The 120,408-nt window shown below is 40.6% G+C and overlaps 2 protein-coding genes and 1 long non-coding RNA gene across 3 annotated transcripts; 2 read left to right on the forward strand and 1 right to left on the reverse strand.

Annotated features, from left to right (window-relative positions):
• Positions 1-23,851: 23,851 nt before the first annotated feature.
• On the forward strand, positions 23,852-63,182 carry emilin1a (elastin microfibril interfacer 1a). The gene is made up of 12 exons (XM_037751337.1): positions 23,852-24,413; positions 44,604-44,720; positions 47,559-47,755; positions 49,636-49,735; positions 51,589-51,697; positions 51,800-51,988; positions 54,727-56,004; positions 59,184-59,598; positions 59,916-60,041; positions 61,239-61,256; positions 61,356-61,490; positions 62,533-63,182. Exons 1-12 carry the CDS (start codon positions 24,298-24,300, stop codon positions 62,850-62,852), a joined length of 3,120 nt encoding a protein of 1,039 aa, XP_037607265.1. The 5' UTR covers positions 23,852-24,297; the 3' UTR covers positions 62,853-63,182.
• A 6,864-nt stretch (positions 63,183-70,046) lies between these two features.
• LOC119476841 lies at positions 70,047-70,515 on the reverse strand. Its single transcript, XR_005204118.1, has 2 exons — positions 70,377-70,515; positions 70,047-70,179 (listed from the first exon to the last, which is right to left on the reverse strand). It is a non-coding gene; the product is annotated as an uncharacterized LOC119476841 (long non-coding RNA).
• ankef1a (ankyrin repeat and EF-hand domain containing 1a) lies at positions 70,445-92,523 on the forward strand. The gene is given in 12 exon segments (XM_037750405.1): positions 70,445-70,651; positions 72,947-73,152; positions 73,870-74,031; positions 79,067-79,266; positions 79,373-79,522; positions 80,347-80,470; positions 81,264-82,092; positions 84,232-84,458; positions 84,699-84,853; positions 90,366-90,521; positions 92,034-92,130; positions 92,133-92,523. Coding segments are annotated over 11 exon segments (2,364 nt in total). The 5' UTR covers positions 70,445-70,651; positions 72,947-72,962; the 3' UTR covers positions 92,207-92,523.
• The last annotated feature ends 27,885 nt before the right edge of the window (positions 92,524-120,408 follow it).

Here is a 120,408-nt window from a genome sequence, read left to right on the forward strand (position 1 = left end):
TCGTGAGTTATAAATTGTTTTTTTCCTAATTAACTTTATTCTGCTTAAATTCCCAGATGCTGTAAGTTAAGGAGGTGTGCACGTCTTAACCTCATATTCATAGGCAATAAATCAATGTATTTATTCCATGTTTCTTTGGGGGAATATTTCTACATCCTACTACAGCTTCACTTCCCCTTCATTATTTCACAGCGGGTCTAAATCGCCAAAGACTGTTACTATTCATAATTCGTGCACTTTGTAATAAATCATCATTCAATTCATACGAGTCTTTCCTGATTGAAATACCATTGACTGCACCACTTCTTATGGTACAAAATGAGACTTAGAAACAATGACGGTGTGAGAAGTTAATAATGCTCTTGAGCAGCTTGAATTCCTCTGTAAACAGTCCCACTGTAGGTCACGAGCAATGGATGGCAGGCCAAGGTCAAGTAAACAAGTTAGCTGGATTCCTTCGGTTCCCCAAACAGTCGGCTGTTGGCCACCTGCTGCTAATCTGCACGGCTACTGGGCCTCTGGAAACATAATAGTTTTATGTCACTGATACTCTGTCTGTACGCAGGGACACGTTTAATTCACCGTGGCCTGCTTACAGGAAAAAAGTGTGTTGTGCATCATGCACACACATGATTTATAAAACATGTTTCATGCTGTTAGCTTCTTCACTCATCTTTGGCAATAAACTTCTTACACAAAGATACAGGTTTACACACCTACACACACACTCACAAAGATCCAGTGCTCCAACCTTGGCTGACGTTCATCAGCTGGACGCTGTGCTGCTGCCTATGAAAAGGGAGATTCCCAAAGTACAGTGTGAAATTAGAAAGCAAGAAATAAGGTAATGTCAAAGGAATGTTTAACCATAACATCAGGCCTGTGGAGGGAGGTGCTGACTCAGTGTGTATATGTCCCACAGTCCAGTGAAGCATAAAGATAATGGCATAGCTTGACAACCATGGACAAATTAAGGCATTGAAGTTAAAAAGGGAAACGTAGTTAGACTGCATTCATAAATCGTCTGAAGTCAAATTTACAATGTTTTGAACTCTTTTAATTCTTTCACTTGAACCCCGTCAGACAGATTTATTGAAACACAGTGTTATATCAGGTGGTGATGTCACGGCGTGGCACGAGAACAAGTCCTTGATAAGCCGAACCGCTCGGCCTGCCAGTTCTTAGAGATGAAAGGAAATCTTGTCCACAGATCAGTGAGTCCTGCCGATCTCTGGTTTGTTGCTGAGGTCAAGGTGGCTGGCCGTCTCCCACAGCTGGCCCACACAGCGCTCTGCTCTGGACAAAAGTTCCTGGCAACACACATTAAAGGAAAATTCAGGTATTTTTCAATCTTAAGGGTCTTAAGGCCTGGCCACTCAAGCATTTAAAACGGCTAAAGTTCGTCAGCTCATTTCAATGGAATCACCACAATTTGTGGATTTGCTGGCAAGGGGCAAAGTCAAATATGCACAATTTTTTCACATTGAGTTAAACTTTGGTGAACTTTGACCCATGACTTTGTGCTGTTGAACAATATCAACCGTCTTGTAGTGCTAACCTTTGAGGGAACAGAGAGGTGGAGAGTCCAAAATGGTGGAAGCTATTGTACTTTTAGCTGTGCTGCTATCCACTTTTATTCAACCACCTCTGTAGGAGAGTAAACGGAAAACTAACTTGTTAGCTCAAAGAGCTTTATTTTCCCCCTTTAATAACTCTTTATTGAATTAAATTATAAAAACTAAATGCTATGGGAGACTGTAAACTGTCCAGTAGGCCTACAGAAAGAAATAGAAACTGTTGTGACTGACTAGCGCTAGCACGGCTGGATTAGCAGTTAGCTTACCAGCTGCAGTAGTTGGCCTACTAGCCCTGCCAGTAGTCACTATGTCACCAAGCCGTGCAGATTCATTTAGCTCTGGCATTCAGTTCTGACTAATGCATGCTAACTTTGCACTTGGCTTTCGGACATGCAGCCACTTTCCCAGTAAAAGTCTCCACCGCACATTTAGTTTAGTTTAGCAGGTTGTCAGCTGTGTGTCTGCCCGGCGTAACTTTAGCGAGTGGCCAACAAACAGTGTGTGTGTTTGTGCTACGTTAGCAGCTCTAGCTTTGCCGGAGGCTTCGTGCTCGCCGCCGCCACACATAGAGTCTGTCAGCGCAGCGAAACTTTAACGAGTGTCCAACAAACCGTGTGTGTGGCGGCGGTGAGTGTGTGGTTATTGGTGGCGTTATAGCTTTTAATGTAGCTGTGTGTGTACAGTTTATTTGTCGATGAATAAATGCTACAACTCGGTGCCAACTTCCTGTATCCTGCAACTCCGGCTCCGCCGCTTAAGGTGGGCTGTTAAAGCGACAGTAGTCAGTATATTTTTGGCATCATTGGGCAAAAATTCCTTAATAACCTTTCAGCATATTGTAATTCAAGTGTTCTGAGAGAAAACTACAATTCAACTCCTCCTCATGGCTCTGTTTTCAGGCTTTAGAAAATCTAGCCCATGACGGGAGACTTTGACCAATCACAGGTCATTTTATTGAGAGAGCGTTCCTATTGGCTGTGCTCCGGTTATGTGACCAGAACTTGGTGTTCCTTCACCAGATTTCACAATGACGGCGTCACAAACGTTCTCATTTTGTAGCTAAACCGTGCACTACAAGATGATTCTGAAAACATCTGAGGAGAGAAATAGGCATTAATGTAACAGAATATTGATTCATATTTGATCAGCGCTGACACAGAGGAACATGATCTTTTGTTTCATGAACTACTGTCACGATATAGCGACCGTTTTATAAAAATAACTTTTGTTAATCATATATGCTCCAATCTCGCCTACTTCAACTTTAATGTGGACCAGCTTTTCTCCTTAAAGTGACGAGCCGCTCCTCTGAGCCGCTCAGCTTTTTAATTAATTTGTTAATATTTCTTTTAACCATTTAATGTCGGTTAACGGTGAAACGGTTAATTATTGACATCCCTAGTTGTGACGCAATCGCGGTGACAAGATCTGTCCACAGACAGACATATAAACTCCTGGCAAAGTACTGAGAACGGCCTCTGTGGGAGTTCCTGCTACAGTAGGTGTCTCCAGGACCACATTTAGCCATGATGACTCTCACAGACAGACTCACAAGGTGAAAACAATACCAGCCTCACTTTGGCGGCTGGTAATAATGTATCATTAATTTAGGTTTATTTGGGACTCGCACTGCTTCCTCAGGTGTAAATTGTTTTGCCGCACGTAGAATAGCTGACACTGTAAGTGCATAGTTTTCATGACTTATAGTCAAAATGGCCACAATTATGAGAATAAGACTCAGGTTTAAAAATGCTGGAATTACCTTTAAAGCTGCTGTTGAGCTGCTGGACTTGAGATTCAAAGCACTCCATTCAGAAGCTGAAGAGGTCATTGTTTGAAGTGGGCTGTGCATGAGAGACTAGATTCCTGCTCACATTTGATGTATGGAGCATACATCCTTTAAGTGGCTCCCTACTCTACGCTGTGAGCTCTGGAAGTGGGTGTCTAAACCCCCCCCCCCTCCCCCTCCGCCGAGTATAAACAACTGACTCCAACCAAAGTCTTTTTCACACTATTCTCTGCAGTATAAACAACTTCTTCTTCCACGGGATATACAGTACCGCGGTAGCAGTTACACCTTTGCTTTCCTAGATAATTAAAAGTGGTTGAGCTGGAAACACTGGCGTGTTGTCCTCAAACACTACCCCCTTCAGAATTTCAATGCTGAAAAACGGTCTAGGTGTGTTGAGGGCACTATTCATTCAGTGCTATTCGTGTTTTTCCTTTTCCATGAAATATCAGCTGTACGTTTCTCTCCATCCTGTTGGCCGCTGCCTTCTGTATGCTGTCAGAGCAGTGGGCGTCAAGGATGGCGGACGAGAACGTATGAATGCCGGGCTTTGTATGCTGGCATGTGTGGGCTGCGATCGCCTCTAGTCTTACCGTTTAGGTGGAGGCGTGAGAGGGGAAAAAAAACATAGGGTTCGCCTTACTACTGTTGGATAAAAACCTTACTTTTATTAGGGAATTCCTGACATTTCCAGACTGGGTGCTTATGATTTTCAAAACAGGTTCTGTTGAGCTCACATCAAAGCGCAGGGAGGGGCTGGGAAAGTTCTAGGTTAAATCAAAAATAATTTATTGTAATTGGAGGTACAAGCAGTAGCAGCAGTTTACATTTCATTGGTCAAAGCCTTGGGCCTCTTGCTTCAGGGGGGAATTCAGGAGGTGTAGGAGCAGAGAAAGGTCTGCGAGGGCCAATAATCAACGTTGTTACTAATTGTCAGCGTGCATATTCAGGATGCAGTATCTGTTTCATTCAACAGCCCTCCTGGGCCAGTTTTAAGCGAGGGTGGACTCCCACGTGCCTCGCCAGATCAATACACGTCAGTTGGGGGACAAAGAGCGCCTTTTAGAAAACCAAAAATACCAAGTAGCGGCAATCCGAAGTGAAACAGAAGCGCTGCGGTGTTTGCTTTGGATGGGGTTTCACTGTTACACCACTGCCTCTGCATCTGAACCTGCTGCTAGAGGCGACGGGGGGGGGTGTTGGTGGAGGTTTATAGGATGGTCCTACAAACATAAACATGCACACGCTGAAAGGACCAACGCATTTAAGGGCGTTTCTGCAACTACGGGCATTTTTAAAGGTCCCATATCATGCTCATTTTCAGGTTCATACTTGTATTTTGTGTTTCTACTAGAACATGTTTACATGCTGTAATGTTAAAAAAAACCTTTATTTTCCTCATACTGTCTGCCTGAATATACCTGTATTTACCCTCTGTCTGAAACGCTCCGTTTTAGTGCATTTCAATGGAATTACGTTGCTAGGCAACAGTTTGGGTCCATGTTTACTTCCTAACGGCTGATGTTATTTACATACACTGCAACAGGAAATAAACTGGGACACATTTAGAATGTTTATGTTTAAAACCGTGTAATGATCAATATATTGTATATTTGTGACATCACAAATGGACAGAAATCCTAACGGCTTGTTTCAAACACACTATTTCTGAATATGGGCTGTGTGTATTTCTCCGTATATTGAGCGTTTTGATAGTTTAAAAGTATTTATAAAGCACTTAAACCTGCTTTATAATATAAAAGACATGAAAATCTCACTTTTTACAATATGGGACCTTTAAGTCCCAGCAATGAAAATTTGGATTTTGGTTAAAATTTGCAGTGCTATTATTGATAAATATATATACAGTGTTATTACCAATCTTGACATAAAAAATAATTACTAAATAATGTGATTTAATAAAACTTATGAAGCATTTTTTTGGGTCCAAACACCGCTTTTGTTCATGTCCCACAACTGTGGTCTCAATGTTGAGATACGTAAAATGAGCTAATTCAATCATAATATGACATTATTTCAAATGAAATTGTTTCATATACAGTACATACCATATTAACATTATGTTTTTGTTTACAAATCATTCATATGATCTTTTTTCATCTAAATGCGCCCGTCCCACACTTCTGAGTCTTTACCGCGACACTGAACAAATACCATCGTAAAAGGTTTATTCAAAGCCAAACAAATCTAGTTTCTATGGAAACAGAAGTTAACAAGTTGGTTGCCTTCAAATGCGGTCGTGTTTACCGTGTTTACGAGATGAGTTCATATAAACGCCCCCCCCCCTCGTGTCGTATTCACGACCTCGTAAGAGTTCATGACTTGTGATGTTTTTGTTGACGTTGTCAGAAATGGCGGAGGCCTTGGAAGTACATTTTTCGGGGCATAATAAGTTAATACATTGCAGTTTTAGTCGTATGTTGTTTTTCTTGTTAATTTTATAGTTTGTCTGAAGAAATGTTGATATTCCCAACGACCTCGTCTCTTTCCTCTGTCATTATGTGTTTGCATTTACTGCATTATGTTACCCGCTTGCTAGCTTGCTAAATCGTTAGCCTCTGTGGTTTCTAAACGCCGACGGTAACGTTAATATTGCCGTTGCTTTGCAGCGATTTTCTTTTGAAGGCACCAAGTGAGCACATGGATGACAGGTTGGGCCACCCACATAGGTGACCCTCAAGATCAAGACAAAAACTTAAAGATCATCTTTTCTCCTGAAGTATTTATTGTGTTTTTACCATACAGCTTAGTGATTTTGAATTTTGAAATACATTTAAAAAAAACAACTTATTGTTACCTCCTCCAAGGCCAGAGGCCTAGGAAGGAGGGTATGTTTTCACCAGCGTTGGTTTGTTTGTTAGTTTGTTGTCCGTTAGCAGGATTACTCCAAAAGTCCGCGATGAAATTGAATGACATTTTTTGGAGGGGTGGGGTGTGTCACAATTAACAATCCATTAGATTTTGGTGGCAATCCGGATCATGATCCGGCTTCAGGAAAAAATGTTTTAATAACTCCGCTCAGCCTGTGCATTAACACCACAGACTTTAAGACATGCGCAGTGTAACTGATGACGTATTCATGACGCATACGTATATGACGCACATGAAACCTACCTTGGCGGAGGTCTGCGCTCTCCGAGTGCACTTCTAGTTACTGTTGAATTGATGTATATTAGATGCTAAGAGTCAAAGCTAACGTAGCAGACCTCGCTAGCTGCCATTAATCTGCAATATTAGAAAAAAAAGAATTTCCGCAACATGTCATTACACATTAGAATTGCAATATCTGTTATAAAAAAAACAACAAATTTAATATTTTTGTGTATGAGGACTATAGATCTATGGTTACTGTCTACATTTTTTGGGTTGTAGAAAAAATCATGAAATTCCCTATTTTTAGAAAATGTTTTTATATCAATATCTACAATGATGCATAAAGCTTGATGAAAATTAATTTAAATGTCTTAAAAATTTAATAGAAATTAAAAAAAGGAAAATGTATAAGATGAATATTATTGTAATGTAAGGACATTTATTGAAAAAAAGTTATGAAAACCACAGAAAATATGTTACAGTTTAAAATGACTATGTCATTTTGTGTACCTGTTTCTATGTATTACATACTCTGATGGTTAAAATTAATTAATTATTTAATTTTGGAGAGTCAAAAGTGACCGTAGTTACAGAAACACCCTTTAACGTATTTTCTCCCCTTTTCCTTTCTTTCTCTCTCTCACACACATGCATGCACACACACTCACACACAAAGGAAGGCTTTCTTCACTTTTGCTTTTTTAACTCTTCCTCATTAAAGCGCCTGCTCCACCCGCAGCCTGGCCTGCTGGTACATGAGGGAATCAGTTGAGCGGTCAGGTTGAATCCTATATGCAGTCAAGCATGAGTTTGGCCCCAGAAGACCCTAAATTCTCAAGGCTGGACATTCCCATCTAGGGTATTAGGAAGCAATGCCCGGGGTCTGGGATCACTTCAGTATTACATTTTAAAATTGAATTATGCAGGTTTAATTCACTTTGGTGACATCTTTGTAAGACGATCATCTCTGTGGTGGCTTTTTTATCTTATTTTCTCATTTCAGCTACCGTAGCCATAATAACTATCGATACTTTGCCAGATTCTTCTGGTTAGTCCGTACAAGCCACTGTTGTTGCTGCTGGAAACATAAAACATATGACTTCCTGTGGGGTATTTTTCCTAAGAAAGACCAACCTGACACCAGATTTAGGAACAACAGTGTAAATGTTTTCATGAACTGGATATAGGTAGAATCACAGCTGTGTTACATCAGTCAGCAACAGAGAGCAGCATACAGCAGAGTGGACATTTTCTATGACATTGACACAGGTTATTGCCTATAATAATGATTATAAATATTACAGAAATTTTATTGTCACTTACAGACCTCAGATTCAATGAGCTCGGCAGCCCAGGGCCATGCAGAGGTCACTGTGTTTTGCTCAGGGAAACTTCAGCAAGATTGTTCATCTGATTGATGAACAACGATACGATACGATAACGATGCGATGCGATGCGATGCGATGCGATGCGATGCGATGCGATACGATACGATACGATACGGTACGGTACGATACGATACGATACGATACGATACGTTACGATGTGTTACAATACCATACGTTACAATACCATATGCTTTGATGCGATGTGATACGTTAGGATACGTTAGGATACGTTCCGATGTGTTACGATATGTTACGATACAATACAATACGATACGATATGATTTTCTTACATACAGGTTAAACGCATGGGTCACTGTCTTTTGTCAGGAAAAATTCTGCAGGACAGATGCACATCATCTGATTGATGAACGATACGATACGATACCATACCATACCATACCATACCATACAAAACGTTGCGATAGGATACAATACGATGCGATACCATACCATACGATACCATACGATACCATACGATACCATACGATACCATATGATACCATACGTTACAATACCATAGGTTGCGATACCATAGGTTGCTAAGACAAGATATGATACATTATGATGCGTTACGATACAATGCGTTACGGTGCGTTACGATACGATATGATACGTTACGATATGATCCGTTACGATATGATACGTTACGATATGATACGTTACGATATGATGCGACGTTAGGATATGTTACGTGTGTTACGATGCGTTACGATATGATACGATATATGATATGACATAATACGATGCCATACGTTACGATACCATACGATACCATACGTTACGATACCATTGGTTGCGATACGATACGTATCGATGCGATAAGATAAGATACGATGCAGTACGATGTGTTACGATGCGTTACGATACGATACGATATGATATGACACAATGCGATACCATACGTTACGATACCATACGTTTCGATACCATACGTTTCGATGCAATGTGATACGTTAGTATATGTTACGATACATCGCGATACGTTACGATATGTTACAATACGATACAATACGATACAATACAACTTTATTGCCAGTTTACACTGAAATTCATTTTGCATCCTAAGGCAGTTCCATTCAAGAAATTTACATACAGGTTAAACATACAGTTATACATACTTGACACTTTTCGTAGACATTCAAGTACTAGGCTACGTTCCACCCTTATCTTGTGTTGGGCAATGCATATTTAAATGCACAACTGGGAGACAAGGGACAACCTGTCTTATCTCTTTTTATTTTCTTGTTCAACACTCAAACATTTGACCTTCCATCTCCATTTATCAGCACAACACATAAAGCACAAAATAAGCTCTATTGGTAACTGTTTGGTAAGTAGAGCACAGTGCAAATGTCAGAACAGGCTGTTACTTTGCCAGAAATCTGGTTGTTGTTCTGAGTTCAGACCAATGTTGTTCCCAGGAGTACCAGCGTCAGAATGAAAGTTCAAACGCGGGGCTGTTGCACTGAAAATGCACCTAAATGGCCAAAATAAGCTGAGTGCAGATAATAAAGGCTACTTAGTTTCAAACAAGGGTAAAGCTTTAAGGTTTTTTTTCCCGTTGCAACGCAACGACAAAGCATCCGCCGCAAGATTCGTGCAAACGCCACGGACACATGGTAAACATTATGCAGCAAGTGGAATGCTCATAAATGGAGAAATTGTGCAAATGGGTTGTTTTTATTCATGAATTTTGAACCATGTGTGTCACGGTTGCTGGACTCCTGGTTTAGGTTCAGGGTTAAAACTTTGCAGATGAGTACTGGCCCGATGGACTCTTCATTTGCTCTCTCACTGTCTGTCTCTCTTGTGCAAAAACCCTCCCTATCTGGCCCCCCCCCCCACCCCCCCCCCCCCTCGATAGTGTGAGAAAACGACTTTTATAGCTCAGTAACAGCACACCGAAATTAAAACAAATCTTGTTAAGGTTATTTTACTGATTATAAAAGCGGTGTTGCTGAAGTTAAGCAGTGGTTTCTCATTTTACTGGACCGTCTCTGCAGGATATACAGAACTCCAGATTGTTTAGTGTTGCATTTTGTGTACATCTGTATGTGAATGAGTGTATATGTGTGTATGTGTGTGGCAAAGGCCCCGGTGCTTAAACCCCTGCGGTTCCTAATTCATTCTACCTCACATCCCCATAAACATCCTGCTGCAACTCCCTCGTGGTTTGTTTATGAGCTCAGCCTCTTCAAACAAAGCCCACACAGGAGGTCGGTTTCATCTCGTACGGCGACGGGATTCACGGCAAAAAAGGCATCGCGTCATTCACACAGCGCGCCATTGCTGGCAGCTATTAAGTAGCTCACAAAGCCATAAAATGAAAGGAATAAAAACACCTCAGCAATCACGTAAAATACAAAATAAAATGAAACAGGAGCGTTTTTCTTCGTAGAATATGCCCGATTATTGCTTTAATAGGGGCATGTGGCACTTAGAGTAAATTGGTGGCTGACACCCTGCATCTATTTTCCATTGGCACTGCATGATTTCCCTAATAATCCCCCTACCTTCTCTTATGCACGGGCAATTTGTGGAGCAGCATGTTGCACATTGAACATGTCGTTCCGTTTTACAAAGCTTCTGAGACTAAACCATCTTCGTACCATCCTCATCCTCACAAACGCTGTGCTAATGCAGGGTTTCTTAGACAAACATCCGTGATGATAAGGGCCGGGGGGTAATGACTACAATGATAGAGAAATTGTTTCCCCTGCGCCCCGCCCGCCATCACTGGGACACCACTTCCAACAGTGCAGGAGAAAGGGCCCAGGACCCAGGTCGGAGTATTTATTTCTACATGTGATAGTGACGAGACATTATCTCGAGAAAATAAACAGCAGCGTGCCTGTGCTAGTGTCGGAGGGTATCAGATTTTACAAGCTTTTAAAGTGAAAGTACAATAGAATCTTTACTATGAATTTGTGTTTTGTCGGCTGTTAAATAAAAACTATAGGGCTGTCAATCGATTCAAATATTTAATCGTAATTAATCGCATGATTGTGCATAGTTAATCGCAATTAATCGGAAATTAATCACACATATTTTATCAAAATGTACCTTAAAGGGAGATTTGTCAAGTATTTAATGATATATTTATTATTGGAAATCAATTAACAACCCAAAACAATGACAGATATTGTCCATAAACCCTCACAGGTACTGCATTTAGCATAAAACAATATGCTCCAATCATAACATGGCAAACTGCAGCCCAACAGGCAACAACAGCTGTCAGTGTGTCAGTGTGCTGACTTGATTATGAGTTGCCCCAAACTGCATGTGATTATCATAACGTGGGCATGTCTGTAAAGGGGAGACACGTGGGTACCCATAGAACCCATTTACATTCACATATCTGGAGGTCAGAGGTCAAGGGACCCCTTTGAAAATGACCATGAGAGTTTTTCCAGTTTGGAGCATTATTTAGTCTCCTACCTGACAAGCTAGTATGACAAGGTTTGTACCAATTGATTCCTTGGGTTTTTGTAGTTTCATATGATACCAGTGTCTTCACTCTAGCTTTAAAACTGAGCCCGCTACAACCTCCAAAAGATCGAATAGCAGCCAGGCCAGACGGATTTTTAAGAGGTTAATTAAAAAATGCAAGTTGTGTTAATGTGTTAAAGAAATTAGTGGCGTTATAACAAATTAGCGTAAACGCGTTATTATCGCGTTAACTTTGACAGCCATGGTGACAACGTAAATAACAATCGCCCTTAGCAGATTTTCTTATGTAATGTTACGTAGGATGCATAAAGTCAGTGTTTACTTTTGGTGTCACACGGGACACAAACAGCGGTCTCCTGAGTAAAGGTCCTGTGTTAGCGGGCTGTTCTTGCTTGTTATACTCATTATTATACCACATATCTTTCAATAACTGTCACTAGATATACTACGTCACTTGTTCTGTGCATCGCTTGTTATACTACGTCACTTGCGCTGACCGAACGTTGACGTATCCGTGGTTTACAGAAACGTACAATGCCAGCATTTCTTTTCCTGGCAACTGGGCTGGGATTTCCACAGCTCCCGTGCAGGCACTCTTATTATGAGAGCTATCACCTTCCTCTTTCATGGTAAAGGGGAATTGAAAATGAGTAGTGGAAAAAGGGCTTCAAAAAGTCCTCCACACACTCTATCAGCAGCCTCCAGGATGATGAAATATAGGCGACGTTATTCCTTAGATTTCCTAGTTTCATATGATGCCAGTACCTTCACTCCATCTTTAAAACTGAGCCCGCTACAAACCTAAAAAGTTGCATTAATGTGTTAAAGAAATTTGTGGCGTTAAAACAAATTTGCGTTAACGCTTTATTAATGCGTTAACTTTGACAGCCCTAAAAAATACATAATGTATTTTAAAGCTGCTCTGATCAAAATATTTATAACAACATTTGTAATGTTCAGTATGTAACGGTCAGCAACGCTTGTAACTCGTTATCCTTGTTGAAATCAACGACTGGTGGTCAAGACTGATGTCGTTTGTTTTCTTCCTGAAAAGGTTCACGTGACGGGGCGTGACGAATCAGGGAAGGACACGTCATGACTGATGAGACCCAATCAAGAAGCCAACGTACATTTTAAACAGATAAAAAATATTTAACTAGATTAACTGTAGACAATCATGCAATTAATCGTGATTAAATAAACTGGAAAAACAAAGTTCGGAAACTTGTGTTTGGTCGATTATTTCTCTGTTGTTACAATGCTAATTGGCATTGTATTTTACATCGTTGGAAAGCCTGTTTATTTACCTTCGCAATGATGTCCAACTTGTAAGGATCATGCATTTGTGGGATGAGCAGCACAGCCGATTATGTGGGGAGTGCCCAAGAAAAATTTGCCAAAATGCTCCGTCAATGGTAAACAGTGTGTTCTCCTGTTGGTGTTGACTCTTGTTTTGAGTTGTTTGGTGGATTGGATGATTGAACTCTCTATCAGTAACAAGGAACAAACAAGACATATTGGCAATTTTACACTTTATTCATTTAATACACCGTCAGGAGCCTCAGTAGCGGGTGGAAGATCCATACGCAGCCACAACAGCCTGGCACCTCCTCCTCATGCTGGTCACCAACCTGGTCACACGTTGCTGTGGGATGGCGTTCCATTCCTCAACCAGGATTCGTTGCAGCTCAGCCAACGAGGTTGTGTTGGTCACTCTAACACGTACAGCACGCCCAAGTGTTGAATTGGGTTGAGGTGTGGACTCTTGGCAGGCCATTCCATTCTCTCTACTCCCACATTGTGGAGGTAGTCTGTGATAACCCTGGCTCTGTGGGGGTGAGCGTTGTCATCTTGGAGGATGAAGTTAGGTCCCAGATTGTGGAGATATGGGATCGCCACTGGCTGCAGAATCTCATCCCGATATCTCCCTGCATTGAGATGGCCTTCAATGATGGCAAGCCTTGTTTTGCCAGTGAGGGAGATGCCGCCCCACACCATGACACTGCCCCCACCAAAAGCTCTTACTCCATCGGTGCAACAATCAGCATAGCATTCTCCGCGTCGTCTCCATACTTTGACCCTGCCATCCAACTTTGGCAGACAGAACCTGGACTCATCACTGAACATGACATTCCCCCACATGTTCAGGTTCCATTGTCTGTGTTGTCGACACCAGCGCAAACGAGCCTGACGGTGAAGGGCAGTCATTGCAGGCTTCCTGGTAGCCTTATGAGAATACACTGTTGGCAGAGCATTTTGGCAAATTTTTCTTGGGCGCTCCCCACATAATCAGCTGTGCTGCTCATCCCACAAATGCATGATCCTTACAAGTTGGATATCATTGCGAAGGTAAATAAACAGGCTTTCCAACGATGTAAAATAAAATGCCAATTAGCATTGTAACAACAGAGAAATAATCCACCAAACACAAGTTTCCGAACTTTGTTTTTCCAGTATATTTGTATTGATTGACAGCCCTAGTAAATAGTCAACTGTTTGCTAACAGGTTTGTCATATCAACTTTATAAGGTGATAATATGTCCACGTTTTGTTTACAACTTGTTGCAATGCCCCCTAGTGGCCAAACAGGCCCACACATTTTAACATTTTGTGTCGAGGCCTTGCTATGCTTTGAAAAGTCCCAAATATCTGTTGTAAGAATAGTTGTTGTAAATGATGGTAATCTGATTCAGCAGGGAAAGTCATCAGTTTTATTGTTACCAGAAAAGTGTTGAGTGACAAAGTATTTCCAGAAAATGTCTGACCACTGAAGCCGACTTCAGCAGTATTAGAAGAAATGAAACATAGCATTTATCATCCCTAATAGTGTGGTAACACCGTGATCATGGTCCAAGAACACAGCTCAGGTTGTGGATTATTACTGTAGGTTATAAGTCATAGAGGCTGCCATTCCCCTCCATGCCTCTGCGTCACAAAGGAGGTGAATCAGTGGAGCCCCAGAGTTTTATAGTTTCCAATCAACTTGTGTCCTGTGAAGGGGCGGGGGGGGGGTCAATGCAAGATTGAATGTACCTTTTTGGGAGGATGTGAACGCGCCATTCCGAACTATTTCCTGTCAGCTTTTGACTCATGATAGTAACTCTGATGATTAAGTCTGAGTCATAACAGGCTCGCCGCAGTCACATTTACTTTTACGTTTTGTTTTTCTTTCTCTGACACGAAGCTGGCTTTAAAGTGAAGAGCCTTTTTGTTGGAGGACTATAAAAGAGTCTAGATATGTTTCAGAAACACTGGCTCCTGCTGTGTGTGTAAAGTCTGCATGAAGGCTACTTTTGTGTGTAAAGGAGCCTGGGTTTGCTTAGGACTACTGTATGTTTGCTGCACACACACACTGCAGAATGACTCATGAATGTCTTGTAAGTTACATGTGGCCCCGGGCATCTAAAGCCTCAGAAGGGACAAAATCAGCCAGTGAGTCCAGAGCAGCTTGACAGAAGTACACTCTAAAGACACCTCCCCCGAGGCTCAAGTCTTTTCTGTGCAGCGGAGCATACCGCACCAGCAGAGGCATTTTAAAGGTTCCTTCAAAGTGCGAAATAACAACTGGGGGTCTCCCATAATAGTTAAAGCAAACAAAACACACTGACCCGCACAAATGTGAAATGCAGGCCAAGCCTCGAAGAATGTCAACACGGCAGCCGCAAAGCATCAGAAACATGCGCCGGTTAAAACGCCTCACACACATACAAAGTGTAGATAAAGGCTGCGGAGGAAGCAGTGGGAGTAGAAAAAGGAATGGAGCACAATGGGAACAATAGAAAGGCACTAAATTCAAGTCTTTCAAAGTATACACACAATTCAGACTCATACCATGACTGTTTAGGGCATGGGTGTCAAACTTTTTGGGGTCAGGGACCCCTTAAAGGGGAGGAAATATATGCTTACTACCATTTGTTCTCTTAGATGCCATTGGAACTATTTGTATTGTAAAAGTTTTCAACTTAAATACTTCAGACCTGTTTCATAGTAATACACAGAAAACATTTCAATTTGAATAATGTGTTTGTACGACGGAGTATTAGGACCACATTGAGGAAAAAACATAGATCTGAGATTTTGAGAATAAAGTCATAATATTACAAGAATAAAGTCATGGGTTTATGAGAAAAAAAGTCGTTATATTATGAGAATAAAGTCAGAAATGTATGAGAAAAAAGGTAGCAATATTATGAGAATAAAGTCATACGTTCACGAGAATTTTTTTTTTTTGTGATATTATGAAAATAAAGTCATAATATTATAAAGTAGTAATTTGACGTGTTATTTTAGAGGGGAAATAGAGCAGCGTTTGTGGAAATGAGGAACGTGGAGCATCTTGTGAAGTTCTACTTTAGTTTAGGTTCCACAAATAACCAAATACTTCATCTTTTGGCACATCAGCAGCACATTATCATCAGTATCAGGACCTGGAAAAGATTGTGCAAGACACTGTGTTTATTCTAAAGAAAGAACCACACGGACCTGATGGGGAAACTGACTCTTTTGTGGAGGAGGAAATTACTTTTTGTCTCGTAAAGTTATGACTTTATTCTCATTAAATTACGACTTTTTTTTCGTAATATTATGATTTTTTCCCCCTCAATGTAGCCCTTATACTCCGTCGTATGTTTGAACTTTGTTTTGCCCTGATAGTCCAGACACTTTGTAATCAGATGTCTCTTTAGCTCGGCCGGCTTCACGGCTTCGTTCGCCGGCACCTGAAGACACATTTTGGTCTCCCGTCGCTGTCTGTCAATATAACTGTCATCATACTTTCTCAGTGTAGCTGGTTTGGTCTTAGCGTCACTGACTCAAATATTTCTCCATGCTCGCCAGCTAGCTAGCTGGCTAATAAGCTAAGCTGAGCAGCAGCAGGAAGGGTTCGTTGCATCCTGAGTGAAGTGACTGATTCATGACAGGTTGATGTGATATGTCACAATCAGATCAGAGTTTCTATTGGCCCAAAGCTAACGTGGGCGGGAGTAATAGACAAAATATGCTTGTTTTATTGGCGCAAATGGTCCCCATGTGTAGATATGCACTTTTCAGCACGATTTTATAATCTATAGTAAATGATTTTGCGGAACCCCTGGCAGAGTGCCACGCACCCCCGGGGGTCCCAACTTTGAGAATCACTGGTTTAGAGGAATAGTGCCCTAATCAACACTGACTGTATGTTGCTACAACAGCAAGCCTTGTTTGTTTTCTTGTGTATGGTCTAATCCTGCCTATTTATAATGGCAGAGAAACAGTGCCCCCCCCCCCCCCCCCTTCCGCAGGAATGTTAATCTTCCCAAGGGCTTTGGTCAAGAGTCCAGTGGCCCAGCCAACGAACGCCACACAGCTGACAGGGTCGATCCAAGTAACATCCCAATGCAAGTTGGCTCTTTAAGGAAGATGCAATTAATCCAAAGCCACAGGAAAGGAAAGAAATGCTGTTCGGTTGCATTTTTTAACGGCGGCCTCATTGTGGAACCGCACAACCCGACAAAAAGCCAGAGATTCCAGTGAAATGAAGCTAACTGGGAGGAAGAAGAGATTCAGCAGCAAGTTTCCCCCTGCAGCATCTGTGGGAGAAAGTAAAAGTTAACAGCACATAAAGTGAAAGAAATAGCCTGTCACACTGTCAAATGGTACAGAGCTCCCATTGGACAAAGCCTCTTGGGTATCTTTAACATGAGTGTTATCACGGCTCAGGGACTAGAGGAGGGTCGGTCTGTGTGGACCCTGAGAGACAGACAGTGAAAGAGTAGTATGCTACCAACATTTTAGGAGAAGTGGATTTTAAGCTGTTATAATGCAAGTGGCATGGCTGCAGAATAAAATATCTCATAACCGGAGGATTGGATAGATTGGCCTGAAATGTGGCACAAACGTGTCACAAGGATGAATCCCAATTACATTGTGATTACGTTTGTGCCACCGTGAGGTTGACTTGTGGTTTAGAGTGAAAAGGCTGCACAATTATTGGATGGATTGGCATGAAATGAGGTTCACCCATTCATGTTCCCTTCAGGGAGAATTGCTAAAAACAACTAACCTTTCATCGAGTGCCATCATCAGGTTAACAGCCTCACAGAGCCGCTAGCTTTGCCTTAACGTAGCCTTGTTAGCTGAGCGGGACATGGAATGATGTGGCGCTTAAACAAGTCAGAACATTTTTGTTTTTAATTTATTCAGTTCGACCTTTTTCTTCCTTAATGACAGGCGATTTCCCAACACAGTCACCAGAAAAAAAAATATTCAATTCAGTTTTACAGTCTACCCAGACCAAACACAAACTCATAGACAGCAGCAATCAGCAGTATGTAAGAGACAATCGATTGGTTAGGTTTGAACATCATGGTTTGCATTCAAATAATAATGTAACAACTGTAACAACTAGGGCCGTCAATCGATTCAAATAGTTAATCGCGATTAATCTCAAATTAATCACACATTTTTAATCTGTTCAAAATGTACCTTAAACGGGGATTTGTCAAGTATTTAATACTCTTATCAACATGGGAGTGGACAAATATGATGCTTTATGCAAATGTATGTATATATTTATTATTGGAGATCAATTAACAACACAAAACAATGACAGATATTGTCCAGAAACCCTCACAGGTACTGCATTTAGCATAAAACAATATGCTCAAATCATAACATGGCAAACTGCAGCCCAACAGGCAACAACAGCTGTCAGTTTGTCAGTGTGCTGACTTGACTATGACTTGCCCCAAACTGCACTCGTGACTCGTGGGTACCCATAGAACCCATTTTCATCCACATATCTGGAGGTCAGAGGTCAAGGGACCTCTTTGAAAATGGCCATGCCAGTTTTTCCTTGCTAAAATTTAGTGTTATTTCGGAGCATTATTTAACCTCCTTCTTTACAAGCTAGTATGACATGGTTTGTACCAATTGATTCCTTGGGTTTTTGTAGTTTCATATGATACCAGTGTCTTCACTCTAGCTTTAAAACTGAGCCCGCTACAACCTCCAAAAGATTGAATAGCGGCCAGGCCAGACGGATTTTTAAGAGGTTAATTAAAAAAACGCAAGTTACGTTAATGTGTTAAAGAAATTAGTGGCGTTATAACAAATTTGCGTAAAGGCGTTATTATCGCGTTAACTTTGACAGCCCTAGTGTAACTAGCGTCAATAAATACCAATCGCCCTTAAGCAGACTTTCTTACGTAATGTTACGTAGGATGCATAAAGTCAGTGTTTACTTTTGGTGTCACACGGGACACAAACAGCGGTCTCCTGAGTAAAGGTCCTGTGTTAGCGGGCTGTTCTTGCTTGTTATACTCATTATTATACCACATAACTTTAAATAACTGTTAATAGATATACTAGGTCACTAACGCTGACCGAAGGCAAAAACGTTGACGTATCCGTGGTTACAGAAACGTACAATGCCAGCATTTTTTTTTTCCTGGCAACTGGGCTGGGATTTCCACAGCTCCCGTGCAGGCACTCTTATTATGAGAGCTATCACCTTCCTCTTTCATGGTAAAGGGGAATTGAAAATGAGTAAGTGGAAAAAGGGCTTTCAAAAGTCCTCCACACACTCTATCAGCAGCCTCCAGGATGATGAAGTATAGGCTACGTTATGCTCTGCACAGCACACAGAAGTTGAATGAACCTCAGTTTGTTTGAAATGTGCAGAAGATAAGCTGGCAACACCTGCCTCAAAATGACAATAATGCTCTTAAATTCAAACTGGTACTACTTCCCACATCTGATTCTGGAACAGTTACAGATTAATCTTGGCAAGCTTCGGCTTCAGAGGAGGAAGTAATTTAGGGGAAGGAATTTGTCTGAAATGTAACAGGGTGTGATTGTGTCTATGTGGATCTGTCCAGATGAATTGCTTTTTTAAAGATTTATAGTTAACAAAAGGGGAAATGTTAGTAATAATTTGTGCATTCTTACAAGATTAACGCCAACCCTTCTTTCAACTCACCCCCCATTAGAGTTCCTTCTTATATCTGGTTTGTGTCCTGCATCACGTGGGTTTGTGAGGCCTCTCATTTATTCTCAGCCTTATCACTTACTGTATACCACTGCCCGGCCAGTATCTCCCACCAGCCACAGTTCATTTGACAGTAGCCAAATTGTAGCTACAGTTAATGAGCCATACAGGCCTTTTTTGGAAAAGGTACAGTGGGCCATCCATCACCAAACAGAGGTCACCACTTCCCAGTCTGCTTAATATACTCCAGCTTTTTGTTTGGCAAGCGTTTTAATGCATTGTTTTGCACGGACCCAAAAAAAGGTCAGAGGTCAGTGCGCTTGGAGGAGCTCTAGCGGGCTGTGGCTAACTTTATGTGTCCGCCAGATACTTTGATTCTTTTAACTGTCAGATAGATTTATAATGATGGTGAGTTACCGGCTAAAGCGCATAAAAACAAAGACAAACACAGCAGTCATGGAACTAATGTGCCACAATTTGACCTCTAAACACCAGCACTGTATCTAACTTTTGGCAAGGAAAAACTGGCATGGCACATTTTCAAAGGGATCCCTTGACCTCTGACCTCCAGATCAGTGAATGTAAATGGGTTCTATGGTTACCCACAAGTCTCCCCTTTACAGACATGCCCACTTTATGATAATCACATGCAGTTTTTTTAATGCAGTGTAAATGTGTTATTTTCGCCTATTCTAAAATGGATTATCTGAATATTTCTGCATACTGGGGTCCCTAAACAGTCTCTGAATTACATAATTTGGTATCACTGTAAAGCTGAGACTCTGGTGGATCCAATGAGCCCAACTGTATTCATGTGTGATGATGTTAGTCCCCATGAGACATTTCATTGTAGTGAGATCATTGTTTGAAACGTGACCTCACTGTATAAAATGACTTTGTGGTGACCTCTAGGATAATCACAGCCTCATGAAACTTTACAGCCACAAACTAGAGACCTAGAGCATTCAGAGGATGGATGGATCAGACTAGAGACCTAGAGCATTCAGAGGATGGATGGATCAAACTAGAGACCTAGAGCATTCAGAGGATGGATGGATCAGACTAGAGACCTAGAGCATTCAGAGGATGGATGGATCAGACTAGAGACCTAGAGCATTCAGAGGATGGATGGATCAGACTAGAGACCTAGAGCATTCAGAGGATGGATGGATCAGACTAGAGACCTAGAGCATTCAGAGGATGGATGGATCAGACTAGAGACCTAGAGCATTCAGAGGATGGATGAATCAGACTAGAGACCTAGAGCATTCAGAGGATGGATGGATCAGACTAGAGACCTAGAGCATTCAGAGGATGGATGGCTTTCCTAGCTAGATTGACAATAAGGGGGTTTCTGAGCAAATTACACAACACAAGTGCTCGCCATCCAGTCGCCGAAAATGCAAGTCTGCAGAAATCTCTAAATGTCAAAAGTTTTTGATCCTAAATCACAGCATGGCTTTTTCAATGGTGTTCCTCAAGGTCTTGGTATCTTAATGTGGTATTTTGGAGGGATTATGGATAATTTTTTATCAATTCTTGAGTGGTAACATTTTTTTAAATTTAGCACCAAATCTGTGTAACAAATGGTATCAACCCCAAACATTTCTGCAACAACTTATGAGACATAATAGAACATGGTGATGACCATCATATACTTCTATCATCATGTACTGAGTCGGTATACACTTTTCCAATTAATTTTAATTCATTAATTCATTGATTCATTTTTGATAATTTCTGATTTATGACTAGAACAACTTGATACACAGTGCTGAGCTGCATCTCCAATTAATCTCCAGGTTCCAGCTTTCAGATGATGTACACCACTTCTATGTGACATCTACTGTTGACCTGCTATCTCCCCCTAAAGACCCCCTGGACCCGTCTAAAAAAAAGACAAACGGGTCTATTGTGGGCCTCAGAGGGTTAAATATGACAGTACTATAACAATTTGTTTTCCCTAAAATCAAATGATAAAAAATTGAGATCTCAATATAGATCAAAATAATCGTGATTATCATTTTGGCCATAATCGTGCAGCCCTAACACAGTATCTTTGGTTAATGTCTTGGTTTGGTGTAGCTGATGAATACTGGAATTAGATGCATCATGTTTACGTCATGCATGAACAGGTAGCAGCTGTAAGCCGTGTGTTTCTGTAACGGTCTTGTCCTCCTCAGTATGCAGGGCTACGCTCTCAGCGGGGAGTCGGGGAGTCTGTGACGGAGCAGCTGGGAGAGCTGATCTCATTAGTGGTCCGACGGGAGGACTGCTGAGCTGGGCATTCCTCCGTGGCAGCAGCAGTGGAGGAGATGCACTGCTTTCACTGAGTCAAAATGTAGAAAGAAACTGGGACAACAAAGTGAACTGGAAAAGAAAATAAGCCCCTTACAAAAGTTCTCCCAAAAACTGGTCATGAGGAAAAAGAAAGTGTCTCTAAGAGCATGAATAACCAAATAGACCAGGGGTCAGCAACCTGCGGCTCCGGAGACACATGCAGATTTTTAAAAAAGGGAAATTAATAACTATTTTTTGTTTACATTTTCATTTTTATTTATCAATGTTGTAGGTCTATGGTACGACGACAGAGTATTAGGGCCACATTGAGGAAAAACAAAAAATCTGAGATTTCGAGAATAAAGTCGTAATATCATGAGAATAAAGTCAGAAGTTTAGAAGAAAAAAAAGTCATAGTATTATGAGAATGAAGTCATAATATCATAAGTAGTCATTTTACGTGTTATTTTCTGTTTGTTTCGTAAAGTTATGACTTTATTCTTGTAATATTACAACTTTTTTTCTCGTAAAGTTATGACTTTATTCTCGTAATGTTACGACTTTTTTCTCGTTAAGTTATGATTTTATTCTCATAATATAACAATTTTTTTCTCGTAAAGTTATGACTTTATTCTCGTAATGTTACGACTTTTTTCTCGTAAAGATAGGACTTTTCGTAAAATTATGACTTTTTTTTCGTAATGTTATGACTTTATTCTGTAAATCTCAGATGTTTTTTCCCTCAATGTGGCCCTAATACTCCGTAGTAGATTTGCTTTTTGGCCCTCACTGTATTAGACTTATATACTATATACTTAGACTATAAACTGTGTTACCTTCATCACAATGCTCAAATGTTTTGCGGCTTCAGACAGATTTTTTTTTTTTTCTTTGCCTATCTTTTGATAGTAAAGGTTGCTGACCCTGAAAGAGACAAACTGGACGACACAGAGTTTAACTTTGTATCTCTGAACTGCTGAGATTGCAGACGTCTATTTTTAACTTTTTTGGCATGTCTGCTAAATTTGGATACAGATACTGACAGGAAAGAGGTAGAAGGGGAAATGAAGTGTACTGTAAATCATGGCACGGAGTCAAACTCTCTCTTGGCTGCGAGAGTACAACAGCATCAATCACACCTCGAGAACAGCCTCCTTATCCAGCGGATAAGGAGTCGCTACTACGTGCTCTGTGTGTGCGTGTGTATGTGTGTGTGTGTGTGTGTGTCTGTCCCATGAGTCGGGCTGTTAGATGTCATCCACGTCTCAGATTGGAATCTGCCGTACTGATCAAAAGGGAAACAGGGCAGACAGGCTGATTGTGATTATGAAGGAGGAGGAGAGGGCTCTATTAGCCATCACTATACAAAGACACACACACACACACACACACACACACACACACACACACACACACGCACACACACTCCTCTATTTGTTGAATGTAATTAAGCTGCCGCTTAAAGGGATTTCAGTTTCCCCTTTGCTGAATTATTAACCAATGCCAAACCAACACCAACATGAAATACAGATTGAAAGTGAACTTTAAAACAGCAATTTACAAAACAATCAAATTTTTTTTACTTTTTTTTTTTTACTTTTAAAGTGACTATGTAACTTTGAAAAGAAGGAAAAAGTGAAAAGTTATCAGCAATAAAATGCTATTCTCACGTCAGTACACGCAGGGGTTTTGCTGCTACTTGGTCTGGTATGACCAGTAGCTTTTTGTTTGCTATTGTTAGCCAACTCTAGATAGATATTGCTCTGGAACGGACATGACTGAGCCGGTTCACTGACTTTATGGCTCTTTTCTGCTTCTCTTAATACCAGTCAAGTTGCATAAGGTTGACGTCTTTAAAGCCTCTAAATTGAGAGTGTTGGGGAACTTTGCGAGTGATTGACAGCTGCTCAGAGACGGCAAGGCTCCAGCTCGGCTCTGATTGGTTGTTTTCCTCCAATCTGTAGAATCTTGCAGATGCCCTTAGGAGCACCGGAGGACACAGAGGAACAAGATTTTTTTCAGATTACCTGTCTCATGTACTACTGTCAGGATATAGTGACTGTTTTATAAAAATAACTTTTTAAAATCATATTTGTCCATTTCTAACCACTGCTGCTTTAATCTGTAAAATATAACATTTTTGAAGAAAATAGTTTAAAAAAAATACCATCATTAATGGACATGAAATGTACCTCCAATTAAAGATTAACATATGTTCATGTTTTTGCATTATAATGTTAAAGGTCCCATATAACAACCTCGAAAAAAAGGGAAAAAATAAAGTATGAAAAAAAAGATATGGGACCTTTAACATAGCCTAATGTTTTATTGTTCATACCACCTTGTAAGCTACAATGTGCTTTGGCATTACTGTGTGTGTGTGAGAGAGGGAGAGAGAGAGAGAGAGAGAGAGAGAGAGACCCTGAGCGGGCATGACGGCTCTTGGCTCTCTGACAGGAAACTTTCCTCTTGTTGCTCCCCAGCTCCTCAGCAGCAGCAGCAGCAGCAGTCAGTCAGTCAGTCTCCCTCCACCGCTCCTCCAGCCTCAGTCTGCTGCCGTCTGTGATGCACTTGCCTGGTCTGTTGCGGGCTGAGACATGACTCTCCATCTCCATTCAGCGACAGCTCGTCACTGAAGACAACCGATAGTAAACCGCGGAGACTTTTCTACGACCAAACTCTGGAACTAAATGACATTTCTTCTTTTCTTTTAACACCCCGGACACGAGGATGGAGACGGTGTTTTACCTGCTCGCCTGCTTCACATTGACCCGGGTTAGTCTGGGTCTTGGATATGCGGAGAGCAGTATCCAGACTACTGGACAGAGAGCGGCTAGCAGACACAGGTAGGACAGACATGGACAGAGACACACGTGGGGGAATGTTTTGGTAACCTGGGGCTCGGTCACTTTTAGTTGCGAAGCTGCCATTCAAAACCTCCATAGGAAAACTGTTGATTTAAGATTCATGATGAATAACTAACTGCTGCTGTCCTGTGGTTCCCATAGTGAGGTACGGGAACCTTCAAGGGTCCTTTCGGGGGATCCGGTGGGTGAAACAATTGATGGATTAATTGATTTCTGATTGAAAAAGATGACGATTAGCTGCTTTTCTCTGTTTCTATAATAATAAATTGAATATCTTTGTGTATTGGACTATTAGAGAGAACATGGTATGTGTGTATTTCTCCGTATATTGAGCGTTTTGATAGTTTAACAGTATTTATATAGCACTTAAACCTTCTTTATAATATAAAAGACATGAAAATCTCACTTTTTACAATATGGGACCTTTAACATTATAATGCAAAAACATGACCATATGTCATTCTCTAATTTGGGGTACATTTCATGTCCATTGATGATGATATTTTTTCTAACTATTTTCTTCAAAAATGTTATATTTTACAGATTAAAGCTGCAGTGGGTAGAAATGGAGCAAATATGATTTAAAAAAAGTTATTTCTATAAAACAGTCACTATATCCTGACAGTAGTGCATGAGACAGGTAGTCTGAAAAAAATCATTTTCCTCAGGTGTCCTCCGGTGCTCCTAATGGCATCTGTAAGATTTCACAGACCGGAGGAAAACAACCAATCAGAGCCGAGCTGGAGCCTTGCCGTCTCTGAGCAGCTGTCAATCACTCGCGAACTCTGATCAAACGGTCAAACTAGGCAGCGCTGATCAAATATGAATCAGTATTCTGTAACGTTATTTCTCTCCTCAGATGTTTTCAGAAACATCTTGTAGTGTACTGTTTAGCTGTAAAATGAGAAAGTTTGTGACCCGGCAGCCATGTTGAGATCAGTTGAGGAATTACCAAGCACCGCCCACCAGCCAGAGGAAACTTTCTCATTTTACAGCTGAACAGTACACTACAAGATGATTCTGAAAACATTTTCCCCAAAATAGGCATTATAGTAACAGAATATTAATTCATATTTGATCAGCGCTGCCTAGCTTGACCATTTGATTGGAGTTTGCCAGTGATTGACAGCTGCCTCAGTTGAATGAACAGCCAATAGGAGTGCTCTCTCAATGAAATGACCTGTGATTGGTCAAAGTCTCCCGTCACAGGCTAGATGTTCTAAAGTCTGAAAACAGAGCCATGAGGAGGAGCAGAAGTCTAGTTTTCTCTCAGAACACTTGAATTACAATATGCTGAAAGATTATTATGGAATTTTTGCCCAATGATACCAAAAATATTCTGCCTACTGCAGGTTTGATCTACAAAAATAATCGACAGATCAATTGTTAATGAAAATAATCTTTAATAATGTGTGATTCACTATAAATTACACTACACCACAACAAATCTCACTCAAATAAAGATAATAAATTAAATAATATTCAGATAATTTAAAGGTCCCATATTGTAAAAAGTGAGAATTTCATGTCTTTTATATTATAAAGTAGGTTTAAGTGATATATAAATACTGTGAAAGTATCAAAACACTCAATATACTGAGAAATACACACAGCCCGTATTTAGAAATAGTACGTTTGAAACAAGCCGTTAGGATTTCTGTCCATTTGTGATGTCACAAATATACAATATTTAGACCATTACACGGTTTTAAATGTAAACATTCTAAATGTGTCCCAGTTTATTTCCTATTGCAGTGTATGTAAATAACATCAGCTGACAGGAAGTAAACATGGACCCAAACTGTTACCTAGCAACGCATTTCCGTTGAAATGCGCTAAAACAGAACGTTTCAGACAGAGGCTAAATACAGGTATATTCAGACAGACAGTATGCAGAAAATAAAGTTATTTTTTTAACATTACAGCATGTAAACATGTTCTAGTAGAAACACAAAATACAAGTAAGAACCTGAAGATGAGCACGATATGGGACCTTTAAGACAAAAACCCTCCCATACGAAGCAGAATGGGACAAAATCCTCTCAATATTGGGGATCATTTCTTTCATGAATGTCTCTTTCTGAGACCATAATGTGAAAATATCATCTCTTGCAGAATGAGGTGAATTCTTATTTCCAGAGGAAGTTATTTGTGATTAGGGGAGCTCTGCCTGAATGGGAGGTGATGGGTGTTGTGGTGATGCAGGGGGCCCAGAGCTGGACAGGGTTTATAGGGATTAGAGATATTTACTGTTTCAGGGCCCCAAGTGAAAAGTTCTCAGGGGGGCCCCGGAGTTTCTTGCGGCGCTGGGGGGGACGGGAATTCATCATTTTGGCAAACGGCATGTTCCAGTCAAGTAGAGGTGAATGGGCTCTACAGGGAGCAACGATTTGCGGGGATACTGAACTTTGGACGTCATGAATCCAGAAGACTGATAGCGTATAATCTTGGACTTTTTAAATTCCCAAACTGCCATCTTGCCCTCTTTTATTGGACAGTTAGGAAACTGTTTATATCTTAGAGACAGCTGATTAATAGTCACTTGTAAATCAGTGATGGCTGCTGGGAGTCCCCGCTCATAAAGCTGTTAATGCAGTCAGTGGGCCAACACATGTATGTTTTTATTGTGCTGTTGCTGCCCCACAGTGTGGCATTAGCATGTAATTGAGCTTCTGCCCAAGGGCCCCATATGTGGACGACCCCCTCACCTCTGTGGACGGATGTTTGTGTGACTTGTAAATGAATGAGTGAGTAAGTTTAGTCAACACAGTCTCACAGCAGTTTGTGAAATAAAATGTATTTCATTTGAGTACATAGACACGAATTTCCCTTCTTTTTTTGTGACGCTCAGCACGACTTTTAACAAAGAATTTTTCGTGTGTTTTCCTACGAATGTCAAGCAACACGTGATGCACGTGTCAATTCCGCTCCAGTTTTCAAAATAAAACTACTCAGGTTGAGGAATAGATCGACTCGGTTAGGTTTAGGCAACAAACTACTTAGTTAGGTTTAGGAAAAGATCGCGGTTTGGGTTCAAATAACACTGGAAGTGATGTATCTTAAGTACAGAAGTTACGTGACAAAAACTACTTAGATAGGTTTAGGAATAGATCGAGGTTTGGGTTGAAATAACTCCGAAAGTGCATGGTGTAACTTAAGTACGGCAGTTAAGTGACAAACACTACTTAGTTAGCTTTAGGAAAAGATCGTGGTTTGGGTTAAAATAACACCGAAAGTGATGTATCTTAAGTACAGAATTTACTTGACAAAAATGACTTAGTTAGCTTTAAGAAAAGATCGCGGTTTGGGTTAAAATAACACTGGAAGTGATGTATCTTAAGTACAGAAGTTACATGACAAATACATCAACTTTGACTTGTGGTTTCACACGGGACACGAACACCAGTCCTGTGTCCTCCCTACGCGACGTTCGCCGCTATACTTCCTGGTTCACGATTACGTGGATTACATACAAATTGATTTCGTGCTGACAAAAAAAATATGAAATTCGTGTCCATGCACACAAATCAATACACTAAATTTTGTGAGTATTTCACGAACTGCTGTGTGACTGGGCTGTGTGTGTGTGCGTGCATGAATAAAAGGGTGAATGAATGACGGAGTTCATCTCTCACATGTGGTATGTGTCTGCCTGGATGCCCGCATGTGTTTGTACTTAGCGTGTGTGTGTATGCAAGGCAGGCCAGGCTTCTGGGCTAGAAGCTGCTGCAATATGAGCTTCTATCGGGTTCCTCTCCACACTGCTGCTGCTGCTGCTGCTGCTGCTGCTGCTGCTGTGGCTGCCTGAGCGATGAGACATGGATGGTCGGCCTCTTTGGTGTATGATGAAGCTGAATGAGAAAAGGCGGGAAGCGTAGAGTAAGAGTAAGAAACAGGGCAAAAGATGAAGAAAGATAGATTGACGAAGTGGAAACGAGTGGTAAAAAGTCGAGAAACACAAGGGAGGGAAAAAGATAAAGCATCTGATTGGTGAGATAGAAAAACAAGAAGATAAGAAGATGAAAGAAACAGAAGATGTGGAGAGTAAAGAGAGAGAACCCGAGCAGGCGTGATAAGCGCGAATGAAAGAGTGAGAGAAGGCTGGGAGGAGTGAGAGAAGGCTGGGAGGAGCAACACGGCAGGAGAAAAGACAGACTGACAGTAGAAGAGCAGATAGGGCCCTGGTCCTCTTAATGCTGTAAGCAGCAGGCTATGAAGGAGTCAGCATGGCTGGCCTGTGACGTACACAAGCCACACACACACTAAAGTGACGCGTCGGGGGGGAAGAATACGCTGGCCCGTGGCAATGCGGTTTGCCCCTACGACATCCGTTTGAACTCAATTGATCTGTTTTGACAGATGTGTGAAGAGTTCCATAAGTGATAACAGGCTGTTGAATTGAACTGAAGACATCCAGCGGGGGTCTTATAGCGGGGCTCACTGGAGGACCCTGAGCCGTCCGACACATCTCCTGCCAAAATGTCAGAGCTAACACGCTCCAGATAGTGACAGAGGAAGAGGGAAGGAGTGGGGGGGGGGGGGGGGGGGGGGGGTGTTTGGGGGCTGGATGCAGGTGGACTGCTGATTTGCTGATCTGTTGAGTCTCCTGTATACAGTTTGAAGGACAAGACATTACATCACCACTGGAGGGTAGCAAGGAGTAGTACAGAGCATGCTTCATCATCATCTTTCTCGCTCATTAATCATGCTTATTTCCCCCCTACGCTTTTTTTCTTTCCATTAGCATCGAGGTGCTCCATACAGGATATAGATAGACAAACGCACACACATTACTGTTGTTTTAAATAGCCTGTTTTTATGGCATTCTGCTTTGTGGATTGTAACAGGAAAAACAGGAGACCTGATGAGAAAAACTTTATATTCTGGAGTCATTAGCCCAGTAATGGCTAATAATCACCTATCAGGACATTCATTCATGTTAGTGTTCTAGATACAAACCACTGCACTTGAGGAGAATATCAAAATGATTCGTGCAAAAGTTGTGTAGCGGTAGCCGAAAAGAAAAAACTGCAAGAAACTGCATTTCCTTGTGTTGTTGTTTACTAATGTATTTTTCTTATTCATCAATCGTAAACATCAAGTTTCAGTCCAATATTTGAGAATCACGAGCAGAAATCAATCAAAAAAGAGGCAGAGACAGCAGTTTCTCCTCCGACAGACACCGCAGTGGATCACTACACACTCAATCTTCTTCTCTACTCTTTTCACTGACTTTCACTATCGATATTTCCCTCTCTGCATAGAGTATGACAAATTAAACATCAGCAATTCATGTACCGTAATGGTGATAGAGTATCTAAAGAATCCCCCTGAGGAAGCAGTAGGGTAGGGCAATCTGGGCACACAGAGAGAATAACAATGACTATTAAGCAGGCTAATCGACCCCAGTGGCTTCAGTGCAGCAGAAGTTTCTTTGCGTATGAATCTTAAGATGCAATTGTGGAAATATTTCCCACAATCCACTGTAATATGGTGAAAAAGGCCCGGTCACTACAATTGCAATAGCATACCAGGCAATTAGACCGTAACGGGATTGTCCTCTTCTTGACCGAACCTCGGAAAGGATCCAAATCCACTGGCATCTGTGTGATTTTCTGCTTTCTGCTAATTAGAGCAGTAAACAAATCTCATTAGAAATGGTAATGTGAATGTGGGAAAGGGGATCCTTTCCAGTCTCAGCCATTGTAACTTAATTACCATAGTTCCTGGCATGCATTTAATCTGAGAACGCTCCCTTTATTTACATTGTTTGGATAAACTTACTGAATACTATAGAGATTTGGATCCCCTTCCTGGTATTCACCCTATCCCACCACACAAGGACAACTTCTAAACCTCACTGTTAAAACTATAAAACTTACTGTTTTGTACCTAAAGCCTGGCCCACACTAAAAGATTTTTTCAACTCTTAACGGATGTTGAAAATGTGCGAGACTCCACACATAACGATATGTTATGTTCAATTTAACAGTTTAGTTCCTATAGTGTGTGATGAGCAACAATTTGGCCAAAACAGCAGACCACACACTAACAGATTCATTCATGAACAACAAGACTAAAAAAAAACGAAATTTTAGCAAAATCTCTGGCGATCAAGCGCAACTTAAAGCCCCAGACACACCAGGAATGTCAGGAGTGCATGGCGGCTGTGTGGCGTGGCATGTTCCACAGCACTGACTGCTCATATTTCAGAATAAAAGCCTTGTGTTAACAAATGATGGAATTCTGTCCTTGGAAAAAACGCTTTAGGGCTTTTATTTTGAAATGAAAGCAGGAAGTGTTGATTTAAAAATAAATCTCTACTTTTTTTCATCTCCGTAACATATTCTACAGATAGACAAAATACAAGTAAGAACCTGAAAATTAGCACGACATGGGACCATTAAGACAAAAACCCTCCCATAGGAAGCAGAATGGGACAAAATCCTCTCAATATTGGGGATCATTTCTTTCATGAATGTCTCTTTCTGAGACCCTGATGTGAAAATATCATAAGTGTCAATTCTTATTTCCAGAGGAAGTTATTTGTGATTAGAAGAACCACGCGTCAAAAATAATTAAATAAACTTTTGTGTTGTTGCCACAAATCAACAAGTTGGTCCTCCATTTCTGAGGTTCATCTTAAAGCTGCAGTAGGCAGATTGGAACAAATATGATTAAAAAAAGTTTTTTTTATAAAACGGTCGCTATATCGTGACAGTTGTACCTGAAACAGGTAACCTGAAAAAAATCATGTTGCTCTGTGTCCTCCGAAATCTGCAAGATTTCACAGACCGTAGGAAAACCAGCAGTCAGAGCTGATCTGAGGACTGCTGTCCATCTGCCGTCTATGAGAGCCCGCTGTCACTGATCAAATATGAATCAATATTATGTTACGTTAATGCCTATTTCTCTCCTCAAATGTTCTCAGAATCATCTTGTAGTGAACGGTTTAGCTGTAAAATGAGAAAGTTTGTGACGCCATTGTCAAATCTGGTGAAGGAACGCCAAGTTCCAGTCACATGACCGGAGCACAGCCAATAGGAACGCTCTCTCAATAAAATGACCTGTGATTGGTCAAAGTCTCCCGTCACAGGCTAGATGTTCTAAAGCCTGAAAACAGAGCCATGAGGAGGAGCAGAAGTCTAGTTTTCTCTCAGAACACTTGAATTACAATATGCTCAAAGGTTATTATGGAATTTTTGCCCAATGATACCAAAAATATACTGACTACTGCCACTTTAATACAGTACTACTTTATGCTTCACGTTTTGCATTAGCTCATGCATTAGCCGCGGCTGCCGCAGCTGCCGCAGCTGCCGTGACGGCGGTGGTTGTCCTTCCTTCTTCAGTCAGCTTGGTTCTCTATTGGCTATCGTTCTTTCCTACTTGACTGCATCATTGTCCGTCCTCGGGGTTCCCCACACAAAACAGGATATCGGAATCGGTGCGGCCAGGATGGACTTCCGAGTCGATTCGCGGATGCAAAAAAACACTCTTAACATACCTCAGACCACAGGAATACCTGGAAAGATCATCTTTAGAACCATCAAACCATCAGGGCTTTGCTGACGATTTTCAGGAGGGGGGGAATCGGGCCCAAAATCGTCTTGATTCTCGTGTAATGTGTACCCAGCATTAGAGCAGATAATAATGTTTTACCTGCATGAAATAGTCTGTGCTATTTTGGGAAAGGGCAATTTCAAGGCTTTGCGGAGACTTATGTCTCAAATGCCTCCATAAATGGTTAAAATTCAAGTGAGCCACAAAAAACCCTGCAGCCCTCCGAACGCTGACGTATCTGAGCAATAATGCTAAAGCAAATGGCAGTATCATGGACATTCTCTGTATATCTTCGTGACCGCCAGGCTAAACAATCAGAGTGAAGTTTACACAGTCACGCTGTCCCTTGATGCTGGAACGAGTCCAAAGGGGAATAAACGGTGTGTGTGTGTGTGTGTGTGTGTGTGTGCTCGAGTAAAACTTCATTTTAAGACGGCGCAGAGAGACCGGAGGAATGTGTGCGTCTGCCTTTGTGTCGGTCTGTCGGCGTGCGATCGCTCAAGCGTGAGTGTAGTGCACTCGAGTGTGTTATGTTGTCGTGTGTGACAGTCTGTGTGCTTTGCGCTGTGTGTACAGGGGTATACCTTTACAAGGACGTCGGAGGGGTGCTTGACCTTTGGGCCACAGTTCAAACACAGAGACACGCCCCCCTTTCCATCCACTCATTCAGGCCGCTGTCGAAGCCTTCCCCTTGAAGCTAAATGAAAGATCCGTCAACAATAGGCGCCGCCGAGTGATTTCTTTGTTTAAGTAGTAGACCTCGGGTCCCCTTTTTTCCTTTCTTTCATTCCCTCTTCCTCCCACATGTCACTTTTGTCAACGATTATCCCAGTTCTACCCACAATTCTCCTCTGCGGGACTCATGCAGAGATGCTGTTAGTAGAGTAAAATGAACCCGGTGTGTATGTGTGGGTTGAGATGTCAGACCGTGGCTTCCTGCTTGGCTGTGAAGTGTCTGTCTGCCCGTTTTATAAGGAGGTGAAATTTATTGGGAAATAAAGTGACGCTCAGACAGGTGCAAGAGTTCCACTCACGCTGAGTTATGGCTCAATAAATGCAAAATAAGACGTGCACAATGGAAGTTTCACTGCTCGGTGCCTGGCGGAGAAGTAATGAAAACGTTGTGTGTGTTTGTAGAAGAAGGACAAAGTGTATTTGTGTTAATTTAACATGCATGTAAGTGTGTTTAGGCTTGTTTCCTGTCTGCCTGTCTGCCTGTCTGGGTATGCATTTATCAAATGTGTGAAGTCACACGGCTCCTGATATGATAAATCCTACTTTGTGTGCCAACTTTCTGTCACTTACGGCAGTTCCAGCTCAACCTTTTCAGTGTTTCCTTGAGTGCACGTCTCATCGTACGTGTCTATGTTAACATAGTTATTACATTTATTTCCCCTGAAAGCTGCTACAGTCAATATTTTAAAGGTCTCATATACCGATACCAGTATCGGGTATCGGGTCCGATACTGTGCTCATGTACTCGTACTCGCAAAACGGCTCCGATACAACGGCACCGATACCACTTTACGGTGGTGAGCCCGACCCCACTGGGCCGGGATCCCGCCTCAGCCGGCGCGCACTGGCCCTCACTTTCATTGCGCCACGGAATTTTGCCTTAGACTCTCTGGTCCAGGTTTCAAGACGGGTTGGGTGGGTTGCCGACATCGCCACAGACTCCTGGCACCTTTTACGTGGGCCGAGCCCCGAGCTGGCGGCACAACGCGGTTGGGGCGCACTGAGGACAGTCCGCCCCGGTCGACAGTCGCACCGGGAGCAGGGGGCCGTCCTCGGCGGGGAGAGAGGGCGCAGCGAGCCCTTTGTCCACGGTGCGGCGAGGTCCGGGCGGGGAGCGCTGTAAAGCTGCGGCCACAAGCCACTTTCCCCCCAAGCCTCTCCAAGCCGACCTAGAGCCGGTCGCAGCGCACCGCCTCGTATGCGGGACTCCCCAGCCTGCCGTGTGTCGCTCACACCCTCCAGCTGGCTGTTAACGAGGGTCTTTTGGCACAGAGAAGTACTCCTATCGGTACTCGGTATCGGAGAGTACCCAAATGTAAGTACTTGTACTCGGTCTGAAAAAAAGTGGTATCGGTGCATCCCTAGTTTTAAAGGTAAACTGAGGATTTTTTTTCTTTTCAAATAGCACCAAGTGGGAATATTTTTACAGTTTTATTTGTATCACAGTCATTGCCACGAATATGCACACGCACACGCACAAGCACACGGCAACGCCATGCACATTACTGCTGATGTTTTAACGCTGTTCCACTGATGGCTGCACTTTAGTTAACCAGATGTGGATTTGCCAAACCAACCAGTTAGACCTCATCTTTTGAAGTCTTTCCACTTGTAAAAGCGAGACACGGTGTTAGATAACACTTCAGACAAAACAATATTTGGTTTTACAAGACATAAGGACGATGAGGACTAACTGGTTGGTTGGTTTGCAACGTCTGGTTTCCCTCAGAAAGAGCAGCACAAAACCGCTTCCATAAGTTTTGCTAAGGGAAGCACAAGACGTTCCCAGATGGGGCTAAACGTTATCCCAACAACTCAGCCTGGCACATTTGGTATCTTTGGAAACATTGGGATCTCTGCTAGAATCTGAAATAAAGTTCTGTAGCTTTTAACATTTGGTTGCACAGCATGAGTCATTGAGGTTTAAACAACTTGAACGTTTCAAAGAAAGCATTGTGCTCTAGTTTCACATTTCTGTCTTTATCTCCCGCAGTCTGACAAACATTCTACAAATACTATATTGTAGTTATAAACATTGAGTAATATCTGCAGGAACTGGACTGTTTATGTGCAGTGTTTTCCTGTTGTGCTGATATAGTGAAGAAAACGGGGAGATTAGCTGCTAAATAGGCCACTGAAGGGGGATCAAGCACACACACACACACACACACACACACACACACACACACACACACACACACACACACACAGTCAGTTCTCCATTAAACACCATGTTAGGTTGTAAACTGTCATTTTCATGGTTAATTGGCATCAGTTTATAAAAGTACATGAAGTGGTAAAATAAGCAGGTTAGCATCTAGGGGTGGGGGAAAAAATCGATACAGCATAGTATCACGATATTTTGCGTAGCGATTGTATCGATACATGGATGTCAAGTATCAATCTTTTATTATATAATCTATTAACATCTTAACAATCTGACGGCCTGCCGGCGGGCCCGGACACTATTCTGTTTTTGTAGTGGGCACAGTTCCGTTAGTTTGTGGGGAAGAACGCTAAATAACTCTCCAAAGTTACATGAAATTCTATGGAGGAAAAACTATCATGGCCATTTACAAAGGGATTGACCTCTGACCTCAAGATATGTGAATGAAAACTTAGAGTGAAAACTATATCTTATTAGATAAAACAGATGTTGACAAACTGCATCATTTGCAGTTGAAAAAAGGTAATACATCACAATATATCTTATCGCAAAAAGATCATATCGTGACTTAAGTATCGCGATACTATCGTATCGTGACTTAAGTATCATGATAATATTGTATTGTGACTTAAGTATCATGATAATATCGTATCGTGGCTTAAGTATCGGGATAATATCGTATCGTGACTTAAGTATGGGGATAATATCGTATTGTGACTTAAGTATCACGATAATATCGTATCGTGATAATATCGTATCGTGACTTACGTATCGTGATAATAATGATGGTGATAATATCGTATCGTGGGGCCTCTGGTGATTCCCACCCCTATTAGCCTCACGTTCTTTTTATGTTTGTCTATATGTGTATCTGCATGTCTTATTGCCTGTTTGAGAGTCCTTGTCTGGCGGTGTCAGTCTCTTGTGAGTGCATGTGTAGTGTGTTTGTCTGTTCAATGACGTGTGTGTGCTTGTAATTGCATTTTACACTCATGGAAAAGATGCCAAGCCTAGTTAGTGGACTTTCATCTGAGCGATTTCTCTGCGGCCATTTGGATTAATGGGCCTTTATAGGATTACTGTTTGGAATGCTTAACTTCATGCTGGTTAAAGAGAGAGAGACCGAGAGAGAGAGGAGGAAAGGTCAGTGGTTTGGAGCTGAAATGTTGTTTTGAAGGTGTCACCCATGCAACAGAAACCTTGCATACAGGCACACATGAACAAATTCATTGTACTCTTTTTCTTTTTTGTGAAGGGCATACGCCTAAGCACACGCACACACCCACACACTCCTTCAGTACTACGCTAACACTTAGTCATCCTCCTACAAATATAAAGGCTCCTCTCATGTGTTGGAGTGAGAAGCCCATGATGGAAAGATGGAAAATGAGCCATCGGGGGAAGTGGACTACAGTGAGTGTGGCTGTTGGGTGAAGCTGCACAGACGGAGGGAGTTGTGTCTGTGTTTTCAACCCAGTCTCACGCATTTTAGCCTTTTTGAGTGTCATTTGTACGCCGTTATTTTACAGCACGCAAACATCTGCAGTTAGGTTAAGCAAGAAGACCACTTGGAGTAAGGGAAAACGTTATGGTTGGGCTTAAAATAAGTAAGTAAACTAAGTAAAACACGTATTGAAACAACGTAACACAACTACAGAAAACACATCACAAACGTCAATAAAAAAAACGTGACAATTGTCACTAACATTACTTACAAAACAAAATACCGGTCAGCAACGGTTTCGAACACTGGTCTCCTGGTTAAAAGTAAAAAATAAGTAAGTAAACTAAGAAAAACACGTAACAGAACTACAGAAAACACGTCACAAACATCAATAAACAAAACTTGACAATCGTCACTACTGTTACTTACGAAACAAAACACCGGGCAACAAAGGTTTCGAACACGGGCCTCCTGGTTAAAAGTAAAAGATAAGTAAGTAAACTAAGAAAAACACTTAACAGAACTACAGCAAAGACGTCACAAACGTCAATAAAAAATATGTGACAATCATCACTAACATTACTTACACAACAGTCTCGAACACGGGCCTCCTGGTTAAAAGTAAAAAATAAGTAAGTAAACTAAGAAAAACACAAATGGAAACAACCATGTGAACGGGCTAGTGTTTTCGTCTGTATGTATATGTGCGTGCACGTGTCCACATCTGTGTCTGCTCAGTAGTGAAAAAGGAGAGATGGTTAGGTTTATTTATATAAAACACAGTGCCTGTTCTCCATCAGCGGAGACGGGGTGTGAACGCTGCCAACTTTATGCTTTATCTGCTGTGTCTGTGACCCTGGGAGTCAGCAAGTCAGGATAATAGATCGGCAGAACTGGCCCACTGAATCACGGTGACAAAAACAACACAGCGGAGCTACAGGGGGAAGAGACGGAGCTGTTTTGATTTATCACCGCTGTCTCATTTTACACGTTGTCTATCCCTCCTGTATCGGGCTCCAACTCCTGATGGAGATGTTAGATTTCTCAGAAGCTTTGAGTCCAACATACACAGTTCAGTACAACAAACCGCAGATAGCACAGCAAACCAGCACAAGGCGTAATGCAATAAGAATCACTGCGATGGACCGCAAGACTCTGGAGATGCATGAGCGGCTGTGTTTTGGAAGCGCTGACGTCGGCTGGTTTCAGATGGCAGAGTTGTGCTCTGAGTCACCAGCTCTGATAGAAACATTAAATGCAACGTAACAAACCACAGAAGCAAGACGTAACACATATTAAATGCATAGCTGGAGGAGGCCATGTGGATCACTGGGAAGAACAGCAAGTCTTTGGAGAGGGAGGTACAGAACTGTTTGGATGCATCGACACTGGTTGATTTCAACCAAATGACATTCACTTATGATCCACTTGGTGTTGACCCCAGGTTGAGCTGAATCCCCGCCCCCCCCCCTGTAATTAGATTTTATTTCACATCAGCTCAAAGCAACATGATTCTACTGTGAATATACAAAATAAGCAACATTTACCTAGTGAAAGATTTCTGCACAAGCTATTTGTCTGGGATACATACTCCTACTCCATATAGGTTTCTTTTATAAAGCTGGGATAATTATTGCACAGATTACTGGCCTACAATGCTATACAGCTATAGTATACCAATCATCAGGCATTAAGCATGAATTACATTGAGAAACATGCAGGGAACCTTTCAATTCTTGCTCAAAATCATATGATTGTGATAGAGGCTTTTAAAGGTCCCATATTGTAAAAAGTGAGATTTTCATATCTTTTACATTATAAAGCAGGTTTAAGTGCTCTATAAATACTGTTAAACTATCAAAATGCTCAATATACGGAGAAACACTTACAGCCCGTATTCAGAAATTATGCGTTTGAAACCAGCCGTTAGGATTTCTGTCCATTTGTGATGTCACAAATATACAATATTTAGACCATTACACGGTTTTAAACATAAAAACCTAAATGTGTCCCAGTTTATTTCCTGTTGCAGTGTACGTGTGTATGACAGGAAGTAAACATGGACCCAATATGTTGCCGAGCAACGCAATTACGTTGCAATTACATTACAATTAAATACAGGTATATTCAGGCAGACAGCATGAGGAAAATAAAGGTTTTTTTGAACATTACAGCATGTAAATATGTTTTAGTAGAAACACAAAATACAAGTATGAACATGATAATGAGCACAATATGAGACTTTTAAATCCCATTGAGACATTGTATGCAGGCCTAGTAGTGGGCTGTACAATATATACTGGAAAAACAAAGTTCGGAAACTTGTGTTTGGTCCATTATTTCTCTGTTGTTACAATGCTAATGGTCATTGTATTTTACATCGTTGGAAAGCCTGTTTATTTACCTTCGCAATGATGTCCAACTTGTAAGGATCATGCATTTGTGGGATGAGCAGCACAGCTGATTATGTGGGTAGCGCCCAAGAAAAATGTTCCAAAATGCTCTACCAATGGTAAACAGTGTACCCAAACCCAAAGGCGAGTACCCAAATGTAAGTACTTGTACTCGGTCTGAAAAAAAGTGGTATTGGTGCATCCCTAGTTTGTTGGTTGGCGATTGGAGGTTCTTTTAAAAAAAATTGTATTTATAATTTTTTAATACAAACAATGACGGTGACCGCAATGATACAACAAAAGCAAACAAGCCTGCCATCATCTTGGAGAACCAGAGCAGCCTGTTCCATTGATAGCAAGTTCATAAAGTCATTCCACCGGTTCTCCATGCTGCAATTTCTGGTTGTTCAATGGCCATTTTCACACCTCATATACAACCGGACAAGGTCTGATATCTACATGAAGAAGACGTGACAGGTTTTCAGTAATCTCTGACCAGAATGGCTCAACAAGAGGACAGTACCACAACAAGTGCATCAGCATACCATCTGCTTCACAACCATGCCAGCATAATGTGTGATAAATTGTCTTCAATGTGCATTGAAGTTTAGTTTGGAAGTTGCTGTGAGAGGAAGCAGAACACAACAAGCTATACATCGCTAAGACTGTACCTCTTTTCTTCTAAATTTCTTATGTTTCCTATGTCTTATGTCCTTATCAAGTAATGATTTGATAGAAGATGGAATTTAATTGCAGATAAGATAAAAAAATTATCAATATTTCAGCCCAAACTGTGTTTTAAATGTATTGAGAGGGAATATATTTCCATTCCTGATCACTTGCCCCACTGAGATTCTTGAACTTCCACTAGGGCTACCCCTTCTTAGTCGATTAGTCGACTAATAGGTCGTTTTGGTCTTAGTTGGCTGATGATTGAAGATTCCTTTAGTCAATTAGTCGTTTTTTTTATGCTGTTTTCATGCTGAATGATTGACATATTTCTAAGAAACACATTTTAGAAATAAGTCACAAAGCACATCTCTGGTAAACACGATGATTTAAAATGGTGCTATTGTGTGATTCTTTGTGGAGAAACTCAGTTTTACAGTCGACAAAATCTTATGAGTCGACGAAGAATTTCTTTGGTCGAGGACAGCCATAATTTCCACAACAATGTCCTCATTACTCTGATAATTTGCTAATAATCTGACAGTTTTTATTGATAGTGACATGAACAAGTTTAATTATTTATTGCTGTTTGCACCAAACCAAATTCACCTTCATTGTGTTGGGGTGGCGGCAGAAATCACTGAGACATAAGCAAATACCTTTAAACCTATATTAACCTTGACAGTGGAGTCAGTTCCTGTAATTAGTCCTGTTCACTTTCCCACGTCCAGTAGCTACAGCAACAGGAGGTCAGGAGGTGCAGGGGAGGATGGAAACATGATAAACTCTTTCTGTCAGTCAGACAAGCTGTGGAATGAAGGGGAGGATCAGGGTCTCGGGGGAACAGAGGAGAGGTGTAGTCACACAGAGGGCGAGATAGAGAGAAGAAAAAAAACAAGTTGAAAGGGTGAGAAAGGAGAAGGAGATAATGAACAGAGATAGATAAGGAGAGATGTATGGAGGATGGAACCTGCCAAAATCAAAAATAAATAAATAAATGACTCGATAAATAAATCAAAATGAAGATAAAATGTAGCGAATGTAGTGTAGTCATTAAATGTAGCAAAAATAATATTAAAATAAATGTAGCCATTCATTAATTGATAAAATGTGACATAAATTGATATTTGTGTTTTAGTTTGCTTCTTTATTTATTTATCTTTGTATTAATTCCCTTATTTATTTACTCCTTCGTTTAATTTTCCCTTTTATTTATTTTTTGCATTTATTTTTGATTTATTCATTTATTTTTGCATTTATTTTTTATTTATTTATTCATTTTTGCACATAATGTCTATTTATTATATATTTATTTTTCATAGTATTATATTTATATAGTTTTATGAGTGTTTCACTTGCCTATTGAGGCAGACATGCATAAAGAAATGTAAAAAGAAATGTATAAAGAAAAGAATACAAACATAATAAATAAGTTTGGGGAAATAAATAAGTGTTGAAATGCAAAGCGAAAATTGTGCAGAACTAAATACATTAATACATAAATAAATACATACATTTAAAGATAAATATAAAATAAATACAAAATAAGTACAAAACTAACTAACTAAATAAATAAAAAAATAAATGTATTATTGAATTTATTTATTTTATTAACAAAAATAAATACAAAAATAAATAAATACTTTTTAAGAATTGATAAAAATAAATATACTGTATATATAAATATATATATATAAAATTAAAACAGAATGTCACATTTTATCAATTAATTACTGGTTACATTTATTTTTAATATTAGTTTGCTGCATTTAATGACATTTACGTACTTATGGAGTCATTTATTTATTTATTTATTTATTCATCCATTTTTGATTTTGGCAGGTTGTGTCGTTGAGTGGAGAGGGGTGAATTGAAAGAGACAGCAAGAGTGAGGAAAAGAGTGAGATGGGGAAGAAAGAGATGCACACAGACAAGGAGCCTAAAAATATAAAAAGAGTTCCACAGAGGGAGACATGTAGAGCCAGAGAGAGACTGACAGACAGAAAGAGACATAGAAAGACAGACTGACAGATGTGAAGACAGACAAACTGAGGAAAGCTGCTAATTGACTTTCCGGCATGAAGGAACTCCTTGTGCGCTCCAACTTTTATCTGTAAACCCTTCATAGCCCTGCTCAGATGAATCTGGGAGTGACACTAATTGGCCATAATAACCACCGGGGAAATAGCGGTGGATGGGGGATTCTGGGTAATATGAAAATGATGATAGAAAGCGACTGAAGGACGTCTGTTTCTTAAATCTATCTGTGGTTGTTATCGGCAGAGATATCTGAGGGTCAAGGGAGGTCAGAGTGATGAGGACAAATTGAGTCACATGTAGACGGGGGGAGCATGTGGGACTGGGTGTCTCTTTGAGTTTTAAGACGTGCGTGAGGACATTTTTGTCAGGTGGAATCATTTGGACAGCCTTCACTTAACAGAAGTTATTTTTGAGTCAAGGATTCATGATAATAAATATTTTTTTATTAACAATGGATCAAATGTAATGTTAGAAGTTGCTCGTAGTGACGAACCCACTGCTATTTTAGGCACAGCAGGCAACTGTTTTTCTATTAAAACCCATTGTATGCTCAGGGACAGACAAAGTTTTAGCGACTAACCGGTGGACATGGTGGATCATTTAGCAGCTATGAACTAGATATTTCCCTCAGGAGTTGGTGGAGAGCAGAAAAATACTTAAACGGGAGTAGAAATTCCACTTTCAAACGCCAAGATTTCGGAAACACGACTCCAAATAAATGCTGATGTTGCTCCGTGTCTGCTGGACGTGTAAAATAAATGTTAGCTAACACATTTGCTATACCACAAAATCAATCAATCCAGGTTTAAAGAGGACCTATTATGCTTTTTCCCTTTCCTTTAGTGTGTTATTGTTTTTTTTGTACATGTAAAAGGTCTGCAAAGTTACAAAGCCCAAAGTCCACCCTAAAGGGAGTTACTCTCTCCCACAGAAACACTGCTCCTGAAACGCCTGAAATGCCACGCTTGAAAGTCCCGCCTTTTCTTCCGTAACGTAGTGATGTCACCAAGTAACTCGTTTGCATAATAACCTGCCTGGCGGCTAGTTTGGCACACCCTCAAACAAAGCTAGGAGCTGGAGCGGAGTCCGAAGAGTTTGGTTCCGGGACCAATCACAACCAAGAGGGCCAGTTGACCAATCAGAGCAGACTTGCTGGGGGAGGCAGGAGCTCAAACAGAGAGTTTCAGACAGAGGATGAAAAGATGTGCTGCTGGTAGGAGAAAAGCTGCGAATAAAGACATCAATCATTCACGGAACGGACATATTGAAACTGACACTATAGTGTACAACAACAACAACAACAACAACAACAACAACAACAACAATGCGGAGGCTCCGTAGTCCGAACCAAGACGGCAAACTTTATTACTCCTTTCAACCTTGACCAAGGCAGCGCAGACCAGATCCTCCTCTTCTTACCTTTCACAATAAAAGGAAATAAACTCAATAAGATAGCTTACAGCAGCTCAGGCTATACAACAATTTACCTCAGAAAGACTTATCAAATCTATCTAAAGCTGTCCTGAATACTATTTTTTGGGCTTCGAGGCTTTGGTGAGAAATATTCAAAGGGACAGTGCTGCTGCCGCACTACTGTACACACACACACACACACACGTCTACACATAATAAAGAATAACTAATAATAAGTGATGTTGAATATGAATAATGTGGGATTATTCCTTATTTCATGGATCCTGTGTCAGGGATGTTTTGGTGGCAAAAGGGGGACCTACTGAATATTAGGCAGGAGGTCTTAATGTTATGGTTGATCAGTGTATATAAAAAATTCACAAAAAACGAAGCATTTGAATACTGATTTGGTGGTCGATTACCATGGCAACGGTCGAAGCCACAAAGCTTCGAAGCATTTGGTTCAGCCCTAAATCTATCCGAACCTTTTTATTGAAAAAGTGTTGCAACTGTTGCAAATTTGCATCGTATGAATAGTTTTGATGCAAAATATTCACAGGCGAGTATTCCACATTTTCGTGTCGTCTATTCGTCACGCCCCCGGTGTGTAAAGGCCTTAAGAGTTAAACCTCCTGCATGAAAGGAGGTGTAACCTCAAATGTAATTACAACCATAGGTTAGGGATGCACCGATACCACTTTTTGTCAGACAGAGTACAAGTACTTACATTTGGGTACTCGCCGATACCGAGTACCGATACCAGTACTTCTCTGTGCCAAAAGACCCTCGTTAACAGCCAGCTGGAGGGTGTGAGCGACACACGGCAGGCTGGGGAGTCCCGCATACGAGGCGGTGCACTGCGACCAGCTCTAGGTCGGCCTGGAAAGGCTCGGGGTGAAGGTGGCTCGTGGCCACAGCTTTACAGTGCTCCCCACCCGGACCTCGCCGCACTGTGGACAAAGTGCTCGCTGCGCCCTCTCTCCCCGCCGAGGGATGGGGCCCCCTGCTCCCGGTGTGACTGTCGAACGGGGCGGACTGTCCTTAGTGCGCCCCAACCGCGTCGTGCCCCCAGGGCGGGGCTCGGCTCACGTAAATATATATATATATACTGTATATATATATATATATATATATATATATACACACATATACATATCACCTTTAATACAAATGATTCATTGTAATGTTGTAAGTAGCTCTAAGGAGCCACTTTTAGCTCCATGTTTTGGTTTTCCAGCTGCGTAGTATGAATATAACCAATGGATATAGTTTTCACATGGATATGCAGTGCGTGTGTGTGTGTGTGTGTGTGTGTGTGCGTGTGTGTGTGTGTGTGTGTGTGTGTGTGTGTGTGTCTTTGTGTGGGTTGGTTGGCGTGGAGTTGGGGAGGCATACAATGGTAGCCATTGTTGAAATCGTGCCGTTATCCTGAACTGATCTGACATTTGCACCAGCGGACAATTTCTCTTGAATGTTGAACAGAATAATAATAATCAGTCCGGGGTTTGAGATATTGATCTGGAAACTCACAGTAGAGTGAAACAAGTGATTTTGATTATTATTTTTTTTGCAAATCTTTCCCTTTTTTTGCCTGGGAACAAAGAGCGGCATCCGAGTGTATAATGTGTGTGTGAGAGGGGCTGCTATGTTTGTGTCAACGCCTGACTCCAAACTTACAGTAAACTGCCAGTCATCACATACTTATTCATTTGTCATTTCCCTTTTGTCTGCTTGTGTTTTCATAGGAACTGGTGTGCTTATGTGGTGACACGCACTGTCAGCTGTGTGATGGAGGACGGGGTGGAGACGTACATCAAGCCGGACTACCAGCGCTGTACTTGGGGCCAATGTCCTCGAGTTGCGTGAGTATCTATATCGCCTTTGAATCTTCTTTTTTCGCATTTTATATCTCCTCTGATTCTTCCTCTCTGTTGCTGGAATCTAATCTGTATTCATTCTTGCTCCTCCAACTTCCCATTCCACAGAACTCTGCGTCCTCTATCCATCCATCCTCTCCCCCTCTTTCCTGTCTGTGGTTTACTGAAGTCACTTTTTATTTTCTCAGGAGAGTCTGGTCAAGAAGGTGTCTGGTTGTGGCTGGACTTGTAGCCAGAATATCTCAATCACACGCGTATTACTAAGGGTGGGGAAAAAAATCCATCATTTTTTTTTACGATTTTGGAATAGATTCTTTAATGCCAGATATGCCATATTTGCTTCATTTGAGTCTATGTGGAGGTAACAGGAAGTTACCGCTTTTATTGTTGTAGTCTGAGTAACGTGACGTGAAATCCGTTCCGTATCCGTCAACCAAAACAAACCGCAGCGAGCCGAAACGAGAAAGTAGAAAATGTCGGAGGGTCTGCGTGGATACGACATGCACCCTCACATGTTAAATCCAGCGTGGTAAACACTACACATCCAGTAAAGGATGGAAACACTTTGGGTTTCATACATTGACAGGAAAAGCAGAGCTAGACATCACGGCTAAAGCTGCATGCTAACTCTGTCACTGACGGGAAACGTTATCGTATCGCGGTAACGCTGCGGTCAAGCCGGCCGTCGCTCTCATCTCTGTGGTCAAATGGGCCGACGCTACAACTGTAGAGCACCCATATACTGACATTTATGTTAAATGCTTTCAGACGGCCCCGATGGAGCTGAACATGGATGGATAAAGAGAACGGAGCTGACAGGAGAGCTAGAGACGGACTTGGAGAAGTTAGAGGAAGGAGACATGTGTGACTACGTCCGGTTTTCAGAATAAGGTGTTAACAAAGGGAACTGAATATATAAAATACATATATGGAAATAAGATTGATTGGATTATATTCACCAGAAGTATAAAACATGTCATGTCCCTTATTAATTAAAAAGAAAATACCATTAATTTGTGAGGGAAATGTCTTTACTCTTTGATTTTTGGGGTGCTGGTAATTTTTTTATGACTAATGCCTGACAATGACTGATATATTTGACTTCAGGACATCTCTGACTACATAGGTGCTGAAAATCAAACATTTTTACTGTATTAATTTAGATGTTATCAAAAGTGAAGGTCCCTAGAAATGTATGATTCAACTTTTTCCCATGGTATAGTGTAAAAAAGGTTAAGCAATAAATTGTAATATCAAATCGCAATACTTGAAAATCTCAATAAATATTGAATCGGCACCAAGGTATCGTGATAGTATGGAATCGGGAGATAGGTGTATCGTCCCAGCTCTACGTATCACTGTGGTGGAGCTCCAGTATGTCGACTTAGGGATATCCAGTATTACAAATATTGGAGCGCATTTACTTTATGATTGAATTATTTTTCCAAATGTGGACATCGTTCTCACAAGAAAACATTAATCAAGCGCTCCTGATGTTTTTCCTCTTTTGAAGTTTTCACCATGTTGTCTGACCCTGGCTGCCTGATCCCCCCCACGCCTGCCAGGGGCCTCGGCCTAAACCTGGGCTATGCTAAGAATGAAGCCGACAGGAGTTCCAGCACCGCAGTCTAGCCTCCTACTCTGCAAAAACAATCTCTTCTTCTTACTCCGTCTTTCTCTTACTCTTTCTCCAACTCCTCCTCTCCAGACCCTGTTTTTGTTTTTCCTCTGAGAGCACGTCAGATCCCTCGTTCTCACGCTCTCTGAGCGGGGAGCTGGAAGATGAAATCTTTACTATGGCGCAGAAAAGGCTCTGCGGTACCTATAGTGATGTTTGTGGGTTGGCAGTGAGGAGAGCAACCTGCTAAACGTTCAGAGTCGGGGGCTTGTTAATGCGCCTGCGATGTTGCTATAAATCTTCGGTGAGACTTCAGGTCTATTCTCTTCAGTCGCAGAGCTAAATGACACATTAATGATCAAAGTACAGAAGCGCTATCCAAATAAAACATTCAGATTTTTTTTCTGATGAATCATCTTTGACCAAGAGATTTAAGATTTAGTACCGGCTAAATGCAGTTTTGGAAAAATGGGACAGAAATAACATTTTAAAGTTTACAAAGCACTCTTGATCCCATCCATCATCAGTAGATGATTTGGAAGCTATTTCCCATAAAGCCAGTGACTCAGTGCACATTAATATCAACAGTGTACAGCCGTGGTATTATATATAAATGACAGATGGTTTCTGTCATTTTAGTTCTTATCACGCTGATGTATGTTATAGTGTTAATTTTTCTGATAAGTTTGGTTTTAATTAGTTATTTGATGCTATAAAAAGGGGGTGAGACGCCATGATTGGCAGCTGTGAGTCTCTCTCGCTGACAAGCTGCAGGATTGGTTCAGGCGGGTGACCTTGATACCGCGGCTCCACCGTTCGATCACTACTGTGCAGACTCTGGCTCCAAATTATTTCAAAATCTCAAGATGGCAGCTCCCGTATCCGGGATACTTTGGCTTCACTTTTTGTACAGTGGGAGGATATGGAGACGCGTCGTTTTATACAGTCTATGGTTGGGATCATCGGTACAAAGTGTCATGGTAGTCCATCCAATACTGAGATAGAGATATTTCAATCTGGACAAAAGTGGTGGACAGTCTAACCATTGGACCAACACTGCCATCGATTGAGCCGTGTCGCGAGTGCAGCTAAAAATCAAGTCGTGTGTGTCCACGTCATTAGTGTTAAATCTCAAGTCTTGTCAAATCCGAACAAATAAAAGTCCAGATGGGATTTTATATCTGAAATTTCCATTTCATCCTCAGCTACCGGACATACAGGAGGCCAAGGTATAAGGTAGCTTACAAGATGGTGACAGAAATGGAGTGGAAGTGTTGCCATGGTTACTCTGGGGAAGATTGCCATGATGGGCCGAAGGGAAGCGGCGACACTCAGGTCTCCGGGGGGCGACCCCGCGTCACGCAGACAGGCTACAACACAGGTGGCGGACAGAGAGGAGAAGGTGAGAAGACTCTATGATAATCCAAAATCGCATCTACGTAAAATATGGTTTCAAGTCATCAGGGTGCGCTCACAGTAATTCATTTTGTGAAATAGCATCAGAACTGTTACATGCTAAAGATTTGCATATTATTTTCTAACATCTATCTTGTTGGTCTCAGGTATGAATGAATGAATGAATGAATGAATCACTATGCAAACAAAACGACAACTTTAAAGAGATGTAGAGGCAGTTATGTGATAGGCCGCCGTAGTTCTCCGACATGCTTGATAAACTGCGGTAACGTGATCCGCGGAGTGCAAAACCGTGGTACCGCCAGTCGCCGCCTGACTTCCGTTGCTCCTAAAGTAGTGTTATTATGGTATGGATGGCCTCTGAGCAAGGCGAACGGAATTACCGCAGTTTTGCACTCAGTGGCTCACGTTACCGCAGTCTTGGAAAGGGAGGAATGAGTGGAGGGGTACTCAGTTGGTTGCAATCTGCAACCACACCACTAGATGCCGCCAAATCATACACACTGTCCCTTTAAGTATGTCTCTAAAACATTAAATATTTATGACTAAATAAGCAACAATCAAATATGAAGTTACTCCTTATAGCAGTGGTTCTCAAACTTTTTACACCACATACCACCTCAGAAAATATCTGACTCTCCAAGTACCACCATTATCTCCTGGGGTGGGCAATTATTTTTCCTGGAGGGGGGCCACATGAGAAACCCAGATTGTTGCCGGGGGCCAAACAAATTCTGTCAGATGTAACCTCTATTTTATTACTACATTAATTTATAGAAAACATACTGCGCACTTATTTTTCAGCATTTGTTATACTGAAAATCACTCCAAACATCAAATTATTAAGAATATTACATTATATTCAGGAGTTTTTGAACCGTACAGGACTGACTGTTTTGGGTAGTAATGTTTCCATTAGCAAAACTTAACAAAACAGAGAATCCCCCAGCATGCCAAAATATAAAAACATGCACTGCAGGTCCAAAAAGCAGGGAGGGTAGCCCACTGTACACAGTACTGTACTTTGTTATTGTCATCCATAGTGGTTGTTTGCATAAAAACACACAATTCAAATGATTATGATTATTTAAATATTTGCTTTGATTAAAAAAAATCTGCTGCTTAGAGCTAGTGTTAGGAAATTAAACATGTCATGATTCTCTCTCTAATATTTATTTTGTATTACTGTGAAAACATCTCCTTCAAACAACAGGATTTATTCAAGTTTCTCACCAAAAACTACATTTTACGATATTACATTTGAACGCATCATGATAATGTAATTAACCTTCGCCCAATAGTCCTTTTTCCTGAGCCGACCATGAATGCCTCATAACAATAACTCAATGGCACCTCCGTTAACGTTAGTAGCTCCGCTATTTAGCCAGTCAGGACTGTGCTGCCCACCGGCTGCTAACAGCTAACGTTACTAACTCTCCTGCTGATTTCAGCACAGATTTGTTGATGTTCACAGTGTCGCTTTATCAGGGAAAAATAGGGTGCATCCCCTCAGGTTTAGTAGCGCCACGCTGTTGTTGCGCGCTTTTTTTTCTCCACTCCGTAGCTCCGGTTCAAAACAAACTTAAACATGATACAGCGTGTGTATGCGTCATTGTGCAGCGTAACTGTGGGAAAGCATCAATAAGAGGAATCGATAGTCAGAGATTCCTCCGCGTACCACTAAAGAGAGAACCACTGCCTTATAGGAAGCCAATTAAGCAAAAGGGTTTTCAGCAACTCTGTCTATACATATTTAAGCTTCCATACTTTGCTGAGTTTGTATTTTTTTGCAAGCAGTAAATAGAAAATCTTCTAATTAAACTCCACATTTCCTCTTTCACATTGGCTGTTATTCTTTTTCTCCAGGTGACAGTGAAAAGATCAGACAGATGGAGGAAACAATCCGCGGTCTGACCAAAGACCTCCACAACATGCAGACCACCATCAACGGCATCAACCAGAGGCTGTACGCAAATGTTGTTTTATTTCACGGAGTGTATTCACCTGCACACCGAACATCCTGTTTAAATACAGGAAACTCAGATTTGCTGTACCGATATCACTCAACCAGCACACTGTTTAATGTATATCACACTGTGTCATTGTAATTTAATTCAGCAGTGCAGTTTAGTGAGAGAGGAGATGTTTGTTTAGTAACATATATACAGGTATTACAGATTCAAATAGTTAATCCTCAATAAGACAGACTCTTCTCATACACTGTTTTGTAGCTATACCTACAAAAGGTAACGCACTATAATTCATATATAATTTATATCCCACAAAATAAATTTTTATGTAATCCACGCAGTTGTGAACCGGGAAATAAAGAGTGACAAACGCTGCGTTGAGAGGAGGTCGGGGTGGGTCAAAAAAACAGTCAACGTTGATTTATTTGTCACGTAACTTCCGTACTTTAGTTACACCACTTCCAGAGTTATTTTAACCAAAACCACGATCTTTTCCTAAACCTAAACTAAGTAGTTTGTTCCCTAAACCTAACTTGTTTCCTGTGAAGATGGAAGTTTATTTTGAAAAGACTTGGAGCTGAAATTGACACGTCTGTTACGTGTTGCTGGACGTTCGTAGAATAATGCAAGAAAAATGAGGAATAACTTATTATACGTTGTATGAGGATACGTTGAACAAGAACTTAAAGCTGCAGTGGGTAGAAATAGAGCAAATAGGATTTAAAAAACAAGTTATTTTTTATAAAACGGTCACTATATCCTGACAGTAGTGCATGAGACAGTTCATATGAATAAAATCATGTGTCTCTGTGTCCTCCGGTGTCCTAACGACATCTGCAAGATTTCACAGACCAGATGAAAACAACCAATCAGAGCCGAGCTGGAGCCTTGTCGTCTCTGAGCAGCTGTCAATCACTCGCGTACTCCGACCAAACGGTCAAACTAGGCAGCGCTGATCAATACCTATACCTATTTCTCTCCTCAGATGTTTTCAGAATCATCTTGTAGTTTACGGTTTAGCTGTAAAATGAGAAAGTTTGTGACCCGGCAGCCATATTGAGATCAGTTGAGGAAATACCAAGCACCGCTCACTTGACCAGAGCACAGCCAATAGGAACGCTCTCTCTCTCTCTGAAATTACCTGTGATTGGTCAAAGGCCCTGTTCACACCTGGTATTAACATGCGTCTCCACATGCATCTTCAGTGGCCTTGACTTTCGATCCGATCTCACTTCCCCGCTCTATATGCAAATAAACACGTAGTAAACACACGGCTAATACAGCAGCTGTTGTGACATAATATTACATGAATGTCAGTAGTAATATCCTACATATTCGTGAATTCTGGTACATTGTATTAACGCTCCAGAGAGCCGGGAGGAGAGAGAACAGGCGGGCGGGCGGTCAGGTGTCAGCTCCACGCAAAGCAGCGGAACAAAAACACCGACACATCTCCGACAGTATTATAATAATGCATTTTGCATGTCTAGTCTACATACAGTAGAGCAAAGAGGACGTTTCCAATTTTCCTTGTCCCACTTGTGATCCGATCACTGAGGACGCATGTTAATACCAGGTGTGAACAGGGCCGTAGTCTCCCGTCACGGGCTAGATGTTCTAAAGCCTGAAAACAGAGCCATGAGGAGGAGCAGAAGTCTAGTTTTCTCTCAGAACACTTGAATTACAATATGCTGAAAGGTTATTATGGGATTTTTGCCCAATGATGCCAAAAATATTCTGCCTACTGCTGCTTTAATAGCATGAACTACATCCTTCCTCCTCTATCACATACCTCTTTTTACGACAAATGTTACTTGTCATAATGTTCTCAACTCTTCTTCTGTTATAGGCCTGGTCTGAACGGGGCAGTCGTTCCTGCTGATTCAGCTCAGCCACACATGAAGGAAACCATCAACAGCATCCAGACCAAGCTGGATCACCTCTACAACAGGACACAGGTACACAGTGACTGTTTCTCACTCTCTCTCTCTGTCTTTATGTTTTAGAATTTAAATGCAAGGATAGACCATTTGACTTTATTTGGACATTTGTTTGCTCAGGTCCATGACCAGACCCTGCTCAACATCAACAACCACCTGGTGAACGGAGGGGGCAATGAACTGGATGGAGTGGCCGGAGGAGGAGGAGGAGGAGGAGGAGGAGCCGGGGGAAACCAGCTGAACACTCTGAAGGAGGAGATACTGACGGAGCTGGAGAGAAGGGTGTCTCTGTCCTGCTCTTCCTGCCAGGTGAAGCTCAATATGTAAAAACAAGACTCGGTCAAAACAGACTATATATCTGGACCGTATATGGTCAGTATGTGAATTTGTGGCTAAATTGTTACACCAATAGTCAGTGGTCATGTCTATATTTTGTGAACAGTTTTTTCCACTTATATCTTAATGTTTGATTGAAAGACAACTTATAATGAAGCAAATGACATTCAGTAATAGTAAATGGTAACATTTACTAGTCAGTATATTATACATTTTATACAAGGTGAAAAGGTATTAGCATGACATACAGTATGCAAGGTTATAAGTATTTCAGTTTTTTATCAAAGCATGTGTATCAAAAGCATTCATCATATAAGTGGTGTGTAACAATATATACATACTTCACGAAAGTTTATGTCATCACTGACGTTGTTGCTGCCGTATTTATTCCGAGATGGAGTGTTGATGGAACAGCTGCAATGTTAGCATAGCCTGGCAGTGATCGATCCGAACTCCATTCAGAAAACAAGCATTTTAAAAGTTGTTTGCTTGTCGTGTTGCGGACAGACCTGACAAAGCATGAATTCGGTCTTTTTACAAATCAACATCATTATGTAGTTATTTCGGCATCATTTTGATCCGTTTATTGCAATTAAATCACAGCACAGTCTGTTTATTTTGGATTCATACCGCAGTAGCAACGTATGGCTTGCTAAATACAGATACAGTATGTGAATACAGCTTGCCGCTTAGTGTGAATGCACGGTAACACAATACAAAGCACAACATAACATAACTTAAACGAACATAAATAATAGCACATATACATCAACAGCACTATGTAATGATACATTGAACCGCTGACACGCTCCCCAGAAAACCTAAACACAGAACTGTTCTCTGCCTTTTCATTTTGAAAGAGCAACGGCCAATGAGGAAACTCCAACAGTCGGCCGACCAATCCTGTAACTTCATCACTCAGTCAGTCACTCAGTGACAGACTTTTGCGTTTGTAGGGCTGGTCCTCTGCAGTCCAGCCAAAAATCAGATCTCAGACACAAACATTACTCTCCTCCATCATGTGATTTCTAGTTGTAGTTTTGTAGCTGTAAAGTTTCCATGTTTTGACTTTGTTCCCCGTTGGCTTCTGTCAGTGATTTGTGCTGCCTAAAGCAGTAAAATAATATTAGCCACATCCAGGCAGTAAAACAAGAAAACTACATTCCCTCATAAACCACTGCATTTAACAAAAAATAAAACAATACTGCAGTGAAAGAAAGATTTAAAAAAAATTAAAATGGCAACAAGGCCACTTTTCCAGAAGTTTGATAGAATTAGAGGGTTATAGGATTTAACATGAAACGATCATTGTTTGTTTAAATTGTCTTTTTATTTGCCTCATGTTCAAGCACAAGCCTGGGCCCCTGAGCACACAAACACATAAACAGCCCCTCACTGCTACCTCCCACAGTAACCCCCCCACACCCTGTTGCTCACAGTTGTTTCATCAGCATCTTTTTTAAATTATGTTGCTGTTAATGGTTGATATCTGCACCTAAATGCAGTATTCCCGGACGAGCGCCCATTTGTTACATTCCCCTTCGTTTAAGGCCCAGGGGAGGAGGGAGTACCAAAATAAATTTTATAAACCCGGGAATGAGAGAACTAGCAACAGGATTGTGTGAAAAATAGTCATACAATTTATTAACAAAAAATATGATAAAAAATAAAATGTACAAACACCAAATGAAAACTACTTTCTAACAGAAAGCGTCAGATAATTACACAACTAAATAAATATGGCAATAACCAATAGTAAAACACTCAAATTATAGCTACTGCTTAAAAAAATGCAGCAACAAACAACCCAGAAGTACTTAACTTAAAACTACTGCTCCACAGAGACAGCGAACAAAAACAATCTTTAACCCCACAAAGTTTGTCGACTTCACCACACAAACCCGTCAACCACTGACGCAAACCACGGAACACACAGTCTCTGAGATACTGCAGATTGGCACTGGGCAACTTCTCCTCCGTTCTCCTGCTGTTCTATACTCCGCCCTGATTACTGATCAGATGCAGCCGCGCACACTCATCCCTCACAGCTGCACTAGGGGGGAAAGGGCAGCACCTGAGACACAGGAGAGGAAAAAGACAACAACAACCTACCAGTGCATGTAACAATATAGTTCATATAGGAGATGAAAACAGGCTGTATGAACTCTTTCTCATTTCTCCTACCATACAAGATCCACACTGACACTACTCTACTTCATCGTGCTGCACAAAGTACTGAAGGAAAGCATCAAACGGAAACCTGTGATGCAGGTTCTATTTTCTTAAAGCAGAGTACAATTACACACTCATATTAATTAGGGCCGTCAATTGATTAAAATATTTAATAGCAAATTAATCACACATTTTTTTGTGGTTCAAAATGTACCTTAAAGGGAGATTTGTTAAGTATTTGACACTCTTATCAACATGGGAGTGGGCAAATACGCTGCTTTATGTAAATGTATGTATATAATTATTACTGAAAATCAATTAACGACACAAAACAATGACAAATATTGTCCAGAAACCCTCACAGGTACTGCATTTAGCATAAAACAATATGCATTAAAGAAATGATTGCCATTAAAATGAATTTGCACTAACACGTTATTATCGCGTTCACTTTGACAGCCCTATTTAATACAAAATAGAAACCATAATACAAACTATACAACTAGCATATTAATTCCAGTCCTCCCTATTCCCTCCAGGCTGGTGTGGAGGACCTGAGGCGCCAGCAACAAGAGGACAGGGAGCGGATCCAAGCCCTGGAGAAGCTGATCAGCTCCATGGACCAGCACCTGAGGCAGAGTTTGGACGTCTCCCGCAGCGAGACCCAACGCTCCCAGGCCTGCTGCAACACTGTCACCGAGCTGGAGAATAGGCTGTCCGGCCTAGAGGTCCGTGTCACATCCACGGCCAACAAGTGCGACACCATCAAAGGGCGGCTGGATAAGGAGCTGGCCGGGACGGGCGGAGGAAAGGGACGAGTGACGGAGGACAGATTGAACGGCAGACTGAGGGAACTGGAGAAGAGGCTGAATAACACGGTGAGGAAGACGGAGCAGAGGTGCACAAACACCGGTAACAACGTGAAGGACGGCGTCCAGAGAGACGTCACGCAGCTGCGCAACACGGTCCATGGTCGGCTGGACGACCACAGCTCCAGGATTGACAAGATAGAGCTGGACGTGACTGTTCTCGGAGATACGGTCACCGACCACAGCCGGCGTTTGAGTAAGGTAGAGAACGTAACAACCTTCCTGGACAGGAGGCTAACGTCGATCGCAAACATGTGCAACGAGACCTGCGGGCCGAACGGAAAAAGCCGCAAGACTGAGGACACCGTGAAAACCTTAGAGTGGAGAGTTGTGGCCAACCAAGAGGACATAAAGAGGTTTGACACCAGGTTGGATGATTTGTCCGTGTCGGGTGACTCGCTGGCCGACAGGGTGATCAACTTGACAGACGATGTCAAAAAGATAATAGCCGTGACGGGGGAGAGCGGCGAGAACTTCAACCGGATTGTCACGGAGGTAGAGATGTTGGGCCGCGATTTGGAGGACTGTTCTGTTTGCGGTAGGGTAGAGGAGGACCTGCGCTCGCTCGCCAACTCCACCAAGAGCGGCCTCGGCAAGTGCCAGGCCGAGCTAACGGACCTGCGGAGAAAGGTCGACTCGGGAGAATCCGTCTGCTCTCAGGTGTGCTCCAACCTCCAGGAGGAGGTGGGGCGACTCAGAGAGGAAGTGGAGGAGTGCACCGGTCAGTGTAAAATCGGCATAAACGATATGAAGAAACGCCTCGACGGTCACGGTGTCCACAGCGGGAGATTAGGAGGGGATCTGAAGTCCATCCAAGGAGAGCTCGCCGGGGTCATGGTCACATTTAACTCCATCAATGACACTCTGAAGGGCCTGGGGAGGACTGTACAGACGCATGGGAACACGCTGACTGATCTGACCAACATCAAGGACAACATCATCTCTGAGGTAAGACCATGTGGTGAGTCAGCCATGTTGCTCAGCCATGTTTCTGCTAGAGATGTTCCGATACCTGAACCGATCCGATACCATACACGGTACACGTCAAGCTCCAAATCTTTTAGCCTACATGGAATGTGTTGGTATAGTTTGGGGATGGCCGTTTCAGAGATGTATTTGCAACCTGGCAAACTGCACCTACGTTAGGGGTTGGTTGTCCAGAACAATGAATTCCACAATTTTGTCGGATATCTTCATCGCTTTTGGCTGATCTTTATGGAATTGATCTCGTTGTTGGAATTTGGTCTCCACAGTTTGCTGCTGCGGTTCGTCCTTTTCCCCTTTGCCTCGGGGAAGTCGTCATGCTCTTTCGCGCGATGCGTCTCCAGATGTTTTAAAAGGTTGCTGATGTTGAAACTGGCAACACTAATGCCAGTCCTCGTAACAGACGCCTTACATACTGTACATATGTAAGTAGGGATGCACTGATACCAATACCAGTATCGGGTCCGATACTGTGCTCATGTACTCGTTCTCGGACTCGCAAAAATGCTCCGATACAACGGCACCGATACCACTTTAAAGTGGTGCGCCCAACCCCGCTGGGTGCACAATCCCTCCTCAGCCGGCGCGCACCGGCCCTCACTTTCATTGTGCCACGGGGTTTTGCTTGCACCCTCTGACTTGTGCGTGCGTTAGACTCCTTGGTCCGTGTCGGGTGGGTTGCCGACAACGCCACAGACCCTTGGTGCCTTTTATGTTGGCCGAGCCCCACCCTGGCAGCACGACACGGTTGAGGCGCACTGAGGACAGTCCACCCTGGTCGACAGCTGCACCGGGAGCAGGGGGCCCCGTCCCTCCCCAACGGAGAGAGAGGGCGCAGCCAGCCCTTTGTCCACGGTGCAGCGAGGTCTGGGCGGGGAGCGCTGTAAAGCTGCGACCGCGAGCCACCTTGACCCCGAGCCTTTCCAAGCCGACCTAGAGCCTTGTATGCGGGACTCCCCAGCCTGCCGTGTGTCGCTCACACCCTCCAGCTGGCTGTTAACGAGGGTCTTTTGGCACAGAGAAGTACTCGTATCGGTACTCGGTATCGGCGAGTACCCAAATGTAAGTACTTGTACTTGGTCTGAAGAAAAGTGGTATCGGTGCTGAATGGATTTTCCTCTGTGAAATGTCGCCAAATGGTAGACATTTTCCTCGCTCTGACTACCGTTACACTCCCCACTAGCACCGCACTGTTGTTTTCTATCGTCACGTGACAAACTACCTGCAGTCAGTTCTTCTTCACTGCTCCAAATCAGAAGTTGCCAGTGGCAGCCACGATACCTCCAGGGCGACGGCACAGTGAAGACTACTGTTCTGGAGCGGCGAAATAGAACTGATTTGTGTGGATTTTTTTCTGGTTTAATAAATTCTGGTATCAGATCGGCGCACAGACTGACATACTCGCCCATACCCGATCCCGAATGTTGGGTAGTATCGGACATATTTCCAATACTGGTAACGGTATGGGAACATCTCTAGTTTTTACAGTAACACAGAACGGACAAACCAAACACTGGCTCTAGCGAGAGCCTTTTAGTGATTTTATATCACCTGAAGGCCACCGTTGTTCTCCGACAGGCTTGTGAAAGTACAGTAACGTGAGCCACAGAGTGCAAAACCGCGGTGCTGCCGGCCGCCATCTTACTTCCGTTGCTCCTACATTACACCAGAAGAAAAACGAGGTCTCCACAACTTAAAGGATTTAAAGAACCAAATACAGTTTTTCCTTGCCTCGTACTAGCAAGTAGCATGTAGCATGATCTGATATGCAGCCTGTGAAAGCAATTTGTTCGCAATTGTCCATCACGTGAACGACGTAACTAGCAAGCTGGGACCACTGATTCGCAAAACCTGCTAGCTTGCAATAGTAATGAAGATTCTTAGGGGAAATGTATCGGAGTTAAAGTACACATTTTATTTCGGAAATGTAGCTGAGTAAAAGTGAAAGTTGACAGAAATATAAAAACTCATAAACATTCTGCCTACTGAAACTTTAAAGGTCCCATATTGTAAAAAGTGACATTTTCATGTCTTTTATATTATAAAGCAGGTTTAAGTTCTATATAAATACTGTGAAAGTATCGAAACGCTTAATCCACAGAGAAATACACACAGCCCGTATTCAGAAGCTGTGCTTTTGAAACAAGCTGTCAGGATTTCTGTCCATTTGTGATGTCACAAATCTACAATATTTAGACCATTTCACAGTTTTAAACATAAACATTCTAAATAGGTCCCAGTTTATTTCCTGTTGCAGTGTATGTGAATAACATCAGTGGACAGGAGGTAAACATGGTCCTAAGCTGTTTCCTAGCAACGCAATTCTGTTGAAATTCCGTTGAAGAGCACTAAAACGGAGCGTTTCAGGCAGAGGGTGAATACAGGTATATCCAAGCAGACAGTATGAGGAAAATAAAGGTTTTTTTCAACTAACTTCTAGTAGAAACCCAAAATACAAGTATGAACCTGAAAATGAGCACGATATGTCCCCTTTAAGCTAACTAAGCTACAAACTCAACACAAAGTACAGCTGAGGCTGATGGGAATGTCATTAGTTTTGCAGGTATTTGATCATAAACCAAACTATTGAATTAAAATTCCAGTAGTCGTTGAACATAATTTTATAATCTGTGTAACATAATATGATTTTCCCCCTTGTTCCTTGTTGACTATCTTGTGACCCTTCAGAATTATTTTTGCGACCCTTTGAGTGGTCCCGAGCCCCAGGTTGGGAAGCACTGTACTATAATACGTAGAGAGCTAGCCCCTCAGAATTAAACAGGAAAGCTCAAGCTGCTGTTATAATAATAATGATGATGGTAATTGTGCCGACGATCTACGTGTTGTTTTATTAAACTGTACATATTGAAACAGATCTTTTCCTTATGGACTTTGAAAACAACACTCAAACAGGCCTCGTGGTTATCTTGGCAACAGTGTTTTCACATAATATTATCATAGTTAGGAAAATATTTGAGAATATTACAAACATTTCTTGACAGACATGGCTTAGATAATATGCTTACATATTTTTGTGTGTATAAGATACCATAGGAAAATAAATCGGAGCTGAAACCAGTATATTTGTAGTAGAAAAGAACCCAAAATACACACATTAACAAGTATCTACATTCTCTACAAAGGTGGACGATTTGCAGAAGGAGCTGACGGAGCACGTCGACGACTCCAAGATTCAATTCGGCGGTCTGGGCGACGAGATCCAAATAATTAGGAGCAACTATGCGACGGAGGTGGGGGAGTGCCGGCGCTCCAGCGACGGCCTGGAGAGAAGACTCTCCAAGCTGGAGGGAGTGTGCGTACGCCTGGACGCTTTCTCAGACAGCCTGGAGAGGATCAAGGAGGGCCTGAACCGGCATGTGTCTGGGCTGTGGGTCTGGGTTAATGGACTCAACGTCACGCTAACGTCTCAAGGAGATCTTATCGACGACATCCAGAACGTCCAGCTGGAGAGCGTCCGCTCCGACGTGCGCGGGCTGAACTCTTCGCTGGTGGACTTGGTTGAGGAGTTTCACAGTTTCATAGAGCAGGACTTCATGGGTGAGTCTTCACGGAGGACGGAGGGGCATGGGATGTGACTTTTGGACAAGAGATAGTTGAAGGGAGGCAAGGTCAGGGTGAGGGGAAAAAATAGAGCAAAGAAAGAATCCAGGCTGTCATCCAGAGAAGCATTCACTTAAAGAGTCTGAAAGAGGAGTTTTAGTAAACATGAGGGTGAAAGGCACTTCCTGAGGCTAAATGTCTCAGCTTTCTTGGCTTACTGTGCATGTTTTAAAAATTCTCCTAAGAAAGAAACTATAACTGGTAGACAGGGTTTCCCAGCTGTGATGTCTCATTAAATATTCTTCTTCCCCCAGGTCCACCTGGTCTGACGGGCCCCCGCGGAGAGAGGGGCGAGCGTGGATCCCAAGGTCCTGTAGGACCCCAAGGGAGGGTGGGACTCCTAGGCAGAGAGGGCAAGCAGGGACTAGCTGGACCCCCAGGTAAAGAGTTATTTGATTACACTTTGTTTAATATGATAACTAGGGCTGTCAAAGTTCAAATTCGTTTTAACGCCGCTAATTTCTTTAACGCTTTAGCACAGCTTGCAAATTTTTAGGCTGTTCGGCGGAAACAGGACGTCCCGGAGGGGCTGCGAGCTGAGCTGCCGCTAACGTTTGCTCAGCTTGTTTTTCTGATAACTCAATATCCAGACATCCGATGACTAAAATATATAGTTAAAAATGACCAAGATCTGAAAAGTGTGTCATTAAAATGGATGAAAAGTCAATTTATGACAGTTTCTGGCAGACGACCACAACGCTGACGCATGAGCAAAGGGGGATATGATGCTATGTGACGCATTTTTTTAGGATTGAAAATTGTTGGAAATATTTGGGATACTGTAAGAACACGACTCAATAATATCTATAACATAGGTCTAGTTGTTTTAAGACATTTTAATGTAGAAAACGTGATGTGATTAACACGTCAACGCGCCACTAATTTCTTTAACGCATTAACGCAATTTACGATTTTGAAGTTGTAGCGGGCTCACTTTTAAAGAGAGTGAAGATACTGGTATCATATGAAACTAAAAAACCTAATGATTCCATCGGTACCAACCATGTCATACTAGCTTGTCATGAAGGAGGCTAAATAACGCTCCAAAGTTACGCAAAATTTTAGTGTACCCACGAGTCTCCCCTTTACAGACATGCCCACTTTATGATAGTCACATGCAGTTTGGGGCAAGTCATAGTCAAGTCAGCACACTGACACACTGACAGCTGTTGTTGCCTGTTGGGCTGCAGTTTGTCATGTTATGATTTGAGCATATTGTTTTATGCTAAATTCAGTACCTGTGGGGGTTTCTGGACAATATCTGTCATTGTTTTGTGTTGTTAATTGATTTCCAATAATAAATATATACATACATTTGCATAAAGCAGCATATTTGTCCACTTTCATGTATTTAAGAGTATTAAATACCTGACAAATCTCCCTTTAAGGTACATTTTGAGCTGATAAAAAAATTTGTGATTACATATTTTCATCCATTGACAGCCCTTATAATAACATCTACTGATTATCTGTATCTTGGATCTTTCTTTCTTCACATCCACTGCAGATACATTTTTGATAAGAATAAAAAAACAGCAAGAATGATGATTAACTCTATCTTTCATCTCCCTCCTCAGGTCTCCGAGGTGAACAGGGTATGTGTTGTTCTTACTAAACACCAGATGAAAGCACCCGTTACTGTTTGATCTTAGTTTCGTTCTGACTCGTACTCTCCGTCTCTCCGTCGTCATCAGGTCCTGCAGGGTCCGATGCCCACGTGCCACGCCTTTCTTTCTCTGCTGCGCTGACTCGCCCGATGAGAAGCTCAGGAACCATCGTGTTCAACGAGCTCTTTGTCAATGAAAATAACGTCTACAATCCCAGAACAGGTGAGCGTTAGATCGGCTGGAATTTGAACAGGTGCCTACCAAGATCTCTTTTTTTAAGATTACCTCCAGGAAAAGTAGGTATTTTTATGTAAATTTAAAAGGTCGGTTCTCCCTAATTACAAAAAAAATCTTATTTTTTTCTCTTACCCATAGTGTTATCTAGGCATGCAGACGGTTTGGTTGTTCTTTGTTCAGTATTTTTGGCGGCCAGGTCATAACATTTTTCAATTTACAGTTAAACAGTACACAAAAATATGTTTCTGAAAACATTTGAGGAGAGAAATAGGCATTACAGTAACAGAATATTTTTTTTTCATACTTTATTTTTTCCCTTTTTACAAGGTTGTTTTCATAAATGCAATTTACAGTTCGTATTACAATAGTTTATAAACCAATTTTTTAAGTAGTCGAGCTTAGAGACGAACACAATAAGTACAGTAGGGAAAACAACTTCAGCATTCAAAATTGAAATAAAATTAAGAAAAGAAAAAGAATAATAATAATAATAAAAAAGAATATAATAATAATGATACAAAAAAATTATAATAATAATACAAAAAAAAGAAATAAATAATAATAAATCAAATAAACAAATAAGTTAATAGAAAAAAAAAACAGTAACAGAATATTGATTCATATTTGATCAGCGCTGCCTAGTTTGACCATTTGATCAGAGTTTGCGAGTGATTGACAGCTGCTCAGAGACGACAAGGCTCCAGCTCGTCTCTGATTGGTTGTTTGGTCTGTGAAATCTTGCAGATGCCATTAGGAGCACCGGAGGACACAGAGGCACATGATTTTTTTCAGATTACCTCTCTCGTACACTACTGTCAGGATATAGTGACTGTTTCATAAAAATAACTTTTTTTATCATATTTGTCCCAACCTGCCTACCAACAGCTTTAATCAACCTTGAAAGTTCATGAAAGTAACTTGGCAAAAAAGAATCCAAGCAAATATTTGATGAAATAAGGAAGTGTGAGCTCATGACAGCAAATACAACATTAAGTCTTCCTTGTTGTTACGTGCTTCCATCTTCCAGGTTACTTCACTGCTCCAGTGAGCGGGAAGTACTTCTTCAGCGGCATCCTTACGGGCCATAAGAACATGAAGATCGAGGCCGTGCTCTCCAAGTCCAACACCGGCGTGGCCCGAGTGGACTCGGCTGGGTATCAGCCCGAAGGCCTGGAGAAGCCCATGGCGGAGGCCAAGCACATCCCCGGAGCTCTGGCCGTCTTCAACATCATCCTGCCCATGGAGGCGGGCGACACGGTCTGCATCGACCTCGTCAGCGGCAAACTGGCCTACTCCTCCGAACCGCTGACCATCTTCAGCGGGATGCTGCTGTACGAGACCATCTGATTGGAGGACGCAGCGTCATTGTAATCAGTCTCTTTGGGTGAACATTTCAACACGAGAGCGTCTAATTTGTCTGCTGGACTGTAAGAGACAGAGCAAACGGCTGAACAGACAAAGAGCCTGAAATAACTGGACTGGATTCATTCAGCAAGGAGAAGAAATACTTTATATTTTACTTTACGTGCTAAGAAGGAAAAAAAAGTCCTTTTCAACCACAATCATTTTTTTGTGTGTTTCACAGCTTTAAGGAAAACAATTTTTTACAAGAGCCATTGTGTTTTTTATACCGTGACGCAGATAAAAGCCATTGCAGGGTTATCTTATAATTCCATATTTCATGCTGTTCTATGAACTTGAATTCTTTACTGATTACACCGAGATAGCCTTCAGCTCTTTCTTGTGTTAATGAAAGGACATTTAATACGATGATAAAAGATTAAAGGGATAGTTTGGGTGTTTTGAAGTGGGGTTGTATGAGGTAATTATCTAGGAGTGTGTCGGTACAGGAGTACAGACACCGGAGCTAAGCAATGTACTGCTGTGGACGGGGGCTGGCAGCAAAACGTATTTTAGCCACCTAAAAAAATATCCGTTTGACTGTATTTATTTAGAATATTTTCCGACGGGGAACTGAACTGAAAGTGAATTTTATCTATGTTTTCAGTTGCCAAACAGTATAGGGATTGGAATTGCGGAGCATTCAAAGGTGCGCCGGCATTTTTGGAGTGTAGCGTATGGAGCTACTGTCATAATCTGTTCCCGGCATCAGAAATGTATAAAGTACGTGTGAAAGACAAATGTCCATATAAAGAGAAGCTGACAGAGGCAAAGGGGCCATATATTACAAAAGTGATATCAGTTTATGATATCGATACTTAATGAATTAGGAGGACCTTGACAGCTAGCCAACCATTACAGTCACTGATGTGTTTTGGTGTTAGTGAACACCTGTCAGCAGTTCAAAATATGTAAATCTTTGGAGGCTGATGTCCAATTTACAAATGGGTAGCCATATGACATTAAGATCTACAGGCCAAATGCCAACTACACAATCATCCGGACAAAGATAAGCTAGCTAATGTCATGCTAACAGAATACTAAGAAAATGTCAGCTAATAGCTATTGTATAATTAATTTAACGGTATCTTGCAAAATGAAACCCATAACGTTGGCCTACCATTGTGTCTGACTGTATACTATATATCTACTACAATTCAGCTGTGTGTTATCTTTAAGACACTTGCAGTAATAGCCAGCGGATGGCACTCTTACCCGTTATCCTCCAAAAATGGCCGACTTACGGCGTCATGTCAACGCTCTGTTAACATGCGAAATAAAGTGTATAACGTAACGACACATATAAAATAACATGTATGTTAAGTGGGCAATTACATATTAATATCCCCCCCACTTAGATAACTTTCTAATGAACAATTATCATGACATGTTTGTTATAACATTACAATTACATCTGCCCAGTAACGTTACCGTTCTATATTATAGTCTATGTTGTAGTTGACGGTTTCACCCCTTGATGTCACTGTTGTCATTTTGCACGTTAGCTGTAGATTAAGGTTGTATAATTATCACCTTATCATAAGGCTTTGTCCTAATTTATGTAGCTTTTTGTTGTTGTTTGGTTATTAACGTCAACTATTTTTAGCCGCTAGCATCGACGCTGAACTGCATCAAGACTAGTGCTTTCAACTGATTGGCCACAGAATGTGAAAATGCCATTTTCTGCGACAATGTTTGGTTAGTGTGGACTTTACGCCGGAGATGAACATTACATGTCCGTGATGCAACCAAACATAGACACAGCTTTAGGATCAAGCTAACTTCAACGTATAAAACATGCTGAATGTGTCCCAATTTATTACTGGTTGCAGTGGATGTGAATGTCATCAACTGACAGGAAGTACACACGGACCCAAGCTGTTGCCTAGCAACGCAATCCTGTTGCAATTCTGTTTCAATTCTGTCGCAATTCCATCAAAATGCACTAAAACGGAGCGTTTCAGACAGAGGGTAAATACAGGTATATTCAGGCTGACAGTATGAGGAAAATAAAGCTTTTTTTAACATTAAAGCATGTAAACATGTTTTAGTAGAAACACAAAATACAAGTTTGAACCTGAAAATGAGCATGATATGGGACCTTTAAGAGAGAACTCACCTACAGCTGGTGCAACAGGGTGCAGTTGCCCATCAGAAAATATTCTAAATATGACATACACCTAAACGGATATTGATTTGTATCCATAGTTAGTGCCAATGCCAGAGGCTAGCTAGACCAGCAACTCCCGTGTTCTGTGAGGTAAACTGTTGTTTTCAATGGAGGCTGGTTGAATTGGCGAGAGCATAGATAACGGCTTCAGTTCCCCGTCAGAAACATAGACTGTATAGTTGTCTCACGGCAAGGTAAAGCGGTGAAAATATTCTAAATATAGCGTACACTTAAACTGATATTGATTTTTTTAAGTGAGTCTTTCTTTTAGGTGGCTAAAACACGTTTTGCTGCCGGCCCCGTCCACAGCAGCACATTGCTTTGCTCCGTTGTCGGTACTCCTACTGTAGCTAATACCCTGACTATGGATAAATGCCTCATACAACCCCACTTCTAAACAGCCGAACTGTCCCCTTTAAGGATGTGGATGTCTTTTTTTTTGCGTGTAATCCACCCACAGCATATCAAATGTTCAGAGGTTATTGCACACTGTTTTTTTTTGTTTGCTAATGTAGTTTCTTTTCTTCATGCTCACAGTTTAATTTTGACCACAAGCAAATTCCCAGAAATGTAACACTGAATGCCAATTGTCTTGGAAAAAATGCGGAGGCGGACATGGTCCAAACCACTATTCTTCAGAAGGAAATGCACAAATGAAGTCACTGACAGTTCATTCGAGAGAAACCACAGGATTTTATAAATCATACGACGGCAAAACAATAAGACCATTTTAGGACATTAGCCATGCCCAGAAACACGAGGGAGGAGGAGGAAGATGGCCAGAGGGGAAGAATGGGGATTTTTTTTTGTCCTGTGTCCTCATAAGGACCATCTATCTAAACTCGGTGGAGGATCAAGTAGTTCAAGTTCTGAAGCTGTTACTATCATTCTATCTCGCAGTGGAATTTTTGTGTAAGGCTAACAAAAACAAATAATGAAGCTGAACCCTTTGTCTCTATGCTACAAAATCCCAACACTTCCTGCCTTTAGAAGTCTAATTAAAATGTCTCCAGAAGAAAATATGTGCACAATAACAAGTTTGTAGATATTTTTGAAGGGATTTCTTAAAAGGAACATTGCACATTTTCTTCAGAGAGAAAGAGCGGATTGGACCACATGTTACATTATATTTACATTATGGTGGGAGTAATACATCAGCATATCAGGGCTCACAATGCATATGTTCTTTCACATTTACTTCCTCACATTTCAGTGTGTAATTTTATATGTATAACTTTGAAGGAATGTAAATATTTTTCAGCGGTTTTGCCCATATCAGATTTTTATTATGAGTTACCACTCCACCTTGCCAGGTATTGTGTATGTTCTGTATGTGTTTTTGCCACGTGTGCCTCAAATACAGATACCCAGTTTTACACAGCTGATGTCAACAGTCTCACGTTTATCTGGATTGTCGTTGTAGCAGGTTCAGTGATAGAGTGAAGGTACCGATATCACATGAAACTAGAAAACCCCAAAAATCCATTGGTACCAACCATGTCATGCTAGCTTGTCGCGAAGGATGTTAAATAACTATCCAAACTTGCGCTAAATTTTGGCGAGGAAAAACTGGCATGGCCATTTTAAAAGGGGTCCCTTGACCTCTGACCTTAAGATATTTGAATGTAAATGGGTTCTATGGGTACCCACGAGTCTCCCCTTTACAGACATGCCCACTTTATGATAATCACATGTAGTTTTTTAATGCAGTATAAATGTGTTATTTTCTCCTATTCGACCGTTTTTTTATTTTTTATTTGACCTCCCTGTATAAAATGACCTGTGGTGACCTCTAGGATAATCACAGCCTCATGAAACTTTAGAGCCACAAATTAGAGACCTAGAGCATTCAGAGGATGGATGGATCAGACTAGAGACCTAGAGCATTCAGAGGATGGATGGATCAAACTAGAGACCTAGAGCATTCAGAGGATGGATGGATCAGACTAGAGACCTAGAGCATTCAGAGGATGGATGGATCAAACTAGAGACCTAGAGCATTCAGAGGATGGATGAATCAAACTAGAGACCTAGAGCATTCAGAGGATGGATGGATCAGACTAGAGACCTAGAGCATTCAGAGGATGGATGGATCAGACTAGAGACCTAGAGCATTCAGAGGACTAGATTGACAATAAGGAGGTTTCTTAGCAGTTTACACAACAGGAAGCGTTTGCCATCCAGTCGCCGAAAAATGCAATTCTTGCAGAAATCTCCAAAATGTCAAAAGTTTTTGATCCCAAATCACAGCATGGCTTTTTCTATGGTGTCCTCAAGGTCTTGGTATCTTAATGTGGTATTTTGGAGGGATTATTGATAATTTTTTATCAATTCTAGACTTAAAAAATAGTTAAATTTAGCACCAAATCTGTGTAACAAGTGGTATCAACCCAAAAATTGCTGCAACAACTTATGAGACATAATAGAGCATGGGGATGACCGTCATATACTTCTATCATCATGTTTTAAATTCTTATAAAAATTACAATTTATTTTAAATAATGAATTAATTCATGTTTATTTATGATTTATGACACATAAACAACTTGACACACAGTGCTGAGCGACATCTCAAATTAATCTTCAGGTTCCCAGCTTTCAGATGATGTACACCACTTCTATGTGACATCTACTGTTGACCTGCTATCTCCCCCTAAAGACCCCCTGCATCCCCCTAAAAAAGACAAAAACAGGTCTATTGTGGGTCTCAGAGGGTTAAATGAGTGCCAGTTTTTACACACTGTTTAGTCTGTTTTATACTTATTTAATCTGGCACTTTGTTGGCTTTCACAGCTGGGTTGACTTTTTATTTCTGGCTCCTACTGAAACCTCTCACATCTCTTTCTCTTGGCTTTAGTAGGTTCATTTTAGCTGAAGACTTCCAAGGAGATAGTTGAAAAGCCATTTCTTCTGCTGCACTGCAGTGACACCTTGTGTTCAGCATTGTTACCGTCATGGCTGTGATGATGTTACTGCTGCTGAAGAACCTTGGAGACTTTTAAGAAGTATAGGAAAGAGTATCACTTGTCTTCCATTCTTCATTAGCCTACTTATCAATGGGAATTATAAGTGTCTTTGTAAACCTCTCAAGGCATTCCACTGTCACTCACACCAGGAAAGTCATCCCCAAGACTATGTAAAGTGATCTATGCACTCTGGCAGTCGAGGGCAAACAACTGGCAATTCCACCTAGGCTACTTAAGGATGTAAGAACACATAAGATGGGACATAGATGCACAAACACACACACACACACACACACACACACACACACACACACACACACATATATACTGTGTATATATATATATATATATATATATATATATATACAGTATATATATATATATATATATACATATATATGTATATATTTATATACATATATATGTATTAATTTATTTATATATAAATATATATATATATCTATATATATATAGATATATATATACAGTATATTAGGAAAAGAACTACAGTTATTTTTTTTTACCATGTCCTTCATTCACTGTGTCCCTGACGTAATAATTTCCCACCCTGTTAGCTAGTAGTTTCTTGTCCTCCAAAAAACAAGACTACAATTCAATTGAGTCCATTTTCAGGCAGGGAAAAAAACTAAATAAAAATAGCTTTTTTAAATTATATTTGCTCCAATTCTTCCCACCGCTGCTTTTAAAAACCTATCTGAATAAAATTACTGACTTTAAAAAAAAAAGCCACACAATTGCTTCCACCCCTGGTCATTAGCTTGTTTTTTTTGTTTTTTTACTTGCAATTTTATTTATGGCGCAAAGAAAATAATTATAGTTACAAACTCAGTGCAGTACAGTTCAAGAATTCCATTTCAAAACATAAATATAAAAAATAAATAAAAAAAATAATAAATATGAAAAAATATGAAAATAATATATAAATAAATGAAAAATAAGCAGGATTGAGATATCCAAATATTAAATAAATAAATAATTCTGGCATATGTATACATAGTTTCATAACATGGGTGCTTTTGACCCTTATTATACATTTGCAGAATAGATAGTCAAGGGCAAAGAACTGATAATTCCACCTACAGTAGGCTACTTAAGGATGTAAGGATGCATGAACAATGGGAGGTAGATGCACATGGTCTATGCTGGTAGTTCTGTGTGGATTAAGAATGTAAAATAAGGATTCCTCTTTCAAAATTTTTTATTTTCAACATAATAAAATGACACAATACAAAGACTTACAATTAAGACAAGAGATACTGAAAACCACCAAACAAAAACACACCCAGACACACACACACAAAAAACAACAACAAAGTAATAAAATAAAAATAAGAATAAAATGTGAGCATCAGCGATAGATACAACCCTGTGAATTTAACAATTACACATACTGATATATTTGTTACACCCATTCTTATTGCTCTTGACCATTCCTCTTCAGGTATATTGCTATTGAAAAAAAGAAGTATACTTCAAGTTTATTTTATGAAGTAAACTTCAGTAAAGTTCAAGTATATTCCCAAGTATATTTTATGTAATAAGTATACTAATATCAATGTAGTAGTAGTATACTTGTAAGTGTACTACTTCAATACTTCTTGGGACTAAATACTTTTAAGTATACTTTAAATGTAAGAGTCGTAAACTTTGAGTGCACAATTAGTTCACATTGAAGTTGTATTTTGTACTGCAACTATAATATGAACTGTAAGTGAACTTATAGGTATACTGTACTAATAGCACACTTGAATAAACTTCTTTTTTGTAAGGGAAATTATGTGGATTTAGAGGTATATCTATCCCAAACAATTTCTAAATCTCGCTCTGGACTGACAAAACATTTCAATTTTAGGGCATGACCACATAAGGTGCATGATTATATGTGCCACAGCTACATTTTAGACATAATAGAAAGAATATAGGGTCATATTTAGATCGAATAGCTGGGGTTACATGTGGTCTTATTCTGTGAATAATCGTATATTGGGTTTCATAGGATTTATTAGAACATGTCATTTTCTTTGCATTCAATAAAATGTTTCGCTACATATCATCATCAAGATGGGATCAAACACCTGAACGGTAAACAAATGCAAGTGGGAATTCTCAGATGTTGCTGAAATGAGAAAGAAAGTCTGTGGCTGGTGTTACTGTAAGTAGGTATTTCCATAATGTTAATTGTATTCACTGTACTTGTTTTGTTGTTTAGTTCATTCAGATACAAAATATAAATAATATGCTTTACACCAGGCCTAATGTAGGCTACATGTTTCCTCGCTGTAGTCGTATGTGGAGCAACAAGCATCGTATTACCGAGCTCATCACCAGCACTTGAAAGCAGCATCAGACACCAACCAAAAAACAGAACGTCCTTCCCGGGCTTTGCCGTTGCCATGGAGCTGAGTGATTTGCCGTTGCCATGGAGCCGAGTGTTTCTTTTCTCCGGCAACAAAGTGAAAGGTTGTGCTTTAAAATGAAGTGAGGACTCTGTGGAGAGAAACTCGACATTAGTGTGACTCTCCTCGCTGTCCAGTCCTGCTGGTGTGTGAACGACGAAGTGGAGAGGACTTTAAAAGTTTCCCAGCACGGTAAGAAGCGCGTGCCACGGTGCCAGACAAGGACACGCAGCGCGTGCCAAGCTACCGGTAGTTTACCTCCAGCAGCCGGTAGTTTACCTGTAGCAGGTGGTGTGATGATGAATGAAGGTTTATCCGTCTACAATAGCTTTTAATTCACTGTTTATGCCGCCAAATGTTTTATTCACCGTACATGGGCTCATTCGGGATAATTGTTGTTGTTTTTAATGGAAGTGTAACACTCAGTAAAGGGTCCAAAGTAGTAGTGATGTGTTGGTCACGAACGAGTCGGCTCTTTGAGCCGGCTCTTTTAAGTGAACGATAAGAGCCGGCTCCCGTCCGAGAGCCGTTTTTTTCTTTTTCTTTAATTAATTCAAAGCAGAATGATAGGATGATCTTCTCTGCGCCACGGGCACTCCACGCACTGACTGTGACTGAATGTTGTGTTAATGACGTCCGTGCGACCAATCAGGTAATGACAGACAAGGATCATACCATCAATCAGGGAGGGGCAGCGCGCTGACTGTCTACAGGTACAGAGCAGGAGGGAGAGGAGGAGAGAAAGAGAGAGGAGTGCGGTGCACAAATAGCAGACAAGATGAGTGACAGTCGGAAACGAAGCAGCATGTAAAATTATGGTATTCGGGAAATTATAAGGTTTATTATAATTATATTGAGTAATTGAAGTGATATATTTGCACACATACTAATCATAGGTCTAAATTGCGCTAAATTTGACTGAATTATAAAAGGCAGAAGTGGTAAAACGAAGAGCCGTTTGGGAGCCGAAAGAGCCGGCTCTACTTGGTGAGCTGAGCCAAATGATCTGGCTCACTAAAAATAGCCTAAATTCCCATCACTAGTCAGTAGCATTGACAAAGTACCGAGTCACAGTGTACGCAAGTTAGACTGACACTTAACAGCCGAGCTAGCGAGTTAGTTAGTTAGCGTTAAGTAGATTGAGAATGATATAGCTACTGCTATACTGGAGTAAAAGTAACCTTAAGAGTAAATAAACTAGCTTACATTAAATGTGCTGTACTGACGTTTAGAAAGGAAAAGTCACTGAATGTGATGTTGAGGTCAAACTTGTTTAAGGTGAAAAAACGTGAAAAAGATAGAATACAGTGCTCCAAACAAAAAGCAAAGCAGGTTTGCTGCACTGACTGCTCTCTGTAATGGCTCCACAGACGGTTGTTAAAGTGGCAGTAGGCAGAATGTTTTTGGCATCATTAGGCAAAAATTCCATAATAACCTTTCAGCATATTGTAATTCAAGTGTTCTGAGAGATAACTAGACTTCTGCTCCTCCTCATGGCTCTGTTTTCAGACTTTAGAACATCTAGCCTGTGATGGGAGATTTTGACCAATCACAGGTCATTTCAGAGAGAGCGTTCCTATTGGCTGTTCATTCAAGGGAGGCAGCTGTCAATCACTGGCAAACTCCGATCAAACGGTCAAACTAGGTGGCGCTGATCAAATATGAATCAATATTCTGTATCTATATGCCTATTTCTCTCCTCAAATATTTTCAGAATCATCTTGTAGTGTACTGTTTAGCTGTAAAATGAGAAATGTTTGCTCCGGCTGGTGGGCACTGCTTGGTATTTCCTCAACTGATCTCAACATGGCGGCCGGGTCACAAACTATGTTATTTTACAGCTAAACAGGACAGTTTGATCGGAGTTCGCGAGTGATGGACAGCTGCTCTGATTGGTTGTTTTCCTCCGGTCTGTGAAATCTTGTAGATGCCGTTGGGAGCACCGGAGGACACCGGAGGACACAGAGACACACGATTTTATTCAGATTACCTGTCTCATGCACTACTGTCAGGATACAGTTTTTTTTTTTTAATATTTTTTTTTAATCATATTTGCTCCAATTCTACCCACTGCTGCTTTAAGTGACATAACTAAAAGCATGTGCTCTGTGATGATTTGACAATATTGAGTGATTTCAATTGTACAATACTTATGTTAAAAACCTATATGAATAAAATTACTGACTTTAAAAATGCCACACTTCCACCCTTGGAATAACATAAAAGGAATATACAAGTACAGAAAGTGGAGCTACTAAAATAATAAAAATAAGGAGCTGAGCGAAGGGCTAGTAGATAGTATTTTGTTATGATGATAATATTATTAGCTAGAAATTCATAATATTCTTGTTCTGTTTAACAGAAACTGTTTAATTAACTGGATAGTTTTGAAATAGAAGGGATCTGTATTTATTGATTTGGTCATTAGCATGTATGCGTGCATGTTTGTCAGGAAGTCATATCTCCTTATCTTTTCTTTTCAACTAGCCAGTCTGATCCCACAATGAGTGGTGCAGTAGCAGAGGACCACCTGCAGGTCCGTCAGATCTACCGCCTGCTGCAGTGCGTCCATGAAGGGGATAAGGTGCAGATAGAGAAGATGGTGAAACTTGGGGTGGATAACCTCATCAATCTCACTGAGCCACAAGATGGCACGGGGGTGCTTCACGTGGCAGTTTCAGCCAACAATCAGGGTGATGGTCCTCTTCTTTACTCCGTCAGATTATACATGTTGTATTTAAGACAACATGGGGCTCCACTGGCCTGCTGGCTTTAGACAGTCAGTAAGTTTACATGACTTGAATGCTGAGAATATCCAGTTTACTGTAATGTAATTTGATTTACTTCCAAAATCCCTCATTTTAAACGACTTGTTTCTTGGATTTTATTGAATTTATTGGGGCTGGCAATCGATTAAAATATTTAATCACGATTAATCGCATGATTGTCACAAATTAATCACACATTTTTTATATTTTTTTTTCTATGCATTTAGCATAAAAAATATGCTCAAATCATGTGCCGTATGACATGGCTGGTACCTATGGATTCATTAGGTTTCTAGTTTCATATATCAGTATCTTCACTCTAGCTTTAAAATGGAGCCCGCTACAACCTAAAAATTGCAAGTTGCGTTAATGCATTAAAGAAATTCCTGGCGTTAATTAATTTGCGTTAACACGCTATTATCTCATGAACTTTCACAGCCCTAGAATTTCTAGATTAAATCTTAGTCTTCATTCAAGGCCTTTTTGCCGTACGGTAGCTTTAGTGATGTCAAGGAATTACAAGAGTTCATGTACACAAGGGTTACTGTCCAAATTGTTTGTGAGAGAAATCAAGCAGTCCATATTGTTTCAAAGTCACTTCATTGTCCTGACTGTTTGTCTACTCCCGTGGACTCCTTACAGACTTGGTCAGCTTCCTTCTCTCCCAAGGAGCAAACCCCGACATCCAGGACAAGAAGGGCCGCACCCCGGTCATGTTAGCCGCTGAGCTGGGCAACGATGCCACAGTGGCACTGCTGGCCCAGAGCCATGCTGATCTGAGGCTCCAAGACACTGAGGGAAAAGGTGAGCAGTAGCAGGCATTGCCATTCGCCATTTTGCATGCGCAGATGGTGGGTTCTGGAAAAATGAAAGTTTTGGGGAGAGCAGCGTAATACATATATATTTGATTTGATTTAAATTAAGTAGTTTTATGGTGACTGAAATCTTTACATTGCGAGAGAGAGAGTTGACGATAAAAAAATCTGCACAGAATTGACAGACAACCACAGGTCAGTGACAACTGAGCAGCAAGCAGGGAGAAACTATAAGGGACATTTATGTGAGTTAAAGAAAGTTTATTGGCTAAAACATCACCAATATCATGGTGATATAGAAACAGTTGCAGGAAAATACCAAAAAGTAAATGCTTTAAAAATATCCAGGGGAACAACACTATGCACTACATACCCAATATGTGTACTATCTTTCAGCATACTTTTGTGTGACTAAACAGTAGTATGTATCTTTTCGGACACACTGAGCAGTAATTTACATCGTCACTTCCTGAGAGCCTTCTTGCTGTTTGGAGATGTGTAACCATGGTAACCCGTGCCAACCTCATGTGACCAAAATTCGTTTTCATTAATTTTTATCTGTTCAAAATGCACCTTAAAGGGAGACTTGTCAAGTATTTAAAACCTTCACAGGTACTGCATTTAGCATAAAAAATATGCTCAAATCATAATATGGCAAACTGCAGCCCAACAGGCAACAACAGCTGTCAGTGTGTCAGTGTGCTGACTTGACTATGACTTGCCCCAAACTGCATGTGATTATCATAAAGTGGGCATGTCTGTAAAGGGGAGACTCGTGGGTACACATAGAACCCATTTACATTCACATATCTGGAGGTCAGAGGTCAAGGGACCTCTTTGAAAATGAACATGACAGTTTTTCCTCACCAAATTTAGTGTAAGTTTGGAGCGTTATTTAGCCTCCTTCATGACAAGCTAGTATGACATGGTTGGTACCGATGGATTCATCAGGTTTCTTAGATTCATATGATACCGGATGATGCTAGCTTCACTCTAGCTTTGAAACTGAGCCCGCTACAACCTAAAAATCACAAGTTGCGTTAATGCTTGAAGAGAATTGAGGTGTTATTGGTGTTACAGAGCTGTACGTCAACAGATCTGTTTCTGGTCCACTTCAGCTCTAATGGGGCCTCAGTCCTCTTTCTGTTCACACTATTGTTAAAGAAGTTGAAGTTTGAATTTAACTTTATTAACTTATTTAATTTTTTTAATGATTTTTTAATGATTTTATTTCAGCTACTTTAACAAATGTAGTAAATTTAAACAGTGACTGAAATGCTGTTAAAATACATTCCCTATACACAGTTTATTTAAAAAAAAAAAACTCATTCTGCAGCTGCACCACCATCCTGCTGAAATATGAACAGATAATCTACAATATTATTATGTTCCATCAGTGCAACCAAACACATCAGGAGTGATAGAGATCCTTATTCACTGATCCTACGGGTCTAAGCTTCATACTGACTTTTAGTATATAAACTGAGATTATACATTATGTGTAATAAACATTTTAGTGGAACTGCTCTAATTGACAGCTGTTTCAGTCACAGTGTTATAAAAATGAATGTCGCAAAAGAAGGACAAGCAAAGGTTTTATTCTGAGCTGATGCTGATGCTTGATGCTGTGATAGATTTGAATGTGAGGGCAAAAACCGCTGTTCAAAGAAATGACTGACCATAAAAGCTGTAACTTTAGACAGTCCTGAATAACAAAATAATATCTTAAAATTTTGACATGAACCCCCCTTAATTAATGCGCTTTGATACGCGCTTTATTACGGACTGAATGAATGAGAAAATAAAGCAGCGTATGCTGCCATGGTTCTGTGTTGTTTTTCCGAGCATGTACAAGCGCGTGTGATCTGTCTACGGCAACTCTAGAGGGATAAAATACAACGGCAGAAGGCAAAGTGAACCTGGAGCCATTTGTGTCACAATGCACAGATTAAGCGAACCGCAATGCGGACTTGAATCGAACCGAACTCAGACCGCCTCCCGAGGAGGTCTGAGTTCGGTTCGTTTCAGAGGGGTCTGAGTCCTTTTGGAGTGTTAACATATGCTCAAAAATGCTGACTCATCGCTCTGAGGTCGTTTGGAGGGCTGAAAGGGACCAAGTGTGAAGACACGTTTAATAATTCAATAATTGGCAGAATATTAATTGATGACATTACTAATAATCAAATGTCCATTTAAGTAATTTATCAGGTAAAATACAAACATTTGCTGCCTGTAGATTCTTATATTTCAAATCCACCTTCAAGTGGATGTTTGTGAGTTTTTAGACCGTCAGATAATATATGCAATTTGAAGATATGACCTTGGGCTGTTTGTGGCACTTAATTACTTAATAATTACTTAATTTATTATATAGATAACCATTAGTTGCATCTATTTGTATAATAGGATAATGTGGTATGCATAAAGTTAGGGATAATGTACAGCGAACCGGTCACTGTTGTGAAAGAAAAGCCCGACGGGGACGATGTCATCTCTCATTGCCCTGAAGGGGATTCTTTCACAACAATGACCCGCTAGCTGTACATTATCCCGCTTATTACACGGCTACTTACTGAAGAAATCAATCATTTCACACAAAAAGGTCTGCCAGAGTCTGACAACGGTCTGCTATACATAGCAACGGTCTGCTATACATAGCAACGTTTTGCTATACATATCAACGGTCGGCTATACATAGCAACGGTCTGTTATACATAGCAACGGTCTGCTATACATAGCAACGGTCTGCTATACATAGCAACGGTCTGTTATACATAGCAACAGTCTGCAATACATAGCAACGGTCTGCTATAAATAGCAATGGTCTGCTATACATAGCAACGGTCTGCTATACATAGCAACGGTCGGCTATACATAGCAACGGTCTGCTATACATAGCAACGGTCGGCTATACATAGCAACGGTCTGTAATACATAACAACGGTCTGTTATACATAGCAACGGTCTGTAATACATAACAACGGTCTGTTATACATAGCAGCGGTCTGCTATACATAAAGAAATAACAGAACGCAGAACGCCTGTGATTAACCAATCAGAATCGAGTATTCAACAACGCCGTGTAATAAAGCATTATTATTCCTGGCCATCTCTATATCTGTTTCTGTTAATTCACCTTAAAGGCATAATCAATGATCCAAATATAAAAGAGAGCATTACCCTAACTCTAAATATCAAAACACAAGATTTGAAACTGCTATAACTCTCAAACTGAGAGAGAACCGACCCCTTAGGTCTGATTAACAAAGCTCATTAGCTTATTAAGTTAATATTTTCAATTCTCGAGCAAGAAATAAACATTTATAATCTGTAAATAAAACTCTTATATAATGCGCAAAAAAATTAGTTATATTGTCAATAAATTACATGGTTTTAATCATGTGAGGTAATAGAACAGCTTCCCCATCCACTAATGTATTATCATTTGAGCTTGAAGTGTCGATTTCTCAAATAGAGGTGTTATCCATCTCAAGTTTGACCAGCGGGCTCGTTGTGAACGCCTTGCCTTGTCTTACAACTCATGAAAATGCATGGTGCTTCTGTTTAGATATTGATGAGGAGGAGGCGGTATCCTGGACAACTCCAATCAGCGAGCCAAAGTTCTACTTCAGGACCTTTTTAAACCAATTGTGATAATGACCCAAATTACAGTGTGTCCGGGGCATCAATTACTACCAGTGGAACGAGAGAGGGAGGAACAAAAGTATTTGTGTGTGTGCTTGTGTGCATGAATACATGCTTTTGTAAAATATATGTTACATGTGTATGTGTGTGCACGATTGTGCACAGTGCGTGTGTGTGCATGTGTGTGTCAGACCGTGTGGGTACATCTAATTACAGATCAACCTCTAATGGTGATCCTCTCCTGTGAAACATGCTGAGTCACCTGATATCGTCCTGCACTCCCCAAAGACTGGTTCGGCCCAGTCGCAACACTCACAGCCAAGCCTTTCCCCCAGTAGGCTGAGCGTCATAGTCACACATGTGCCTGTATTATCCACAGTGTTATAAAGGCGGGCTGGGTGGGGAAAGAGCAGCAGCTGCCCCTCCCTCAGTATAGTGGCTGACGTACCAGTTAGGCTGTGCACCTGCGTGTACAGGCCCAAACACACATAGACTTATGGATGAAATTAAAACCATGGTGCGTTTACTAGCTAACGCCTATAAGCTAATAAGCTAGTTCTCCATTGTACATACTCAATACAGAAATCTATAAATGTCTTCCATAATAAATAAGGGATGAATGCTCAGGGAAAATCATTCACAAATAAATGCTTTAACACATAAATAAATACATACTTTTAAAAATAAATATAAAATATATATTCAAAATAATGTAAAAATAAATAAATTAAAAATAAATGCGAAATAAATACATAAGTAAAAATAAATGCAAAAATAAATAAATAAATTAAAAAAGTCATACAAATAAATACATAATTAAAGTGGAAATTAAACAGAAGAGTAAATAAATAAGGGAAATAATACAATGCAGGTAAAGGAATAAAAAAGCAAATTAAAACAAATGTCACATTTAGTCAATTACTTAATGATTACATTTATTTTTGATATTTTTGCCACTTTTAATGGCATATTAATTTATTTATTGAGTAATTTATTTATTTATTTTTTATTATGGCAGGTTCCTTCCTCCATATTACATGGATCGCCCTGATCTGACCAATATTGTTAAAATTATCACTTTTTAAAAAATAATTTTTAGTTCAGATTTTGTTCGTGTCATTTTTGTCTTTATTGGACAGTTTATGGTTGCAACAGACAGGAAACAATGAAAGTGACAGAGAGGTATGCCACCAACTAAGGTCAGAATTGGAACTGAGATGTTGCGGTTATATGGTTATTCAGCTACAAGGAAACCCCTGCCTCAAGTTATTTTGATAAGGTTGATGTTAAGATTTTTTCTTGAGATGCAACTCATCAGATACATCTCCCACTTTTTTCTTTAAATTAACTTTTGTACCCCTTACCTCCTCTCACTTTAGGTTTGCTGTTCCACTGTATCTACCCCACCAAGCGCCACACCCGCTGTGTGCAGGTAGCACTGAAGTGCCAGGCAGACGTCAACAACGTGTCAGCTCAGGGGACTCATGTCTTCCAGTTTATGTGTGAAAAAGCCCAGCAGTGCACCCCCATGTGTCTCCTCATGATGGGTGGAGGGGCCGACCCCAATGCAACAAATCAGGTATGAAATTGGATGGGGACTAAATATTCACAGCTGAGATTTTCTCCATACTGTTTGTTTAACTTAAAACTGACTCCTCTGCTCTCTCTGCTCTCTCTCTCGTCAGGAAACCGGCGTCACGGCGTTGATGGAGGCAGCCAAGGCAGGCTCCCTGCAGCTCGTCAGTGCCATTCTCAAGAGAGGGGGAAATCCCAACGCTCTGGATCGAAGACGCCTCTCCGCAGTACACTATGCCGCCATGGGGGGCTTTTTTGAGGTGTAGTATCTGCTCACCAGTGGTGGAAGAAGTATCTAGATATTTTACATGAGAAAAAGTAACAATACTAAAGTGTAAAAATACTCTGTTACGAGTAAAATTCCTGCATTCAATATCCGATATTTTACATGAGTAAAAGTAACAATACTAAAGTGTAAAAATACTCTGTTACGAGTAAAAGTCATGCATTCAATATCAGATATTTTACATGATTAAAAGTAACAATACTAAAGTGTAAAAATACTCTGTTACGAGTAAAAGTCCTGCATTCAAAATCTTACTTAAGTAAAAGTACAAAAGTATTAACATCAAAATATACTTAAAGTACCAAGAGTAAAAGTAGCTTAACCTATAATACAATACCTCATACTTTATAAGTTGATATATATAGTTTGTATTAATAATTTAAATATGCAAAGTAACTAAAGTTATCAAATATATGTAGTGGAGTAAAAAGTAAAATATTTGTCTCTAAAATGTAATGGAGTAGAAGTATCAAGTAGCATAAAATGGAAATATTCAAGTAAATTACAAGGACCTCAAAATGTAGTAAATGTACTTCATTACAATCCACCACTGCTGCTCACCCAATGTCTAGTTTCTACTATTAAAAAGATAACTCAAATATATATTAAAGTAATAATATATTGAATGAAAGTGGAAGAGCTGTTTTTGTCTCCCTACATTAGATGTTTTTCTTCCAAGTTTTCTAAATTTCGAACTCCAACCTTTGCCCTTCCTCAAATTACTATCGGTAACAATAGGATTTTACATTTAGGATTCTGTTGTTGATGTGTTGCTCTGTGGTGTTTTGTGCCTTCCAGTTGATTAAGGTGCTGTCTGCGTACTGTGCAGACATGGGCGTGATCAACCTAGACGACTGCACACCCCTACACTACGCTGCTGCCACGGGCAACACTAACTGCTGCAAGTTCCTGGCACAGAGAGGTGCTGTGAGAGAGTCTAACACTTCATGATGTTAATGCGTTGAATTTCATCTGCGTGCCTAATGCCGTCACAGGTTCAAGACAGGCTCTCTATTTTTGTAGTTATTAGGGCTGTCAAAGTTAACGTGATAATAATGCGTTTTAATGCCACTAATTTCTTTAGTGCATTAATGAAATTGATATCTCAGAGGTTGTAGCGGGCTCAGTTTTAAAGCTAGAGTGAAGACACTGGTATCATATTAACTACAAAAATCTGATGAACCCATCGGTACCAACCATGTCAAGTCAGCACACTGACACACTGACAGCTGTTGGGCTTGAGTTTGCCATGTTATGATTTGAGCATGTTTTTTTATGCTAAATGCAGCATGTACATGTGCACCTGTGAGGGTTTCTGGACAATATCTGTATTTTGTGTTATTAATTGATTTCCAATAAAAGATAAGGTACATTTTGAACAGATAAAAAATGTGCGATTAATTGCGATTAATCATGGACAATCATGCAATTAATCACGATTAAATATTTTAATTGATTGACAGCCCTAGTAATTATATGTTGTAAGCATATATCTCTGTTGTGATACATGTATAGCCAGGAAATCAAATCTTCTTCTTGGTCAAATAGTAATATATATATGAATATATATAGATCTATATATAGATCTATGTATAGATCTATATATATAAAAAAAGAAAGTCATAGAATATGCAGCGGCAAACACGGTCCCAAATTCAATTACGTAATTCTACCATGTGTTTATATTTCTTCCTAAAGCTGTGATTTATGTTCAGGTTGTAACCCCAAACTGAAGAACCAGGAAGGTTTGCTGCCACGTCAGATCGCCAAAGACGCCGGTCACAAAGCGGCAGTCAAGGAGCTGAGGAAAGCAGAGCGGCAACAGGGCAAAGGCAACAAATCCAGCGACGTCGGCCTCATGACAGATCTCTGGAGCCTGACCCTCCACGACTGGTCCCACGAGCATGAGACCGAATTACGGCAAGCCTTTGAGAAAACATCAGACAGAGTTACCGCCGAGATGTTTGTTTCAGTGTTAGAAGAACTAAAAGCTCCAGTTGAGCTCGACCAGCTCCAAATGGTCATCTCAGCCCACGACAAGAGAAAAGAGGGGTTCATCAATATTAATGATTTCATCAAAGGTGTCAAGTACATCAAGAAGCCATTCCTCCTCTCCTCGTATATGCCTAAAAAGAAAAAGGGAGAAAAGGGAGGAAAAGGAGGAAAGAAGAAGAAAAAGGGGAAATTAGTCATCCCCATGCCCATTTGCACCCTCCCACCGGAGCAGATGCCCCGGCGACCAGACGGAGGCCCACCCCACTTCATGATCGACACGTACTGCAACCGCTCGGACATCCATCGATTCGACCGCGACCACCCGCCAGAACATCCCATAATGAACGACTCAGCATGGTACATAGAAAAGCCAGAGAAGGTCTACGTCAATATCAACTACTGTGTGAAAAGTGGAGACCTGGAGTCTCTGGACCTTGCTCTCAATCAAGGGGTTCCCGTGGATGTTCGAGATCAGTTTTACAAGACCCCGCTGATGGTGGCCTGCTCCAGTGGCAACTACGAGGTGGCTCAGTATCTCCTCGGTCGGGGGTGAGAAACATCATGTCTTCTTTTTTATTAATCATGCTTTTTATTGTTTCCTTAAGAAAAAAGTCAACAACAACCTAAATCACAACAAATAAAATAATATGTACATATAACAGATAGTAACTGTAAATTGAAAAAAAAATGATTCAAAAACAAAGGAGAGGAAAAAAAGTATTAAAATAAAAAATGTGAATAAATAGATAAATAAAAATTCATAAAACAAAAAATGATTATATTTATTATTTTTTTATGATTAAAATTAATACATAGTAATGATAATAAATACATATCAATAAATACAAATAAATAACACCATGTCTTCTTTATGGTTTTAGACTTTGGAAACCACTTTAACAAGACGGACCTGCTTTCTAGTTTTATTTGTGAAGATTATTTAGTACAATTAAGTGAAACGGATGATCAACAATGTGAATCGAAAGCAGCTGTAATCAATGTTTTAATAGTAACAATGCATCAAATGACAACGTGAAAACGAAGTGACAATGCGAAAGAGGTCGAAAGAGGCTGAAAACATGATACTCCAAATATATGATCATTTTGCTTCGTCACTGCTGGATGTGTAAATAGTAAAAATAAGTTTGCCATATCAACTTAAAAGGTGATGATATGTCAGTGTTGTGTTTACGACTTGTTTCTGCGACCCCTAAGTGGCCTATAAAATCTGATATTGGAGGTTTAAAGTTATAATCCCGAAGGGCGGGTCCATTATTTTTGAGTTTTTTTAGGTTATTCTATCATTCTGTAGCTTCACAGTGGTGTTCCTTATGTATTCAAATCCGAACATTCGAATGTTGGTCTAGTACAGGGCTCTCCAACCTTTTCTCCTCTGAGAGCTAATTTGACAAAATGAAAGTGGCCGAGAGCTACACATAGCGCTAGGCAAGTTGTACATCGCCAGTAGCAGACATCATTTCTGACTTTAATGGTCCTTTAATAACATTGCAGCCATCGCAGTCATCGCTTCTATTACAATCCCGCCGTAGGTGAAGGGCTTTTTGTTTTGTTAGGATGTGCACCACTAAACGAAGCTTCTGTTGCAGCGTTGGTTTTCTTCGTCAGTTTGATAAACAGAGACTGTTGTCTTTTAAGCGTTGTTTTCAGCACCTCGGTTCGTAGACTGCTACCAGCCGGAAAGTCCCGTGAAAAGTTGCAGTGGACTTTGGTGAAGTGGCGCTCGACTTTACATCTTTTACCGACTGACACGCTCGCACCGCAAATGAGACACACACATTTGTCATCACCGATTCCTCATTAAAATAGTATCTTTTTTGCTTTTTATTGGCTTGGCTATTTTCTGAGGTCATTGTCAAATCTGGTGTACGCTTGCTGGTCTGCTAACATCTCCTGACGTTACTGCGTCGCTGATGTCATGAAATCTGAAGGCAGCGCAACTTGTTTAGTTGTCGGCTGATTGGCAAATAATCATTTTGTGTCAGAGGGGGCCGCAATGTCTGTGAATTTGATCGGATAGACATTTAAACCGGTATACAATGTGACTTTGTGTTATGAAATTCATGTCCATATTCTTGTAACCTTTAGTGAGCCCAACGAAAAGGGCTGTCTGATGGCGAGGTAAAGCGGTAAAAATATTCAAAATATATTGTACACTTTAACTGATGTGGATTTTTTTTAAGGTGGCTAAAATACGTTTTTCTGTTGCTCCCATTCAGAGACGCTTTACCTCGCCGTCAGACAGCCCTATCCGACAGTAACTGAAGCCGTTATATCGCGGTCTTCAAGACCAGACCAGACTTAATTCTCAAAACAGTCTTTTTACCTTGCAGAACGCGGGAGTATACATACAACCCCACTTCAAAAAATCCGAACTAACCCTTTCAGTTATTTCCAAACTTAGCAACGCTAACTTTGACTCAGCTAGTGCTAGCGTTCACATTCTTCACAACCTTATTAATCAGCTTACTTTGGAAGCCAATGTCGCTGCTTTTTGAGAACACAGATGGACCTGCCCTTTAAGAGTTCAACCTTATGTTGATTTGGCGACACCCGTGGCGGTATCAGTAAATGTGGTTTAATACTACAGGTCCCAGATGTCCTGGGACCTGCCCTGTTCAAGGACTATTTAAACACACCGTGATAACACAGCTGTTCCAATCCTAACAGGGCGGATGTGAATGTCTGTGACCAGTTCTTCTGGACGCCCCTCCACCATGCGGCTCACGCTGGCCAAGTGGAAATTGTTGAACTTCTGGTGGAGGCCGGGGCCACCGTCGATGCCCGGGCCCTCAGTGGAGGCACGCCCCTCATGAGGGCCATCGAGAGCTCTCGACCCTCCTGCGTGGACTTCCTCATCAAGGCGGGCGCCAGTGTCACTGCAGAGAACAAGAAAGGTTTGACTGTACATCTAAAATAAATCCTATAAGTTCATTTAAAATACTAATATTTAAATACATTTCATTTGGAGTAGGTTTCAATGTATACTAACATATTAATATAAACACATAACCGAATTGGATTTAATAAAATGTTGAGGAAGAACAAAGGAAATAGGAGCCACTAGATTTAAATGAATACATGATACACTGTGACTTGTAACTGATATTTCATTGAGCATATTTTCTTTCCTTCAGAACAAAACTGCCTCGACATCGCCAGAGCTTTTGCAGACTCCAGGATAATTGACTTGGTCAAAGACAAGATGGATTCTCTTCCTAAACCAAAGGAGACGGCGAAGGGAAAGGGAAAGGGGGGCAAAGCTCAAAAGGCTAAACCTGCTAAAGCAAAGGTACCCAAGTAACTCCGTTAAAACCTTTTTACCAGCCCGCTACAAACATATTAAAATCTTGTGGCTTCAAACCTTTCCTGTTTTGTGTATGTGTTATGGCCGTCAATCGATTCAAATAGTTAATCGTGATTAATTGCTAAATGAATTGCACATTTTTTTATCTGTTCAAAATGTAACTTAAAGTGAGGTTTGTCAAGTATTTAATACTCTTATCAACATGGGAGTGGGCAAATATGCTGCTTTATGCAAACGTATGTATATATTTATGATTGTAAATCAATTAACAACACAAAACAATGACAGATATTGTCCAGAAACCCTCACAGGTACTGCATTTAGCATAAAACAATATGCTCAAATCATAACATGGCAAACTGCAGCCCAACAGGCAACAACAGCTGTCAGTGTGTCAGTGTGCTGACTTGACTATGACTTGCCCCAAACTGCATGTGATTATCATAAAGTGGGCATGTCTGTAAAGGGGAGACTCGTGGGTACCCATAGAACCCATTTACATTCACACATCTGGAGGTCAGAGGTCAAGGGACCTCTTTGAAAATGGCCATGACAGTTTTTCCTCATCAAAATTTAGTGTACCGGTAAGTTTGGAGCGTTATTTAACCTCCTTCACGACAAGCTAGTATGACATGGTTGGTTCCTTGAGTTTTCTCTGAGGTTTCATATGATGTGAGTATCTTCACTCTAACTTTAAAACTGAGCTCGCTACAACCTAAAAATCGCAAGTTGCGTTAATGCGTTAAAGAAATTAGTGGCCATAAAATAAATCTGCAATTGACAACTTTGACAGCCCTACTTTAGACACAGCAGTAGACGCTTGCTGTCTGAACACCTTAAATTGTGTCAAAGTAAAACGTAAGCAACATTTGACTGGAGTTAATCCCCCACCCTCGTTTTCCTCAGTGTACTTCAGCTTCTTCCCTCAGCATGAGAAACCTAAGCCTGTAACCAAATCTGATTACTGTAAAGCAGCAACTTGTAAGCAAATTAGACCAGATGTGTTGTGTTACAACAAGAACATGCCAGTGCTTCAATTTGCATTTCCTATAATCAGGCTTAAATCTGACAAAACTGTATTGATTTTGTCATTAGGACTCTTAAAGTAGTAGGAGGTGCGGTAGCACACATACATCAGGAATATTCATAGTTCAATTATAGCTGCAAGCAGCAATTCTGGGAGGCAAGAAAAAGTCCATCACACAGAATAAATTGCACACAGGTACAATATGGAGCTGCCACTGAGCATTTATTATCATAACTGAGGAAAGCACAGGAGCAATATCCTGTTTCTGCTCCTGCACTGGTCTGCAATAAATGAGACAATTGTTGACGGAATTGCAGAAATTCGCTCACCACTATAAGGAACTGATAAGCCTATTCAACTTCCATCCACTGTGTCTTATGAGCAACCCAATCACTGTAAATAATGCATGCACCCTGGAGTCAAAGTACGTCCATTGCAATGTAAAACTTTGGCTTTGAACCTGTGATACTTATCACTTCTACTGTACGATCATATGTAAGTTTAAAATATTCTTAGTTGGTGAAAATAGGATCCTGTAAACGAGACAGACACAAATGTAAAATATGACCATAATTCCTGTCATTTTATCCAGCTGTTATATATGGAGGACGGAACCTGCCAAAATCTAAAATAAATGAATAAATAAATAAATGACTCGCTAAATACATAAATGCGCCATTAAATGTAGCAAAAATAATATTAAAAATAAATGTAGCCATTAATTAATTGATAAAATGTGACATACAGTTAGTAAATTGATATTTCTCTTATATTTTACATCTTTATTCATTTATTTTGTATTAATTCCCTTATTTATTTACTCTTGTTTAATTTCCCTTGTATTTATTTATGTATTTATTTTTATACATTTTTTAAATGTATTTATTTATTTTTTATTTATTTTATATTTATTTTAAAATGTATTTATTTATGCATGATTTTCCCTTTGCATTTCACCCCTTATTTATTTCCCCAAACTTATTTATTTTGGTATTCTTTTCTTTATACATTTCTTTTTGCATATCTGCCTCATTATGCAAATGAGGGGGCTGTCACTCACATTTTATCAATTATTTAATGGCTACCGTGACGTCACCTGTTGTTTTGTGGACTGCCGTTTTGAAACCTTAAGTTCGGCATTTTGGCCGTCACCATCTTGTTTTTTTGCAACCAGCATTGACAGGAGACAGTACGACCGAACGCTGAATAAGACATTTTTAGGCGACCACAAATGTTAGAGTTAACTTTCATGAACTGAAAACACACACAACTCCCAGACCTGTCAATCACAAGGTAGCCCTGTCCTAAAGCATCCCCTGCTTTATGGTCTATCTGACTCTAAATGGGACCATCATTTACTAAATGAACATCATGCTGTATTGAAGAAGACTTGAAACTAGAGATTGAGACCATAAACTCATGTTGACAATGTTTACTGAGGTAATAAATCAAGATAGAAGTAGGCTCATTTTCTCATAGACTTCTATACAATCAGACTTCTTTTAGCAACCAGAGGAGTCGCCCCCTGCTGGCTGGTAGAAAGAATGCAAGATTAAGGCACTTTGGCTTCACTTCTCAGACCCGGAGTTGCCAACTGATTGATTTTGACTGAAAATTGAACCTGCGTTTCTCGGACTGACCTCCAGGCTCCATCATATTTGATTAAGAAATCAGTTCAGTGGTCTGCCATAGAAATAGAAAAAAAACACCTGTGCAATATGTCCTACTGTAAGTAGAACTGTGTGGTTCCGAGAGTGTTTGAAACTAAAAACTTTAAAAGAAGATGAAAACAAGGAAACAAGGACACGGTGTCAGTGTCATTGATGTAACGTGTAAACGTGGCCCAGATAATATCATTCTACTGCAGAGGCACAGGACCTTCTGTGCTAGTCCAACCTGCACCACCTACAGGCAAGAGAGTCACACCAGCAGCAGGCTGAAAATGGCAGATGAGACATGCAGAAACATCTGAATGTGTGCTGTCTACAGGCAAGAAAAGCAATAACTATTGCCACAACTGCAGATTTTAGCAGCTTGCATTTCTGTGTGTTTGTGCGTGTGTATGTGTTAAGGGTTTACATTTTACATTTGTAGTTACTTATTTTAGAGAGGGAAGGAGAGGGATCCTAACCAAATTGTATCTGTCCAAAGTAAAACAAAAAATCTGTTGTTTTATCTGTTTATTTGTAGAATAATTTGCTCTGGACTAGGGATACTAATTTAGAAAAATGTTGTTAACCGATAACCGACCCTCGTTAAGCGATTTAACGTTAACCGACAAGATTTGTGCCTCGCATGCAGCGGTGTACCAGCTGCAGGAGCACAACAGATATTGGTTGACGGGAGTCTCCAGTTCACCGTCCGGGAGCGTTAACTTAGCAGCTACGATGCTGCGTGTAGTGTCGCGGACATGCAGCCACTTTCCCAGTAAAAGTCTCCACCGCACATTTAGTTTAGTTTAGCAGGTTGTCAGCTGTGTGTCTGCCCGGCGTAACGATACTTTGTCTGCCCGGCATAACTTTAGCGAGTGACCAACAAACAGTGTGTGTGTTTGTGCTACGTTAGCAGCTCTAGCATTGCCGGAGGCTTCGTGTTCGCCGCCGCCACATGTAGTCTGAGTAACTTTAGCGAGTTTCCAACAGACCATGTGTGTGTGTTGGTGGTGAGTGTGAGGTTGTTGGTGGCGTTCTAGCTGTGAACGTAGGTGTAGCAGTGTGTGTACAGTTTATTTGTCGGTGAATAAATGCTACCAAACTACAACTCCTCCGCTCCGCTTTAGCGAGCTGGAGAGACCGGAGCCAACTTCCTGTATCCTGCAACTCCGGCTCCACCTCTTAAGGTGGGCTGTTAAGGTGGACCGGCTTTTCTCCTTAAAGTGACGAGCCGCTCCTCTGAGCCGCTCAGCTTTTGAGTTCATTATTAACATTTCTTTTAACCGTTTTAACCGATAGCGTTAATCGGTTAAAATGCTTAATGTCGGTTAACTGTTAAACGGTTAATTATTGACATTCCTACTTTGGACATATCTCTACAGACAAGACACAAATGTTTGAAATAAGGGATAATTTGGGTGTTTTGAAGTGGGTTTGTATGAGGTCCGTATCCATAGTTAGTGGCAAAGCCAGAGGTTAGCTAGACCAGCAACTCCCGTGTTCTGTGAGGTAAAATTGCTGTTTTTTTCAATGGAGTCTGGTTGCTTTGGCGAGAGTATAGATAACGGCTTCAGTTCCCCATCGGAAACACAGACTGTATAGCTGTCTCCCGGCAAGGTAAAGCGGTGAAAATATTCTAAATATAGTGCACTATAGTTAAACTGATGTTGATTTTTTTAGGTGAGTCTTTCTTTTAGGTGTCTAAGATAAGTTTTTCCGCCGTCCCCCGTCCACAGCTGTACATTGCTTTGCTCCGGTGTCGGTTCTCCTGTCTGTTTCTCCAAACTGGGGGCGTGCCGACCGTCATCTACTGTAGGTAACACACCGACTATGGATAAGTACCTCATACAACCCCACTTCAAAACACTATCCCTTTAATGTTTTGCCCAGCTGATCAATATTCATCTTTATCACTATCCTCCAAGCGTTTTTCATTTCACTGGTCCTCTGTGTAACAAGTGCTATTTCTGCTTGGACCTCCCCTCCCCCTCCCTATCCTTTACCTCTATTAGGATTTGTTGAAAAATCAGGAAGGTTATTGTTTTAATTCTCAAACGGGCAAATCTTACACTTAAATTTTGTGACCTAAATGTGTGTATTGTTCTTGATGTCTCTGGTTGTCTGGATGCATCTAACACAAAGGTCAGCAACCTGCGTCTCTTTAGCTCCTCTCCAGTGGCTCCCTGTGGATTTTTAAAAATGGAAATGAATAACTGTCTTTTGTTAACATTTTCAGTTTTATTTATTATTGGTGTAGGTCTATGGTACAACTGTACGACGGAGTGTTAGGGCCATTGAGTGGAAAAAAAGTCGTAGATTTCGAGAATAGAGTCAAACTATTATAAAGTAGTCATTTTACGTGTTATTTTCTTTTTTCTCGTAAAGTTATGACTTTATTCTTTTAATATTATGACTTTTTTTTCTTGTAAAGTTATGATATTATTCTCTTAATATTACGACTTTTTTCTTGTAATATTATGACTTTATTCTGTAAATCTCAGATGTTTTTTCCCTCAATGTGGCCCTAATACTCCGTAGTACATTGTCTCTTTGGCCCTCACTGCATTAGACTTATATACTATATACTTAGACTATAAACTGTGTTACCTTCACATTGCTCAAATGTTTTGAGGCTCCAGACAGATTTAAATTTGTTTTTTTTCCTAAAATGGCTCTTTTGATAGTAAAGGTTGCCGTGACGTAATTTTCCACCACTATGACCCCCTCTGACTGACCTGAAGACCTTTGCTTTGCAGTAACTGCACACAGTTCTTGGATTAAAATGAGGCAAATCTGAAAATCTTGGTGTCCCATACAGGACTTCGCTGCAGAGGGTGCGGTGCGCGCAGAGACATCGACTGCAACAGCAGGGAAGACTCCTCCTCAGAAGGATTCCAAGAGCGTCATCCTGCAAAACACCAGGATCACTACGGGGAAAACCAACACTGTGGATATCACCTTTGTGCCAAAAACGGTAGGGCTCATCACCATTTACTGTCCGTTGCCTCATTGTACTCTAACATCTATGCTTGCTAAACAGATGTTATTACTTCCTGTCTGAATGTGCCATTACAAATATCTCATAAATGCCTGTGAATTACATTTTGACTAGGGCTGTCAAAGTTAATATGATAATAACGAGTTAACGCAAATTCGTTTTAACGCCACAAATTTCTTCATTGGTTGTAGACTTGAAGGTTGTGAAGATACTGGCATCATATGAAACTAGAAAACGAATCCATTGGTAACAAACCATGCCATACTATCTTGTCGGTAAGGAGGCTAAATAACGCTACAAAGTTACGCTAAATTTTGGTGAGGAAAAAACGGTCATGGACATTTTCAAAGGGGTCCCTTGACCTCTGACCTCCAGAATGTGAATGTAAATGGGTACTATGGGTACCCACGAGTCTCCCCTTTACAGACACTTTAGGATCATCACAAGCAGTTTGAAGCAAGTCATAGTCAAGTCAGCACACTGACACACTGACAGCTGTTGTTGGGCTGCAGTTTGCCATGTTACGATTGGAGCATATTGTTTTATGCTAAATGCAGTACCTGTGAGGGTTTCTGGACAATATCTGTCATTGTTTTGTGTTGTTAATTGATTTACAATAATAAATATAGGGATGCACCGATACCACTTTTTTTCAGACCGAGTACAAGTACTTACATTTGGGTACTCGCCGATACCGAGTACCGATACGAGTACTTCTCTGTGCCAAAAGACCCTCGTTAACAGCCAGCTGGAGGGTGTGAGCGACACACGGCAGGCTGGGGAGTCCCGCATACGAGGCGGTGTGCCACGACCGGCTCCAGGTCGGCTTGGAAAGGCTCGGGGTGAAGGTGCTTCCCGGGGCCGAGGCCAAAGAGCTCGCTGCGCCCTCTCTCCCTGCCGGGGAGGAACGGGCCTCCCGGTGCGACTGTCGACCGGGGGTGGACTGTCCTTAGTGCGCCCCAACCGCGTCATGCCCCCAGGGCAGGGCTCGGCCTGCGTAAAAGGCAGCAGGGGTCTGCGGCGATGTCTGCAACCCACCCGACCCGTCTCGCGCGAGTCAGAGGGTGCAAGCAAAACCCCGTGGTGCAATGAAAGTGCGGGCTAGCGCGCGGGCGCACCACCGGCTCGTCTCGCCCACACCGTTGGGGAGGTGGTTTTCTTGTTTCATATGATACCAGTATCTTCACTCTAGCTTTAAAACTGAGCCCGCTACAAGCTAAAAATCGCAAGTTGCGTCACTGTGTTAAAGAAATTAGTGGCGTTACAACTAATTTGTGTTAATGTGTTATTATCGCGTTAACTTTGACAGCCCTAATTTGTACATGTACATTTTCTCAGTTTGAGCAGTCTACCTCCTCACTAAACCTGTGTAAGAAAAGCAGCGTCTCCAGCGTTCCTACCAGCGCACCATCAGTTCAGTACCGTACCCAACTTATTGCGTAATTACACACAGCTGTCTTTTTTTTTTTTACGACTTGTCCGTCTCAGGTGTGGGGGAAGCCGCCCACCACCAGCCAGCTGATGTCAAAGATAGAGAGACGGAAGGAGCTCTTATCCCTTGAGGTGGACTTTGACGACTTCATGATGCCTTTCAGCCAGAACATCCAGAGGAAAACGCTGGAGCCGGCGTAAACCACAGACTAGACCCGGAAGGAGGTTAGGCAGCAAGAGACACTCAGACATTTTTGGATTCATAGTTTTTACCTGAGCTGTCTGAACACCTGTGACAATTATAGACACTGGGTTTACTTTGGATGAATCTATTTTCATTACAACTGCTTTAATCAACAGAGTTAGACATCATGTTACCAAACCTCTTGAGTATCAGAACAATGTCAATACATAGGCAGGAATTGTTAGAAGGACAGGACATGTAAAATTTCATGGGTAGAATTTATTAATAATCAAATGACAAAGTCATGCAAACGATATGAATGTGATTATTCACCTAAAAATAAAGATATTTCTTAGGTACACACCATCTAGTACTGTACAGTATATCCACAATGCGCAGCAGGGACTGTTTGCATCTCTTGGCAATTGTCAAACAATACAAAAATCGGACAGATATATATTTGTCAATACACTGGAAGATGTCAAAGTGTTTTACATAAATACAGAATTGGTTTCTACTGTACTCTCAACTTGGTTCAAGCTGAGAGCCATTTTGCTGACTAAAATCCCTTGACCCTGAAAGTTAAAGGATACAGAAGGTTCAAAAAACGCTAAATAACACTACGAAGTTACGCAAAATTTTGGTGAGGAAAAACTGCCATGGCCATTTTCAAAGGGGTCCCTTGACTTCTGACCTCAAGATATTATGTGTACCCACGAGTCTCCCCTTCACAGACATGCCCACTTTATGATAATCACATGCAGTTTTTTTGCATGCAGTATAAATGTGTTTTTTTCTCCTATTTTAAAATGGTGTGTTTGAACATTTCTGCATACTGGGGTCCCTAAACAGTCAATTGTCTATAGTTCTTTCTCACGTGACTGCCTCATCGGCTGTCCTTGGGGTGTTTAATATTTGCAATTTAAAATCGGTGCGGCCAGGATGGACTTCCGAGCCGATCGGGGGATGTAAGAAACACTCTTAACATGCCTCACACCACAGGAATATCTGGAAAGATCATCTGTATAACCATCAAAAAATCAGGGCTGGGTTGGCGATTGTCGTGAGGAGAGGGTGGGGGGGAGGAACCAGGCCTAAAATCAGCTTGATTTTCACGTGTTGTGTGCCCATTATTAGTCAAATAATCCAAGCAGTTAGTAGGCCCAGCTAGATGGATATCGTATTACGCATCCAAAGAGGAACAGTTTTATTGTTACAAGGCTGTGATTGTATTCAAAGTGGGAGCAGAGTACAGGGGCAGAGCTCTACTGTAAGTACATACTGCAGCTAGGAAGTTAGGTTAAAATCCTCCCCCTGGCTCTGCAGTGGCTAGAGCTGCAGTGAGAGAGCCTGGTAGAAGTGGCAGGAGGAGGCCGCTGAGGAGAGAGGAGACAGGCTGGTGGCTCATACAATGCATACGCTCTTTCTTTCTTTCTTTGTTTCCTTTTATTGTTTGTTTGTCTGTTAATTTACTTCGTTATTGTACTGCAGTCACACAAAAGAGACACATTGTTAACACTTACTTACCACGCAGCCAGATACACCTTAAGTTTAGCCGTCACTTTGCCCTCCGTAATGCTTTTGTATTGGATTTCACTACTGCAAAATATTAAGCTGCCAGCAGAAAAAGAACTCTCCAGCCAGTTGCAGTTCCACATTGAAGCCAGCGTACGGCACTGTTTGGCAAATTTAGCATTGCAGGGGGGTTGGTTGTTTATTGAGCTGGGAGAACAGAAAACTTGGAGGGAGCTCTTGTGTTCCTAGCACAGAAAGACATCAAAATGGCAGCCGTGTGTGTATTTACTGTTCTGATGTTAGCCTTAAACCTTTGAAACAGGAATCTGCATTTCACATATTAATGAAAAAAGAGGATGATGGGAAGATAGTGATGGTTTTACCTAAATCCTCCATCTTTGCCTAATGTGGACTGATTACATGAGGCTGATTGGAGACAAACAGTGTCATATTTTAATTTTCAGCATCCATATCAGGAGGAGAAAAATAGACGTGCTTTTCTGTGTTAAATGTCGCATTGATGCATCCTCCCATCATCGCCACCACCATCGCCAGATAAAATTAGATCGCAGTGTCCTCAAGGTCCATGGGGACGCAGTTATATAATCAAATATACGGATGGAGGGGGGCGGGAGGTGGGGTAACGGCTTTGAGGTTCGTAAAACAGGGCCTGGATTGTTTAAATATACATAGTCACAACAGCAGTGATGACAGGGATGTGAAGAGAGAGGCAAGAGATGAGAGAGAGGCAGAGGAGGAGAGAGGGGGATTGAAAGCAGAGAGAGGAGCCACGCACATATGTGACGATGAAAACAGAGAAATAGAGAGTGAAAAAAACATCTCTGGAAGCCCAGCAGAGACATTCAGATGAGGGAGCACTGACAGCAAGGGATGGGAAGGTGAAAGGATAGGAGAGAGGAGAGGGGGGATGGGGATGGAGAAAGAGCAGCGGCGGGTGACTCAGAAGACGGGGAGGGAGCACGGCGGAGGAGTGGGCGGGAGGCGAAGATGAGGGCTTTTCTAGCACAATAAGTGGCACACAGGTTAGAGGGAGTAAACAAGGCTGCCGGCTCTGATCGTCGGCTGTGACGCAGTGTGTCTGTCGGGGCGTGGGCCCGGTCTCTTGCAGTGTGTGTGTGTGTAGCGTTGTACCAACATGTGTCTATTTTGAAAGAATATACAGAGATATATGCTGCTGTTTATGTATGCTTGTTTTATTCACGATGTGTCATTTAAGGCTCTATAACATACTAGTTATCCTATGTTTATGTATGCATGTGTGCAGTAGTGTGTGTGTGTTTGTATTGTACCCCTGTGCATGTGTATGGGAGTTTACATTATTCAGGCTGTGCCTCATGAGGAAAACGTTGCAGTATATGTTATATCATCTCCTCTCCTATGGTCTAGAGATGAGTCATGATTTTCCATTTTTCGAATAGTCGTTAGTTATATAAAATCGAATAGTTTATGCGACTATTCGTCCCGTCTTAAAACATGATATATATTTCCCTTGTGTTAACCGTCGCAGGCGCTGCCGGGTAGTTATATTACTACCGGTAAAACATCAAGGCCTATGGAAGGAGGCTGGGACACGGGTGGACATGGGTATAACACATGCGCAGTGTAACTGGAGCTGCGGTCGTGCGTTGCGATTGGTTCAATTTCGGCGAGTGCACACCAGATTTTACTGCGCATGTGTTGAACCCCAAAGATATGACGCGTGACCCAGCCTCCTTCAATAGGCCTTGTAAAATGTGTGTGGCACGTTCAGTTCGGCTCTTTACTGTCAGCGCAGGGTGTGTGTGTGTGTGTGTGTGTGTGTGTGTGTGTGTGTGTGTGTGTGCAACGCCCCTAGTAGTTTCAGCAGGTAGATCAGCTGTTCCAGCAGCGGAACATAACGTCATTCAAACCTGACGGACACAAAATAAAACTCACAGAAACCGTCTTGGTTTGTCTTTCCACCGGCCTCTTCCACCGTTCCAACAATATGGTTGGAAGAAACTCTTAATCCATAGCGTTAGATGGGAATATTCGTTTTCCCCTGTCTGCTGCGGTGGGGGGGGTCTCATATCATTTCCTCTCGTCTCCTCTAATCTGATCTCATCTCCTATAGTCTCCTCTCATCTCATCTCATCTCATCTCATCTCCTATAGTCTCATCTCCTATAGTCTTCTCTCATCTCATCTCATCTCATCTCATCTCATCTCATCTCATCTCCTATAGTCTCATCTCCTATAGTCTTCTCTCATCTCATCTCATCTCATCTCATCTCATCTCCTATAGTCTCATCTCCTATAGTCTTCTCTCATCTCATCTCATCTCATCTCATCTCATCTCATCTCATCTCCTATAGTCTCATCTCCTATAGTCTCCTCTCATCTCATCTCATCTCCTATAGTCTCCTCTCATCTCATCTAATTTCATCTCATCTCCTATAGTCTCGTCTCGTATCATCTCATCTCAAATCTACTCATCTCCTATAGTCTCATCTCTTATAGTCTCATCTCTTCTCATCTCCTATAGTCTCCTCTCCTCTCATCTCATCTCATCTCATCTCATCTCCTATAGTTGCCTCTCATCTCATCTAATCTCCTATAGTCTCCTCTCATCGTATTTCATCCCTTATAGTCTCATCTCATCTCATCTCCTATAGTCTCATCTCATCTCCTATAGTTGCCTCTCATCTCATCTCATCTCATCTCAAATTATCTCATCTCCTATAGTCTCATCTCATTTCATCTCTTTTAGTCTCATCTCATCTCTTCTCATCTCCTATAGTCTCATCTCTTCTCATCTCCTATAGTGTCATCTCATCTCATCTCCTATAATGTCATCTCATCTCTTATAGTCTCATTTCATTTAATCTCCTCTCTTCTATTCTCCTCTCCTCTCCTCTCCTCTCCTCTCCTCTATTGTCCTCTCCTCTCTTGTCTTCTCTTATCTTCTCTTCTCTTCTCTTCTCTTCTCTCCTCTCCTCTCCTCTCCTCTCGTCTCATCTTCTCTATTCTCCTCTCGTCTCCTCCTCCCCCTCTGCTGAGTATCAGTCTGAGCTCAGATCAGTGTGTGTGTGTGTGTGTGTGTGTGTGTGTGTGTGTGTGTGTGTGTGTGTGTGTGTGTGTGTGTGTGTGTGTGTGTGTGTGTGCTGCCAGCAGCACTGCAGTCTCCCAGCTCTGGCCCTGCACCGCTTACTCAGCACTCAGCACTCCAACCCTTCACTTCCCAAAACAACCCACCGGGACACACATACACACACACACACACACACACACACTCAGTATATTATTACTGTTTGTTTACCACATTATAGTATGTTATTACAGTTTTTCTCGATTGTTTACACACATTTTCTGAAAGCATGCCTCATACTCTCAGAACTCTACACACAAATCAAAAAACACACACACAATGGGCAAAATCCCTCAATTCTCCTGCAAAATGAAATTTTACATTCAAAACAATGTTATTTCTTCTCAAAATGGTATTTTGTTTTCAAATGACACACACACACCATCATATGAATAGACATTTATAAGAACCAGTTGAACACTGATGTGCTCAATGTAAAACACTATGATGAATGGAAAACACTTCTTCTCCATTCATCATAATGACTTAGGCCTTTTCTTTGTTTAGTGTTACACTTACTACAGACAGTACATACATAAGTGTGTTGTAAAATATTTTAGAATATTGTTTTTATACTCAGAACACACAAATACACGGTAACAAATATATTTTATTTTCCCCACAAAAACAATGTACACAGTGTACATCCCAACCAACACAAAGTTGCACATACAGTGGTCTACATACAAAACAACAGAAGAATTTACTGTATACAGTTACAGTAAAAAAAACGAAAAAAAACTATGCTGCATCCTCTTTTCTGTTTCGGTCTGGCCACAGCACCTCATCCACATCACAAGCAATGTTTTCCCTGGCCAAGCAGCGGGGGAAATATCGCTTAGCATGTCGAATCCAGCCATGAAAAGCATCAACTGATTGCTAATTGTAACACTGTGTGACAGGTGTTTGCCCATGTGATGAGTCAGTGTGCATAGTAGGGCAATTGACTTTAGAATTTTGAATGACAGTGTGTTCCTTGTGAAAACGAGATTTTCTTCATGAAAATTGTGCCAAATGCAGAGAATTGTGTGTAGTGTTTTGAAAAAAGTGTGTTTTAGAACTGCAATTTGAGTGTAAAGCAGGAATTGTGCTTGTAGTTTAGCAGAATTGGTTCAGGGGGTTGGTGCATGAGTTACATGTTGTGGTCATTGTGTGTCAAGTACCAGTATTTGTGTGTAAACAATTGAGAAAAACTGTAATCTAATCTATTATAGTGTTACTTATATTAAATATGCATGCACACAGATGTGCTCACGCATGCATGCTGTATAACCCAATAATTGCATTCAGTTTGTAAGTAAGCATACTCAATCTAACACTCTGTGCATGACATACATACACATGCACTGAAATACACATACATATGTACTGGCAGTACTCGGTCTGTATCAATGCTCAAAATGGACTCGCTGGCTATTTTATTAGAAACACCTCTCAATATAACACAGTGCAGTTCAAAACCACTGCAAACACAACCTCAATATTAAACATATAGTCTCATATAGTACCGTATCTATCAAAACTGAACATTCGTATCTTTGTAAATGTACAATTAATGGCTGAGCTGTTGTATTGGATTACATTAGATTTTATAGATTCCACTGAGTGAACGTACCAATTAATTTTCTGGTGATTGATTAATCAAAACTAATCAATAGTTTCAACTAGGAGTGGGGGAAAAAAATCGATTCACCTATGTAATACAATTTTTCTATTCCGTATCCGTCAACCAAAACAAACCGCAGCGAGCCAAAACGAGAAAGTAGAAAACGGCGAAGGGTCCGCATGGATACGACCTGCACACTCACGTTTTAAATCCAGCGTGGTAAACACTACACATCCAGTAAAGGATGGAAACACTTTGGGTTTCACACATTGACAGGAAAAGCAGAGCTAGACATCACGGCTAAAGCTACATGTTAACTTTGTCACGGACAGGAAACGTTACCATATTGCGGTAACATGCGGTCGAGCCGGCCGTCGCTCTCATCTCCGTGGTCAAATGGGCCGACGCTAAAACTGTAGAGCACCCATATACTGACATTTATGTTGAATGCATTCAAACGGCCCCGATGGAGCTGACCATGGATGGATAAAGAGAACGGAGCTGACGGGAGAGCTAGCAACGGGCTTGGAGAAGTTAGAGGAAGTATACACGTGGGACTACGTCCGGTTTTCAAAATAAGGTGTTAACAAAGGGAACTGTTTACAGAAAATACATCTATGGAAATAAGATTGATTGGATTATATTCACGAGGGAAATGTCTTTATTTGTAGATGTCCTCAGGGCTGGGCTACTATGTAGTAGGTCAAGTTTGGGGCAGATTGGACCAAGTACAGTCGAGGTAACAACAGTTTTTCTTCCAATGGCGAATCATGTAACTTCTCCGCCACGCCACGTCAACAATGTACACCTCCAAGAGGCTTTTTTGTACGTCTCAACATGTTACGTATACCTGCCAAATTTCATACTTCTAGGTTAAACCACAATGAGGGACTCAATTTTAGCAATTTTTTAGGGGGCATTATTGAGCCATTTTGTCATATCTGAGCAAGAGACCCAGAAAATATCACATTTTTCACCAGTCCTGATACATGTGCAAAATTTGTTCAGTTTCCAAGCACCTGTAGCCCCTCAAAAATGCGATTACTTTGCGTAAATAATAATAAGAAGAAACGGACCAATTACAATAGGGCCTTCGCCGACCTTCGGTCAGTGCTCGGGCCCTAAATATAGACAAGACATAACACACAAATCCTAGTAACTAACACCGAACTTAAACAATGTAAATTCCTGTATTACTGCATGTTTCCCATGTAACTCAATTCTCAGTACAGTAGGAAAACTATAAATTGGTAGCTAGTCAGCCTTTCTATTTCAAGTTGAATTTAATAAATGATACTGAATACAGCACGTCTATAACTTGAAATTAGATGACAAATATATTCACAGTTTAAAGAAAATCAATTTCCTGTAATTTCATGCTGACATGAATTCAGTGCTCACCGTGTCTCTTTTTTCCCCAAAGAGCCAATAGCTGTAAACACAGTAGCAGAGGTATGGAAATGCTGTGTCTAGTGAAACAATGGCGGCGTTGCACTGATCCTGGTTTATCATCCATTATTGATGAGGGAGTCATGTTTCACACCAGCTTGACTGACTATATGGAACACAACAGGACCGCGCGTGTGTGTGTACTGTATGTGTGTGTATGTGGGTTTGTCTGTGGGTGTTTGGTACCTGTGCAGGTTTACTGAGTGAGTGAATGTATTTCTGTGTGTTGCAGTGATTCATCATTCATTAGTGCAGCCTTGGCAGTGCCATAGATCTCTTTAGCTTTCCAAGCTATAGATTCCAATTTGCTGCAGGCCTGGGACTTTTATTATGAGAATATTGATTTGAATTTCATAGTTGCGACCCATAACGCTGGGTGGTAAACAGAGGACTGGGTCTTGGCTCAGATAAACAGACCAATTCCTGGGAAAAATACCAAAAACAGGTCCAATAAATATCTGGCAGGAGAGATTACAGCTGCTGCAGCATTTTACTGACTATACTTCCTTCGGAACACCGGGATTTGAAAACGAGTAAATTAGGGCTGGGCGACATGGCAAAAATCTTCTATCCCAATATAGGTCATTTCATATCTCCATAACGATATATATAATGAGACAGCATGGTTTCTGGTATTTCAGTAAATAAATAGTCTATATGAAATAACCACATGGTAAAGCCTCTTTTTGTATATTCCTGTATGAATTAAATACAAATGAAAAGTACTAAGTATTTTCTCATTTTAAGAACTTGAGTGCAAAATGAACATACCAGGTTTAAGTGAAGTTAAAGAGGAAAAATAAATATATATAGGCCTAGCCTATATCACGATAGAAACGATATAGAAACATATATACAATATGTATATATATATATATTGCCCAGCCCTAGCATAACTTGTAAAAGATCAGAAAATACATTTCCGTTTATCTTTTTTTTCTGTAGAATTACCAAAGAAATGTTCTGTAAATAGGATTCAAACCCACACCATTGTTGAGCTTAGAGTGATTTTAAAACCGATTCCACTGTCAGCATAATGAACACACATAAAGGGTAACTTTGGTATATTTCAACCTTATTTTCGAAGACAATGGTGGAAACGTGAGTAAGAGTTGGAGAGAGGAGTGCCGGTGATTTAGACAATTTTGAGGCAAAGCGACATTTCAGAACTACACTTCCTACAATAACAGGCCAGATGGAGAGAAAGGTAAAGAAAAACGTTTTCTCTGTAGGGTCTTTTCTATAATATTGTCAGACATTTCTAATAACAATCTGAGCCTGTCAGTGGCAAAAACAAAGACTTTAAGTCAGGGTAGCACCTCAGGGTAGCACCTGCCACCTGCCAAATCCAGGTAAATTGTTGGCAGTGGCGGATCAAATCGACAGGCCATCCGCCACTTTGGCAGACAGTGAAAACGCAAGTGATGGGAATAGAGAATCGGTTCCCATTGAGAACCTGGTTCCTAGTTGTCCGATTCCTTGACATCTCATGCCTCTGTGACTATCGATTCCTCTGTGTTGATGCTTTCCGACAATGCAGCATGCCCAGTGACGCATACTGTACGCACGGCGTATCAGTTTTCAGTTTGTTTGAGACCGGAGACGTTTAAAGTCGGTGGGCGGCACAGTCCTGCTCGGCTAAATAACGGAGCTAATTGCGAACGTTAACGGAGGTCACACTGAGTTACATTAAGGTGCATTCAGGCTATGTTCGAAAAAATTTCTATTGGGCGGAGGTAAATTCTAACTTCATCATAATGCGTTCAAAAGTAATCTCGTAAAATTCAGTTTTTGGCGAGAAACTTGAATAAATCCAGTTGATTGAAGGGGATGTTTTCACAGTATATATATAAAATAGATATAAGGGAGGAGGAATTATGACCTGTTTAACTTCCTAACACTAGCTCTAAGCAACTGGTAATACATCATTAAAACTACTGATGCCAAGAATTTTGTAATCAAAGCAAATATTTAAATGAAAATATAATCATTTATTTCCTAATCATTTGAATTGTGTTTTTATGCAAATAACCACTATAGATGACAATAACAAAGTATAGTACAGTGCTGTGTACAGTACCCTCCCACCCCCGAAAAATACGGGCTCCCCGGAAGCTACGTTGCGTACACTGTAATTTAAATTTACCATGCACACAATGTTTTTTTGTGTCAAATATATCAAACATTGAATGACATCAGATCTAAAATGTTATTGCTTCATTTAGTGCAGAGATTTCAAAAGTGGCAGACAAAAAAAAAATACTTACCTGCCACTGTGGCAGGCAGTGTAAAAAGTTAAAGGTCACAAATCCTGCTCATTTTCAGGTTCATACTTGTATTTTGTGCTTCTACTAGAACATGTTTACATTCTGTAATGTTCAAAAAAACTTTATTTTCCTCATACTGTCTGCCTGAATATGCCTGTATTTACCCTCTGTCTGAAACTCTCCGTTTTATTGCATTTCAACGGAATCGCGTTACTAGGCAACGGTATGTGTCCGTGTTTACTTCCTGTCAACTGATGCCATTCACATACACTGCAACAGGAAATAAACTGTAACACATTTAGAATGTTTACATTTAAAACGCTGTGATGATCTATATATTGTATACTTGTGACATCACAAATGGACAGAAATCCTAACGGCTTGTTTCAAACGCACAATTTCTGAATACGGGCTGTGTTTATTTCTCCGTATATTGAGAGTTTTGATAGTTTCACAGTATTTATATAGCACTTAAACCTGCTTTATAATGTAAAAGACATGAAAATCTCACTTTTTACAATATGGGACCTTTAATTTCAGACCCTGCTTTTAGTGCACGTACATTGACGGTGAGGAATTGCAGCGGCTGCCGGTTACAACGTTATCCCTCCATTCTGGACCAAAAATGTTGTCCCCATTAGTCAGTTAGACACAAAACATGGGGAAATAGGGTCCAGGTTGAAAAATACCAAAGTTACCCTTTAAGATACTGAACCCTATGATGTTTTAATTTATTATGCTGTTTCTGTAAGGAATACATTGGCTTAACTTTGCCTGTTTTCTTTAAATTATAGGAACAGAAGTTTCCTATGCCCTGAAAACAGTTCATTAGTGTTGCTGGCAGTGATCATAAAAACCAGAGGGGTGCCATTAGCCTGAAACCACAGTGGTGTCTGCCTCATTTTCCTTTGGCTTTCAGTGTAGAATTATGAAGTAGCTTTAGTCTGCAATACCTTTGTTCAGCATCAATACCTTAAAAAAATAAAAAATAAACACAAAAATGTCATACTAGCTTGTTGCAAAGGAGGCTAAATAACTGCTTGCCAGGGCTGTCAAAGTTAACGCGATAATAACGCGGCGCTAATTTCTTTAATGCATTTACACAACTTGCGATTTTTAGGTTGTAGCGGGCACAGTTTTAAAGTTAGAGTGGAGATACTGGTATCATATGAAACTAGACAACCTGAAGAACCCATTGGCTTGTTGTTAAGGAGGCTAAAAAACATACGCTAAATTTTGGCGAGGAACAACTGTCATGGCAAAAGGGGTCCCCTTGACCTCTGACCTCCAGATATGTGAATATAAATGGGTGATAATGGATGATAATCACATGCAGTTTGGGGCAAGTCATAGTCAAGTCAGCACACAGACACACTGACAGCTGTTGTTGCCTGTTGGGCTGCAGTTTGACATGTTATGATTGGAGCATATTGTTTTATGCTAAATGCAGTACCTGTGAGGGTTTCTGAACAATATCTGTCATTGTTTTGTGTTGTTAATTGATTTACAATAATAAATATATACATACATTTGCACAAAGCAGCATATTGGCCCACTCCCATGTTGATAAGAGTATTAAATACTTGACAAATCTCCCTTTAAGGTTCATTTTGAACAGATAAAAAATGTGTGATTAATCGCGATTAACATGCGATTACATATTTTAATCGATTGACAGCCTTAGTGTTAACACAACACAACACGATACCGCTGTGTCTCAATTCAGAGGCTGATTCTGCTCTGTGACTACCTTCGCTGCCGGCTTAGCAGCAAGGCAACAATGTGACACACTTTACGGCCCCACTGACGTGTGTTGTCACCATAGCAACTAACGACAATCGCCGTTTTCTTTTGAACTAGTCAAATGTCCAAACAGTTCAACGTCTGTTCTATTTATTTGTTGTATGTAATTGATAGTTAACTTTGACAGCGCTAATACTTAGCGTAATTGACGTTGCAGAGCTGTCCGTCATCGTCTGCTATGAACGTGGTCTTCACTACCGCATTGCATTGTGGGATATTTTTTGCCTCCGTAGTGTCCAGGGTTGCATACTGTAATATTTCAACGAAATAGTATGCAATTCCCACACTTTTGGTTTCATTTTAAGGATTCGGACCTACAAAAAAATCTCACATACTGTTTTAGTGTACTAAATAGCATGTTAGTATGGAATTTCCGACACAACTTTATTGTGTCAAACAAAACGGAAGTATGCACTAGGGCTGAAAAGACTACTTAATTACTCAATAAATGGCAGAACAACGTTGAAACAAATTTGTGTTAATGCCTTATCATGGCGTTAACTTTGACAGCCCTAGCGAAGCGAAGGCCCCATTGAAACTGTAAGGATTATTCTTCTTTATTCTTATTATACTTATCAGACGCAGTGAAAAATTTGATATTTTAAGGGTCTCGGGCTTGGGTGTGTCTCGCTAGCGCCCCCTAGAAAATTGGAAAAATTGAGTCCCTTGCTCCGGTTTCACCGTCAAGTATGAAATTTGGCAGGCAGATGTAACATGTGGAGATGCACAAAAAAGCCTCTGGGAGGTATGCCCAAATCTCAACAGGAAGTCAGCCATTTTAATTTAATATGCAATTGTAGCCCATTTTTCGTGTTTTATAGGCCGTGTACTTTATCAAAATCCTCCTACAGATTTGATCAGATCGATTTGAAATTTGGTCAGGACTATCTTAAGACCTTCAGGATGAAAAGTTATTCAAATGGTGAGTTGTCACTGAACGAGCTGACCGTGGCGTGGCGGCCATTTTGAGCCATTCGCCATGAAACAGGAAGTTGTTGTAATTCCACTGTACATAGTCCGATCTGCCCCAGATTTCTCAGGCATGATGGTGGTCCAGTCCTGAGGACATTTACATGGAAAAATATACTCATAGCCACGCCCCCTTTCATAACTCATGAACCGTTTGTCGTAGAGTCTTGTGGGAGGTGTCATATCAATCAGCAGAGAGTTTCCTGTTTCATTGGTAAAGGTTATCCCTGCCCCCTAAACATTAGCCACGCCCCCTTTCAGAACTCGTGAACCATTTGTGCTAGACTCTTGTGGGTGGTGTCATATCACTCAGCAGAGAGTTCCTGTTTCAATGGTATTAATATCCCCGCCCCCTACACATTAGCCACGCCCCCTTTCATAACTCGTGAACCATTTGTCGTAGAGCCTTGTGGCAGGCGTCATCGCGCTCATCAGAGTTCAGCTTTAATATTAGTATTGTTAACTGAAAAGCGTTCTTTTATCTCTTAGATTTGATATAAGATTATTGACAATGTGTTGAGATGCTCCCTACAGGAGAAAAGTTTAACAGCTGTTGCCTTTGCATTTGGCTCTGTTTTATACTGCAGTATCATCTGCACCCTCCCCAAACTGTCTCCCTCAGTCCTTCTGAAAAAACAGGAAAGGAGAGTCTCATTCACACACACACACACACACACACGCACACACACACACACACACATGCACACACACTGCCTGTTGATTAAGCCCTCCTCAGTGGCCAATCGCTCAGCAGTAGTTGGATTCCTGAGCAAGAAGGACACTTTAATCAACCAGGAAACAGTCATAAAAATATGAATGTTATATAAGGAATTGTCAGCAGGGCTTTTTCTGATAAGCCTATAAATAATACAGATGGATGTTCTGTAAAAAAAAAAATCCTCCTGCTACTCAACACATGACTGGTATCAACTTTCAGGATAAGTAATAATTCCAATAATCACATGTCAATCTCTGGAGACTTACTTTCATAACCGCATCCATTTTTATTTTGATAGGAAGTCAAATTTGAGGTATTATTTTGGAGGAAAAACACTGTGATGCATTCATCTCCTGAAATATAATGGGGCCTAATGAGGAGTCTGAAGAGTTTTTGTCACTTGCGATTATGTTTCTCATTAGCGTTATTTCTCCTTAAAGCTCTGCACATCACATTTATCATTCTCACTGTATTCTCTCCTAATGATGCTGCAGCCACACCTGCAGTTCGCTGGAGCCAGAAAAGGGGAAAACAATTAACCCAAACACTGAACATCCCTGAATATTCACATGTTCCTGATGTTATCGCGTATGCCTGTAAAGATAGAGATGCGCTGCAGGGGTGGAGGACAGTCGCAGTGGGTGGAGGATAACAAGGGGTTAACGTGAACAACAGAGGAGAAGGAGGAGAGTGAGGTGACTAAAAAAGAGGTTCTGCATGGAGGAGAGAGGGGAATGGTTGCTTTTCCAAGTCAGACACAATAGAAGGTGAAGTTAGAAACGTGATTGTGTGAATGGGAGTGTGTGTGTGAGCGATACAGGGATAAACCAGATGAAAAGGAGAAGTGGTGATTGGGTGTATTCCGAAAAATTGGCCTGTCATCGCTGCGACGGGGAGTATCAAGCAGTGGAGAAGGGGTGTCAGGGAGGGGATACTGATTTTAGAAATGCAGGAGGGGTGGTTGGGGTGAGGACATGAGGAGAGCAGTGAAAAGGGGAAAAAAAGGGGGGTGTTTTCCCAAAGCAGGGCAGCTACTGCAGAGCCTCAAGTTTTTTTTTTGCCAGAGATTTGTTATGCCGCTGCTGCTGCTGCACCACTGAATCGATGAGGGAGAGGAGGGGAGAGGAAAGGAGAAAGGGGAGGAGGGTCAGCTTGCTTGGTCGGGGGTTGCTTCACTGCAGTGGAGGCTTTTTGTCCTCCCCCCTCTTGCTTCACCTTGATAGATCCTACCTCTCTCTCTGACTCTCTGTCTCTTTCTGTCCTTATCCTCATTTTCGTCCTCCGCTGTCCTAAACTAATCTGGCAACCTCCGGTGAAGTTGTGTCAGAGTCTTCTTGCTGTGTGCAGACATCGCAAGCTAGCCAAGATCAGTATTAGCTGCGTCAGCGTCTAGCCAAACAGTAACTTAGCACAATTGCACAAAAGTTTGTGAGTTTGAGTTTTGAGTTTGTTTGCAAGGCAATTTAAAGGGGTACGGTGTGACAACCCGGTTTCAAGGGAAGGCGTATAAATACCACATTACATGAACATGTTATGAGTATGCATTTTAGCGTTTCCCCATATCCTTTGTACGTCACGCTAGTATCCGCAGTTAGGTTTAGGCAAGAAAACCACTTAGAGTAAGGGAAAACATCATGGTAAGGCTTAAGATAAGTAAGTAAACTAAGTGAAACATGTACGGAAACAACTACGACAACACGTCACAAACGTCAACAAAAACAAGTGACAATCGTCACTAACGTCACTTACAAAACAAAACACCGGTCAACAACGGTCTGGAACACGGGTCTCCTGGTTAAAAGTTTTAAAAATAAGTAAGTAAACTAAGAAAAACATGTACAGAAACAACGTAACAGAACTCCAGAAAACATGTCACAAACGTCAATAAAAAAACGTGACAATCGTCATTAACGTTACATACAAAACAAAGTCAACAACGGTCTCAATCACCGATCTCCTGGCTAAAAGTCCCATGTTTGCTGATTGATTTTTTTCAGCTGTGATTTGTAACAGTTTTGGAAGGCACAGACAAATGATGTCCTGTTGATGGGGGCATCAGATCAGAAAACTCTTCTATGTGTCATATTAGAGTGCATGGACAAATGATGTGTTTTGTCATTTAATTTGGAGGACTTGATCTGTTGATACACCACTTCCTGCAGATGCTTCAAAAGGCAGTGGTTTATGGAGGACGGAACCTGCCAAAATAAAAAATAAATAAATGATAATAAATAAATAAATAAATAAATGACTTGATAAATGAATAAATATGTCATTAAATGTCGCAAAACAACATTAAAAATAAATGTAGCCATTAATAAATTGATAAAATGTGACATAAATTGACATTTCTGTTTTAATTTGCTATTTTATTTATCTTTGTATTAATTCCCTTATTCATTTACTCTTCTGTTTAAATTTCCCTTTTATTTATTTATGTATTTATTTATGTATTTTTTGCTAGCAACAGAAGCAGACATCGTTAGATAGCTAGCTACTATACTAGCTACACTGTTAGCTAGCTAGCTAGCATATAGTGATGCACCCTGACCCCATGATGACAGCCCCCTCATTTGCATAATGAGGCAGAGATGAATAAAGAAATGTATAAAGAAAAGAATACAGAAATAAATACATTTGGGGGAATGAATAAGGTTTGATACTAAATCTAGTACTAGTACTAGTACTGGTACTAAATCCATTAAAAAATAAATACATGAAAACATAAAAGGGAAAATTAGACAGAAGAGTAAATAAATAATGGAATTAATACAAAGATAAATAAATAAAGAAGCGAATGAAAACAGAAATATCAATTCATGTCACATTTTATCAATTAATTGATTTATTTCTAATATGATTTTTGCTATATTTAATGACATATTTATTCATTGAGTCATTTATTTATTTATTCATTTATTTTTTATTTTGGCAGGTTCCGTCCTCCATGAGTGGTAGGTCTTTACTGTGACATCAGAAGAACCAGAAGTTTTGAAAGTGGCATTTGCTGTTAGCTAACGTTACGATGTACCTTTTGCAAAGCAAGACTCCAACGTTTTCTGTTCTTTTTAAAAAGAGATTGTTTTAACACATTACACAGACAGAATGTTGATCGTCATTGACGAAACATCTAATTAACCAAAGTGTAAGAACGACACGTTCTTGTCGGGGAACAGGATTCCCTAAAGTCTTGTCGTCACCAGCTGAGAGTCAGCTACAGTCTTACATTACTTAACACATAGAAGAATTATCTACGTCATCTCCTCAGAGAGAGGTTTACAGATTTTAAATATGGGTAAACAAGGGAAGGGTGTTTGGGTATCAGAATATTGGCGTAGGAAAAGTCCGACCGGTGCATCCTTACTGTATAATCCCAGTCGGGTCACATCTACTGCCCATGTGGGTCGCTATTCATAGTCCATTTGATGACGAATAATCGCTGCCTTTGGCGTGAGTTTGCCATTACTGATTCATAAACTATGACACATCTGTTTAAATCATAAACCATAAACCATAACCCTCAAAGCCCAGCTAGTTCTGTAACATTATGTTGCTAGTGTACAGCTTATACAAATGTTCTTATTCATTTGTTTGGTTAACAGAAGACTTAATGGCTGCGGCTTGTGTGTGTGTGTGTGTGTTTCTGTTTCAGCGTGCGTGGTTTAAAAACTACAGAGCGAGGGAGAGAGAGACAGACAGTGAATTAGGACGAGAGAGAGGGAAGCTGAAAGAGAGGAGCAGGAAACCAGACCAAACATGGGCACAGGTGACGCATCGAGGATACCCAGTTTCCATAGCAACAGGCAGGTGCAAGACACTGGGAGCTAATCTCGCTTTCGATCTGCTGAGGTGAAACATTTGCATGCACATCGCAGCCCAATGTACACACACACAGAGCTATGTATGTTGTTCTTCTAGAGGAAAATACACAACACACACTGAGACACGTGGTGAGAAGCATGCTGAGCACACACCACGCATGTCATGACAAACACATACATGTGAACATGGTACCAGTATGGCCAATCGGGACCCCCGACCTTACTGACCCCATACTGGGAGACGCCTGACACATTGAAGATACAGGGAGGAGGATGAAAGGGAGTTGAGAAGAAGGGGAGAGGAGGAGGAGGAGAAGGATGAGGCAAGGGGAGTGAGATTAAAGGGGAAGCAGAGCTAGGGGAAAGGAGTGTTGATCCGTACCCTGGGGGGTGACACACATGATGAAGAGGAGGGAGAAGACATAGAAGAGGAGAGCAGGTGGAGGAGGTGGGTTAAAGCCTGGTGAGTGAAAGAGAGGAGAGAGGTCGTGAGAGAGGAGGGGAAGTAGAATGGAAGAAAAGTTGAGGGAAGTCAACGCTGCTTTGTACAGTTTTAGGTTAAGAGATGTTGTCAGGTTGTTTTGAGGAAAATGATGACTAACAGTGTACAGCCATGCTAGCAGCTCTGTGAGGCTCTGCTTAGGCACAGCAGCTCTTCTAGCCAAATGCTAATATCAATTTGCTAATATGCTGACAATGACACTTTTTTTTTTTATCAGATATAATGTTTACAATGTTCTTTAATTTAGAGTATTGAACATTTACTAATGATTAATAATAGGGCTGTCAGAGTTAATGTGATAATAACGCGATAATTAACACAGTTATTTTCATGGCACTATTTTCTTTAAAGGTCCCATATCGTGCTTATTTTCAGGTTCATACTTGTACTTTGTGTTTCTACTAGATCATGTTTACATGCTTTAATGTTCAAAAAACACATTATTTTCCTCGTACTGTCTGTCTGAATATACCTGTATTCACCCTCTGTCTGAAACGCTCCGTTTTAGTGCATTTCAACGGAATTGCAACGGAATTGCGTTGCTAGGCAACAGTTTCGGTCAATGTTTAATTCCTGTCAGCTGATGTTATTTACATACACTGCAACAGGAAATAAACTGGGACACATTTAGGATGTTTATGTTTAAAACCGTGTAATGATCTATGTATTTTATATTTGTGACATCACAAATGGACAGAAATCCTAACGGCTTGTTTCAAACGCACAATTTCTGAATACGGGCTGTGTGTATTTCTCCGTATATTGAGCGTCTAAATAGGTCCCAGTTTATTTCCTGTTGCAGTGTATGTAAATAACATCAGCTGACAGGAAGTAAACATGGACCCAAACTGTTGCCTAGCAACGCAATTCCGTTGCCATTCCGTTGAAATGCACTTAAACGGAGCGTTTCAGACAGAGGGTGAATACAGGTATATTCAGACAGACAGTATGAGAAAAATAATGTTTTTTGAACATTAAAGCATGTAAACATGCTCTAGTAGAAACTCAAAATACAAGTATGAACCTGAAGATGAGCATTATATGTCCCCTTTAAAGCTAGCATCATATGAAAGTAGAAAACTTAAGGAATCCATTGGTACCAACCATGTCATACTAGCTTGTTGCTAAGGAGCAACTTTCGATTTTTAATTAAACTCTTAAAAATCTGAAGTGCCGCCGATCTTTTGGAGGTTGTGGCAGGGTCTTCTTCCAGAGTGAAGGTACTGGTATCTTGTGAAACTAGAAAAAACATAATGAATCCATCGGTACCAACCGAGTCATACTAGGTTGTCGTACAGGAGACTAAATAACGCTCCAAACTTATGCAAAATTTTGGCGAGGAAATAAATATATACATACATAAAGCAGCATATTTGCCCACTCCCATGTTGACAAGAGTATTAAATACTTGACAAATCCCCCTTTGAGGTACATTTTGAACAGATAAAAATTGTGCAATTAATCATGATTACATATTTTAATCGATCGACAGCCCTAATAATAATAATAATATTAGAATACATTAGAGAAATGTCTTGATACAGAGCTCATTGCATTTCCCTGCTCACTTGTCAATTCAACCCTAGTCATGCAGCAGGGCAATCTCAGCTGTTCAAACATGTACACGCACACACACACGCACGCACGCACGCACGCACGCACGCACGCACGCACACACACACACACACACACACACACACACACACATGTGCAAATTTATATTGGCACATATGGGTGATTGAGAGTACGCACATTTTGTGTTCAGTCGGCAGTAATATTCCATTTCCTGTGAGCCAGCCAAGAGGGACGTTAGATTCTGGGCCAGTGCACCCTCGCACCATCTCTTCTGTTTGTTTCCTTTTCCTCCCCCTGTTCTCTGTTATATTGCTACCTTACCTTGCGTTACATTACCTTGTCTTGTGTTATTTTATGGTACAACACCCGGGGTTTGTGTATGTTCCGTTGTATTAGATAGTTGATAACTTACATAACCCTATGTTGCATCATGTTGTGCTCTGTTTTTCTGTTCGGTCCGGCTGCTTCGCCACCGCTCCGTCCTGCTCTAGTCTGTTCTTCTCTGCTTCTTTTGCTCTTTTTTGTTGATTCACAAATAGATCTACATAGCACCCGGAGTCTGTTTTATGTGCTATACTAGCAAAAAGATGAAAGAAAGAGAAAAGGAGATGAAACATAGTGAGGAAAGTAAGTAAGGAGAAAGACAAGGATATTAAAGACAAGGAAAAACGAGGCCAATGAGGTGTAGAGCCGCGGGTCGATGCCGATCGATTCTCCCTCTGACAACCATCCTCACCATCGGATACAAGACCTTCAGTCCCACACTTATCAATGTCGCCACTCACTCCCGATCTATCAATACCTCAATTATCAGATTCAATATCACTCTCCCCAGTGGGTTGGATGAGACTGAAAGCTATTCTTCACGCACGTCTTCGTTGATGTGCGTTCGCTCACAGATCAGCGCCTCTGTGAAGACAAAACAACACCGCAACCGCAATCAGGAATGACACAGAATCCTGAGAGGGGGAAAGGCAGAGATAGTCTGTTCCAGTTTTAAGCTTTCTGAAAATACTCAGGCACTTATACCTTTGTTAAGTTTTAAATGGAAGACTACTGCTTTTAATTTAGTCATTTTACATTGTTGAATTGCTACTTCTACTCAAGTAAACCGCCTACTACATACTACTGACGAACGCAGTATGCAGTATACAGTACACACTGCATACTGCGTTCCTCAGTAGTATGTAGTATGTGATGGTTAAAGCAATGTATTTTTATATTTAAACGTTATGTATTTAATGTATGGAGGACGAAGCCTGCCAAAATAAAAAATGAATGAATAAATAAATAAATGACTCGATAAATAGATAAATATATCATTAAATGCAGCAAAAATAATGTATATTAATTCAAATGAATTTATTGATAAAAATGTGACATAAATTGATATTCCTGTTTTAATTTCCTTCTTCATTTATTCATCTTTGTATTGATTCCCTTATTTATTTACTCTTCTGTTTAATTTTCCCTTTTATTTATTTATGTATTTATTTTTATTCATTTATTTATTTATTTTTTCCATTTATTTATTTATTTATTTATTTATTTTATATTCATGACTGCCTCCTTGTTTACATAACGAGGTAGAAATGTAAAAACAAATGTGTAAAGAAATGTATAAAGAAAATAATACAGAATAAGGGGTCAATTGCAAAGGGAAAATCTATATAAATAAATGCATAAATACATAAATACATAAATAAATAGATACATTTAAAAATAAATTGCAAATAAATGCAAAAATAAATTAAACAAATAGATAAAAATAAGTGCAATAATGAAAAAATGCATTTAAAAAATAAATGAAAATAAATTCATAAATAAATAAAAGGGAAAATTTAACAGAAGGGAATTAATAAATAGATAAAGAAGCAAATTGAAATAGAAGTATCCATTTATGTCACATTTTTATCAATTAATGAATGGCTACATGTATTTTTAATATCTTTGTTACATTTAATGACATTTATTTATTTATTGAGTCATTTATTCATTCATTCATTTATTTACACTTACACAGTAGTTTATTCTATAACAACACATCGTATTTTATAGGCTGAATATATATTTTATGTTGAACATATTTATAATTAAAGTAACTAATAAGTTAAGCTATTAAATAAATGTAGTGCACTAAAAGATACAATATTTCCTGCTGAAATGTAGTGAAGTTAGCATATAAAGAAACATAAAATAGAAGTACTCAAGTAAGGTACAAGTGCCTCAAACTATTTTAGTGCAGTAGTTGAGTAAATCGACTTAGTTTCCACCACTGGAAACAAACAAAAATAGAAACCAAGTTACATTTAAATGCACTCACTGCTATTTTACGCATTTATGATTCAACCCTGAGGAATACACGTAAGCTCAATCAGATGGAACATTTCAACACGGCGGCCAAATCATATGAGATGCACAGTCGTGACAAGCTCTCCACAGACTCATGAGAAAGAGGTCTAATAGTGTGTTTGGTACGATGACTAAGGACTGATATTTGAGGGAGAGGAGAGAGAGAGAGAGAGAGAGAGAGAGAGAGAGAGAGAGAGGGGCAGATTTTAGTGCTGAGTCACAGCGAGTCTGCTGCCGTTGCTGCTGCAGTACCCTCCCCCACACCCAACCACACAGCCTGGCTGACTGGCTTCATCTCTCATCCTGCCCTCCTTCTCTCCATACACACACACACACACACACACACACACACACACAATCCCCTCTCTGTACATCCTATCCCTTCCTCCCCTCATCTTTAATGTCATACTTCTGTCTCCGTCAATTTTGTCGTTTCCGTATTTTTCACACTTCTTATTCTCTTTTTTAGCCTGCGCCTATTGTTTTTCGGCCTCGTCGCCTCTTTCACAGCTTACCCCCCATCCTCTTCTCCTCCCTCCATTCCTCTAGCCTCCCACCTTCTCCTGTGAAGTTTAATTAAGAGTGAAATCACTCAGAGAGGTAGAGGGAGATCAGAGTGCGCGAGCTTGTCTGCTACGGGGTTGATAATGCTGTGGCTAATCTTCTACTCCACTTGCTGTGTTTTGCTCTTTGACCGTGAGACGAAGCACCGCTAAAGCCAAGCTCTCCATCCCCCCGAGTTCCTTCACACACACACACACACACACACATGCATGCACACACCCCTCCCTGCGAATACCACTCCGACTTCAAAGGCCTCCTCTGAAAAAGTTATTCTCTTTAATCTCGGCAAAAAAGCGAAAATACAGCAAGCAAGAAAAGTGAAGAAAGGATGCGTTTCATTCTCTCAGTTTATTTGTACTCTTACCATCTTAAGGCATCATATTGTACTCACATGCTCAATGATGACTGTGACCAACTCACTCCCTAAATGCACAAGCCAGAGAACTAAGAACCTGCCGTTTTCATCGAATCAGAGGATAAAATGTGAGCGATAAGCAGCAGCAGCAGTGCCAGGGGGATGTTTACTGCAATAAGCTGACAATGCCTGGTTCAGACTGCTGATAACCCCGTTAGACAAAAACAAATCATTAATAGAATAGCATTGATAATGGGATTAACCTGAATCCTGTATGAGAAATATTCTCTCACAAATGTGGTAAGGAAAGGTACTGTAGATTCTCTGGATGAATAATGCTGAGTCATTGGAAGACATATTCATTGTTAAAAATCTGTTAAGAAAGCTTGGATGGCGTAACATATGGCATGAATGTATTGGATATATTTACTGATAACATTAAAAGTGCTAAATCTGAGATTGGGAGCATTTCTATTGCCTCCGCATGGCTCTCAACATGGCGACGGCTGAGCCGGCAGCTTTAAGCTAACAGCGCTAACAAAGAACATATATTGATAAGAAGTGAAAAGCTTCCCTAGCTTCAAATAACTCTGGATTTAGCTAGTAGTTCATTTTACAATTTTTAGGACATAACGATTTAAATGAGGGCTATTTAAGTGTTCTTACTGAGAAGTTGATTTAAAGGTCCCATATTATAAACAAGTGAGATTTTCATGTTTTTATATTATAAAGCAGGCTTAAATCCTATATTAATACTGTGAAAGTATCGGAATGCTCAATCCACAGGGAAATACACACAGCTAGTATTCAGAAACTCTGCATTTGAAACAAGCTGTCAAGATTTATGCCCATTTGTGATGTCACGAATATACAATATTTAGACCCTTTACACAATTTTAAACGTAAACATTCTAAATGTGTCACAGTTTATTTCCTGTTGCAGTGTATGTTAATGACATCAGCTGACAGGAAGTACACATGGATCCAAGCTGTTGCCTAGCAACGCAATTCTGTTGCAATTCCGTTGAAATGCACTAAACGGAGCGTTTCAGACAGAGGGTAAGTACAGGTATATTCAGGCAGACAGTATGAGGAAAATAAAGTGTATTTTTAACATTACAGCATGTAAATGTTCTAGTAGAAACACAAAATACAAGTATGAACCTGTAAATGAGCACGATATGGGACCTTTAATGCCCATTTCTCTCCTCAAATGTTCTCAGAATCATCTTGTAGTGCACGGTTTAGCTGTAAAATTAGAAAGTTTGTGACGCCGCCAACATTGTGAAATCTTGTGAAAGAACGCCAAGTATCGGTCACATGACCGGAGCACAGCCAATAGGAATGCTCTCTCTCAATGAAATGACTGATTGGACAAAGTCTCCCGTCACGGGCTAGATTTTTTAAAGCCTGAAAACAGAGCCATGAGGAGGAGCAGAAGTCTAGTTTTCTCTCAGAACACTTGAATTACAATATGCTGAAAGGTTATTATGGCCCAATGATGCCAAAAATATACCGTCTACTGCCACTTTAATTCCTTATATAAAATCTTTTACAACAAAGGTTAAGTGCTGGCTAAACGCAAACCAGAGCTGTATCCATTTTTAGCTAGTTTTACTGTAAATTACCAAGGTGTATTGGTGTATGTGTTATTGTGGTAGGCTATGTATGATGTGTATTTTATTGTATTTGCATATTTGCAGTGTATTGTGCAATATTGTGTATATTTTAATTATTCTGTACATGTAAAAGCCCAACTAGGGACAAGAGTTGAAAATGAGTTTCATGCCCTGTATTGGAACTATGTTAAATTGCATCGTCGCTATCAAATCAAAATCAAAATGTGGTTGGTTACACTCCTGTAATATTGTTTTAGAGGAGAGTGAATTAATAATGGACCTGTAGATTTCTCCTCACTTTGTCGACAAACTCACACATCTTAGCACGTCTAGGACATAATATACACACATACACCCCCCACCCCCCTCGTACATGGAGTCGGTACACACACTCACACACTCCCCTCCTCTCTTTTCTTCTCCTCTGGCTCTCCTCTCCGAATGGATTTTTCATGCAGAGTTATCATTATCATTAATTTAGGAGACAGGCTCGCTTCAGAGCAATTGAAGACACATTTGTTACAGTGCCAAGCAGAGACGGGCGGCTGGAGGAGAGGAGAGGAGGGGGGGGGGCATTCCCACGCTGCCGAGTCCACAGACGATTCAGTGTGGACGTGCTGAGAAAAACATCAATTGCTCTCATTCTGTATGTTTCTCTCAGTAACTGATCAGAAATACAAACCTCCAGTCATGTGGTTAGGCTTCAACAGTTTTCATATGAAGCTCTTTGAGTATATGACTGTCAGAAAGAAAAAAAAAACATGTTTCTGTGTAAATGCCAGTGTTCATAGGATTGCTGCCACACAGAACACGGTTGAGTGACAAACACAGCCGATTGCTTCTGTGCGAGGTCAGGCTGTGTTTTTCTTCTGAATAACAGACAGAAAATGTGATGAATGCCTGGTGTTGCAGGAAATGATATGTGGGTCTGTAAAGCCCATTGAAACAAGAGTGCAAACAACAAGCCTACCCTTAAAGGGTCTGTTTGTAACTTCTTACACGTATAAATCATTGCGGGTCGGTGTCCCATGTGCGCTCGCGTGTCTCCCCTGTTCCCTCTGGCCTCGGTCGGGAGGCTGAGGCAGGAAAAGCCAACACTAGGATCAGCATTGATTCATGAAGAGACCTTCGTCTGGTCAGCTAACATTACTGCCAAGCAGCTGAAATATAGAGTGACATTGTGCTTTTAGCTGACGTGAGTCGCCTCACTGTTTTGAGCGATGCTCGTTCATGTCTATGTAGAGCGAGCACAAGCGCGAGCAACAGGACACTGACTTTCGTTGACTTAACGGCCACAGGCGTCGCTGTTAACAAGCAATTCTGATTCTTACAAACAGTCCCTTTAAAGGATAAGGCTGGTGATATTCTATATTTTTGTTACTGCTAACAAATCCCATGGAAGGACCAAAAGCAACAGTGTGTTAGTCCATCTCTCAATCCTCTCAATTCTTTGGTGACTTTGCCCCTCAGCCCCAAGCCCATTGGTTCCTCCTGAAGATGCAAGACATCTTTAAAAAAGAGGCCACCGATATATACGTCCCTTTTTATAAAATGGCTAAATAATTTCCTGAGCACTGTAGTATTTAGCACACAAGTCAATCAGTCGAACAAGAGTAAATATTGCATTTGTTGGGGACTATTTCCTGTGGTGGATTAATCCACTTTGGTGCTACAGGCTGGTCTCATACCCTGTTCGTAGCTATGCCTGTGAAAAATAATGCACTGTAATTTTTTGTATATCCCAGGAAATTAATTTGAGTGTACCTCATGTATTCGTGAAACAGAAAATATGAAGAGCGGCGAACGCCGTGTAGGGAGGAGGTCGGGGTGTATGGGTGGGTCAAAAAACGCCAGATTTTTGCCCAGGAGACTGCTGTTTCTACCCTGTGAGAAACCAGAAGTCAATGTTGACTTATTTGTCATGTGACTTACGTACTTAAGTAACACAACCTCCAGTTATTTTAAGCCGAACCACAATCTTTTTCTAAACCTAAATAAGTAGTTTTCTTATCTAATCCTAACCAAGTTGATCTTTTCCTTAACCTAACTAAGTAGTTGTATTGCCTAAACCTCACTAAGTAGTTTTGTTCCCTAATCCTAACCACATTGATCGTTTCCTAAACCTAAGTAGTTTTGTTGCCTAAACCTAACTAAGTAGTTTTGTTGCCTAATCCTAACCACATTGATCTTTTCCTGAACCTAAGTAGTTTTGTTGCCTAAACCTAACTAAGTAGTTTTGTTCCCTAATCCTAACCACATTGATCTTTTCCTAAACCTAAGTGGTTTTGTTGCCTAAACCTAACTAAGTAGTTTTGTTGCCCAAACCTAACTAAGTAGTTTTGTTGCCTAAACCTAACTAAGTAGTTTCGTTCCCTAATCCTAACCACATTGATCTTTTCCTAAACCTAAGTAGTTTTGTTGCCTAAACCTAACTAAGTAGTTTTGTTCCCTAATCATAACCATATTGATCTTTTCCTAAACCTAAGTAGTTTTGTTGCCTAAACCTAACTAAGTAGTTGTGTTGCCTAAACCTAACTAAGTAGTTGTGTTCCCTAATCCTAACCAAATTGATCTTTACCTAAACATAACTAAGTACTTTTGTTGCCCAAACCTTACTAAGTAGTTTTGTTGCCTAATCAAAACCAAGTCGATCTTTTCCATTTTCAGGAAAACAAATGAAAAAAGAGGAATAACCGTTATATGAGAATATGTTGGCTATAGTGAGTATTTATGGCAGCAGGACGGTCGTGGCTAGAAGGTAACACGCAAATTGCGTAACTCTTGCGAGATGATTAAAGTTAGCCATTGACCTCGAGTCAATCAAGTGTCAACTTATAATGGATCAAACCAGCACAAATCAATTGCCACACGGGGACATTGAGCGGGCCCACTTTGCTTGATTAGTAATCCATCCTTTGTTGCCACAGACGCCGTCACACCAACCAGTGAAGTATGATGAGTCATGCTGGTTGTAAACGTCTATGACAAGTTAGATATTGCTGTGGTTTAAAATTAGAAAGTTCCCATTAAAATCCATGTGTCCTGAACAGGTAAACGACTTTTTGACCAGCAACAATGCAAATCTATTGTTTCTGGCATATGGCCACGTTTTATTCTGATGCCATAATGAAATAACACATAGCAGGTTACACAAGCTCAAACATATATCCTGTGAATCCATCGGTACCAACCATGTCATACTAGCTTGTGGAGAAGGATGTTCAATAACGCTCCAAACTTACGCTAACTTTTGGCGAGGAAAAACTGGTATGGCCATTTTCAAACAAGGCCGTTGACCTCTGACCTCCAGATATGTGAATGTAAATGGGTTCTATGGGTACCCACGAGTCTCCCCTTTACAGACATGCCCACTTTATGATAATCATATGCAGTTTGGGGCAAGTCATAGTCAAGTCAGCACACTGACACACTGACAGCTGTTGTTGTCTGTTGGGCTGCAGTTTGCCATGTTATGATTGGAGCATATTTTTACCTTTTCTGGTTTCTGGACAATATATATATATATATATTTATATATATATATATATTCTGTTTTTAATTGATTTCCAATATAAATATTAGGATTGTCAATCGTTGAAAATATTTAATCGCAAATTAATCGCACATTTTTATTGGTTAAAAATGAGATTTGTCAAGTATTTAATACTCTTATCAACATGGGTGTAGATAAATATGCTGCTATATGCAAATGTATGTATAAATTTATATATTGGAAATCATCGGTGACCTTAGAACCCATTTACATTCACATATCTTGAGGTCAGAGGTCAAGGGACCCCTTTGAAAATGGCGTGTTTTTCCTCGCCAACATTTAGATTTTTTTAAGAATTCAAACTTCAGAGCGTTTTTTACCTTTTTTTTATTCATCAAGCTAGTATGACATGGTTGGTACCAATAGATTCATCGGGTGTTTTAGTTTCATATGATGCCAGTATCTTCACTCTAGCTTTATTAAATACTTGACAAATCTCCCTTTAAGGTACATT

This window comes from Sebastes umbrosus, chromosome 18 (genome assembly GCF_015220745.1).
Source record: "Sebastes umbrosus isolate fSebUmb1 chromosome 18, fSebUmb1.pri, whole genome shotgun sequence".
Classification (NCBI taxonomy): domain Eukaryota; kingdom Metazoa; phylum Chordata; class Actinopteri; order Perciformes; family Sebastidae; genus Sebastes; species Sebastes umbrosus.

Excerpts from the sequence above, each read along its gene's own strand:
- emilin1a (XM_037751337.1), top strand. The coding sequence starts at position 24,298 with ATGGAGACGGTGTTTTACCTGCTCGCCTGCTTCACATTGACCCGGGTT. Across the intron at positions 24,414-44,603 it reads AGAGCGGCTAGCAGACACAG|GAACTGGTGTGCTTATGTGG; the intron begins GTAGGACAGACA and ends GTGTTTTCATAG. Across the intron at positions 51,989-54,726 it reads TGTCCTGCTCTTCCTGCCAG|GCTGGTGTGGAGGACCTGAG; the intron begins GTGAAGCTCAAT and ends TATTCCCTCCAG.